The sequence below is a fragment of the Cygnus atratus genome, chromosome 3, assembly GCF_013377495.2.
Source record: "Cygnus atratus isolate AKBS03 ecotype Queensland, Australia chromosome 3, CAtr_DNAZoo_HiC_assembly, whole genome shotgun sequence".
NCBI classification, from domain to species: Eukaryota; Metazoa; Chordata; class Aves; order Anseriformes; family Anatidae; genus Cygnus; species Cygnus atratus.
The window spans coordinates 22,548,979-22,693,157 of NC_066364.1; the positions used below are offsets into that span (position 1 = coordinate 22,548,979).

Sequence of the window (144,179 nt, forward strand, 5' to 3'; positions counted from 1 at the left end):
AGCCTGAGCAAGCTATTCTAACAAGCTAGATGTATTCTCATGCTTTGCGCATGGCTGCCTTCAACACTTTTCCAGTGTTGAAGGAAGTGTTAACCTAGTTTATTAAGAAAACAAAAGCACACTCTGAGAAATCCTATCAAATGGTTTTTACTGTGGAGTGCATATTCATAGAATCATAGAATGGCTCCGGTTGGAAGGGACCTTAAAGATCACCTAGTTCCAACCCCCCTGCTATAGGCAGTGATGCCACCCACCAGATCAGGTTGCTCAGGGCCTCATCCAACCTGGCCTTGAGCACCTCCAGGGATAGGGCATCCACATCATCTCTGGGCAACCTGTTCCAGTGCCTCACCACCCACTGAGTGAAGAATTTCCTTCTAACCTCTAATCTAAATCTCCACGCTTTTAGTTTAAAACCATTCCTTCTTGTTTTGTTATCACTTGATTGAGCAAAGAGTCACTCTCCATCTTTTTATAAGTCCCCTTTAAGTGCTGAAAGGCAGTGATGAGGTCACCTCAGAAGCTGCTGGCTAACACAGCCTTCAGAACGTTAACTGAAAAAGAAAGGTACTCTTTAATTGATGAATAATGTGTAGGGGTGTCAAGCAGGGGATTATTAAACTGCTTACACCAGTTCACAGCTTGCTTGCTACTCATTGTTGTAGATTTAAGACAGGTATTAATAGTTAGCATCACTAAAATAGCATGGATGAGACACTTACTGTGTGTAAATAAGGGCCAATATTTAGACCTTGGTCTCCACCACATAATATGCAACTGTGCTTACTTTACTCTAAAGCTCTTCCTAATTTATTTGAATTCTTTTTCTCTCTATTTTCTGTTTTTGCCATGGAAAGTAGAGATATCAAGGGTATTAGAACTATGTGATATTTCCATTGTTTAATCTCAGACTGCTGGGTTTTATTCAGTGAAGTATCAGAATATATAAATACAATGCAGAAAGTCACTGATCTGAGATGACCACAATAATGTACAAGTTAGACATCTGAATATTATCTCTGCTTGATTATGTAGCTTTTGGCTGATGTCTCCAGCCTAAAAGACAAAATCAATGCTTCATATTCTAGCTGTCATGTCATATTATGTTGCTTAATACATATTGCATAATAGTGTCCTACAATAAAGCACAACAAAATATGCTTTATAGGCTATTACAGTTATTTCTTATTAATTCCTAATATTTGTCACAGGAAATGTTAATGAAGCATTACTGCTCTTGCGTTTGTCTGAATTTTGTACAGCTGGTATATTGTTCTTTTATCTGTGTCCTTTAGCAGCAATGATAATAGCCAACAGATTTTTGTAGGTTATGGAGCACATGAATTACATACACTGATGTGGAAGGAATATTGTACCAGTAGCTAACCTAATACAAAGTAATAAATTTAGTATTTTCTTTATTATTTCTCTACATCCATGTTATTTAAATGCAGAAAATTTAGTTTGTATCATCTCAGTGCTGCTATAAGTACACTACAGAAAGTCTATGAAAACTTCAGTTTAGAAATAGTGTCTTAACTACAGAAACATTATACCACATCTGCTGAAAATGGCAGTGAAAAGTACGTTCAAATGAAGTCTCCAGTTAATGGTTATCTTGCTGTGTGCTCATCTGAATCAAGCAAAACTGCAACACCTGCCATGCAAATCTGCCTGGACAAAAGTTTGCATCTGTCAAAACAGTGGATGAGTGTCCCCCTATTACAATATACAGTGTTAAAGTAATCCCAAAGGCAAATATAGTAAGAACTTACAAATTTTTAGTTAAATTACTTGTTGTACCATCTGGATTTCAGCTGCCACAGCTCTCCGTATTTTGCAGAAATCTGAAAGGCATTCTGTCTGTTGGCATGTGGACACCTAAAGTGGAATAAAGATTCTGTGTTTAAATACTTAAAAATATTCATCCCAAAGTATTTTTGATTGATGAAGGTGAAACTCGGTAACTTTCAGAGATGAGTAGGTATTACAGGATAGCATGAAGATAATCTTTAGAGGGTATATTTATAAATCAGTTTCCCATCTTCAACTGTCAGGCAGTTAAAAGTCATTTATTTAAAATAATTACTTAAGAAGATCATTCTAAAGATCATGGATCTGTTGAAAGACTTAAGGGTTCACTTCCTGACTTGCAGAAAAAGTCAAATAATCTTTTGTGCCTAGACTTTTAAGTTGAATCATAAAACAACACTACACACCTTACCTTTATTGCTGCAGTTCACTTGTGGTTCTTAGCCTACAAGGTCCTGAACTTTTCTTATGCCTCTTCAGTCCTGGTTGCTCTACTCAGATCAGCAAAAATCAAGGTGCATGTTTGTGTGGATAAATATTGGCATATCCACCTGTACATGTGCACTTTCTGTCAGTCTGTGTCATATGCAAACTACAAAATATTAGCATTGTGTGGGTATCTGAGTGTGCCACCCATTTTGTAGATATGCTTTATGATACAGTCAAGTTTCATTAATACATAAAGGGATTTGTGAATAATAAACAATTTACAATATAATACGAATAATACAAATCTGCAGAGAGGGCACATTTTTAAATAAACAAACCTCTATATATTTATGCTATTTTTCTGGATTTACTCAATCCATATTTTCCAGTAGTTGTAGTCCAGTAGTACTAAGTAAAAACTCATTTAACATTCCTAAGTTGAAGCACACTTCTGAATATTGACCAGGAATGGCAAGAACTTGAAGTTCTTACAAACTAACAGAAAACCTGAAATACACAGAGTTATAAAGTCATGGTGAACAGCATAGGAAGTTTTATGTGATACTCATCTTACCTGGAGACAGATATCTAAGAAAGGCAGATTCAATATCTTTCAGGATGATCCTCCCTCTTTTTAGCAATGACAGGTACTTTAAGAGTTTAATTTAAATCTGCATGACTCATTTTTAGAAAGCTGATATGATGTGAGATTAATACTTGCTTTAGTGGTAATTTGTACATCAAGCAAGAAGTCAAACATATCTTTATTTTGGCCCATTAAAGTGGTAGAAAACATTTAGGCTCTTAAATATTTCTGATGTAAATCAGATTAAAAGGATTTAAAAAAAATCTGTTAAATATGACTAATGAAGTTGTCATTTATCTGATTTGTAATGATTTTCATTATTTTTATATTACATATTGATTTTACAGCAATATTTGGTTATGTTTTAGTAGAAAGATGTCTGTTATTGACTTTCCTGTTTTTTGATGAAGTTGACATTTCAGCGTGTGATACTTTTTATTTGTTTCATTGATTTATGACATCATTCATGACTGGTTTTTGGAAGTCAGTATCCCCACTAACGACACTTTAGTTTATGAAATTCCTCCCTGTTAGCACTGCAAGTTCTTCCGGACAGATATATTGTTCTTAAAGGTATATCAACAATAGGAAAAGATACTTTTGTAGCATGTAATGTAACTTAGGTATGTAAATACCACTCACTGAAAATCCTTCCTTCTGAATTATTTGCTTGTTTTCTCTCTCCTTCCAGAAAAGTCAGACTTGAGTTTGACTTAAGATCTTTCTTCCAAATATTATTTTTAAAAGAATATATTATTGGCTTTTAATCAAAAGCACTTTATGCACTATGAAGGATCTAATAAGTAAATAAATAAACAAATACATATCTACTAATTGTTTTAAAATTTATTGTACCTTTTTCTTTCTTTTTTCTTTCTTTACATTGGCAGAGTTAGACTTTGACAGAATTTAGATCAACCATATTGAATCAAATTATTTTCATCTGTGATGCCAGGATATGCACTCACATTCTCATTCACTGTCTTCAGCTGTGGTGAGCAGTAACCTATATGGACAGCAACAAACAAAAAAGTAAATCTAAATTCTTAAACCACCGTATTTGCAAAATGGCTGTGTGTTCAAGTCCAGTTGTTTTCATGAACAATTTCAGCAATTGAAATTACTCAGTGACAACTTGAATAATTACTGAAATACAAATCTCTTTCAGCCTGTAGAGTACTTGGGAACAATTTTCAGTAATCATTTTGCATATTTTGCATTCCAAATTTGCTGCTAATGTTGAGACACAAGACTTTTTATTGTACGGCTGATGTTTTTCAAGCTAATAGAACATTTAAAAAGAAAAAAAAAATCTATTTTAAACATTTGCACTGATACAAACTGCACTGCCATGAATATTCATATTACCTTCTCTTTCTATGACATTTTTAGAACAAATATTGCCTGATAAAAATGTTTTGTAAAGAGAATCAAGGAGGTTAAAATGCCATCAAACAAAGTTTGCAGAATTTTCTATCTATATAAGTTAACAATACTTTTCAACAACATTTGATTATAATTATAGGATTTCAGGATTTTGACTGAAGTATTTGATGTTATTTTTCTAAGTTTGTCCTCAACAGCTATTTCATTTGTGGCTTGGCTTTGGTCTATCTACCTACATTTCTATTTGTATTTTTGCATATTTTTATGTCTTCTACTACAGATTCAAATTAAGAAAATAGATATTACTTTACAAATTAGTTTGGAGTGTTTTAGACTATCTTGATTACTTTATCCTTTTTACTCACTTAACTTTCTATATTTATTTATCAAACAATGTTCTTTTAATACATGACATTCATAATATGGTTCATTCTTTTTTTTTTATATATAGTCAATACTTTAATTTATAATTTGAATAATCACATGTATACATGAAGGGCTCGAAAAAGGAGGATGTGTTTCATGAAAAAGCAGAAATGTAGCTAGCTATGCATACTTAATTACTAATTTGGTTGAAAATACTTGCAGAAATCTCCAGTTCTACAAAACCCAATTATTCATGATTTTTACAAACTTTCACATATATAGTCTAAAAGATTTTATTTTTAAATGAGCATGGTAGCTATCCAAGCAAAAGAAAAAAGGTCTTAAGAGATTCTTGGCAATAATCAAATGAATAATAATAATATATATATATCTTTTTTTTCACCATGACTTCAGGCTGCTTACTAGGTTTTCAATCTATTTCTAACCAGCAATGAATTATCCCTAGGGGGTCTTAATTTTGAGCTGAGTGACAAAACTTCCACCAATATAACTGCAGAATCATGTCAGAGGTCCTTCTTGCTTCTAGGCAGGAAGATATGTATACTTGTATGTTTATGTGAGTTTATGTTTATGTGAGTTTATGTTTATGTTTATGTCGGTGCAACCGACAGAACTTTGGGTTTTTCGATCATGGGATGGTCTATGTGACGCCAGGCCTGCTGTCACCAGATGGGATGCGCCTCTCTCAGAGAGGGGTAAGGATTTTGGCTCAGGAGTTGGCAGGGCTGATAGATAGGGCTTTAAACTAGAGCTGAAGCGGGACAGGGACAAAACCAGGCACGCCGGTGATGAGCTAAGGGATGGTGCACTAGAATCAGAGGGACTGTGTGCCGGTGAGGTCCTTCAGTCGGCTCCACAAGGTGCTGTGTGTAGGGAAGCGCATTAGAAGTGCTTCTACACAAACAGTATGAGGAATAAAATGGACGAGCTAGAAGTCTTGTCCCAGTCCCACAGCTACGACATCATCGGCATAAGCGAAACCTGGTGGGATGAGTCCTGTGGCTGGTGTGCTGCAATAGATGGTTACAGGCTCTTCAAGAGGGACAGGCAGGGTAGGCGAGGTGGCGGGGTGGCAATGTATGTGAAGCATGGGCTGGACTGTGTGGAACTTCAAGTTGGGGATGGCAAAGTTGAGAGCCTCTGGGTAAGGATTAAGGGACGAACAAATAAAGGGAATGTCATTGTGGGACAGACCACCCAGCCAGAACGACAACGCTGATGAATTATTCTTTGCAGAACTAAGAGATGCCTCAAGATCAATTGCCCTTGTCCTTATGGGAGATTTCAACTTGCCAGACGTCAACTGGGATCACCACACAGCTGACACGAGCAAGTCCAGGAGGTTCATAAAGCACCTAGATGATAACTTCTTGGTGCAGGTGCTAAGGGAGCCAACTAGGAAAGGTGCCCTCCTTGATCTGTTGCTTGAAAACAGAGAGGGTCTTGTGGGGGACGTGGCAATTGGCGGCCGTCTCGGTCGTAGTGACCATGAAGTGGTTGAGTTTAGAATTTATGGTGACAGAAGGAAAACTGCCACCAAAACTTCAGCCCTGGATATGGGGAAAGCAGACTTCAGGCTGCTCAGGGAACTAGTCAGCAAGGTCCCCTGGGAAGCTGCTTTTGAAGGCATAGGCATCCATCAGTGCTGGTCAGTCTTTAAGCACTGCCTCCTAAAAGCACAAGATCAGGCGATTCCAAAATATCGGAAGGCAGGCAGGCAGGGCAGAAGGCTGGCCTGGCTGACCAGGGATCTTCTACTGGAGCTTAGGCAGAAAAAGAAAGTGTACGGCTACTGGGAGGAGGGTCAGGCGACGAGGAAGGAATACAGGGATGCTGTTCGTGTTTGTAGGGAGAAAATTCGTGTGGCCAAAGCCCAACTAGAGTTGAAGGTGGCCATGTCTGTGAGAGACAATAAAAAAGTTTTTTTAGATATGTTAACAGAAAAAGGAGAACCAAAGAAAACATAGGTCCGCTACTTGATGGGGAAGGTCTCCTCGCAGACAATGACATAGGCAAAGCAGAGATGTTTAATGCCTTCTTCACCTCTGTCTTCAATGCTAATGATGGGCTTCGGGACCCTCGTGCCCTGAGCTGGAGGACCATGACAGTGGGAATGACAAACTCCCAACCAACCCTAAACGTGTGTGGGATTTGCTGCTCCACCTGGATCCATACAAGTCCATGGGTCTGCATGGGATCCATCCCAGGGTGCTTAAAGAGCTGGCTGACGTCATCACGGGACCTCTCTCAATTATTTTTCAACAATCTTGGGAATCTGGTGAGGTCCCAGTAGACTGGAAGCTGGCAAATGTTGTGTCAATTTTCAAGAAGGGTAAGAAAGAAGACCCTAGCAATTACAGGCCTGTCAGTCTCACGTCAGTGCCTGGTAAAATTATGGAGATGATTCTTGAAGTTATTGAGGCTCACCTGGGGGACAATGCAGTCATTGGTCCCAGCCAACATGGGTTCGTGATGGGTAGGTCCTGCCTAACAAATTTAATTTCCTTTTATGATAAGATCACCCATCTAGTTGACCAAGGGAAACCAGCTGATGGGATCTTTTTGGACTTCAGCAAGGCTTTTGACACGGTTTCCCATAGGATCCTACTGGACAAAATGTCCAGCATACAACTTAACCAAACCATCATATGATGGGTGAGCAATTGGCTGACGGGCAGGGCTCAAAGGGTTGTGGTTAATGGGGCCACATCTGGCTGGCAGATGGTCACTAGTGGGTTCCCTCAAGGCTCCATTTTAGGGCCAGTCCTCTTCAATGTCTTTATAAATGATTTGGATGTAGGACTAGAAGGTGTTCTGAGCAAATTTGCCGACGACACCAAACTCGGAGGAGTTGTGGACTCGGATGAGGGTGGAAAGGCCTTGCAGAGAGATCTGGACAGATTGGAGAGCTGGGTGATCACCAACCACATGAAGTTTAACAAAGGCAAGTGCCGGGTCCTGCACCTGGGATGGGGCAACCCTGGCTATACATACAGACTGGGCGATGAGACGCTGGGGAGCAGCCCTGCAGAGAGGGATCTGGGGGTTGTGGTTGACAGCAAGTTGAATATGAGCCAGCAGTGTGCCCTGGCAGCCAGGAGGGCCAACTGTATCCTGGAATGCATCAAGCACGGCATCGCTAGTCGGTCGAGGGAGGTGATTGTCCTGCTCTACTCTGCGCTGGTCCGGCCTCACCTTGAGTACTGTGTGCAGTTCTGGGCACCACAGTACAAAAAGGGTGTAAAACTGTTGGAGAGTGTCCAGAGGAGGGTGACGAAGATGGTGAAGGGCCTAGAGGGTAAGACGTATGAGAGGCAGCTGAGGTCACTTGGCCTGTTCAGCCTGGAGAAGAGGAGGCTGAGGGGGGACCTCATCGCGGTCTACAACTTCCTCGCGAAGGGGAGTGGAGAGGCAGGTGACCTATTCTCCGTAAACACCAGTGATAGGACCCACGGGAACGGTGTTAAGCTGAGGCAGGGGAAGTTTAGGCTAGACATTAGGAAGAGGTTCTTCACCGAGAGGGTGGCCGCACACTGGAACAGGCTCCCCAGGGACATAGTCACTGCACCAAGCTTGTCTGAGTTTAAAAAGCGATTGGACTGTGCACTTAGTCACATGGTCTAAACTTTGGGCAGACCTGTGTGGTGCCAAGAGTTGGACTAGATGATCCTTCTGGGTCCCTTCCAACTCAGGATATTCTATGATTCTATGATTCTAATCTTGAGCTGAGTGACAAAACTTCCACCAATATAACTGCAGAATCATGTCAGAGGTCCTTCTTGCTTCTAGGCAGGAAGATATATATACTTGTATGTTTATGTGAGCCTATGCTTATAAGAGCTCTAGTGATTAAGATAATTCAGTCTTTACAGACAGCTTTAGCCAACTTTTGCCAACTTCAGCGTCAATTTTTGTCATTAGAAAATCTTTCCAAAATAATTTTTCTCAGTATTCCTTTCCTTTCCTTGTTAGGGTCACTGAGAAAGGATAGCTCCCTTCTTTACAGAATCCTGTTCTGCACCTGACAACTATTATGTTGTCACACATATCTCTAGAAATATACTGCCCAAAGCAGCGGACCACTTCAGCTGAGGTGTTATAAGTTTATAGCAGAGAATCAGGCTTTCATGTCCTTTTTTTTTTTTTTTTTATTTATAGTCCCATTTGTTCACGCAAATACAATGCTTTTTGCTTTCACAATAGCATGACTTTGTCATTCTGTGTCCAGCTTGTGGCCTTGAGTAATACTTATTCTTTTGGAGTCATAACTGTGACTTGTATTTTTGTAGCAATGTATTCTTGCCTAACTAATATTAGTATCCTTTATTTGTCCCCATTGGACAGCAAACTTAAGAAACATATGAAAATACTGAATAATACTAGACCTAGGGCAGAACCCTGGAAATCCCTACTTGATACAACCTTCATTTTGACAGAGAAACATTAATATTGTCTCTACTTCATATTATTTTCATCTAGATTATGTCTCACAAGGCTGCTTTTAAGAAGGTCTGTCAAAGTCTTACTAAGGTTAGGTTATATATAATCTGTTTTTTCTTCTCTTTTGACAAAGTTTTCTACTCTCTTCTAGAGAGAAATTATGTTTTGATTAACACAGTCTATTTGTGATAAAGACCTATTGATAACAAATAAGGATCTATTTATATTTGCTATTAATAGTTGTTAAAGTTCTTAATTGCAGTAGAACTGTGTTTTGAAAATTGTGCAGAACAGTGGTAAATATATCAATTAGTCTTCTTGTCATTTCCTAAGGTAGCTTTAACACTCTGCTAAATAGCAGACTGGCCCTTTCCTTTCTTTTTTTTTTTTCCTCCCCTCTCACAAATGCACTTGAAATTCTCCTTGTCCTTTGCTAATTACGACTCTCATTTTCTGCCTCTGTGGTTCTCATTCTGTCCCTATATGCTCATGCAATACTTTCATGTTCATCCTTATTAGCCTGGCCTAGTTTCCACTTCCTTTTTGCTCATTTCTTTTTAAAATCCATGAAGTGTTGTTCATTTAGACAAGTAGGTCCTGTACGGTATTTTGTGTCTTTCCTCTGCAGGGAAATAGTTTGTGCTTGAGCCTTTTAAGTGTTTCTTTAAAGAACTGCCAGATTTTTAAAATATCATTTCTACTCAGACTAACCTTTCAGGATCTGCAGTCCACCAATTCTTTGGTGTTATTCAAGTCTTCTTTCCTGAAATCCACTGTTTTTATTTTGCACTTCTATCCCACTTCTATCCTACAAAATCTGCCTCATGATATTCCTTCCATTTCAACATTCTTTAGTATGAAAGGGAAAGGAAGCCTGGAAGATCTTCCCCTTTGATTATTATCTCCACCAACAAACAACTTGTTGGGCATCATCTTGCCTTTTTATTATTATTATTATTTACCAACAGGATGTCAGGCTATATGGGGTTATGGGATACTAGGTCAACTCTGCCTATTTATTACAAAAAGCCTCACTCTGATTTTCTGGGTTTAATATAAATTTAACCTATAGCAGACTTCCTTGCTAGATAGAAGCTAAACTATTGTATTTGTAACCACCACCAAAGAATATTTCAGAGTTGTTCCTGTTTTTGTATTCTGATCCTCAGAGTAATCTATAATATACAAGGAAACATTACTTTATATTTTTAATATATTGTAAAATATGTATTTTATATATTTTACAATATTCCATTTTTTTTGTCCATTTTTAGCATGTTGTATGTTTTTCTAGTAATGTCCCAGTAATGTTTCAGCACTTTCCATAACCAGATTTTTAAGTAGTAGATCCTTACTCTGAGTACAGAGAAAGATGTCAGGGTCCTCTGTTTACTTTTAAACAACTTCTCTTAGTATGAAGTCATTTAAGATGCTTGGCAAGCCAAGCCTGTATGGTTCTTCTTGTCCCTTCTTTGGCCCTGTTTTGAATACTTATAATGCTTCTCAATGGGTTTAGTCTCCCATTTTTGTAGAGCTGGATATTTAGAACCAGATATATATTTTATTGTTATGTTTGCATATTGCTGACAGAAACAAACAAACAAAAACCTGAAGCATTCTATTTCTAATGATCCAAATAAGATATATTACTTAGATTTCTGAAACTTTTCCAGGTTTATGACCTGTACCCTTATGTTTCTATCATTAATACTAACAACACTGGAAATGATCCAAAGCCCATGAAAATAGCAGTTGGGAAGAAAGAAATGAGAGGGACAATGCCCCTATGTTGGCATTAAGTAGAAAAACCTCTAAGTGGGCAAGAAATCATGTACTTTCTTCAGACTGTGGAACCTCTCTCTCATGGGACAATCCTGATATCACTAAAGTGTTCTCTGATAATAGTTTAAAAAAAAAAAAAAAAGAAAGAAATTAAACCACCAACAAATTGTATTTCAGATAAAATTAGCATTAACCTATATTTCAGTGGAAAACTTCTGCTTTTCTTGTCCTTTTTACCAAAGATTTCAAGAAATGGTACACATACCTTTGTTACTTCTGTTAAGCAACCACAGGGAAGAAGCTCTGTAAACACAGGGATTTGCTGATAAATACATTAAGAGAAGTCACTGTCTTTATTTGATAATAAATATTTCATAGGACATGATGTCTAAATAACAAATACAACAGTCTTAAGACAATTCAAATAATTTGTGTAACAAAGCCACCGAGGTCAAGAATATTTCATGACCAATTTTGAAATTTACTTTGGTTGGAAACATAAGACTTACGCACTATCCACTGTGATTTATTTAATAATAAATAAACAAATTAGTAATAATAATAATAAAGGCTTTTATTTCCAAGGGATGATAGCTACCTTCTTCATGTGTTCAAAAACTGCAAGAAATTGTGAATTGGTGTACAGGCTACAACTTTGGGTTTGTCTTTTGAATTGACCAAAATGTGGCTGATTTTTTTTTTTTTGAGAAAATAACTCCTCTAACATTCCTGAATACTTATAAGTCTTTAATTAAGCACACAAATCACAACAAGCCATTTTAATTTAATATTTTATATGACTCTGCTTTGGAGCTAAGTTCTTATTGACGTGAAAATTAAAAGCTATGTCAGTGACTTGTTACTTCATAGTATTAGTGAATGCTGTACGTCTATACTCTGGAGCAAAATGACCAGTCACTGAGATCGATTTCACTGCCTGTACTATCTAAATGTGAGACACATGGTCTTAGGCGGTGGTTAAGCCATTTCCATGGAGAGGTGGTGGAGAAAGACATCTAATAGATAATTCAGCACATCTCCCAGTAGATACTAAAAACAGATAAAACAAATTGTCCTCCACGGATTCTTCTTTCTCCTTTAGCTCCAAACACAGCCTAGACTGCTATCAGATGGCTTACTGTCCAGGCTTTCATTTTCCTTTGGTGCTGAGAAAGACAGTCTCCATAGTTTGAGATTGTCAAGGCCAAACGGGCTAAAGCCTTGAGTATCCTGGTCTGACCCCATGGATGACACTTCTTTAAGCAGGACATTGGACTAAAGTTTTGTGATCCTGTGAGGCTAAAAATGCCTTGAATAGCCTGTGTATGTAAGAAGTTCATAACGCAAATGGACTACACAATACAAGTGGACCATAATACAAGTGGTTGGTATTTTTGAAAGACTTAATATTAAAATGTAGTCAACAGAAATATGTAAAAACTTGTATTTTCTTAATCATGAGAGATTAATTCCCATCATTGTTAGGGAATAAGTTTCATAAAGATACAGGGTAAATGCTAAAGGCCCCGCAAATCATTTTTAGTTCTGACAGGCAAAATTACAACAAGTAATGTGTCAGATTAAGCTTGGTGGCAAAATGCGTTGAAGCTGGTGGGACTTGTAAAATGAAATAGACTAAAAAAGGGTATCCTATCAAGTATGCTTTAAATTAGAAAGACAAGAAGAGAATAATATATATAAAAAAATAGATTGGAACCAGGATAACAAATTAAAACAGATCATTTCTTAGATATCCTCAAATTTAGGTTTAGTCTTTGCATTTCCCTCCTCAGTTCTTCCTCATCCTGTATTTCAAGCATTCATCTTAAACTCTTCATGAGATGTATTCTTTAGCAAAACATCTCATTGTTAGACACAGAAATGTCAACCGAGACAGATTATGTTTCAGGAGTCTTCAATGCATGTTCATTTCCATCTCCTAAGGATTTTCTGTACTTTTTTTTGCCTGCTAGTATAGTGCATTCAACTTTACCTCTGCACCTTTCCATATAAACATGGAATTATTCTGTTACCATTTCTGGAAGATTTCCACCTAGAATGGACAATTCAGCATCCCCGTTTTCAAAGTAGGGCTTTTGCAGAGGTCATTCTAGTGCTTTGAATTTTATCAAGAACTGGCATAAAAGTAACAACAATAAGGAACACAAAGATCTGAGCATTCCAGAGAGGGGAAACAATGTCCACAATGTTTTCTAAACCAGGATGTAAACCTATTAAGTTACCTTATATGGAACTCTTCTTAAGTGATGCACAGCCATTTCTAGGGAGCCACTGAATTTCAAAATCAGGAGTGTTCTGCACAGCAATGACCCCAGATTTGTGTGGCTTTACCTTACTTTTAAAAGATAGGGCCTCCAGATGCTTCTCATTCTCTTTGATCACCTTGAACTTCTGCTTCTCATTAAGCAGGTTGTTGTCCTCATTGCACTCATATAATAATCAGCACATGTTTAAGCCAGTCCTGCATGTGAAGGGGGAAGTTGGTTAGCTCTGTGTCTAGGCAGGCAGGGATGAATTTGCAAGGCCCAATGTAGTCCAGGTGCAGCTTGTGTGCCTTTTTGGTTTCCTCCAATGTATACTTAGTGGCAAAGAAAGTGCAGGAGGAATCATAGGTCTTGTTGTTGGTACCACAGACCTTCTCGAAGATGCCAGCAGTAGCCAAGCAGCTGGAGGGGTCCTTATACATGTACGTGGTTGAGTTGTTGTCATCTAGCTTTCACACCTTGCTGTGCTTGCAGTGGTGGCTTTGGCAGGGGTTTTCTGTGATGATCTCCTCTATATCCTCTGTGGGTTCCTCAAACTCTCCTACGTCCACCTGGATAGGGTTTGCCCTCTGTGGCAGGATCTTCCGTGACCTCTGTCTTACTGAGCAGAGCTTCCAGGGACTGACATTTCCTCAGTCCTACTGCTGAGCATTGGTCAGCAGTTGGTAAGTGATTACATTATGCATCCCTTCTTTTGCATATTTCTTTATCATAATATTCTTTATTATTATTTTCCCTTCCTTTTCTGTCCTATAAAATGTTCTTTATCTTAACGTATGAGTTTTACCTTTTTTTTCTCCCTGATTCTCTCCCCCATCCCACTGGGGGTGGGAGTGGAGGGTGGGGGTGGGAGAGGGGTGAGAGAATGGCTGTGTGGTGCTTAGCTGCCTGCCACTTTAAACCACGGTAGTATATAGAATTCTTATAGTATTACTGGGGACCACTCTCTGTCCCCAGACACGACCGGATCTCTACTGGGGCCATGCTTTCCATTTGATAGCAGCAGCAAACATCAGGAACTGAAAGTCATTCACTTGGTGATTTCAGTCACTAAGAAGCAGTCTGACTATCAATATCCAGCACTGAACTTTAAAGGCAATTTCTATTTATTCACTGTTTTGTGTTTATGGATCACATATTCCATCATCTATCTCTTTTTATGAGGCAAAAAAAACCAAACACAACAACAACATGTGTTTCTATGCAGTGGTTGTGCTCTTTATGTATACCCAATGTTATGCATTTCTGTTATTGTGTTGTAATAGAAAACAAGGACAATATTATAAATTCAGCAAAACAATGCTGGAATATGGGAATATAGGACCCTGGAGAATATGTGTGTTAACTTCTGGCAGAAACTAAAATGAGAAATACATATTGATCTTTTTGCTATGACCAAAGAATGCAAAGTGTACAAACAATAGAGGGAGAGTTGCATGTGTAGATCTTTCTTCTGTGGCATCACTTGATTTATGTAGTCAACACTCAAGCAGGAGACATTGGGTGATACGTTTTATGAAGGGTGTATCTCCACTGTTAAGGATAAAGTTTAGCTTCTCATTATGAACTTGATTGTTGAATCTTTCCATAAATTCCTCTAAAAGGGGCCATCACTGTGTTAAAAATTATTCTCAAAAACCCTGAGCAAACAAAAAGCTCTCCAAAACATCCCCCTCCCTACCACCCCCCCCCCCCCCAAAAAAAAAAAAACACCACACACACAAAAAAACAACCAAACAAAAACCAACATTGACTGCGCTTGGGTCAGAATTTGACTAGTGTCTTTTCAAATAAATCCCTGAAATTTTAATTTATAGGTTTTCTTTACCTCACACTTCTCCCTGAAAAATATCAGTCATTGTCTTAGTTAAACTCTTTGCCAGACTTTACTTCCTTGCAGTTGTTTGGTGTAACATAATGGTGAAGATCTGCTGTGACCTTAACTCTCAAGAAAAATATTTCTGCTCAAGTCATTCTTTGAAAAAAGTCAAAGCTTCTTGATTCACTGTATTAATTAAAACCTGTAGTTCCTTTAGCATCTCTTCTTACTACAAATTCCTAAACTGGACAATCACCAATTGTAAGTTTAAAGTGTGTCTCTGTGTTGTGAGACATAGAAATAGAATGAAACTTCCCATATTTAGTAGACCTCTGATGACCCACAGACAAATCAATCAAGGTACTCAACTCTTCCTGATATTCTCCTATATACCATAAAATCATAATATACTTAAAGTCTAATGATTTTTTTTCAAGAAAATTCTTTTTGAGTCTGACTATTCTTTGGATGTAAAAAGTGGCAAGTTGATTCAGCCTGAAGGATTAAAATGATTATGGCTTTAACTGAGCAAAGTTCCTATTTGAAAATGATAGTAGTTTTGTATTTTTACAGACTGCAACATCTAAGGCAAGAGTGGTACATTATGAAATTATTAATCTCATATATTTGTTTAATTTCTAAATACAAAAGCTTTCAGAACCATTTTTGTTAATAATAATATTTTTTACAGTATTTAACAGCACTGTGATTCTGCCTAAAGATCCAGGATATTACCATAATGGAAACATTTCATAATACTGAGAAGATATCTATTATGTAATTAAGCTGCATCTTATTCTCACCAAAAAATTTTCATTTGACCCAAGTTTAAGTGAACTGAAGGTATGTATGAGGATTTTTTTTCCTTCACTTTAATTACAGAAACATATTTTGATACATTATTTAAATGAGTTTCTTTAAGTGGGGTTTTATTGGCTCTCCAAAGAAAAGTTAATCAAGATAGTAGATTAATAAAAACCACTGATTTCACAGTTGATGATTTAAATAGTCAAACTAAGCTTTGTAGTAAAAAAAAAAAAAAAAAACATATTTTGTTTTTGTAAAGTGCTTCACCAAAAAAAAAGTAATGCGAATGACAATCCATTCATTCTAGCCAATACATTGGATATGGAAAACTTAGAAGACATTAAATAAAGCTATAAACTTATTATAGATATGGTATGTTAATGTTGGGTTTACAATAAAATCAGGGAAATTATTGGAGCAATAAAAATGATTGAATAAAGCAATTAGTCATTATGAAGCCAGAAATAAAGAACCAGATTGCTCTATAAATGTTAAATTAGTACTTTACTATTTTTCACAGTCTATGGAAAATATCTGTATGCTGATTTCCGTATCTATTTTTTTGTTTATCTGATTTTTTCAGTCCTGCAATGAAAAGAATGCATGTAGCATTCTGGGTACAATCGTGTAAAAAGCAAATTAATACAGTTCAGCCTCATTCACATCAAAGATCCTAAAAGCAAATTAAAAATAATAAAAATTATTCTTCCCACATTGTAGAGTATCCTTGTCAAACCTTAATAAAATGATGTGTTTTTGTGAGCACAGAAAGATATGATTCATTTTATAGCATGCTCTGAAAAACAATCAAACAACAAAACAACAAAAATCCACCAGATTCCAGATCTTATGAACCAAGACAGGAAACAGTGGCAGAGATAGTGAAATGGTAATAAAAAGAGGCCAGTCACTTTCTCTTGTATATACTAAAGTTCAGGTCAGCTTTGTTTCATCTTAGAATTATAGAGGTGCAGCAGAGGGTGAAGGAAGGGTAAGTCTCTTACATGTGTGGATCTCCAGCCATTGTATATCTAAACCCAAATTGTAACATCAGCTTGGCAGCTCTGACAACAGCTAATACAAATTATAGTCTACAAATGTGATATGCTCATAAAGGGAAAACAAACAAACAAAAACACTATTTAGCAAATTATGCACTACAGTGCATCATATCTAGTACCAAAAGATGTAGCACTCTTTCACTGCAGTAATGTCACTTTAGTCTTGAAATGCCAATTGTACGGATGAAACTGCAGGGCTGCCATCTCAAAGAAACTAGCCCAGAATTCAAGAAGTCCATAATTTTTTTTCATCCTATCTGTACCATTTATATGATCACCTAGAAACAGCTGAAGTCATCTGGACTATCTGTATATTTCAAACTCCTTAAAATAAACTATGGACAATCCGTTCTGTTTCTGTTCCAGGTATCCCTTGCCTTTGAAAGTGTTTTTCCTAGGCAGCCCATTGTACATCAGGGTAGGTAAAGTCTCAGCTTGCTGGTCTTCATCCAAGTCTTAACCTTTCCCAAACCATGTAATATACAACATATGCATTGTAAGAAGGTACCTTTAGGTGATACCTAGAACAATGGAATACCTGTAGGAATAGAATAGAAATCCAATAATAGATACATAGAAAAATAGAAAGGTAAAACATCCTGAAAGTCTAGTTGTACATCAGGCGTAAGAATTTATTTTAAAATAATCTTTAAATTGAAGTCCAACATGTTATTTTTGAACATCCAGTTTTAGTAAGAGCAGATGTACGATTCAGATCATGAACTGTGTATTCAAATTAATGAAGTAAGAGAAAAGAAAAATGAAATCATCATAAATGATGAAGTTAGCCATTCATTTAGTAAATGCAAAATGAATTATTTTTATCTGGAATCCCAGTGTGGAAGGAACAGGAAGGTTGCATTTTGCAATTTAAAGCTATTGTACATAGGTGTTCCAGTCTACAATAGCTAATTATTTCATGTAGTATTAGGTGGTTTGTTGGATATAATCAATATGGGGCATCTATAATTGTTTTTAAACATTAAGGCTTTTGACACTGTCTGCCATAAGATCCTCATAATGAAGCTGATGAAGGACCGGATAAACAGACATCGCTGATGACAGATTGAAAAATGGATAAACAGGTCCAAAGGGTGGTGATAAGTGGGATGAAACCTAGTTGAAGACCAGCAGTGTGTGCTAGGAATCAATATTGGGTGCAATCCTGTTCAATACTTTTATAATGATATGTGTGATGGGATAGGGTGCACCCTGAGCAAGATTACTGATGATACAAAACTGGGAAAAGTGGCTGATACACCAGAGGTTTGTGTTGCCATACAGAGGGACCTGAACAGGCTGGAGAAATGGGCCAGTAGGAAACTTACGAAGTTGAGCAAGAAGAAATGCAAAGTCCTGCACCTGGGCATGAATAACCCCAGGCATGAGAACAGGCTGGGGACCACCTGGTTAGGAAACGTCGTTGCAGGAAAAAACCCAGGGGTTCTGGTGGACACCAAATTGAACATGAGCCAGCAATGGGCCCTTGTGGCAAAGAAGGCTGACGGATATCCTGCACCACATTAGGCAAAGTATTGCCAGAAGGCTGAGAAAGGTGTCTCTTCCCTCTAATCAGCACTGGTGAAGACACACCTAGGGTACTGTGTCCAGTTCTGGGCTCCCCAGAATAAAAGATGCAATGATGTCTCATTATATAATGACAGAGTCCATAAAAGGGCCAACAAGATGATTAAGGGGGTGGAGTATCCCATGTATGAAGAAAGGCTGAGAGGTCTGGGACTGTTCATACTAAAGAAGTGAACACTCAGGGGGAATGTTATCAATTCATATAAGTACTTATATGTTTCTGGAGAGCGTGGGAGATAGATAGCTTCCTGACGCAGCTGGTCAGTGAACCCACCAGGGGTGGTGCCCCGCTAGACCTTCTCTTCACAAACAGAGAAGGACTGGTGGGAGATGTGGTGGTCGGAAACTGTCTTGGACAGAGTGACCACGAAATGGTAAAGTTCTCTATTCTTGGCGAGGCCAGGAAGGGGACCAGTAAAACTGCTGTATTGGACTTCCGGAGGGCTGACTTTGAGCTGCTCAGGACGCTGGTTGGCCGAGTCCCTTGGGAGGCGGTTCTGAAGGGCAGAGGAGTCCAGGAAGGCTGGGCGCTCCTCAAGAAGGAAATCTTAACGGCACAGGAGCGGTCCGTCCCCACGTGCCCAAAGACGAGCCGGCGTGGAAGAAGACCGGCCTGGCTCAACAGAGAGTTGCGGCTTGTGCTTAGCAGAAAAAAGAGGGTTTATAATCTTTGGAAAAAAGGGCGGGCCGCTGAGGAGGACTACAAGGATGTAGCGAGGCTGTGCAGGGAGAAAATTAGAAAGGCCAAAGCTCATCTGGAGCTCAACCTGGCTACTGCTGTTAAAGACAACAAAAAATCCTTTTACAAATATATCAATGCGAAACGGAGGACTAAGGAGAATCTCCATCCTTTACTGGATGCGAGGGGAAACCTAGTTACTAAGGATGAAGAAAAGGCTGAGGTGCTTAATGCCGCCTTTGCCTCAGTCTTTAGCGGCAATACCGGTTGTTCTCTGGATACCCAGTGCCCTGAGCTGGCGGAAGGGGATGGGGAGCAGGATGTGGCCTTTGCTATTCATGAGGAAATGGTTGGCGACCTGCTAAGGAGCTTGGATGTGCGCAAGTCGATGGGGCCGGATGGGATGCACCCGAGGGTACTGAAAGAACTGGCGGAGGAGCTGGCCGAGCTGCTTTCCATCATTTATTGGCAGTCCTGGCTATCGGGGGAGGTCCCAGTTGACTGGCGGCTAGCCAATGTGACGCCCATCTATAAGAAGGGCCGGAGGGCAGACCCGGGGAACTATAGGCCTGTCAGTTTGACCTCAGTGCCAGGAAAGCTCATGGAGCAGATTATCTTGAGGGTCATCACGCGGCACTTGCAGGGCAAGCAGGCGATCAGGCCCAGTCAGCATGGGTTTATGAAAGGCAGGTCCTGCTTGACGAACCTGATCTCCTTCTATGACAAAGTGACGCGCTTGGTGGATGAGGGAAGGGCTGTGGATGTGGTTTACCTTGACCTCAGTAAGGCTTTTGACACCGTTCCCCACAACATTCTCCTCAAGAAACTGGCTGCTCGGGGCTTGGACTGGCGTACGCTTCGCTGGGTTAGAAACTGGCTGGATAGCCGGGCCCAGAGAGTTGTGGTGAATGGAGTCAAATCTGGTTGGAGGCTGGTCACAAGTGGTGTCCCCCAGGGCTCGGTACTGGGGCCGGTCCTCTTTAATATCTTTATCGATGGTCTGGATGAGGGCGTCCAGTGCACCCTCAGTAAGTTTGCAGATGACACCAAGCTAAGTGCGTGTGTCGATCTGCTTGAGGGCAGGAAGGCTCTGCAGGAGGATCTGGATAGGCTGGAGCGATGGGCTGAGGTCAACTGTATGAAGTTCAACAAGGCCAAGTGCCGGGTCCTGCACCTGGAGCGCAACAACCCCAAGCAGAGCTACAGGCTGGGAGATGAGTGGTTGGAAAGCTGCCTGGCCGAGAAGGACCTGGGAGTATTGGTTGATAGTTGGCTGAATATGAGCCAGCAGTGTGCTCAGGTGGCCAAGAAGGCCAACAGCATCCTGGCCTGTATAAGAAGCAGTGTGGCCAGCAGGTCTAGGGAGGTGATTGTCCCGCTGTACTCGGCTCTGGTGAGGCCACACCTCGAGTACTGTGTTCAGTTTTGGGCCCCTCGCTACAGGAAGGACATGGACGTGCTCGAGCGAGTCCAGAGAAGGGCGACCAAGCTGGTGAGGGGTCTGGAGAACAAGTCTTACGAGGAGCGGCTGAGGGAGCTGGGCTTGTTCAGCCTGGAGAAGAGGAGGCTCAGGGGCGACCTTATCGCTCTCTACAGTTACCTTAAAGGAAGCTGTAGTGAGGTGGGGGTTGGTATGTTCTCCCACGTGCCTGGTGACAGGACGAGGGGGAATGGGCTAAAGTTGCGCCAGGGGAGTTTTAGGTTGGATGTTAGGAAGTACTTCTTTACCGAAAGGGTTATTAAGCATTGGAACGGGCTGCCCAGGGAGGTGGTGGGGTCACCATCCCTGGAGGGGATGACGTTTAGATGTAGAGCTTAGCGATATGGTTTAGTGGAGTACTTAGTGTTAGGTCGGAGGTTGGACTCGATGATCTTGAGGTCTCTTCCAACCTAGAAATCTGTGTCTGTGTCTGTGTCTACTTAATGGGAAGATGAAAAGAATATGGAGTCAGGCGATTTTCAGTGGTGTCGGTGAAAGAACAAGAAGCAATGGGCACACACAAACTGAATAGTAGGTTCCATCTGAACATCAGGAAACATTTTTTTACTGTAAGGGCTGCTGAGAAATGGAACAGATTAATGAGAGGTTGTGGGGTCTCCGTTCTTGGAGATCTTTGAAAAACATCAGGATGTTGTCCTGGGCAGCCTGCTCTAGCTTTTTCTGCTTGAGCAGTGGGATTGGACCAGGAGACCTCCAGAGGTTCCTTTCAACCTCAACAAATCCATAATTCTGTGATTGATATAAGGACTTTATTTATTTATTTGCTTTATTTTCTAAGATATGAAGCATATTCTGTCAGTGCTTTCCCTAAATTGTACATTCAGCTGTCTCCCTTGCATTTACTAGATCCTTTTCTAAGGTACCATGTACATTTTCAAGGGTTAGTCCCACAAAATATGGACCTGATATAAAGTTCGTTGAAGACAGTAGGGCCCTAAGTGACCATGTAATCTCTTTTCCACACTTTTGTTCTACTCACTGAATATAATAGCACGAGAATAGTAAAAGAACAGAATGAAGACAAGGACAAAAAGATTATGTGGGCACTTGGGAGGTTAACACATGTGGTTCTGCTTTTTTTCAGAAGCTAATACATAATTATTTTCTTCAATTAGATGAAATCAGTGAAAAAGCTTAAATAATCAATTACTGAAGAAAACCTGAACTGGAAAAAAAAAGACAAATGAATGCTAGTCATGTACCATGTGCTGTTAGAAAAAACTTTCTACTTTCAAAATCTTTCTGACTACACTTTTTCTACCATCATCACTTATTCCTTAATGAACCTTTAGAAGAAGAATTATTATTTTTTTTTCTGGTACTTGCGTTCTTCGTGTTATATATACAAAATCATCCTTCGGAAATTAAAGAAAAATAATTTGTATGTTTGAACAAGGTTGTCACTTCTGTACGCTGTTAATAGTATCATCTTCTTCATTCAGTAATGGGCTTATGCCATTTCCAAGGTTCATTTAGTCATTAATTTATTTAAATAAATGACTTATTAAATAACTAGTTTTCTTTCATGTTCTGCTTTTTCTGCTGACTACAGTTTTTCTTATGCCGACTTTATTGTTCTTAGTAGTTTTCTGTAGTCCATACAGTATCTGTGCAGATCTGTATTCTGATCTGTAAAGATCTGTATACAGTATTCTGTACTCTGTACAGATCTGTAAATATGATCTGACTTACACTGATATTTTCCCACTTCTCTTTTCCCCCATTTGCTATAGATTTTTCTTGGTCATCAACAAAGGGCTTAAATAATGGCTAAGATAACAATGTCAAAAACTTTGTTACGTAAAAATCTCTGTACAGATGCAAACTGTTGATATATAGCTCTTTGCTTTACCACATCTCTTTCATAATATTTGTTGATCATCAGGCTTCAGTGCTTTAATACTGGATTTCAAATTTTCTTGCTTGACTAGCTTGTGTCAAACTTAAGTTTAATCATACATACACATTTTTATTTTATTTATTTTTAGTAATAAAAGTAATAAGAAATCCAGTTTCTATTTGTCTTTAAAATTTATACACTTTTACATGAGAAAAAATATTTTTTAAAAGTAAATATGATGAATTCTTGCATATGATTGCAGAACAGATTAATTAAAATGTTACTGGGAGCTGGCAAGGAACCCTTGAGAAAACAAATAAAAAAATGTCACATTACATAAATACATCTTTTATCACAGTTTATTTTTTCATTAAAATCAATTACCATTTTGGATGTGTCTTTAAATCCTTGCATGGCTTTTTCTGTCTTTGATAGCTCTTATGCATTTATGTGTTTCTATAATCTACAGTGCTATACTTTTTGTATACCTTCTTTCATATCTCTGCTGCACATATTTCAGAAAATAAAGGAATAAGGATACAATTATAAATTAATATATTGCTGCTTTCTGAAACAGTATGTTTCTAGCTAGATTAATTTTATACTATTTAATACTGCTGCTGGGGAAGCTGCTGGGGGTACCTATATAATCTACCTGGAGGGATTTCAGTGACGTGAGATACAGTATTCTCCACCTCAGAAGTTTGGCTAAAGTAGCTGAGATCAAGGGATTCATTGTATTCTCCTACGGGAAATTATCTATGAGCCCCAGTGAGATTAAAACCGTCCGCTTCTGTCAAAGTGTTTGACATGCCTGGTAATATGATTTAAATATCCTTAAATCAAAAGTGTCCAAAACCAATTTACATAAAAGGAAATTAAATTAAAATGTTTCTCTTCTGACTTAGATGCATATTGGCATGTATGAGTTAATGGAGGTATGGTAGCTGTGAACTGGAAGAGTTGCCACCAGTTTTTAACAGCAATATAAATCCCTGCAGATGGAAGCTTTGACAGAACTTTGGCTACCAGAGATGTCTGTCATAAATCACGTGTGATGTTTAAAGAGTAATAGGAAGAATAAATTTAGTGGTCATCTGGTCATTTTTTCAGGATCGATTCTGCTTAAGAGTGATGTCTAAGTGTGTGAGCTGGAGGAAATGCTCAAGGTAGCTCAACAAGTAGAAAGCTGAAAACAGTTTAGTTACCAGTAAAGGGTCTCTGACTTCATTTTAACTCTAATGTGATTCTATTATTTTGCTAGTGTTAGTCCATATTTACAATAGTGGGAACAAGAAAACAATCTGTCCAATGTTTAGATCTTTTGAAATAAAAGTAGGATAAAAAAAAAAAAAGCATTATATGGAAAAAAAAAAAACAACAAACATACAGACAAATAAAATAAAACTTTCCCAAAGCCTTGTACCCTTCTGAGAATTGACTTCTGGAGAAAAGCTTCTGAAACAGGATTAGCAGGTTGCTGGCATCTCTCTGAACTAGGATTATAACAATAATCAGTGACCTAAGTTGATGCTAAAGAATTCAAGTACCCAATATAAAGACAATAAATTTCTTTTTGAACAATTTACATAGTCTTTTATATATATGTATATGTAATTCTGAGGAAAGATGTATGCCTGCATTGCGTATACACCTGGCATTTCAAGGACACAGTTTATTTCATCCTAATGTTGACACTCAAAATAAGTCAAGTAAGCCACACTCTAAAAAAGCCACACTTGTTTCTTTCTATTTACAAAATAAGACTAACAATTAGCTTAGATGTAGGTGTTTATAATGCTTATAATGTTTATAATGGGTGGTGTCCCTGTCTATGGAAGGGGGGATTGGAACTAGATTATCTTTGAGGTCCCTTCCAACCCAATTCATTCTATGATTCTATGAATGCAGGCACTTAATATAATGCAGGTGTATAGGAGATGAATCTAACTGTGTAAAGCAGGCAAAAAAAAAAAAGAAAAAAAAAAGTTGTGAGGCAGGCATTTCTGATGAAAGCTGCCTGGCTTATAATTTTTCAGGTCAGGATATATGATCATGTATTTTTTTGGATTTAAATCTTAGGAATCTTTGATGGATATTATTTCACAAAGAAGAAAGAATTTGTCCTCATTTACTCACGAAGTACTACAAATTATGAATCAGAGAAAGAAGACATAAGTAACTAAACAAAATGCTTCTGTCTTCCTACTCTATAATACTTTGCATTTTATAAATACATAGATTTTGCAAAGTTTATCAAATTAGTTCTTGGGAAGAGACTCAGTGCTATGTTTTCCAGTTCTTTTGGATAAAGGACCACTTCTAATTTTAAACTTCCTCTCTGATGGCAGCGAGTTGACAGATTTGTAGAATTTACTGCTTATTGCATAGAGCATCTTCAGAGTGTTCCACAGGCAATGATAAGAGGACTTACAGGCTGAGATTTATTATCTCCTCCTCCCTCCAGTTAACACTACCCAATGCAGTAGGTGTTCCCATACCATGTAGCATAGTTATGATTGTTCTATGCTGGAAAACTTTGTCAAATTATGTATTTGCTCATCTCATCATGAGTAATCTCTGGGAACCTGCTATGGTGGAAAGACAGCTGGAGAAGTTTGCATGGAAGTTGCTGGTCCTAGCATGTAACCAGTGTGTAGTACATTGCTATTTTAAGTGTATATGTAGAAGGGGTGATTATAAAACTATTGAAAAATACCTGACTGACAACATGGCAGAAGCTCAGAATTTTCATGACCTGAATTATATCTGTGTGCAACTAGACCTTGAGTTAAGTCCCGAGGTCAATTCTGTCCTTAGTTTTGTCTGAAGTCAATGACTTTGAAGTCAATGGGGCTTGCATCAGTTAACCGAGAGAAGAATTTATTCTCTAGTCATATCCGGGACTGATGTTCTTTTAAAGTTCTGATGACTACTAAAGAGAATAACAAGAACAACAATAACAAAGACCTTCATCTTTTTCCTTGCCTTGTCAGACACAGACACAGACTTCTAGGTTGGAAGAAACCTCAAGATCATCGAGTCCAACCTCCGACCTAACACTAAGTACTCCACTAAACCATATTGCTAAGCTCTACATCTAAACGTCATCCCCTCCAGGGATGGTGACCCCACCACCTCCCTGGGCAGCCCGTTCCAATGCTTAATAACCCTTTCGGTAAAGAAGTACTTCCTAACATCCAACCTAAACCTCCCCTGTTGAAACTTTCGCCCATTCCCCCTCGTCCTGTCACCAGGCACGTGGGAGAACATACCAACCCCCACCTCACTACAGCTTCCTTTAAGGTAACTGTAGAGAGCGATAAGGTCGCCCCTGAGCCTCCTCTTCTCCAGGCTGAACAAGCCCAGCTCCCTCAGCCGCTCCTCGTAAGACTTGTTCTCCAGACCCCTCACCAGCTTGGTCGCCCTTCTCTGGACTCTCTCGAGCACCTCCATGTCCTTCCTGTAGCGAGGGGCCCAAAACTGAACACAGTACTCAAGGTGCGGCCTCACCAGAGCCGAGTACAGGGGGACAGTCACTTCCCTAGCCCTGCTGGCCACACTGCTTCTTATACAGGCCAAGATGCTGTTGGCCTTCTTGGCCACCTGAGCACACTGCTGGCTCATATTCAGCCGACTATCAACCAATACTCCCAGGTCCTTCTCGGCCAGGCAGCTTTCCAGCCACTCATCTCCCAGCCTGTAGCTCTGCTTGGGGTTGTTGCGCTCCAGGTGCAGGACCCGGCACTTGGCCTTGTTGAACTTCATACAGTTGACCTCAGCCCATCGCTCCAGCCTATCCAGATCCTCCTGCAGAGCCTTCCTGCCCTCGAGCAGATCGACACACGCACTTAGCTTGGTGTCATCTGCAAACTTACTGAGGGTGCACTGGACGCCCTCATCCAGATCATCGATAAAGATATTAAAGAGGACCGGCCCCAGTACCGAGCCCTGGGGGACACCACTTGTGACCAGCCTCCAACCAGATTTGACTCCATTCACCACAACTCTCTGGGCCCGGCCATCCAGCCAATTTCTAACCCAGCGAAGCGTACGCCAGTCCAAGCCCCGAGCAGCCAGTTTCTTGAGGAGAATGTTGTGGGGAACGGTGTCAAAAGCCTTAAAAAAAAAAGCCTTGTCTTTCCTTCTTTTCCCTTCCCTTGTTAAAATATTTTCTCATGCACCATCCAAAAACCACAACAATACTCTTAGCCCCAAATATTTTCTGTAAAACTTCAGGATCCAAGAACAGTATTTCAAACATACTTTCAAAATAAGAAGTCTAGGGCTTTTCATTTTCCACTTTAACTTTAGAACTCAAGAGAAAGTAGAATTGATACACATTTCTGTGCAGCAATGAGAAACTCCTTAGTTTTAAAACATCTGAAAGACTTTTTAAAGAAATTTATCATTCAGAAGCTTTGTAACCTACTCATGGTTTTATGCTGAAGCAGTACTTTCAGTTTGGCTATTTGCAGTAGTTAAATTGTAATGCTGTGAATGTACATACAGATTTGCTTGGGGAGAAAAATGTAAACCAACATCTTACTGCAATAGTTTTTGGTCCAGGACATGCTTGTCTTAACATTGCTTAACACTGCAAAGACTTGTTCATAAGGATTGTACGTGAGGTATATGTCTGACAAATTCAGAATTTTAAATTTATTATTTATATGAATAGAAATCCGTCTTACATAAAGCTAATATTTAATATATGGATAATTTTGTTATGCTTTTTACCCAATGGAATCTATTTAGAAAGCAACAGTAAAGCAGTATTTGCACCTTTCCCTCTTTTAAAAGAAGAAATTATAAAATACCTACTTCTTCCCCACAACCTTGACTGACAAGACAGATAAAATGAAGAAAGAGACTAAGCACAGAAATAGTGGATGTGAAGGGTTCAGAGGAATATAAAACAGTCAAACATTCAATTAAAAGTACCTTGGGAAAAAAAAACACAACAACAACACATCAGTCATCCTTTTCAGTCATCACAAAGGATCATTAGAAAGTGTAGGTCCACAAAAAGTAGACAGAAAGGTGGTACTACTTAAAAAAAAAAAACAACGTTTACCCTGAACTCAAACAAAATCTCCAGCAATCAAAATGAAATGTTGCATGGCAATTCGTGGGGTAAAAGAAGTATAGCTTTTAAAATGCACATCATTTTTGTATTTAATTAAATACAGATGGTATTATAGGGATATGTATGTCAACTTTCACATGCTTTTTATTACACCTTATGTTTTTATGGAAGTGTATAGTGAAGCAATAACAAATATTTTTTCTAAGATGTGGTGCCATTTTGTGCTTTTTTTATTTTTCAAAGTTAGTTTCCTTCTAGACATGTTTCCTGACGTTATAATATTAAGAATATGTACTGACCAGCTAAAATCCAAAACTCTGAGATTTTTAAAAATCTCATCAACTTTAAGCCAATCATTGGAAAGCCAGATTCATGACTTATGAAAGTTTTGGGCTGGTAATATGGAGATAATTAACTGAATGAGGAAAATGTTGCAATTTTGTTATTCTAATTTATCCATAATAATTTTGTATTAGATCTCTATATTAGAGTGATATATATATCGGTTATGTCTCCACTTCTTTGAGTTCACTCTTGAGAACTCATGCAAAAGACTACTTTATGCCCTTAAGGTGTCTTCAGGAAAACCCAAGACTCCAGAAAGAGATGTGAATTTGCTGCCATGAGAGAGCAGTGTCATAACAGTCTCCACAGAACCAGCTGTCCCTGTGACAAATGCCATACTGACTTATCTCTGACAGCTTTCTGGAGTTTGCTAAAATCAACTCCTCTGAGTTTTGAGATCACATTTTTCTCCAGATAGACATTGATACCACTGATTTATGGGTACAAGGATAGGAACAGTTACTGGTTCAGCAGTATAGTGTGGTGCAGCAGAACTGCTCTGGGGATCCAGCCAGATCTTTGACTTATTAGACTTTACTCCCCGGCATTTTTCTCCCCATATAAGTGCACTATATGTATATTACTGTAGTGTAGCCGTTTGGCATTGTGCAGACATGCAGTTTGTCATGCTGGCAATGATCTTTGGTTGATCTCTCTTGAGAATGATCAATGTCATGTGGTTGGTTCTGGACCTCAATAAGAGTCTTGTAATAATGTTGGAGCTTCAAAAGAACAGAGAAGGGCAGAGTTGTGGAGTTATTGTATCACCAGTGTTTCCATAGGTGTTTTTAGGACTGAAGGACTGAATGCTTGCTCCTTTATTTAATTTTATGGTTATGAAGGTTTTCTTCCACTCAAGGACATCTGGAAATTGGCAGCCTGTAAATTAATTTATTCCATTATTTAAGTTTTATAGATAAGTCACAGAGCCATACAACAGAGCCATCATCCTTTCTTCTTTTCAGAAGAGATTTGGACTTTGAGATTTCTCTGGAGCATGGCTTTGCCTACTACACAGAAATCAAGTTATTACTTTACAAAAGAGATATGAAATTGACAAATAAAAATAAAAAGATTAAGAAGCAGCAGCAAACCCTACTAAATGCTGAAACAAGCAAGCTACTAAACAGTATGACAAAGATTCTACTTCAGATGTATGAAAACACAATTGTGTTACTAGTGTTGATGCTTAAAAAATGTAATGTCATATGTTGATTTATGTATGTCAGAACCCACCTCAAAACAGCCATTGGTCAACTTAAGGAAGACTTTCTCCATGGTATCTTTTTGAGGTGACATTTTGCATCATTTAGAAATTGCAGTAACTTTATTGTTGATTGAACTAACAATAGTGACAAAATATAGCTAGTTCATCATCTCAGCTTCTATCATTTTCCTGAAAAAAATATGCAACATGAATTTCAAATTCAGAGTTGACTATGCAGTGAGTTTGATTAAAAATAAGATACCTGCCCAGCCTGCATTCAGTACACTAACTCCAGCTGCAGAAAGTTATCTCTATAGGTTTTTTTAATTGGAAAAAAAGTTTGAGGGGGAGGACTGCTCCACACAGTCAGACTGACAGTTTTGTCTCCCTTCCACCTGCTGCCTGGCTGCCTGAATTCCTATTTGTGGCCAAGGTAGGCAAGTTTAAAACTGCATAGTAAGCTTCTAGGTACTGTGATAATTAGTGCTATATAGAGAACTTCAGGAGATAAATTATTTTAGATAACCATGAGAATTAGTTGCAGTTGTGGCTGCTCTGTTTGTGGTTGTCAGTTTAGCACCTGCTATGAGTCTGTCTAGTAAACTCATTTTTATAAAATGCCAGAAGAAATTTCGCCATGAAAGCAATATGCAAGTTATGCTTTCTTTCATAATCTCAGGCACTGGGCATCCCTAAATGTTTTGTGTTTGCTTTAATAATGGGAAATCAACATTGTGGGGTGAGTAATGGGAATACACCTGATCAAGGGCTACAAGCTATGAAGGTAAGCAGATGTTGGAAAAAATCTCTTACAACTCCTTTTCATTACAAACACCTTAGTGCCTTTTACTATCCAAACACCTACCATTCATGTTACTGACTCTCCACCAAGAACCAATATGTATTTTTCTGCTTGTTTTCCAAAACAAATTTCAACTAAGTTTGTTTTCTAACCATAACATTTTGTATAAAAAGAAACATGTTTTCCTGATGCTAGCATCAAAATCCTTGAACAGTGACTGTGATTTCCTTTATTCATGTACAGTTAACATATCATCAATGGCAATCAAAAAAAAGTACATTTCAAAGTTAATTTTGATTCAGGACCTATTCCTGGTTCATTCTGTTTTTCTTTTTTGACAAAACGTTTCTTTCTTAGATCATTATTTTTTAAAATTCCTGTTTCTCTGATTTCTGTTTGACAAAACATTTCATGCTTATCTTTAAGGACAGGAGAAGACTAAGGTTTTGTTTGAAGAATACATATAAGCATTGTACTAAAAAAGTCATTGTGTCCTATTTGACTAGTAGATATACTACAAAAATGGAACAATGGCAGAACCCCAAATTTTGACACATTTTAGAGAGTCACAAAAAATATAGTAATCACACATTTATATTGCACATTAAAAACAGATTAGACCCTACGTTTATGTCCTGTATTGATTTTATCACACTGGTAAAACCTTAAAATAAGTGCTTCTCAACTTCCAACCTATGTTTTCAAGCTGAAACCAGAGCTCAACTTGGAAAACCTTTCTTCCTTTCTCTTAGGAGACAGACATTATTTTAAGCATAGAATGAGCTTACTTGTCTCCTCATGCATTTATGAGTTTTAGTTCTCACTTCTCTTGAAGGACAGAGCTACACTCACATTGTGGAGGTGGTGGGTTTGAGCCTTAAAGGAAAAAATGTAGTTTTTGCCATCCATTTTAAATCATTCTGGCAGTCTTTCCTTGATCCACCCTACCAGTACTGGCATACAATAGTTTTTCTTAAGTCAAAGGTAGGGCAGAATGGGGTGGAGGAAGAAAGCACATGGAGAAACTTCAGCCTGGTGTAGTGGATAACAAACTAGAAAACACCATTTCTCAAGCAGAAATGATTCTTAGTTATGTGAATTTCGCTTCTCTGCTCCACTGAACCAGGAGATTAAATGAGACATAGTGATGACAGGAAGTGCTTGTTGAGGCTTGGTGTTGTTGGTTTGCCTGTGGACACAACTATGGTTATGTCTATTGCATCTCTGGGTCAAATTCTGAGGTCAAGCCAGACAGCTATCTATACAGCCAGATTTATTCCTTCTTTGAAAAATAATATGTAGCAAGCTGAAGAATTCAGTGAGTGACTGCTGAAAGTAGGATATGTTATGCATTTATTATTTAAAACTTTGGAGTGTCGGTGTTACAATGACACAGTGGATGCTAGGTATAAAACAAACAAACAGTCAAGAAATCTGCAGCAGTTAGGTAAAGTAAAATTGAAAAGTTCTACAAAACGAAAATGCAATGGCTGCTGTGTGTTTCTTTGTGAACTATGTTGCAGAATTTCCTACAATTTCTATAGATTATTAGAAGAACATTCTATAACATATGTACATATATATACATAGTTTTCTTCTCATTTCATTAGATACTGAATTGTGATCTGCACTGAGGGACCCAGAGGTACATGCATTTGGAAGAAGTACAGATAAAGGAAGTGGTTTCCCTAGCAACAGAAACTTTGTGCAAAACCTCTCCAAACAGATTCTTGTCTTCCTCTTTCCTGTTTATGCCTTGCTTAGTGTTTTGGTTAGTGCACACAATCCTTTAGAGCAGTATTTGTCAAGCATTTGCAGTGCCAATATGCAAAATACCCCCCTTCCTCCAAAAAAGCCCTGTACCCCTTACAAGTCCTTCCAATAATCTTAAATTCACTAACAGATGTACATTGTACATTTCAACAGCTTTCCCAGAGACAGTATTCTGTGAATTATTTAAGATCTAGGTTATAAAAATAGCCTTATTCACAAAGCTCATTCTGAAGTTCAATTTCATTTATTTAAAATTTCTACTTATGTCAGACTTAATGGATATCTCTAGACTGAAAGTTTTCATTTCTCTTTCATATAGTCTTTATCTATGAGCATAAGCTAATGGTCTTCTAGATTGGTCCGTGGTCAGCTGTACCATGGATCTATGTTACTCTGTGATATGATTCAGAAAATATTGTAGTACTTTCTCATTGACTCAATCCTCGTAAAAACCCAGAGGACAACTCAATCAGGCCTTTATTACTAATGTTTTGCTGGCTGCAGTCTACATGCTCTTGCTAGCATTAAAATACATATTCACAGATAATTATTGACAATGTTTTTTCCTAGAACAAAAGCATAATAAATTACCCTTTTTACTTTTTATCCTGTTTTATTACTACTTGCACTACTGGTGAAACAAAAGCAAACAATAGATCAAACTGATTCATATGTTCCTAGTTACCTTTTTTCCCTCAGGGTATTTTCATCTCTCTCTCTTTTGATGATTTGTAAATATGTCAAATTCTCAGACATAAAAAAAGGTCTTTTGTGCTGAAATCTAGGAATTGACTCCAACTCTGTCTCCCTCTCCAGGAGTTGTGGAACTGCATACAGTCTTTAGTTAGACTGTCTTTACAAAAAGAGACCATTGAATATAAAAGGGAATTCCTGAAATTTTTGTAGAGAATATGCAGTAATATGCAGTCAGCTTAGAACAGTCCTCACACGAACTTTACAGTGAAGCAGGAAAGCTCTGTCAGGTCACTGGGAAATGAAAACAGTGCAGTAGGAGCAGAATGAACTCAGTCTCAGGTTAGAGCTAAGAGGACTGATCCTGTTGTGCCACTGTTGTGGCAGAGTGTGTGTGTGTGGGGCAGGCAGCGAAGTTTAAGGAGCATACCTGTTCTCTCCAAAAACCATATGCCTACCCAGGGCATGACATTCATGGAAGGAATATCCACAACAGAATGGTCATGAGTAAGAAGAGTGCTGTGCAGCATGGGCATCCTGTATAATTTTTTCAGAACTTTAAATGCATGCTGTTTCAGAGTTTAACTGCTGTCAGTTAGGGCTAAATCTCAGTTCCAGAACTAAGCCCTAAGTTAACAGGAACCAATTTTAGCCTCACTTCTTCCCCCCCCGCCCCCCAACACCTCCCAGTAGACTATTAATACTTAACTCACATTCATGTCAAGTCTGAAAAGAGTAAACAATCCAAGAAAAAAGAGAATCATATCTGTAGTGTGGCTAGATATTTTTTTTCTGTAGAATGAGCTATGCTGAAATATATAGCTTCTCCTAAATTAATACTAATTTTTGCCTAAAAAAGCTGCTGAAGTCATTTCTATTCCACATAATATATAATGTTAAAAAGAGAAAGATTTGATTAATGCATATAAAATATAAGCAAATATGGATAACTTGAAAAGAATGAGATATTGATTTGTTAGTTGAGTCTTCAGTTTCTGATGAGAGAAATGTATATCAGCAACAGGCTTATTAAAACCAATGAACCAATATCAACACTGAGATATATTTAGCCAAACAAAGGCTCAGTAGTGAAAATAGTTGCTACAAATATAGTAAGTATATCATATTTTGATAATTGCAGTCAGGATCCTTGTCACACCCATGTAATTTCAATTACAGAAATACAGCTGAATAGAAAGCTCAAGGCAGTGCAAGTGAGTTCTCAACTAGTTCTCAGATCTATGAAACTCTAAATGACGGGAGAAATGAATAGGGAAGAATGAACACAAGATGCAGTGGAAACAAAATTATCAAGGCAAAAGGAAATACTTTATGTATATAAAACTTTGTGTGTATATATACATATATACAAGTTAAGTGGGGGCCAGAAATTAGAAATAATTGAATTCTTCAGAACTGGTTCAATGAATTGGAACAAGACTGTCACTAGGTATTAACAGATGCAAACTACAGATACCTTTCCTGGTATTTATATTGTTTCCCTAGACATGCCTTTCTGACTGATTATCAAGGATAAAAGGAACACCAGTTTGTATGATTTTAACCACCAAATTGCCATACCATTATGAGTTTACCTTTGTGATATTGGTGCCGAGCGTTACTTCTCACAACTGAATCATAGATTCTCCTTGCTAATCCTTTATAGAATGGCCTCTGTAAAGGGGAAGTCCTGACTCACAAACCTTCCAAGATGGTCTGTAATCATTTTGATAAGGAAAACTCATTTGATACAATCTTCAGCAGCAAGTACAAGCACAAGATGATATCAAATCTCCTATGAAGAGAGGAAAAAATGAAGAGCAGAGAGGAAAATTAGTCCAGTAGTGCTTTTTCTGGTTAAGGATGCTATGCCTGTAAATTCCTTGTATTGGGTCTGGCTGGGATGGAGTTAACTTTCCTTTCAGCAGCCCATACAGTGCTGTGCTCTGCTCATGTAACTAGAATAACATTGGTATCACACTTTTTTTTTATTGCTGTGCAGTGCTGGCACAGAACCAAGACTTTCTCCAGCCCTCCACCCCCCACCCACCCAACCACTAGGCTGGGGGTGGGCAAGAGGTGGGGAGGCAACATCACCAGGGCAGCTGATGTAAGCTGATCAAAGGGATATTCCACACCATATGATGTCACACTCAGAAATATTAGCTGGGGAAGAGAAATGAGAAGTATCTGTGTAGTGGTGGGGTTTGTTATGAAGGCCTCTGTCCTCCTGAGCTACTGCCATGCTTATTGAGGCCCTGCTTCCCAGGATGTGGCTGAATATCACTCATTGATGGGAAGTAGATAATTCTTTTTCTTTGCTTCCATTTGGCCTTTGCTTTTTCTATTTTATTTTTTCTTCCCTCTTTCTTTTCCCTTTAATTAAATAATCCTTATCTCAACCCATAAGCCTTTTCCTTTCCATCATACTTTCTTCCCCCTCTCTCACTCTCAGAGAGTGAGAGGGTTGTTGTGGTGGAGTTTAACTATCCATCGGGGTAAAACCACCACACGCCTTTGATCTACAAAAGACCGCGATACGCTTGGTAGAGAAGGAAATATTGCCATTCTCCATGTTTTCTTTCTGCAACTTCGCAATCATACATAAAAAGTTACATTACATATAAGTTATCATTTTAAAGAGTAGTGTGTATGTGTGTGTTTCTGCTCAAACCTTCCTAAACAGCAGAAGTGACAGATTCTGCAAGACTGGGTCACTGTTAACTTGGATGTTATTAATCTATTTGGGTTTCCAAAAAAGCTGTTGGCAAATTCTCTCAGCAAAAGAATTTAAGCTGCTAGGGCACAAGAGGGAGGTTCTCATAAATCCAATAACTGGTTAAACAGGAAACACAACAGAAGTAAATTATTTCAGCAAAGCAGAGTCAGCAGTGGAACTCATCAGGGATATGTGCTGCAATCTGTGTTGTTCAAAATATTCATAAATGTAAAGCAGAGAGTAGAGAAGCATGGAAGTTTGCTGAAGATACCAGATTATTTAGAGTAATAAGGGTCAACTGAAGATGTGAAGAGTTATGAGACTGAGTAACTGGAAAGTTAAATGGTAGATAAAATTCAGTGTAGATAAATGAGAAAATATGCGGCTGGAAAATTTACACACAAAATTGCAGACTACAATCACCAATATCATTGAGGAATAGATCTTTTTTCCCTACAGATGACTCCATAAACTGTCAACCTATTTCTCAGAAGCAATCAGAAATATTCAAAATGATGAGAAAAGGAAGAATGAGAAAACTATTATACGAGTGTTAATCTGTACCTCAAATACTGTCTACAGTTGTGGTTCCCTCAAACTCTACAAGTGTAACATGGACCTGGAAACTGTTTGTAGGAGCACAGGGGTTGATAAAGTATGAACTAGCTCCAGTTCAAAGAACAGCTGAATTTAGAAAACTGGGAAAGAGAGGGTGGATATGACAGAGTCGTATGTCATAGACATGAGTGGATGGGGCTTGAGGTTTCAGTATTTGTTGCTAGAAAGAAACTAGAGAACAATAAATGAAGCCAGTTCAAAACAAAGAAAAGATTGTTCTTCCAAAAGATGGAATTCTTTGTTAAGGGATACAGTGGAAGTAAGAAGTTGCATAGATGGATTTATGTTGCTAAATATATGGAAACCCTGTCAAGATTACCAAGTCACTGAACTGAAAATAGAACATTAAGCTGAAGTATGTTTGCAGTTTTTTTACTCTTGTCTAAGTACTCACTTACAACCAGCATTGTAAAGAAGGCACCGGAGAGACAAAACCTTTCCTCTATTCTTATTCATCTGCAGAGACTATTAAAACCTTTTATCAAATACTTATGCTATGCACTGATATAATCCTGAGTATTGTGTTCTTATGTCCTTATGTTAATCACTCATTTATTATTCATGTCTCCTTTCATAAATTTTTTACAGTTTCCAGTTGCTCTTATCTAAGTCCTTCACATTTATTCAGGAATCATACCCTTTAATTGAGGTTGAACTTTTTTTTGTTCCTCCCCCCCTTATTTTCCAACACAGTTTTCCGATGTGATTCTTCCAAGTCCTATTAAGGCCAGTGAAGAGTTAAAAGAAAAGTGAGCAAACAGTAAATTTTATTATTTCATTTTCCATCTGTTCTATACTTTTTGGACTATGCTAAAACCTCCTTTTCTTTCATTTGCCTTAATTTATTTATAACTAATTTTGATATTATCACTAATTTTATTAGTCTTTGAAATTCCTCTAGAAAATATAATTTTGTACATTTTACTTTCCCTGATAAGCAATAAAACAAAAATGCTGTATGGTCTTATAATATCACACCATTTGTTAAGTTGCCCTTGTGAGCCCTCAAATACCTGTTGTCACTGACTTCTGCTGCTTTGTAAAAAGCTCTTTTACCAATGTTGTTTCCTTTCCTGATTTCCTGTATAATGCACTATTAGATCCAGTATGTCAGTATAGTAAATCTATGCTTGAAGAAAGTAGCTGTGGATTAACTTTACCCACACTTTATAAGGATATAATGAGTGACCATATTATTGTTGGTAAAGATGAGCAGAGAGCAAGGTATCTTGTACTGATTGTTTATATAAATGTAAAATGTAATGAGACCAAATTTTCATTTAATGTTTGGGAATTGCACCTAAATTACTTCCAACTTATCCCATTTATGGTGTTCTTTTTACCTGTGTCAGTAAAGGATCTTTTAAATTTCAATTTCTTTGTTGATCAGTTCATTGTTCCATTTTTTTGAAGCTATCATTTTATTTCCATTATGTTTTCTGATTATTATTCACACAAACTTGCAAAAAGTTTTGCTGTAGAGTTCATCTGTCCTGCAAAATATGTTGAAGTTAGACTTTGCACCTTTGACCTAAATAATTCTTAATTGTCTTACAAATTCAATATTTAGTTTGCATCTTTCAATTCCACTCCACATAACAATTAAATGTCACTGTTTTTAAAAGTAGAACTTGAAAATCAGTAATCTCTGTTACAGGTCTGTAAACTTATGTGTAACATAATTCAAACACAATAAGCTTGATATCTGTCTATCCAGTGTTAATTTCTATCACTTTACCACCAAAAACAGCATTAAAAAATAATCTCATGTAGATGAGGTGATTCTTTGACAATACATCTGACAAAAGAAAACTGACATATCTGTCACTGTTCCAAGAATATATGCTCCGCTGTTAGCAGTATGTATTTACTGTGTCTTATAATAAATCAGAGCTACACATCCACAGAACTACAATTTATGTATTGGTACATGATATTTTTCTGAAAGTTCTGTAGAGGCATCTGTGACTATTTAAATCTAATCGTGAGTCTTCAACACATTCTTAGCAACAAACCACGACTAACTTTATTAAAATTTTCTGCAACAGTATTTTAACTACGAATGTTATTACTCCTTATCTCATTAGTTTTTCCCATTATTAAATTTACTTTGTTGTGCAGCTTCTTTTCCTTTATGAAAATTTTCTATGAGTCTTTCGTGAATACCTGAATATCTGTTTCACTCTTGGCTGCTGTTTTATCATGCACTAGAATTCTCAGTTTCGGTAGTTCAATTTTTTCTGTTAAGTGGTAATTTATTTTATTAGAAGACAATCCTTAGATTTTTTTTTCCCCTCCCTAAATGCACTCATTTATGTACACAGATTAAGCATAATCTTTTCAGCAACTCTATTGCCTACATAACACTTTTCCTCTTATCTGTCCATGCTGAGGGATATAATTTCAGTCATTGGCCTTATCCTTTCCTTAGTCCTGTTGACCCCACTATTTCTATTTATATGACCCCAGGATGCTGTAGGCCTTCTTGGCCACCTGAGCACACTGCTGGCTCATATTCAGCTGACTATCAACCAACACTCCCAGGTCCTCCTCTGCCAGGCAGCTTTCTAACCACTCATCTCCCAGCCTGTAGCAGTGCTTGGGGTAAAATAATTTTATTTTCTTTCTACAGGAAACAAAAAGAGAAGGTCATATCCATGAGGGACACACAAACGGTACAGCTCCTTGCAGAGGGTTCAAGCACAGAGACCAGAGCCAGAAAAAAAAACCCTCAGATACCAACAGGACATGAGTGCACAGCAGCCCCAGCAGGGGTAATCACAGACTTATCCTTCACAGATGAAAAAGGTGACCCTGCTCAGTCTCTTGGTAATGCTGCACCTATATGGTCAAGCCCCTTGCAATGCATACTGAAGCTCTTCATGACTCCTCTGGAGAGTTACACAAATGGCTTGATATAGCTGGAGATTAAAATGTAACCCACCACACCCCAAAAACAAGTTCACAAGTAACCTCTGCTAAATATCCCTCTCTTAAGTGAATTCCAAGCACTTAAAATCTAGAAGGCTACAAGGTCTAAAAACTCTACAGCCAGCAAAACAGCAGAAAAAAACTCCAGAAATACAAGAAACTGTCCCTAGCCCTGAGAAAGACTACACCTTACATGCCTATTTCTGCTGTTTTCAGATACTTACTGGCACCAGGAGCTTGGATGATACATTTCCCCTAAACCCTGCTTCATCACTTTTAACACCAAGGTTGTAACTTTGACAGTATTTGACATACAGGTGAAGGCATAAGGTCACATTCACAGTAAGCCCCATAATTCTGCAAAAATCATAAGAGACCTAGAACCCCAAAGCAAACACGCTAAGTAACATCATCTTCCTATCCATAAGCATGCTCTAAAAATTACCTCAAAAAGACATGCTTACCTCTCACAACTTAGAAATGCATCAGCCTTACACTGTGACCCACCTAAAAAAACCTGCAAGTAGCTGAAGGAAAAACAAAGCACTCACCCCCCAAAAAGCAGCTCTAACAGAAGGAGCTCCCTAGTAGGGCACCTGCAGCTTATATACCATTAGGCCCACCTGGCACCCAACTGGTTACCTGGGAAAGGGGTTCAGATCATTCTACTGTGATTCTCTTGAAGCAAGCAAAGACAATATATGGACCAGTCTTTGTCTCATAAAGATTTTTGGAAATGTCCAAAACCATACCTGGGTTGGTTGAATGTGATTTGAAAAAAGTTATAGGAGAGGATATATAGCCTTTTTGTTATACTTAAATAACTCAGAAAATAGGACGTAAAGTATTAAGCAGCTCTGACTAAAAAACCTCACCATTTATATTTATAAAATATTTTGTATTGCATTTGAAGCAATTAGTACACATTAAGAAATATGTTATTGAAAAATAACAAAAATATTAAAAAACATATATTCCTGATAGGCAGTGTTTATACCATATGCTATGCATTTATACAGCTTCATAGAACTAACTACTAATTATTATTATCATTTTTATTACTAGCTTACCTCCAGTTTCAGAAGTTTTAAAGGTCAGGTCTACTTAAAGTAGAAATAACTCATACACACTAAAGGAAGAACAATACTCAGGCTATTTCAATTCCCAGAACAAAATATGCATGATTGTCAACAAGGATTCTCAGAATGTATACTTGTTAATTTCAGGGGATTAAAATATAGTTTGGAGCTCTGCAGTACAAATAAATTATTGGTAAACTGGAGTGAGTTCAGTAATTGAGATGATTAGGAGAGTGAAGAGCATGATATACTAAGAGATGCTGAGATTAATTCAGTCTGTAGAAAAAAAAAGTACTGTAGGAGTGTGTTACTGATGTCTTTAACAGTCAAGTAGGTAGTTACAGAAAAGGCAGAGCTAGCCTCCATTTGAAGGTGCACAGTGAAAGGTCAATATGCAGTAGAACCAGTTATGTCAACAAAAATTCCATTTAGGTGTTGGAGAAAATAATCACAATGGTGGTGGTCAAACACTAGAACAGTTTGCTTTGTGAAACCTCTGGTTATCATAAACAGACCTTCAGAGAAGGCTCTGAGCAAGCAAGTGGGTCCTGCTTTTAGAGATTGGACTAGGTGACCTCGTAAGATCCTTTTCAAAAAAAAAAAAAAAAAGATATTTATAGTAGCTAACTTCCTTTTCAGGGAATATTCAGATCAGTTTTAAGTACTCTGATTTGCTATCAACTTTCTTCTGAAACGGTTGTTAATGTACAAAGAACATCTAATGTACAGATATTTATTACTATACTGCTTTATTTCTTTTATTCTTTGAGTAATAAACCAGTACACCATTGCGTTGCCCGTTGTAATTACTCACAACACAGTAGATTTATACTTATATAAATATGTATTTTAACTTCAGGAAAAAAAAATAATATTGATTAGTTATAAAGTAAAAAGAATTAGAACTTCAGCACAATTTCTTCCATTAAAAAAAAAAAAAAAGTGTTTTAGAGGAAGATTTTAGCACTTGAATAAGGATTTCTTACGTCCCTGGGATCCACGCTAAATTCTGTTAGCTACATCGGTTTCATAAAACTGTAATATGTGTTTGATTCTCCTCCCACAAAATTGGAGTCAAAGTGTTTTACAACATTTCAAGAATTTTGATTAAATTCAGTTTTATTTTATTTTTTATAATTCATTGTATGATAAGGTTAAAAACATATATAAAAGTATATGTATTCCTCATTTCACAGTCATACACCATTAGTAAAAGAAAGTCAATCTCTTTCAGTTATTGGAAGAAATATAGGATATACATATATATCCCCTATATAGGTTTAACCGGATCAGGATTATATGTCCAGAAAAAAAAAAATCCCCCCCCCCCCCCCACGGTTTCTCTAAATATTTTTGTCTTGATTCCTCAGCAATAATTGCCTCTTATTCTCTGAACTACAGACATCTACTCCAACATTTTTTCTATTGCCTTCAAAGTGTGTGTTAGGATTTTATGAAAGAATCATAGAATATCCTCAGTTGGAAGGGACCCACAAGAATCACCAAATAGATCAAAGAATATTTCATCAGTGTCATCATCTTGCCTGGATGGTATGTAGAAGACTCCCACAATGACACAGAAAGACATCTGTTTTATTTGCTTTTCCCTTAATCCTTACCCTGAAGCTCTCAACCATGTCATCACCAACAGAAACTTCCACACAGTCCAGCCCCTGCATTACATACAGCACCACACCCCTGCCTCACCTGCCCTGCCTGTCCTTTCTGAAGAGTCTATAATTGTCCATTGTAATGCACCAGTCACAGGACTCTTTCCCACCAGCTTTTGTTTATGTTAGTGTTGCCATAGCTCTGGGACTGAGACAAGGCTTCTAGCTCTTCTTGCTGTGTATATTGGTTTAGAATCATTTAAAATGTGCTTCTTCGTACCCAGCAACTTGTGGAGCAGACTGAAGGATCTTACTGGCACTCAGTCCCTCTAATTTTGGCATGCCTCCCCATTGCTTATCACTAGTGAGCCTGGTTTTATCCCTTCCCCATTCAAATCTAGTTTAAAGATCTGTCACTCATCCCTGCTAACTCCTGTGCAAAAATCCTTTTCCCCCTCTGAGAGAGGTGCAACTGATTAGGCATCAGCAGGCCTGGTGATGACCATCCCATGATCAAGAAACCCAGAATTCTGCTGGTGACTTGGAGTCATGCACTGATCAGCTGGGTCTGCCTGTTCCTTTCAATATTGTTCCTTGCTTCTGGAAGGGTACAGGAATACACTGCTGTGGTTTAATTTGGTAGGCAGCTAAGCACCACACAGCTGTTTGTTCGCCACCCCTTCACCCCCCCAAAAATCAGAAGGAAAATGGTAAAGGCTTGTGGGTTGAGATAAAGACGTTTAATAGGACAGAAAGAAAAGAGAAATAATAATAATTATAATAATGTTAATAGTAATAATAATATGCACAAAGCAAGTGATGCACAATGCATTTGCTTACCACATGATGTCCGACACCCATCCCATCCCTAAGCAGCGGTCCCTCTTCACCCCAGCCAGCCACCCCCTATAACTGTTCAGCATGACATCACATGGTATGGAGTATCCCTTTGGCCAGCTTGGGTCAGCTGTCCTCTTTCTGTCCCCTCCCAGTTTCTTGTGCACCCCCAGCCTCCTTGCTGACAGGGTGAAAGGAGAAGCTGAAAAGTCCTTGATTCAGTGTTAGCACTACTCTGCAACAATTAAAACATCAGCCTGTTATCAACATTATTCTCATCCTAAATCCAAAACACAACACCATACCAGCTACTAGGAATAAAATTAACTTTATCCTAGCTGAAACCAGGACAACTAACTGTTTGCCTGATCCTTTAACCAATTGCCCTAAAGCCCTGAAGTCTCTTTTGATTACCCTTGGACTTCTCTTTGCTACTTCATTGCTGCCAACATGAAAAACTAATACTGGGTAATAATCAAAGGCTCATACCTCATACCAGGCTAGTGAGTTTTCTAATAATGTCTCTCACCCAAGCACCAGGGAATGAGCAGACTTCCCTATGGGTTGGGTCTGGTTCATTTACTGGGCCTTCTGTTCCCCCCAGAAGGGATTCCCCCCAGAAGGGATTCCCCCCAGAAGGGAGTCACCTGTGACAACAACACTATTTATTTTTTTTTGTTGTTGACAGTGTCAGTTGTGATACATGTTGTAGGCTTATTTGTCCTAGACAATCAGTCCAACCTGGCTGGGCTTTCATCCACATCATCGTTTGCCTGTCCATCAAGTTTCAGCACCTCATACCTGTTCCATAAGGGCACCAGGGAAGAAGCAAGTTCAAAGTCTCCTCAGAGTACTCTAACGCTTATACTTGAATAGTCCCTTGACTTGTCACTGAGCATTGTGTTAATTCACAATTTAGATAAACAATATAGAAACATAAACCAATGCATTTTTATGGTGGTATTTCATTCTTTCCTCACCTTAACAATGTAATAATATTCATACCATTTCTAGCTTGTGTTAATATCTCACTTAACTGTTCATACTGGCATGATTCTGATGTCAGAGTTTTTCTGTGTGGCCATATGGACAACTTTATTTATTTTTTTGTATTATATAAAAATGTATTTTTTGTATCAGTTACTTTCATTTCAAAGATGAGGCAGTTCCAGCAACATCATATGATGCAAGCTCATAGGAGCCATGATAATATAGATTTATATATGGGTTTTCCTACCTTCTTATGGTACTTTCTTCCATATTAACTAGTCTTGAACTCATGTTAGGCCCCTGATTATCATTCTGCCTTCCCACTAGCCTGCATGCTTCATTTAAGGCACCTGACTGAATAAATTTCTGGTGGAGAAATTCAGACACAAGCCTTGGAATAACTAGAATTAAGGCTCATGCTTGTAGATAGTTTGAGTACTACTACTATGTGGTTGGAAGGTTGTGATAATGCAGACAATCCAAAGCTATCTTACCAAGTGTTGCTGCTGTTCACATTCTTCCTAATAATCACTTCACAAGCCCCTCCATGTAGCCTTATCTTCAACCTACGTAAATAAATGGTTATGGACTTTACAAATACTTTTGGGAAGCTCATCTGAAGCATTTCTAGGGCAATATATTCCTGGTATAACTGTCAGACAATAGGGTTACTGCAGCTCTGTAGGAGAGCTGGCAGTTTATAAACATTTGTAATGAACTTGTGAGGGTACACAACTTCTCCCTATAAATGATTACAGTTTTGGTATCACAGTGGTTATAACTGGCATTAATAAAACAGATGATCAGAGAGGAGAAAGAAAACCTGATCAAGTTCACTCTGAATATCTGAAACTTTTTTTGGGAAACAAGTTAGCTTTGTCCTCTTTGTAAGGATTTTCAAATGGATCTTACACCATTGACTAACAAAAAGGCCTAAGTGTCGTGTAATGACCACATGGACACCAGGGTTCTTTCAGGATCAGTAACTGCTACTACTTTATTGATGACATAACTTCAACTCCCTTATTGAGGACAGGCTCCCTTCATATACCCTTCACCCCACAGCAGTACTTTTCCACTAACTATTCATTGGTCAACAATTTTGCCTGGCAACAGCAAACACCCAGCAACTTCCATGTCTTAACGGCTCATTTTCAGCCAGCTATCGACCAATACCCCCAGGTCCCTTTCCGCCAGGCAGCTTTACAGCCACTCTTCCCCCAGCCTGTAGTGTGGCATGGAGTTGTTGTGCCGCCCCAAGAGCAGGACCCAGCACTCACTTCTTAATTAAAAGAAGAAAAAAAAAAAAAAGAATTTTTATGATTTCTCCATTAGCTTGCCCTGCAAAGAGCTTCTGCAATCACATCTGTTGAATGTTCTCTTGGTTTGTACTTTTGAAACATAATTTTCATTTAATCAGGAATTACAACTCTTTGTAACACTGTTGATGCTCTGGCACTGAAGCGTATACCTCCCGAGCAGGGGATAGTTTATTTCCATGCATATAGAAGGTTTGTGTGCAAAACAAGAAGAACAACAAAACAGAATTCCTTTCTCAAAGAGAATTTCATTCACTTGAGTTGTTATATCTCTGTTTAGTTCATTGTATTTCACCATACCTGAAGTACAGACTAGTTTATTAATTTCAGAGAAGAAATGGAATAAGAAAAATATATTTAATGTATAAATAACATATAAATAAATATTGGCTACCCCTGCCTATCACTTACTGTGATAGATGTCTGATTTTCAATTTACAGATTTTCTGTAAGAGAGAAATTTCTTCCGTGATAAGTCATTGCAATGTTTAACTAACCATAGAGTTAAAAATTTACACTTTATTTATATTTTCAATTTCCATAAGACCTTGTATATATTTACTTGCTATAAATTTTCATGTCTTTTCTTGGACACAGTCATCTATTTGTAGTATCCTTACTTATGGCTGATATTTCTACATGCATAAAACAATAACAAATCTTGGAATAAATAAATTCATCTCAATATTAGATTAGCAAAACCATCAAATAAACATAAAAATAACCAGTACTGAGAACTTCTAACAATGTGTGTTAATAGGTAGCAGATGTACATTTGATGATGCATGCCAATAAAGAACTGATCAAAATCACACAAATCTATAATTCTGAATTTGATTAAATATGTTGTTATTAAAATCAGTATTGCATTGAACGCAAGTGGCAAAGTGTTAGGAGGTCTGCAGAGGTGGCCTCTGTTCGAAGAGATGAGGAGCTGCAACCATGCTGGACAGAGCCATTTCCAACCAGCTCCAAAATGGAGCTCTGGACACAGCTGAGCCCATCAGCCAACGTGGTGGCACATCTGTGAAAAAAATTTTAAGAAAGAATAAAATTGCCTGATGAGTGGAGAGGAATAAAGAAAAAAAAAAAGGTGTGAAAATCAACATTGCAGACACCAATGTCAGGGATGAGGTGATCCAAGTAGGGATGAGGTGATCCAAGTTCCAGAGCAGAGATTTCCCTGCAGCTGGTAGAGAGCACCATGACTGAATATATAGCTGCACTACATTGATGGAGACCTCATACATGAGAAGACAGGTATTCAGTCTGTGGGAAGGACCCGAACTGGAGCAGGGGAAAAAAGATGAGAAGGAAGGAGAGGGAGAGGGGAGCTGTTACTTACTCACTCTCAATCCCCCTGCTCTGCTCAGGATGGGAGGAGGTAGAGTTGAGAATGTAGGAGTGAAGTTAAGACTGAGAAAGTGTAGGGGAGGCAGGGAGGTGGTAGTAAGGTGTAATAATTTTCACTTTTGTTTCTCATTACTCAAATATATTTTAATTGGCAATAAATTATTTTTTCCCAGGTCAAATCTGTTTTGCCTGTGATGGTACCTGTTAAGTGATTTCCTTGTCCTTACCTTGACCCATGAGTTATTTCAACTTGAACCTGCATCTTTCAAATCACTCGCAAGTATTCCAGTGGACTACTGACCATCTTGTCTTACTCCATGACAAGAAATTCTTGAAATATGAAGCATCTTCCAATTAAGATTTTGATCAAGTCATTTCCTTCAGTTGTGCTCATTCATCTCAAGATAATCAGTCTTACACATTTACTAGTACCAGTCTTCTCAAGTTATTTTCTGACCTGAAAAGCAAGATATATTGCTTTAATCATTTACCTTTTAACAACTGTAATTGTCAAACTTTGGCCTTTTTTATTGTTATTTTTTTTTATCTTTCAGTGCTTGTCTTAAACATTCTTAGTAGAGCAAATTTTAGAAACTTAGCACTTCAGAAGGGTAGAGAGTGCTCTGCATGTGTCAGAAAACATGCCTATGATATTCTTCCCCCCCCCCCCCCCCCCAAATTACTAAAAAAGTGGATTTGACAAAACTTTCAAATAAACAAATGTGGCTTTATTTCAGTGGAATAATTGAGGAGAATTTGTGCCACGAGTTCATGAAAATACTGGCAAAAAAAATAATATTGAAATAACTGATTACTGGTTTTCCTTATAGTCACTAGCCAAATAAATATAACCAGTGGAAAAATTCAAACTTCTTATGTTTTCAAGCTTTTATGTTTTCCTTTACAATCAATTTCTCTATCTCCTTAAATGTTTAAGTAATTTCCTGTTTTGGAATTCATTAGTAGGTCAAACATCTAAAATGCACATCTTGACAAGAGTTATTTAAACTCATTAAGGTGAAACCATTTAAAGTATATCATCAAAGTGAACTCTTAAGACTCGAGGCAACTACTTTTTGATACGTAATTTCTTTTAGTTAATACTAAAATTTATACAACTGGAAAAAGATGTTAGCCGGAGAGACTGAAATACATACTTGCCCTCCCACCCTGCTTGCAATAGAGTTGTTCTGCTACATGATCCAGGACAATGGGAAACTTGATATCAAATTCTCTGACTGCAGAATGTCAAAAGATGGGATATACTGATTGTTGTGATTCAGGAAAAGCATATATTTTCATTTATATGTGATTTTTAAATTTTATTTATTTTTTAGAAAAGGAGAACTGTTGTCTACAGATGAAAGGGATAGGTGCTTTTGTATTCTCTTTTCCTGAAAAAAAGTGCAGCCACTTTTAAAAAATATTTAACATTTTTGTACTATATTAATTTAAGCACGTTTGGTAGGCATGCATCATGTAGGCATGCATCAAGACTATTTTAAAAATAAGATTTGATGTGAAAGTGTTACTATTACTTCCTTAGGCTCTAGGCTTGAAATGCACATCAGTGCAGTTTCCTAAATCTGCATTGTTTCTTAAATATGACTGCTTCATGGTCCATTTTTTCTTATCATTGTCGGACCTTTGCCTTTGGAATTTCTTCATCTTCTGTAGCTGTCCATGTCTGATACTTCACCACAGCACCTTCGCATTTCAACGTCTTATCCTTACTCTCTCCTTTATGAGATAGGCAAATACAATTATCACTGTTTTACACATGGGAAACTTAATCACAGAGAGATTAAGGGCTAGGTCACAAAATGACTTTAATGTTATGATTTGAATCCTGCAATCTCTCACTTTCAGGAGTCTTTTTGATAGTAGAGAGCATGGTGCTCATTCTACTACTTATACCATCTGTACAACATGTCGAGAAATCAAACAAGTACCGGAGCAATGCAAATAAATACCTGGTTAATAATGTAGACAATTAGAAGTGCAGAGGAGAGGGATGTGATTTCAGGGACAAAGAAAATTTGATATTGTCCAAATGCATTGTTTTCTGTTACTGTCCCCATGGCATTAACTCAGGATTATGGCTGCTATCTGATAATGCATGGACTTGTTTTTATATCTTTGTTTTATGTAAACCAGTGCGGAAATTTGAATACAGATTACTTCCTCTTGTATTTCCTATCTATTAATTTTGGCTATTTTGAAAGTAAGTGTGTCATGTTGATTTTTTTTACCTTCTATGACTTTAATATATTCATTAGATCAAATCAAAACTCTGAGACCTATCTAGTATTTAGGCTCCTCTTACAGCTTATGAAGTGTCTTCATGTGGAAAGCAAAAGCTTAGGCTCAGTCGTTCAGAATATACACCAAGCCTTGATATTCCTATCTCCATTTTGGACATCAAAGTCAACAAAGTACTTATGGACAGGCTCTTGCACATCCAGCAAAACTGGTATTTGAACTTAGAAGTTTGAATTCCATTTTGAGCTGGAGCTTAGAAGTTTGAGCAGTTCAGAAATGGTCAAGAAGACATTTAAATACATTAGTGGATTCTTATCCATTACAAGGTTAATGACTTTCCATTTTCAGTTTCCAGTATTTGCCAAGGAAATAGATAAAGGATTCTTAGCTCACCTGAACTTCTGGAAACATAACTGTGTCATAGCTAGTTCATACCAGACACAATCCTAAGCATTAGGCTAGACATTAGACAAGGATGCTGAATATCATAGTCATGACATTAAATAAGATTTAATATTGGGAAACCTAATATTGTGGTTCAATAGAATAAACAGATGATTAGGAAGCCAGTGGACCCTAGATTCTTGGGACAGCTTTTGCAATTCTTATTTAAATTTGTTACTTAAATGAATAGATTGATAATAAAGAATAAATAGAGACAATGTACAATGCCTGGAGTCTGGATCAGAACCCAAGACTCCAATCTGCTATGGATGTATCTTCCATTCATAGACTCCTCTAATTTATTCTTTTCTTATTATTCATTTCAATAGGCAGTGTTGAATATGACTACCAGCAGAGCCTTCAAAACATTTTTATAGTTGAGGTACACATAGAAACAGGGATAATATATTCACAACAAAATTATTTACAGAGCTAGACTTAGGAGACTGAACAAAGGAAACAGAAAAATGTCACAGCTAATTAAACAAAAAACCCAACAAGCAACAACAGCAACAATAACAAAAAATAAAAAACAGAATCAGGACTTTGTTTCCTAAGAATGAAATTTCATCATTCAGTAGATATTGATCATTGATAATTGAAATTAATATTTTTAAATTTATTTATCTTGGTTTCATTTAAATATTTATGTATTTAATATGTTTTGTTTTGTTTTTATAATTTCTAGAATATATTTTGATATTCTTGCTACTTTTTTTCAGGTCTGGGTTTGACCATTACATGAATAATGTATTAGGTAAATTTGGTAATGAAGTCAGATTATTCAGTTATGTAAATATATTTAGGTGCAAATATTGCTTCTAAGAGTTATTATAGTGCTATTAGCTATCTGCTCTTTCATGATGCTTTTTAATTGTTTTTGTGTATTACTGATCCATTGATAGCTTCTAGCACTTAAAAGTAATCGTAAGCATTTTAAAGCACGCTGAATATGCTAACTTAAAGCAAATACATTTTTGTAATAAATCTTTAATTTAACATGCAATAGAACAGCACTAATTTATCACTGTTTGTGAATTTCACACATTTATACTTTGTAGATGAAAATGTTTGAGAAGGATAAGCCTGTTGTGTAAATTATAACTCTGCAAAGAATAATTATTTTCACTTTACAATAAAAGATATTGAAACTGAACATTCACATACTTGACATTAAATTATAAGTGGTTAAACGTTAATTGATATTTTTAAATATTACCTAGACTTTCTTTTGCAGCTAAGAAACAAGCAGAAACGAAGACAAATATTAATACCTTATTGATCCACATGATACAATAATTTTATCTGTCATTTTATCCTCTGAATATCTCATATTGGACTAACTGGCTGAAGGAGCTTGAGCTTAAAATTGTCAGAAAAGGTCTAAGAATCAGGATAGATGGATTTGTGGAAAAATATATAATATTTGGAAAAATAAGTCAATAAGTTCAAACTTGTCTAACTAAACTTTGATGCAAAGAAGCATCATATTTAAGTACCAGAAGACATATACTCTCAGAATAAAGACTGAAGGAATGAATAACTGTTCTGAAGTTTTCATACAGAGGGAATATTGCAAGCATATATGTCTTTTGGGTTTGCTTAAACATATAAACCAAGAACATTCTTTAATGTGTGATGTAGATACATCTTCTGTTCATTTCTGTGAATGTTACCAGTAATGAAATCGGAGATTAATCTGATCTGAACCGGTAAAGGTTTGTGCTCTGCAGAAGAAAAAGCTCAAGGAGCAAATAAAAAGTACCTTCCAGAGAAGTGTATTTTCAATGTCTAGCACTGAGAAAAATATATAAAAGCACACAGAAATGCTAAGCAAACCTTCCCCTGGAAGGAGGAAGTGATGACAGAATAACCTTTTTGCAATTCTATAACTTAGCAACAAGTAAATTGACTTATTTTCAAGCTTCAAAGCTCCTAAGCACCTTAGCCTCCAAGTATCATGCTGTTATCATGTTATCAAATTGGGATTTACTCTTTGACATGTACCAAGTGATTCTCAAAGGGACCACAACCAACAATCAGGTTTTATCTTTGCTATTTTCCAGATAATTATTGTGGCATTTCCACAGATCCATTATCTGACCCTGATTAAAATTCAGGAAATCTTAGCCTGTTGCATGTGTTCAGGACACACAGTAACTCCTCTTTCTTGACATGTTTAATAAATAAGAGATTTTATTTATCATTGCAAAATGGAGTGAGATTGCTGGTTTATTTCTCCTTCATGCACATCTCAAATGTAATGGGGAGAGCTGATGTTGCTGACATTGTTAAGCTATTTCAGCTCTCTGTCATTCTGCAATGAATCACAGGATAGCAATTTCAAGCTCTGTGCTGGCTACAAAATAATAGAAGTGTCTCAGTGTCTAAACATGTTGATAGCATTACTCAGTTCTCATTTTACAAGTTTTAACTGAGCCATTATCAAATAATGATTCCAGAACTGAAATAATTATTAATAAAGTTCTGGAGATCATATCTGCCCCTCCACTGTAAATTCTGACTGTCCCAGCTAAAGGATAAGAGCCCATATCTAGAGTTTTTCTATCAGAATTTGGAGTGCCTATTAGAGTGAATAAAGAGATAAGAGATATACACTGCCTCTGAAATCAGTTCTCTTGAAAACAGCTGGATCTTTTTTTCTGGAAATTGAAACCTTCTGCTCTATGATATGGATTACATTGGTATTAGCATCTGAAGTCTTACCAGCATGCATCAAGTCCTGCCAAAACATTTGCCATGGGACTACAAACTATATATCTAATAGTCAGTGTTAGGAGATGGGCCCAAATGTTGTGCTGCAACAATTTGAACTGCAAAGTTGTTATCATGACCACTAGCACTTTATTAGACTACACCAACTAGATTGGCTTTGCACTGAGCAGGGGGTTGGGCCAGACAATCTCAGGGGTCCTCTCCAAAGTAAGTTATTCTATGATTCTGTGAATTGATGCCTGTCGCATGCAATTCCTGGGCGTTAGTGAGCCACTGTTCTCAATGGGCTGTAACGGAAGGAGACTTCCTGTTCTAGGACAGAAAAATGAAGGCAGAGAGCTTATTTATATAGTTACAAGTTATATGCATTTGTACTGCTTACCCTTAGGACCAGAGAAAAGACCATAGCTTTTTTATTAATTTCCTGGTGTGAGCATAGTGACAGGGGTGTATTCAAACTATACAAAATGTCTGCTATATAAAGATATCTAAGTACAGCATTTACTACTGTACTTATAGCTTTCGATGGACTGAAGCTACTGATTAGCTATCAGATATATCTTCTGTGTCTACTCCCTGGGAAAGGTACAGAATTTTAAGTAAAAATCCTTGTTATCATGTTATTTGTACCATTATTATACAGTCAATGCTATTCTTACAATATTACTACTTAATATGATTTATCTGAGTTGAATCTTTACATATAACAATAAATATATATATGTCAAGCTATATTTTATTATTACAGTTCTGCAGGAAAGGGACATGTTAGTCCATAAAAAATCTTTGATAACATACTTTTAAAAAACATTTTGTAATCACTCAATTAAAAGTATGTGTTCCAAAATAGATTTTCTATATTTCTAGTGGACTGGATGAGGTTTTTTTTTTTTTTTTTTTTTTCAAATGCTTGATATCAGGTAAAGGTTCTTCATCAAGAGGGTGGTTGGGCACTGGAAAAGACTCCCCTGTAGAAGTGGTAATGGCAACGAGCCTGCTGGAGTTCAAGAAGCATTTGGACAAAGCTCTCAGATGTATGTATGTATTTATTTATTTATTTTTGGGTGGTCTTTTTGGGACTTAGGCATTGGACTTGATCCTTGTGTGTGTGTTCCTTCCAACTCGGATATTCTGTGATTCTATGATTCTATGCTATGTATGAGGAAGACAAAGTTAACATCATACTTAGGTTAATGTGGTAAAAGTGATTATTTGATTTGAGTTGCTGGGCACTATGAAACCAGGTTTATTTAGCTACTTAGCTAGTTGCTTTCATGCTCTTTACTTGCACGCTGAAGATTTCTTTTTCTTAAACATTTTCACATTGCCTTAACAATGGTGAGATGAAATAGACTTGAAGTTTGGTACAGTAGTTATGAAGGCTTAAGTATAGTAACAAAACAAAAAGTCTTGGTGTTCAGTATAATGGGTGCTTCCTTTTGCCATGTAAATATTCATGAGCATTCATCTCTACTGACATATAAAATTATCAGACTTTAATATATGCTTGATTGTGTGACTGTCATAAGTGGTAAAAGAATGATAGCAAATTAACTAAATTTATTACAGAAAAATAAAGTAAAAGAAATTAAAAAAGTGTGCAGAAATTCAGCTAATTAGATTGGTGCTTAGGTAGGAATTAGCCCGGTTGAAACCCATGATAATTTGATCTTCAGAATCTATATTAAAAATACTATTTTAAATATGGTAATTATTGAAGTATTTTATTCCTGTCAGTCCTCAATTAAATAAAAATGAAAATTGCTTACCATATCCTAATTTATCACTATAGACTTAAGCATAAATGAAGGATAAAATGAACATACCATCCTGTATTTCTGAATTATGATATAGAATAAAGCACAGACTTATCTACATTGTCCGAAAATAATTTAATTTTGCTGAAAAATATGTTCTATTTCTATAGGTATCAAAGGAATAGTGAAGACAGTAAATAAGTAAGCATCATCTAAGTTGAGAGCATCACTCATTTATTAATAATAATCTTCTTATAAATTTATAGCAAAGGGAGATTCCCCACTGAAACTTGAGTTAAAATTCAGAATCAGACCTTGGAATTGTTTTAGAGGGAAGTTAGAATATTTCAAAGATCAATAACAGGCCACAAAGGGACATTTTTTCTTGTGTTCCCTTTCTTTTAATGAAATTTAGGTGTTGTTTATTACAGATTTATACGTGTGTTCCTCAAGACTTCTCAGTAAGAGTTTTTTGTTTTGTTTTGTTTTTTTCCTGATGCTGCTGCATTGGCCACATTACACTTAAAGAGGACAGACTGACACAAACTATAAAAACTCTGCAGAATGATATTGTAGATTGAGCCTGCTGTAAAAGCACAACCATTTTGCAGTTCCTGTGTGACGAAAATTATTCCCATCAAGGAATTCCAAGTGTATAGTATATTTCGTCAATGAATATAAGAAGCTTTACATCATCATCTCCATTGGCTGAAAAATAACAGGAGCTAAGGGTGCTTTTCAGGTGTGTACTAGAGTAAGAAGATTAATTAACACAACTAATTATTTGCTTAATTGTATTAAATGACAGTACATTTAATAACATACAGAAATATTGCTGTGAATACCATATAAAATGACTTTTCACAATAAGATAATATTTCTACATATATAATTTTTCAAAATGTTTCAGTTCAAACAAGGCATTCTGCCTTGGGGGGGAGGGGGAAGTGATTTATTACTTTATTAAAAATATATATAAAAATATATTTAAAACGCTTTTTACAGTTTTCCAAAACCTAGAATGGCTTATGGATTACCATATAATAGATGATATTAATCTCTGTAATTTAGACAGCTAGGTTATTTTTTAAAAAAAGGCATAAACTAAGAAAAACATAAATAACTTCAGCAATATACAAATGCCTCAAGAGGGCATCTTACATGTCTTAGACATTTCAGAATGACATGACTATACATTTTTTGTGCAAACAGCATAGACTTACAAGCTTTGACTTAAATATCTAAACCTTTTAGATAACTAAACTAGGTCATCAAGGTTTTCAGACAGTGCTTTATGGAAGATAGAAAGAGCGTTAATTTATTGAAGCTAAACTCTACACTTAAGGGAGATTCTAATAAATTCATTGTAGGCAGAGCTGACAAATATAAACTAATGCACACTAACAGATAAAAGACTAATACACTTCACAAGAGCTGAGTTATTTTATGCTCATTTAAACAAACCAGTCAGATTCTGATAAATTGCATTATTAGGCTAGTCAGTAAACTTATGTGAGTTATACTGCCTTACACAATGAAACCAAACCTATTATGCTGTAAGATAAAATTACTGGAACAGCAAGAGCACATTAAAAATTGAACATGGTGCCCTGTTGGTTTCAACAACAACTCACAGACTGAGGGAGGGGGTCACTGCCTATGGCAGTCTGTCCCATCTCCTGATGATTAAACTCTGTTTGTAACTGCTGTTGGCCCAGGCACCAATGACTGGGGAGACTTTTGATCCAAGAGCAGCTACTGGGGAGACTGAGTGCCTGAACCGAGCTGCTGTAGGTGTGTATGTATTTTCCACAAATGTTTTTTCATCCTGATTAGCCTGGGAGGGGAAAAGGATGAGGCTGTTGGTGTGAGTGAGATGTTTTTACATCTGTGATTGTCTGTTGGACCATCTTTAAATACGAAGAGAGCTGGGACTATTCAGCTGAGTGAAGAAAAGACTTGGGGAGACCTTATCAATGTATAGAGGACAGAGCCAGTCTCTTTTCAGTGGTGGCCAGTGACAGGACAAGAGGCAAAGGGGACAAACTGGAACACAGAAGTTGTTGTCTGAACATCAGGAAACACTTTTTCACTTGTGAGGGTGACTGAGAACTGGTACAGGTTGCTCAGAGAGGTTGTGGAGTCTCTTCCTGGAGATATTACAAGCTGCCTGGACATGGTCCTGGGCAACCTTTTTTAGGTGTCCCTGGTTGAGCAAGGGGTTTGGACTAGATGGCCTCCTGAGATACCTTCCAAACTCTATGGTTCTGTGATGTGGCGTAGAATTCTGAAGGAAAGAACGCATTTTTGGAGGGATTGCTACTGAGCTATAATGTAGGTCTTAATACCTGTTGAACATAATTTATTTTTTGATCTTAAAAGTTGTGCTAAATAAATAAATAAATAAATAAGTTTATTTGCATTAATATTTGAAGAAAAGCTGAAGTAATGAAATTTAAAATACAGAGATCTGCAGAGGGCTGTTCCTGGAACTGAAACTGCTTGAGGTAGTACTTAGTTACAGAATATATCTCACTTTGATGCCATGAGATGTCACAGTAATAACTCTTCATTACTTCCCTTAAAATAGTTCTCCTAAAGAAAACCAGATAATCCTGTACAAAATTCTGCTAGATGCATAAGCTTACATGATATCTAAATACATCATAACAAAATTGAAACCCTGGCCAAGTTCAACATGGAAATGTAATTTTCAGACTAAAAAATAAAAGAGCTATTCCTTCTGTGGGTGATGTCATTAAGGTGCTTAAATAATCCAGAAAACTTGATAAGTTTAAGTTTGCAAGCATTTCAGCAAACAGACGCCTTATTTTGAAGCTGAATATCTCAAATGTATCTTCAAAGGACTAGCTGAGAAGCTCAAATGTAGCCATGTAGTTATATAGCAAATGACATTTTCAAATCACTCAGAAAATTTCCTATGATAAATGTTTATTTAAGTCTCAGAATAGTTATAATCAGAATGTTATACTTTAAATGTATTAATGCCCACAAAGCTTAAAAACGTCAGTGGAGAGTAAGCAAAGCTAGATTATAGTGTAGAAATACCAACATGCTATCCAGATTCCTGGCATAGTTCAGTGCTACGGTTCCTGTTGATATAAAATAATTGGGCAACTTAAAAAAAATATGAGAAAGTTTAACAGTAACTTTACACTTTACAGATAAATATATTAAAGTACTTTTTTTGACAAACTCAATTATCAATGAATACTTTTTAATGCAGATTTAAAGTGCTCTATCCAACCAGAAATAATATTGTTAGACAGTAGAAGAGCTAACCTTCTACTTCATATATAACACATCAGTTGGCTAAACATGGCATATCAAAAGGAAAAATGACCAAAAATTTTCCACAGTTTGAATTATATTTTAATATAATAATTTGCAAAACTTAATTACATTATATTGAGTCTATGGTATTTCAGAATCTGAAGTCTCAATGAAGGTGCTATCAGAAATTTTAAAAATCTTGCTTAAATTTGAAGACTTGCTTAGACCCAGAATTGAGATTGATTTAATTATGGATCAGCACACTTAAAAATAATATCTGAACTTGTGTTTTTTTTTTTTGTTCCTCTTGCCTTTTTATGTTGCCTGTATGAATTCTGAATATCACTGTTTTGAGCACAATCTGTCGTAAAATATGATGATTATGGGCCTAAGTTCATCATTGACCAATAACATCACAGACAACAGTCAAATCAAAGAGAAACTAAATTTTGATGAATGGTTAGAGCTGAACTATATGTAGTCATCAGGAAGAGTGAAAAAAAAAATCTATCTATCTATCTATAGATATATACATCAGGAGAGAAACAACCCTGCAGACGCCAAGATCAGTGAAGTAGAGGGAGGAGGTGCTCCAGTTGCTGGAGCAGAGATTCCACTACAGTCTGTGGAGAAGAGCAACGTAAAGCAGGTTGTCCCCCTGCTGCCTGTGGAGGATCATGTCAGAGGAGATATGCACATTGCAGCACACAGACAGCCCACACTGTGGCAGATGGATATGCTCTGAGGAAAGCTGCAGCTTATGGACAGCCCACATTGGAGCAGGCTCCAGGCAAGGACTGTAGCCTGTCTCCACAGCAGCTTGTCTGATAGCAACTACAGCTTGTGGGGAACCCACAATGCAGCAATCTTTTCCTGAAGGGCTGAGGAGCAGTTCTTGAAGGACTGCAGCCTATGGGAAATCTACGTTGGATCAATTTGTGAAGGACTATATCCTGTGGAAGGAAATCCATGCTGGAGCAGGGGAAGAGAGTGAGGATGAAGAAGCAGCAGAGACAAATCATTATGAATTGACTTCAATCCCCATTCCTCATCCCCCTGCACTGTCATGTTCAGAAGAAGAAGTGAGAGAGTAAGTAGTATAGTGGGCATTTGGTACCTGGCCAAGGTTAACCCACCACACATTCTCTCTAAAACTATTCTTTATAGAGTATCCAAACTGTCCAAGAAGCTATGAAAAATCCCTTATGCTTCATCTCCCCCACTTTGAGTAGTGTCTCCTTATTGCGCTTCAATTAATTTTTTCAGCCTTTCTCTTCTCACTGACTTTTCCCATTAAATGGTCCCCCTCATCATTGCTTGCTTCTGAGCTACATATGTTTTAGATTTCTCTAGTCCAAGATGAAGAAAGGTGAAAATAAGCTTCCAAGAAATTACAATTTTTCATATCCCATAGAAGCAGCATGAATATTTTATATGAGGACAGAAATATGATTTTTCTCCTCTCTTTGGAACATAATACTCTGTGTTGCAGAGAGAGAAGATCTTGTAATCAGAGAACTGGTATTTCTCTTAGGTTTTGCTGTTACTCATTACATGCAAGAAGCTAAAGTTTCTCTTAGAGTACACTGTATCATCCCAGATTTCATGCTAGATTTTCAGAACTAAATTTCACAGTCATGAATATTTGGAGGATTTTTGTCCTGAGATTCTCCAGATATTTACTGTTTTATATGTTACACATGCTAAAAAAAACTCTTGTCATAAATATATATAAAAGTTGTTATATTGTTAATATAAGTATATTCAATGTAAAAAGGAAAGTAAATTCACCACTAGAAAAGGTCTAAATTCATGATTCTATCACACAGTCTATCACAAAATATCTTGCTTTTATTTATTTAATGCTGAATAAAAGTAGTCTCCTGAGGGGAGTAGGTAGTGAACCAAGAATGACCAAGTCAATATTAGGTAATGGTTGTGTGACTCAGAAGACAAAAGTAGATACATTGCCTTTTGTAAAAAACACAGACCAAGACCTGAGTTAGTGTGAACACGTGAATTCACCCATAAACATAAAATCCATGTATCCATAAACATAAAATGGGAATACAATGTTGCATCTCAAAATTCTTTGAAGTTAAAAGAAATGATAAACGTACATGACTGCAACAACAGGAAGAAAAAAGAGCCAGGAAGATTATTTTTTTTTTCTTAGATTGGACTAAAGTAAAATTGTAGGTATAGGGTGACAAAGTAAGCTTGTTCTTTGTGAGGCAAATTGAAAAGACTGCAAACCAAGACAGACAGGATTCTGCAGGAGAACCCATAAACCTGTGTTAGATCAACCTCAAAAGCAATGGAATAAAAAGGTATAAAAAGAGAGTGAAGGACATAATGTCTGAAGTTATACCAATTGCAACATGTTCAGAAGAGCTGTTTAAAATGACACAGTCTGAAACTCCTTTGCCGTACAAGCATTGGGCTTAGATCAAAAGTTTGATGTGCTAACTGCAGTCATAAGACTGCCTTCCATCTCTGCACTGTAAAAACTTTCTTCCACTCTTGTTTTAAAATTTCAGGGGAACCTTTCATTTAAAAGAATCATATTTTTGCATGTTTTCAATGTCTTTAAACATTTTTTTCTGTTTTAAAAGAGAAGGGATAATTCATGATAATTTAGTATTGCCTGCCATTTCTTTTTTGTTTGTTTGTTTTTTGTTTGTTTGTCTATATATATATATATATACATACATACACACACACATACATTTTATAATTGTTTTGATTCTGGCACTCTACATTCAAGTTGCTATTGGTGAAGCATTTCATGCATCATGCTATTACTACATGTTATGATTATATTATACAGTATTACTGTGGCATGGCCGTTAGACAAAATACAAGATGAAAAGAAATGACTGGAAGCTACCGGGAAGAAACATAGTGGATCAATAGTAAGTTAAATTAAGTGCTAAAAAATATATGGAGAAAACATTACCATTAGGTAAAATAAGTTCCTATCTGACATCCATGCTTAAGTATCATGTCAATCTGCAGAAACAGAATGATTTTGTGCTTAATTTGCCAAATAATTGCCCTATTCAAATACCAAATTCCTTCTAGTTCACATTAAAGCTCTGCAGAATATTTTCATATTTTCATGTCAGCCTACTCATATTGCAATTTTTTGACACTTTGTCTTATGCATTCCTTAGGGATTATTAGCTATAGAAGTTCTTATTCTTGTCTGCGGCCACTTAGCAGCAACACATTTCTATATACACTTCACTGTTCATTCATTTCTCAAAGCAATTCACTTTCAGCTGCTCCTATCAATTAGACTGGCAGAAAAATACAAATAATTCCATTCTACAATATTCTGTAAAGAAAGACTACTACTAACACAGTGACTTTCAAACTTTCCTGTGTGAAATGGCTCCCTGTTAACTCTTTTGCATATATTTGTTATAAAATTGGTGGTATGGGGAAGGAACGAATGGCTTTTAAATTCCACCCTTGAAAAGAATGTCTCTGGAAAAAACAAAAACAGCCTACTACTGGGAAACAAAGTGTTCTGAAGGAAGAGGCCATGCTGATTTTGCTATGGGGAATTCTTTTCACTGATGTAAGTGAAGTTTCTCAAGATTTTGTGGTGAATCTTAAAGAATATATTTTAATAATAATTATTCTATTTTTTTTTTCAAAAAGGCAAGGGGTGGAAATATAGTGGGCTAATGAGGCAAGGCATTGGTAGTGGGGGGCCTCTGTGAGCAGAACCCAGCAGCTGCCCCATGTCAGATCAGAGCCAGCTCCAGCTGGCTCCAAAAGGGACCTGCTGCTGGCCAGAGCTGAGCCAGAGAGTGATGGTGGGTGGGCCTCTGGGCTCAAACACAGCATTTCTATTGTGAGAAGGCATTTAACAACTGTTTGGCGGACAAGGAAGTCTGATGATGAATGCCCATATCTTTATTTAAAGTATATGAGAGCTGCATGATAGCAACCACTAAAAAAAAAATAATAAAATTTCATTGCCTCTCATGTTAGTTTTTTTTTTTTGGCTGTTGTTTTTGTTTCTCTCCCCCACCCCCACCCCCCCCCCCCCCCCCGGTGAAACTATTTATTTATTTATTTATTTATTTACGTTTCATTTAGGAGAAAGGCTAGAACAAAAAAAGAAGAATCTACTGTGGCAAGAAAAATAAGGAAATAACAAAAAATGAGGCTATTCTTCATACTTCTTCATACTTTATAGCATAATCCATGACTTTTGAATTATATTGAACCTTTGAGGTTTTTTCCATCTCTAGTGGCACAAAGTAGGAGAACACCTTAATCATCTAATTTGCTTCTAATTTTAAAATCATTTCTTAAAAAGTTTGGTGTTTCTTCTATAAAGTGGGATTTTTAGACCTACATGATTCAGAAATTTTTCCCTTCATTGGGTAACCAAACAGCCTACAGTCATTACTAGTTATGTTTCATCTGAAATTTCCCTTCTATCAATCTGAATTTCCAAAATACATTTTTGCTGTCTGACACACAGGAAAAACAGGTTGCTTGCTGCAGCTACACAGAAAAGGGAAGGTGAAGGGGAATGAAAAACACAACAGGATCATATTGTTCTCTGTAGAACTATTTCAATTAATTCATGTTGAGCATTAGGTTGAAGAAAATCATGAAAGTCATAACGCAAAGTTCCATTATACTGCATTATGGAAAAATATCTAATGCCACATCCATAAATGGACTTAGATGAATTTTGTTTGGGGCTATTTTTGGTCTCAGACTGCATCATTGCATTGGCTTATGTTTCAGTTCACTCTTCTAAGAGTCTCTGGAAGTAGAAGAGTTTGAAACACTGTCCTGGTTTCAGGTAGGACAGAGTTAATTTTCCTCCTAGTAGCTGGCAGGGTGCTATGTTTTGGATTAGAATGAGAAGAGCGCTGATAACATGCTGATGTTTTAATTGTTGTAGAGCAGTGCTTACACCAAGCCAAGGACTTTTCAGCTTCTCGCTCTGTCCTGCTAGGAAGCAGGCTAGGGATGCAGCAGGAGCTGGGAGGGGACAGACCCAGGACAGCTGACCCAAACTGGCCAAAGGGGTATTCCATACCATCTGACGTCATGCTGAACAATATATATAGGGGTGGCTAGCCGGGGCGGGGGGCCGGCTGCTCGGGGATAGGCTGGGCATCGGTCAACGGGTGGTGAGCAATTGCATTGTGCATCACTTATTTCGTACACATTATTACTATTAATACTATTATTATTATTATTATTATTATTGTTATTATTTTCCCTGTCTTCATAAACTGTCTTTATCTCAACTCACAGGCTTCACTTTCCCGTTTCTCTCCCCCGTCCCGGAGAGGGAGGGGGGAGGGTGAGCGAACGGCTGTGTGGTGTTTGGCTGCCAGCCGGGCTAAACCACAACAAACACCAAAAAAAATAAAGGGTGGGGGGGGATGAAAAGTAGGAAAAAAAAGTGTCATAACCCTTAAAAAATGTGCCTGCCAAGCCTTGAAGGATTGTCATGAAATGCTGAGAGCAATACTTTTGCTTCAGTGGAAATATTAAATAGCTAAAGACAAGAGCAACTGAAATTCAGTCCTTTCACTTTAATACAAACAATATGAAAGTTTTAAGTGAAAAAACTAAGATAAAAGAAAAAATGATGAAAAGATCATTACTTATGAATTGACTTCACATCAAATCACATCATTCACATCAAATCACATCATTGACTTCACATCAAATCATGGCTGTGAAATTAAGCCAGTTTGTGATCTCTGATAAATTATTTTTTCTATTAGATCTCCATTTTTGCCATACTTAAAATGAGAAAAATGCAAAAAAAAAAAAAAAAAAAAAAAGAGAGAGAGAAATGAAGAACTCAAACAGCACATATCCCTCTATCCAGAAAGGCAATTACCATTAGCTGAACATAAGTGCAGGGCCTAATGACTGTAGTTTAATTCACGTTAAGAATCATGTTCAAGAAAAAGAGGATTGTCTTCTAGGAAAGTTCTTGCATAACAGCGCAACCACAGCATGGAAGTGTTCTGGAGAACTGCAGGCATTCTCAGCTGAAACCAAATTTCAAGCTATTTTTGAAAGATAATAAGCTTTATTTTCTCCCAGGTCCTCTACACAATTGTTTTTGTTGAAAGCCACCTTAGGCCTACTGTTGAAAATTCTCATTGCTGGGCTCCTTACCTAAAAGACAACTTATAAGATCTCATGGTGATCACCTAATATTTGTAAAACACCGTGCATGCCAATAGAAAATTATTAACAGGCAGCATTAGTGAAAGAAAAATAACTCAAAAATTCTTGGTTTTCAATCATACTCAAATTTTTCTCCTTTATTCAGTTAGCAATCATAAGTTCACAATATTTATTTTGACAGACAGTTATACAAAACAAACAAACAAACAAAAAGCTTTTTTGAGCTGTCACTTGGTTTGCTGTGAAAAATACTTCATCTCTCATCTTTTGTGCCTCTCAAATTTTCAGCTTTAAACTGTTTTCTTTGACCTTATATAGCTAAAAGAGATGGAAATATGCCTGTGGAGCTTAGAATAATGAAGTAATAATTGACACAGTGGTAAATGAGGTAAATAATGAAAAATTCTGAGGTAAACAAGTTTATTAAAATATTAGAATGCACTAGCAGATAACACTATGGAAGATGCTTTTACAGCCTAGACCAGTCAGATAATTCTCTTCCTTGTTGTTCAAGCTGTGTAGTTTAAATCTTAGGCAGATAAAATAACACTGATCAATCACTGATACCAATTTTACGGCTTTTTGTCATAAAACAGACATACTGTAATTCATAAGGAACAATACTTTCCTGTGCTGCAATCTGTATTGTTAAAGCACCTAATAGTCAAGTATGTAACAGATATGCCATGGATGAATCTCTTCTATTAAACATCAACAAGGCATTTATGGATGATGCATATGTGTTGACAAAGAAACACAAGCCAAGTTTTCACAGGTGTCAGCTCTGTTTTGGAACTTGAACAAACAATTAACTGGGGCATTGAGGCTGCTGTAGGCTTCATAGGCGATTCACAGCTTGATGGCACACTACATCATCAGGCACAGGCAGCACATTATGGAGCTGTGTTCTGCCAGGAAGCTTAGTTCATGCTTGTTTGGGAGACATATACAATAGCAAGACCTTTCACAGAGATAGTGGACAAATCTGAAACTTCTGAAAGATTTACACAATGTAGGAGACAAACCCTAGGAAATCAGAAAAAGTTTTGAAAGAATGTGGATGAATAAAAGTGGAGAGAAGGGAAAATGGAGGTATTGCAAGTGAATGAAAAAAATAAGAGAAAAAATGTTTAAAATCACAGAATCACAGAATAGTTGAGGCTGTAAGTGACCTGCGGATATCATTTGATTCAACACACTTTTTAAAGCAGGTCAGCTAGAGCAGATTGCTGAGGGCTGTGTCTAGTCAGGTTTTAAATCCAAGGATGGATAATCTCAGCCAGAGGGCAACCTCTTCCAGTGTCTGGCTATTCACGTAGTAAAAAATAATTATTTTTTTTCGTATGTTTACATAGAAACTCGTGTATTTCCTCCTGTTCTGTTATTGAATGCCACTAAGGTGAGTCTAGCTGCATATTTTTTGGTTCTTTACTTCACTTTGCCATAGTATGCCATGAGAACTCCCCTCTCCCCCACCCCCAACCCCCAGATGGCACAAGTCTAGCTCTCAGCCTCTCCTCATATGTCAGAAGATACTCCAGCCCCTTCTTCTTCATGGTCCATTTCTGGATTTGCTTGAGCATGTCCATGTGTCTTGCACTGGGCAGCCTGAAACTGGACACACCACTTTAAATGTGTTTCACCTGTGTTAAGTGGAGGGCAAGGACCTCCTTTGCCCTGCTGCCAATGCAGGCAGTCTCCTAACACAGACCCAGAGACTCATGACGTTTTCTATAATGACATGTTCCTGGCTCATGTTCAGCTTGGTGTTCACCAGAACCCCTGGGCCTTTTCAGTAAAGTTTTTTTTCATCTGGTCAGCCTACAGTGAATACTGGTGCTTGAGGGTTTTTTCATCCGAGGTGTAGGAATTTGTGGTCACTCTGTTAATGTCACTCTGAATGGCAGCACAACTCTTTAGTTTATCAGCCACTTTTCCCAGTTTTGTGTTGTCTGCAGACTTGTTGAGGGTAGACTCTGTCCCAGAGTCATTAACAAACACGTTAAACAGTATTGACCCCTCTGGTATTACTCCACTAATGAATGACTGGCCTCCAGCTGGAGTTAGTGTCACTGCTTACAATTTTCTGGGCCTAATGGTTCAGCTAGTTTTCAATTTACTTCATTGCCCACTTACCTACCCCACATTTCAGCAGTTTGTCTATGAGGATGTTATGGGGAACAGTGTTGAAAGCCTTACTAAAATCAATACAACCACTGTTCTCATCCATGAAGCCACTTATCTAATTTTAGAAGGCTATCAGGTTGGTCAAGCACCATTTTCCCTTCATAAATACATGCTGACTACTCCCAATCACCTTGTTGTCCTTCCCCTGCCTGGAAATGGCTTCCAGGAGTAGTTGTTGCATCTTCCCTGGGACTGAGTTGAGACCTGTAGTTCCCCAGATCCTCCTTGCCCTTCTTGAAGATAGGGCTGATTTTTTTTTTCTTTTTTTTTTTCTCCAGTCTTCAGGAGTTTCCCAGTCACTGTGATATTTTGAAGATAATTGAGAGTGGTTCCACATCATCCAGCTGCCCGAGCATTCATGGGTACATCCCATCAGACCTCATGGACATATGTTCAGTTTGTTTAAAAGTTCCCTAACCAGAACCTCCTCTGCTGAGGGTAACACTTTCTTTCTCCAGACTTTTCCACTGGCCTCAGGGTCCTGGGATTCATAGAAGCAAATATTATCAGAAAAGACTAACGTGAAGAAGGCATTAAGTACCTGGATATTTTCTGTGTACTTTCTCATGAGATCCCCTCCTCCATTTCAACAGTATCTACAGATCTTTTCCAACCCCAGTTGAACAAGAACTATGATTCTTGGTTTCTGTAAACTTCATTTTTCATTATTTAACATGCCCTTCCAGAGGTCTGAAGATGACTGGGTAAAAGGAAGTTTACTCCTTCATAATGATTTCCCTCCCCATAGGCTTAAAAAGCTATTTTTGTTTTAAAAAAGAGCACCCCTTAAAGACTTGCGCTAATGAAATTTTTTAATAGCATTGTAGTAATGGAAATTGCTTGGTTAATGCCAAACAGCCAACCTGAGTGCCTCCTGGAAGAGCAGGGTATGGCCTCATTTCTTGTTTCTAATGCAAACTCATGATGTCTTTACTTAAAATTACTGTTAGATGAACCAAAGGACCATGTCATAACTTTTTACTAACCTAAAAACTCATTTGAACATTCAATAATTCATGTTCCTTGAGAAATTCAGTGTTTTCTAGCATTGTTTAAGCAACTTCGATAACCATAAGAAAATAAGAAACACTGACCAAAGTACCTTAAATATACCCTTTCAAAGGTAATGTTTTCAAAACTGGAAGATTTTTGTGTAGTAAATTGTAGCAGAATTTCCACTGATATTAATTACTGAAGATAAAACACATCAGAACATGATACAAGAATGGGAGGGGAAAAAAACATTCCCTTTAAAGATACTCCAAAAATCTATTCACATAAAGGTAAAAATAGTGTAGTCATAAAGCTGGAAAAGAATGAATAATCTCCTACATATGCATTAGGAAATGGCACTTTCACGAAACAAAGATTCCCCCAAGCCCTTTCATATAACTATGGAAACAATGAAAATACTTCGGGAGTAATATTTGGATCCAGGGAACATCTGCAAAATGTACATCTTCAGCTCACTGCCATACAAAGGTGCTGTCTACTCCTAGAACAGCCAGTTCATTACACCTCACCCAAGCAAGGGAAAAACAGTAATAAGGTAGCCAAGAAGACAAGGAGGAAAAGTGTAAAACACCTTGAAAAAAAACCCTGCAGTTCACAGTCTGGTATCGAATCTGCTATGTGATGACTTAACTGAAATTTTCACATCCGGCATGAGATGGAGTACTGCTAAGGGACTACATTTAATATTTTCTTGAAATGATTTAAGTGTATTAGAGATGGAATTAGAGATTGACTACTGGAAAGTGGTAGCTATTTTTCCTTTTAAACTTAGTGTTCTTCTAGACAGAAGAATTTTGTTAACTTTTCTAAATGAAAACAAACTAGGATTTAATCTGAAATTATTGTCCACTGATGCTATTAATTTGTCTCAAGATTTTTCCTTAAGGAGGGAGAGCTTGTGCATCTATAAACAAAAAATGAACAAACAAACAAAAAGTAATCCTTGAAAAACTGCTTCTAGTAGTTGATTTCATCATTTTCTTCTGTTTCACAGATCTTGTTTAAAAATGTCTACTTCTACCCGGTTCAGAGCAGTGGAGTTCAGCTAATCTAACTTTAACTAAATCTGGGTTGATGAAGAAAAACAAATTGAATTCTAGGACATAAATAATTTGACTTATATCGAGTATCTTGTTAGGATGAGATGGTATTAAATTTAGGTAGGCAAGAGCACCTGGTTTGGTTTTCTATAGTTAGTGTATAGTTAGTTAAAAATGTGTTTGCTGACAGTGCAGCATTTTGCTCGTTCCTAAATAGTTTTCCCTGAGGCACAACCAGCTTGGCTGATGGGTTCTGCTGTGTCCTGTGGTGGGTCTATTGTGGAACCAGCTGGAATCATCTCTGACAAGAATAGGGCAGCTCCTGATGTTTCTTTTCAGAGGCCACCCCTGCAGCCTCCCTGCTACCAACACCTTGCCAGCTACATTCAGTACACTAACAGGGAGGCCCAATACCAGGAAGGTAGTAGGTGTTGAAAACCTTTTTAAACTGTGTGTCAGGGGGAACTAGATGATCTTTGAGGTCGCTTCCAACCTAAGCCATTCTATGATTCATATGATTCATGATTACTGTTAACCTCCAAGTAAAAACTGTTTGATACTCTTTTCCACAACTTTCTCCTGGAGAAACTGGCTGCTCTTGGCTTGGATGCGTGTACTGTCTGCTGGGTAAAAAACTAGCTAGATGGCTGGGCCCAAAGAGTTGCTGTGGATGGAGTTAAATCTGGTTGGTGGCTGGTCACAAGCGGTGTTCTCCAGGGATCAGTACTGGGGCCATTTTTTTAAAAATATCTTTATCAGTGTTACTGATGAGCAGATTGAGTGCACCTTCGGTAAATGTGCAGATGACACCAAGCTGGAAGTGTTGATCTTCTTGAGGGTAGGAAGGCTCTGCAGAGAGATTTGGATAGGCTATATCAATGAGCCATGTCAAATTGTATGGCATTCAATAGGGCTAAATGACGGGTGCTGTATTTGGATTGTATCAACCTCATGTAGCTATATGGGCATGGGGAAAATTTGCAGTGTGCCCAAAGGGCCAAAAAGGCCAATGGCATCCTGAACTGCATCGTGTGGCCAGCAGAACTAGGGAAGTGACTGTTCCTCTGTATTCGGCTCTGGTGAGACCCTACCATTGTGTTCAGCTTTTGGCCCCTCACTACAAGAAGAATATCGATTGCTCAAGCATGTGCAGAGAAGAGCAACAGACTGCTGAAGGGACTAGAAAACAAGACTTATGAGGAGCAGCTGAGGGAACTGGGGTTGTTTTGTCTGGAGAAGAGGAGGCTGAGGAGAGAACTCATGGCTCTCTACAGCTACTTGAAAGGAGGTTGCAGCAATCAAAGTGTTGGTCTCAGGTGACAAGCGATAGGAAGAAAGGAAATGGCCTCAAGTTGTATCAGGGGAGATTTAGATTGGATATTAGGAATAATTTATTCACAGAAAGGGTGGTTAGGCTGCCTGGAGCAGTGGTGGATTCACAATTTCTGGGGGTATTTAATAGGCATGTGATGTGATTTAGTGGTGGACTAGGTAGTGTTAGGTGGATAGTTGATGTGAAGATCTTAAAGGTCTTTTCCAACCTAAATGATTCTATGAGTCTGTCACTGACACTGCAGCAGTGTTACTGAGTTGCTGAGCTTGGAGCAGATGACCCAAACTGAAGTAGATGGCAGAGGCAGAATGAGGGAAGGGAATATATGTCACTGCTCCTATAAGGCAGTGAGTCAGCAGGTGAGGGTGTATGAGGCACAGTATTTGTTAGCTGGTTGAGGCGAGTGATTGTCCTGCTCTACTCTGTGCTGGTACGACCTTGCCTTGAGTACTGTGTGTAGTTTTGGGTGCCACAATATAAGAAGGACATAAAACTATTAGAGAGTGTCTGAAGGAGGAAAAGAAAGATGGTGAAGGGTCTAGAGGGGAAGACTTTCTGATCCAAAGCTGTCAAAGTGTCATATGTGGAAGTGTATGGAAAGAAAAACAATACCAAGGGAAAAATAATATTCTCTAAGTCTTCAGTTTCACACATTGTGAAGTAATTCAGTTGCACACTGTAAAGGTTTGAGTACTGCAAATCAACATAAAAAGGACAGGTCCTTGGGAAAAGACTATGTGTAAAAGAAGACAAAAGCAAAGCATATATATTCTAACACTATGAAAAGTAATAATTGCCACTACTTTTCTTTTTTTTTCTTCACTAAATATATATATATATTTTCATACAGGCCTAGAATATCTACAACATCCATCTGTCTCTCAGAATGACTTGTGTTACTAAAGAAATTCATTTCTCACCATTTCACTATTTTGTCACATAAAAATTGACTACAGACAAATAACTTCTATCTCTATGTACCTTGACATTTATTGAGATTGATTTTTCAAGGCATGTCAAAAGTTTTGAAACAAAATTAATTCTTTTGTAACTAAATGATAAGTGGATAAAGCTTACCTATATATGTTTCTTGAAGAGGTTTAGCACAGTTGTGTACTACCACACAACAGGTATTTAAAAGGAAACACTGAGCTATACTCAGAGGCACTTAGTTGCAATGTTTTGATTCTTTTGTTGGAATTCAACTCAATATAATTTACATTTGTACACGACTGCTTAACCCACTTTTTTGTCTGCTGATGGAATTTCTAAATGCAAAGGAAAAAAAAAAACAACAAACAAACCTCTTTTTACTTCGTATGACTGACAGTATATTCTAATTTAGAACGCAAATGAAGTAATATCACAATGTTACCACAGAGAGGCAAAATAAAGGTACATATATCCCATTATTTTGTCTTTGACCATTAACAGGATTGACTTCTGCAAAATTATAACAGCCTGCTGAAATGTTTCTGAAATGTTCTTTTGGCACTTATGGCAAAGCAAAAACAAAGGAGTATCTGTGTGACTAGATCTAGTATCTTGGTGCCATCTGCCTCATTTATTGTGCAGAATGCTACTGGAGTTTTCCTTTCTCTGCCTCTCTGGCTTAATCTGTTCCACATTTTTCAGGGAAATACAGTCTAGATCCATCTCCTACATTAAATAACTTCTCAGCTACTGAAAGATTCTCTCTGATCCATCTGTCATTTGCTTCTCCAGCAAAACAAAGAAACACTTCCACTAGTTTTTAAAAGGAAGTATTTGCAACATCTTTTTCTCCATCAGAGTGAACAAATATGTATAAAAAAATTACATATATCCTCAGGCAATGAATACAATTTCCTCTCCACCCTGTTTTTGGTCTGAATTATTCTGTAACACTATGCATTACATTATACATAATCAATGTAGTATGTACGACCAAAGTTTTTTTTAGTTACTCCTATCTGTACTACAACTAAAAAAATATTTATAAATATTTCAACTACCATTTTTGAGCCATCTTAAGTTTTTGACCTCATGTACATCTTGCAACAACAAGTTCTACAGTTTAGCTACTAAGTTCATTAAATACATTTTTTTTTGTTTTGTGTTATTAGAAGGTATAAATATATATTTTAAATAAATAAATATTATTATAGTCATTATTTTTATTATTTTTAAATGATTTGTTTTTTCTCCTAGATGTCTTTCATTTCAATCTTTCTTGATATCCTTTGACCACTATAGGTAGCCTAGCACCACACAGCCGCTCTCTCACTCCCCTCCTCAAAAGGACAGAGGGAGAAAATGGAATGAAAGGACACTTGTGGGTTGAGATAATGACAGAGAGATCACTTACCAGTTACTGTTATGGGCAAAACGGACTCAGCATAGGGATATTAATACAACTAATTGCCTATCCATAGAAGACAAGAACAGTGAGGAAAAAAAGCAAACTATAACCACCATTCCCCCAATTCACCCTTCTCTACCTCCTCCCTCCAGGCAGTGCAAGGGAATGGGGAAAGGGGGTTGCTGTCAGTCCTTAATGTTTCACCTCTACTGCTTCTTCATGGTCACTCTTCTTCTGCTCCAGCATGGGGTCCCTCACACACAATGCAGTCTTTCCCAAACTGATCCTATGTGGCTTCCCACAGTTCTTCCCACAGACTGCAGTTCTTGAAGACCTGCTCCAGTATGAGTCCATACCATGGGGTCCATCCTTCAGGAATGGACTGCTCCAACATGGGGTCTCCCATAGGCTGCAGTTACTGTCAGACCACCTGCTCCTGTGGAGGCTTGTCTCCATGGGTTTTGGTACTGTCCAGGGGTCTGTTCTTGTGTGGCATCTCCATGGGCTGCAGTCTCCTTCAGGCCATATCCAACTGCTCCACCATGGGCTCCTCCATGGGCTGCAGTGTGGACATCTGCTCTGCCAGGGTACACCATGGGTTGCAGGGATAAAGCTTGCTCCACCATGGTCCTGTCCACAGGCTGAAGGGGAACGTCTAGAATCATAAAATCATAGATTATCCCAAGTTGAAAGATACCCACAAGGATCATTGAATTCAACTCCTGGCTCCACACAGGACCATGCAGAAGTCAAACAATATACCTGGGAGCATTGTGCAAACACTTCTTGAGCTCCAGCAGGCTTGATGTTGTAACCACTCCTCTGAGGAGCTTCTTCCTGAGTCTGACCACCTCCTTAGTGAAGAAGCTTTTGCTAATACCCAACCTGGCCCTCCCCCATTGCAGTTTCATGCTGTTCCCTTGTGTCCTGTCGCTGTCCCCAGAAGGCAGAGCTCAGCGCCTGCCCCTATGCTCCTGTGTGAGGAAGCTGCAGGCTGCCATGAGGCTTCCCCTCAGTCTTCTCTTCTCTGGGTTGAAAAATCCAAGTTACTTCAGCTGCTCCTCATACATCATCCCCTCTAGACCCTTCACCATCTTTGTTGACCTCCTTTGAAGAATCTCTATTTTTACGTCCTTCTTATATTGTGACACCCAAAATTGAACACAGTACTTGAGGTGAGGCTGCACCAACACCTTCAAATCTACCAAATAGCTATATCTATACACAGATGTTCTACTTGTCGAACACACACAGGATAAACAGCGATAAGTATGATATATATGTTTTCCTACTTTACTGCTCTCCAGGCTTTATATATTCTCAGCTGCAAGTTCACTTGAACATATTTACAATCCTCCTCCCCAGTCTTCTGCTTTTAACCCATTCCTCCCAACATCCCCTGCTATCAAAACCTTGTGACATAAATCCAGTGCATTTCCACAATTCTGATCTTTTGCATCTACTACCTTGGTTTGCTTTTTCTTACTATATGATATAGGAATGACAAGATGAGCATTCCAAGTAATGGAAAATCACTGTTACAACAGTTTCATTGTATTTTTACCGATTTTACTAAGTAACAGAAGTTCTCACCTTGTCCATAAAAGGGGCAGTTCTGTTTATATAATCATCACAAATACACAAAATAATAAAAAAAATATATTAAAAAGATGTACAGATTTTGGAAATGGAGATACCAGCTTATCTAACTTTATATGCAGTATCCCCACCAAATTTCATTACTGACATTTCTTCTAATATAATACTTCAAGTACATAGTTTAAGTATACTCCATTCATCTGTTGGACTAAAATAACATGTACTTCTGGAGGAAGTGCACTTCTAAAAGTAGAAGAAAGATCACATTCTTCTGTTGCGGTCTTTTATGATATTTATTGTGTTGAGGTTTCTGTTAAACTTTTCTTTCACTTTCTTTTTGGTCAAAATACTACCATCACACAAAAGGTCATATTTGTATCTGACAGCAGAATTTAACTGCAAGAAAAGTAGTTCATGACAAAGAAGCTTAGTTTCCTACTGTTGGTGTCCGAAATGACAACTATATTTCTTTTTGTCATTCCATTACTCAGGCAATTGCTATCAAAACTTTATAACTCTCTGGAGAGAGTTCACTGTAGGCAGACAGACAGAATTTACTTCCTCTAACAGTAGCATAGACTTAGGCTCCACTTGCATTTTTTCATGATTTGAAACATACTCAGCATTATTATCCTTTCAAAGGCCACCGTCTTATTATATTTTTATATCTTTGAATATGTCCTTCCCTTCCCTTCCCTTCCCTTCCCTTCCCTTCCCTTCCCCCCCCCCCCCTTTTTTTTTTCCTTTAGCAATTGAAAGCTTCTGATGGGCTATATGACCTTTATTGTCAGAGTTGTATTACAGCTACTATATCGTAATATATCGAATCATATCTCTGAAATAGATGTCTCTTCATTATTCTTTTTACGTTATAATATTTTTCTCATCTTTCTGTCACAGTTATGCTACTTGTCACTTCTGGGGTCTCAGTTGCTAACTTTTTATATCTCCTGCTGTGCACTTAGGAATCTAGATATCTTTGAAAATCTAACCTCAGTCATTTTTGATGACAGGATTTAGAAGGACTCAATACTTAGATATTTTATTCAAATGTTTCTTTAAGTCTACAGTTCTACTGAATAACTGAAATTTTGTAGAAGAAATGTATATATATATACATATATATATATACTTGCTCTTTTGTCTCATTTTCTTTATACTTTTCCTAGCTTCTTTCATTAATCACAGTAAAAGCCATTACAGTAAAAGCAGAGAAATCACAGGAAACAATGTTATGAGTGAAAGGAAAATCAGAACTAAACTGGGAATTTGGAATGTCTGAATGACAATGAAAAAAGATCAGCACAACCTGATAAAAAGGTAATCCACATATAGTTTTCATTTATACACTTACTGTTTCTCATTAGGCTTTATATGCCTATAATAAATATTACGGGTTTGCCACCCTTGGGCAAAGAACTAGGGTATGCATAGATTGTAAAATGGCACACAGCTCATTACTCCTGCTTAAACTGACTCAGCATTAGTCTGACTATATCAGACCTTTGTGCAATGTGATTCATTCATAGAGTTCAAGACCGTAAAAAATGATTAAGGATCATCTGCTCTGACCTTCTGCATGTCAAAAGCCATTACCATCCCCTAAACTAGCCCATATTCAGTTTAGCAATTCAAGACTGGTGAAAGCTGTACTTTGAATAAAGTGTGTCTTCCATGATAACATCTATAATATCTTAAGTTCTTGTATAGAATTAAATATTCCGATATTCTGATGATAAATATTTAAAGAAGAAACCCTTTCCCATGTACCAATTTCCTTGAGGTAAGAGATTTCATTGCAGTAAACCTATCATTTTCTTATTCTCAAGAGGAAATTCACACTTGTTTATAGAAGAATAGAACTCAAAAAAAATCTAATTCTCTGTTTAAGTACACTAAAATTTGAAATTGAAATTTAAGGGGAGAGAAAGATCAAAAGGCAGTTTTGTTCAGTTTGGCTAGTAGTTATTGACCATAATTTGATTGGATTCTAGGAGGGGAAGCATCATGTTAAAAAGTAACCATGGAAAACAAAGAATAATATTTTATTTGTATTTCTCTTGAATCTTTTTGAACAATTCATATCCCAATAAATTCATTGAATTGTTCTGAAATAAGGATCAGTTTGTTTGATTGCCTTCCTGTAAGATTTTATATATGAGCACAGATAGGATCATAACCTAATATTTCAATCCATTTTAGCAGCTCTCAAGTCAACATTTACAGGCAAACTAATTCATCCAGGCTTTCACAGATTCTCCAAAATACAAATGAACTATGAAACTTGTTATAAATAAATTGATTCCCATATCAAATAATAAATGGTAAAGGGTCTATATTGTGTATATGAACATGAAGAATGTCATTTTATATTTTAAAAATAACTCTATAATTAGTGCGACAATACCGAGAAAAGAATCTTAGGATGTCAAGAAAATGCTGTAAGATAGAAGTTGTAATTGATTTCAGTAGAGCTGTATATTTCAGTAACAGGTTATTGACTCGTGCTCTAGTTTGTAATGAAGAATATTGTGGAAACTTTCAGCTTGCTGAAGTATGTTACCCTAACGAGAGCAAGTGTACTATTCCTTATGAATAGAAAAGTCCTGCTATAATGAATTATTCCTTTTTAAAAATGAATTAGTATTCTTTCTTACTGACATATTCTGTTTATAGTATAGGGTATACTTACAAGGTATTTTTACTGGTAAAAAATATTTATTCTGGAATGCAAATTAGATTACCTGAAATGTGAATTCACTAATATGTCCCTGAGATTTCCTGAAATATCACTATATATTATAAGTCCATTCTTTTCTTCCAAAATGAGCAGAATAAATTTGGAAATGAAAACTCCTATTCCCAGGAACGTAATAAACCAAGCAACTCCTTATAGTACTATTTTATTTTTTTTTCTGTCTACTCAATTTTGTCTACTAATTTTGTTCCCTGCTAACACAATCCTGCTCTGACGAATGTTGTGTATTTTCAGAAATAGCTATGTTGTTTGAAAGAGCATTTGTGATCTTTTAGGAGACCTAACAATGGGATGAGTAGCAAGTGAGGTCAGGAGTTATTAAGCCTATCATGATAAAAAGATACATGCTCAGATCTAGCAAATGCTTGCTTCAAAGGGACTACTTTGATGTATAAAGTTAAATCCACATCTCAGATAAGATTGGGTCACTTTGGCAGCTGATTTTTTATTAACAACCCTCCCCTCCCCCGCCCCCCCCCCCCCCAAATGCCTTCACTTACTTCCTGAGGATAATTCTTGGTGAAATTAACATGATCTTACTATCTGATTATGACTAGAAAGAGAACAGCTGAAATATCCTAATCTTTGCAGATGTTCATATAAATGTCAGAGGAAAACCTAGGTCTTTATAAAGCTACATACTAAAATGCAGATTTGGAAAGAAATCCATTTTTCTGTTTCAAAAAAATGTTGATAAATGTAAAAATAACAAAAGATATGTTACCTTGGAATCAAGAAAATGTAAAGATTCAAAGAAGAAAAGTGGATGCTATCTTGTTAGCAAGACAATAAAACTTTTTCCACATGTATATCCTATTTGTTAACCTGGTTAACACTCCTACTTTTACAAGAGGATGGATTAATTATCAGTGGTGCTTAAGAAGCAGGATCAAAATAACCCCAGTTTACAGAGCAAGTGCAGAAGATCAGATTGTTCTAAGGATCCAAGTGGGAAATACTGAACTAGATAAGTCTGTCTCAACCTCCCAACAAAAAGGGAATAGTAATCTGAGACCCTGATGTTCTGATGATTCACAGTTTGCTGGCTACATTACGATAACTCATTATTAATTTTTGAAGGCACTCTTAAAATTCCCATTAAGTAAACAGAGACTTTAAGATGCTTGAGGGAAGCCTGTTGCCAGTGTTCTATTTTATCATACAGGTTGTCTATATATGCGTGATAAACAGGGGTCTACTATCCAGAAATCTGGGTTAGCATTTCAAATAACTGCAAAATGCACTCCTGTAATATAAGGAGACCTTCTCACATCTCAGTCTGTGACCTCGACACTTGTAGAAGAGTAATTCCACTTACCATGAATTAATGACATTTTTCTGCAGTTTACTTGTAGCTGTAGTGTCAGGCTGAACACATCGCAGAAGTCCAATTAAAGACTGCAGAAGTATTTTCCAGATCCAAGAAAAATGTTTCCAACATCTTCTCTACTTATGGCTGAAAAACATCACCCTGGTCATATCAGCCATTCAACAGACAAACGGAAAGCATCTGAGGTCCACAAACTGGCAGGATCTTCTACCATAAACATGACTAACAAAGGGATGTCCTACGAAGTTTTGATATGAAAGAAATATCCTTCAGCATATTTTCTGACTACATGGATCATTCCTGAAATGTTCAATATTAAATAATACCTTAAGACATAACGGAGAAGTAGGTCAGCACCTTATACAAATAAAACCACATATGTCTGGTACTGTACAGCAACTTCATCATTGGTCTAACTGTCGTCCATGGAATTACTGCAGGAATGAGCAAGCCAGCTAAGCAGTATTTTAGTAGTAGTGTGGGCCAGGTGAATCTTTAAAAATTGCTAATAAATTAATCATAAGAATTTTAGTTTTCAAAACTGAAACAAGAATTATTTTCTAGTTGCTCACATCCCTCTGTTCCTCATATCCCTCCCTCAGCAGTGCCCCAATTCTATTTGAAAATATCATTACATTGTACACTGCAAAAATGCAGCATTTACTAAGTATGTGATGTCTAAGACTGAATTTGTTATTTTGTGCTAAAAATAAGAATATTTCCTATTAAAAATTGGAAAACCAATAGATTCACCTTCTTACACTCAATACCCTATTATATGAAGATAGAGTATTGTTTGATGGTGATAGCAGCACTGCACTACATTTATGGTATTAAAAATCCCAGAGTTTTTGTTTGCATGTTTGTTTGTTTTTCCTTCTTTAATTTTTCCTTCCTTGCTGGAATTATTTGAATATTTGAAAAGTAATTTACCTGTTTAAGTATATATGCACATGAACGAGAAATAGAAAACAAAGTTTAAAAATGAATACATTTCTGATATGGAATTTTGCGTTGTCTTCTCTGGAATAATTATTGATTTTAAGAGCTTTACGCCACCACTGCTGTGTGGATCTAGCTCTCCAAAGTACTCTAAGGGTATATATGGAATGGTGATATGCTCTGAAAGCAGACATCTTTGTCTCTATAATCAGTTACTACATCATTTTATAGCAAAACATACATATTTGGAAACTTTATTTACTGATTAGAGTTTAAATATTTCTTAATTTACTCTGTTGCTTAATCCTGATGGGTGTCCATTACAGTACAGAAAGATTAAATGCAAGAAAAGCTACCTCATTCAGAAGCTTGCATGAGTGGAAGGAGAATCCATGTTCAAAAACACTGTTCTGATATTTTTCCTTTTTCTTTTTCTTTGTTTGGTAAAGCTACTGATAAATGGTTAAATATGAGCCTATGAGAGGACAGAGTTGTCCTGTTGCCCCCAGAAAGCCTTAAATATTATAATTCCGTGTGGATAAAGTGTACCAAAAAGATGTCTGACACGTTTTTAATAATGAGATATGAAAATTGCAAATTTACCTTACTGGAAAAGAATGCCTTCTACAGAGCTCTTACAATTGCAGAAGACAGACGTCAAAGATCTATTGTGAGAAGTTGCATCTTTTCCTCTTTCCGATACTTGTTCACAGACTTCTTTCTTTTTCTCCAAAATTAATTAGCTCAATAATGATTCAGTAGTCATTACAAGAGAATCTGACTTCTTTAGAAGCTATGTTCTCCTCAGTATCAACATATATAGGATCTGAGATGTCTATAACCTTTACTCTTCTTCCCCTACCACCCTCATAATTAGTCATAACAAATAACAGAAAGGGTATTACAAATTACTACAGGAAACTGTTGAAAAAGGCCACATCACATTCATTAGATCTTAGACGTGTTTCTGTATGAGCTGCTGTAATTACCAACTCTGAAGCATATTATTATAATGAAAGAGGAAATGAGAAGCTGTTGAGCAGTGTACCTGACAGAGCAAATTTATGTACTTTGGGACACAATCCAAAACATATTGAAATAAATTGAAGTCTTCTCTGTATTGTATTTGGAAAATATTTGAGTAAAACTTACTGACAGACAAATAGTGTCCAAGGAGAAATAAATCAGTAATAACTGGCATCCTTTTTTGTGACATGTTACGAGTAGATCAGTGAGTTGTGTCTTGGTGTTTTTGACCTTGAAATATTCAGAACTTTTTGCTTCTATTCAACCACTCAGACCTATCTGTTACAAATGGCACAGATTTTTAAGTTTTCAAATACTGATCTACTGAAGTTTGGCTTAATTTGCATTCTTCATTTGGTTTAGGATATTTGGATAAATATGTCTTTTCCTATAAAACATGTGAGACTAGATGATTTACAGAATCTTTTGCTTGTAATGTCTGTGACACTAGTGGACTTGTAAGAAACACGCAAAAGAGATAGGATGGAGTAAACATTATGACCTTTCTGTGCACTGTTTTTGTCCAAGATATTTTTCTTCTGAAAAAGTACTGATAGATGTATTGACATTTGCTTCATTTCTTTTAATTTAGATGTGATTTAAATCATAATAGAAATCTTCTTCATATACACATACAGAGATATTATACTATGATATAATAGCAAATCATATAACAGGAATCCTTTAGAATGTATTTGATTTTCCCCAAACAAAATCAATTTAGCTTAATCCAGCACAGAAAATATGGTCTCACTCTTCATTTTTATTTTCATCTAATTCATAGGACCATTTCCAGGGACAGTTATTTTGTATTGCTCATCCCTTATCCTTGTGCAACTTTAGGGTTAACACTTTGCAATTTTTTTACTGACAATGCATATTGCCCTTAAAAGAAATCTAACAAGTGTTTTGGATTCTGGTTTATCCTGGCTTTTATCTCATTTCTGAGAACTTGCAATATACATTGGTTTGTATTTGTAACATTTCAGGGCATGAAAATATGAGGAAAATACTTTTGCAGTGTAGGTTTCACAAGCACAATACTTTGTTGTTCTAATAACTCATTTTTCATATACACCTAGAAATTTTCCCCCAGCCATATCATATGTGTTACTATTCAAAACAGAAACTAATGGTTTACCACTCTCAGGTAGAAAATAGGTAACCTCTGTATGAAACAGTAGAAAATTACATTAAACGGATTTATTCTTTTAATTTGTTCAGAGGTCAGTTAGGGACAGAGCAACATCATGGGGCCCAGGAAACAGTCTTCTGATCTAAAGAAAACATCATCCCTAGAGTTAGATTTTGGACTGTTTTCTAGGTTTCCCTTTTTACTACATTATATACTATTTATAACATTTCTTCAGAAAACAATACTATCTCTTCCTTTCTCCTTGTAATGACATTGGGTGTCTGTGAGCAAAACATGTCAGGCTGTAATAAATACACATTTTAAATATTACTTCCTAACATTTAAGTTAATTTCTCCTTTGTCCATATTTCTGGCTGACTGCTTGAAAATATCTATTGGTAGATGGTATTAATATGCTAATGCGAACCTGTTTCTTTAAAGAAAATGGCCATAAAAATCATTAACTCATTTTGAGATAAGAAACAAAACCTCAACAGACATTTTAATTAATATTCAGATATGAATTACTTTAATAAGAGGTGCTTTATCAGTTATAACACAACAGACATGGTGAGTGTAAGATTATAAGACTTCAGACACTTAATATGAAGTCATGGATAACAAAGTTACTATAACTATTTGGAAAGCGTAACTTCAGAGATTCATAAAGTTTAAAGACAGAAGGGACAATTCGATCATCTAACCTGTCCTTATATATCTATCACAGTTCACAAAATTCCTTCCCTTCCCTTCCCTTCCCTTCCCTTCCCTTCCCTTCCCTTCCCTTCCCTTGCCTTCCCTTCCCTTCCCTTCCCTTCCCTTCCCTTCCCTTCCCTTCCCTTCCCTTCCCTTCCCTTCCCTTCCCTTCCCTTCCCTTCCCTTCCCTTCCCTTCCCTTCCCTTCCCTTCCCTTCCCTTCCCTTCCCTTCCCTTCCCTTCCCTTCCCTTCCCTTCCCCTCCCTTCCCTCAAAAATATTTGAAAGAGGTCTCACAGTCCAGCTCTTTGGGTACCCTGAGATGAATCCCATTGGGCCACATAGCGTTCCAAAGTGAGTTAAGTTCTGAAATATGAACCACACACAAACAAAAGCTTTAGGATTTTATTTATTTATTTATTGTCTCTTAGCTGATTGCTAGTCAGCTCATTATCAGGGGACTACGATATATCTATTGCTATCTATTAAGTAAACATATCTTAGACCAGATTTAACTTTCAGATGACTGAAGAAAAGAAAGTAAATGTAACATCTTTCTGTAATTGAAGTTCCAAATATGCAGTTCAGGATGATCTTGTTCATAAGACTTTATGAAGTTGCACAGAAAAACTTTGTTAGGTGTTGTAACTTGAGTTGTACACATTATATAAAAAGGAGAGTTCTCATGCTCTAGTTAATTAATTGGATTATGCCTTCAAAAGGATTGACACTTAGCATGCCCTCATTTTAAGCATTATTAAACAAAGTTTGCAGATTAGACTTCAGAAGAACAATTTAGAAGCTCTACCTAAAGATGACCTTTCAACTTGTTGTATAATAAAGTTTTGTTTCAAAGAAACAGATTTAGAGTACAGTGGCAAATACTAGGGAGAAGATGATTTACGAACTTAGGTACCTAAACAAAAAATAAATCCTCAGTGACACTTTAAAATGTCTCTGTCATGATTCCTAACTTCCTTGTTCTGTGAATAGCTCCTTTTTCTTATCAGATAGAATATTGATTGGGTAAAGGCCTGGTCAAGTACACCCTGGACATCAGTAAATATAAACTGTTAGATGTAGAATCCTACAAAAATTTTAACTAACTACCTGTAGATCAATATTCTGTAATATATTAGTCTCCAGTTCTACAAAGACTTAGAAATAGCTTGAATATTAATTTAGCTCCTAGAAAGGCATCAAGTCTAGCTGGACTAACATGAAGAATTTTGGAAATCTGAAAATATCATGTAGATTGGGTCTTGGACTGTAATTTTCTCCAGAGAAGCTCTGTGTCTCATACTTATAGGCATAAACACCTTGTCTTGAATAATTCTGAAAACAAAACAAAAAAGCTTAACTTCCTTCCAATTATTTTTTTTTTCTATTACTTCTACAGAACACATACAAAGGACTAAGGAAGAAATTGGTAATTTCGTAATATTCAGAAAATTTAATAATATTCAGATATTCAAATCTGTTAAAAAATAAATAAATACTGAAACATAGCCAGTTAAAGCCTACCAGAAATTCTGAAAACTGTAACAATTTAAATGTTATATTTAGATATTTGCAATGACCCTAGGTTTGAAATAAATTTAGTCTAAACTTCTAACCTCATGATGGAAATCACTCCTGATTTGCTATAGACGACCTCTGAAGGATCAAAAGCTTACAATATTGCATAGTGGATTTTAAAATAATTTCATCTGAATGCTTGACTATACTGATTGTTTAGCCAGTTTCATATCTATACATGTAGAGTCTGTGAAGAGTGTACAGGTATGGTTTACCATACTGCACTCTGATAGCTGACCTTCAAGCTATTCTTTCTTCAGACTCAACATTTCCCTTTTTTTTATGACAGTTTCTGGATGCTCTGAAGTCCCAATGATCAGAAGAAATTTGGCACATTAAGCATTTCATAAAACCTGATAAAATTTTATTTCTTGGATCAATCTCCCTACCATTATTCTGAGCAGTATTTCCCAGCAATGTGTTTCTTGGGGAAGGTGACAGCTCAGAGTGTTGGTTTACAGCTATACATATCTAAGGCATTGCCACACGTTGTCATAGATGTAAAAAAAATATATATAAAAAAAAATCACATAGCAGTGAAATAAATAGCCAAAAAGAGATTTAAACCAGCCTGAGGGCAGGAGAATAACATTTTTATTTAACTTTTGGTAATTAATTCTGCTGCCAGGGGGGAAATAAATGTGTTTGTGGTTTTGTTTGTTTGTTTTGTTTTTGTTTTTGATGGTGGAAACAGCTGAAGTACTCAAAAACTAGATTTTTACTTAAACTTTGTTGACTATACATTGCTTGGGGGCCTGAAAGAATAGTACTTTGTAACTCAGAATTGCTGCAGGACAACCATAGTTTTATCATGGAAGTAGTATTTAATGCTACATATTTTATATTAGCACAGCATTTTCCATTTCAAGGGATTCTGAAAGTCTGCATGCACACACACTGCTCCATAACCTGACATTCAGCACAGCCAAAAGGAAGAAAAATAAACTTTTCTGTCTTGATATCAGAGGCCTGACTATCCAATATAAATTTATCTGCAGTTACTGATGAAAAATGGGACAACTGATACGTCTGGTTTATATGTCCTTTTTTTAGAGCATAGAAAGATCAAAATAAATACTGAGTCATTAAGCTGAAGAATTACTCTGAGGCCTGGAAAAAATTAATAAAGTGATTAATATTTAAAACTTGTTTGGAAAGAATCATTTTCAATATTTATATGGCATCTTAGAGCTGCAACAGAAATGCTAAATAGCTGCAGAAATGCTTAAAATCCAAAATGCAATTTTGGTTCACTAAGGCCCTTTTACTTAGACAGCCACTTTGCATATTCTTGCAGAAGTTGCACTTTTTCTTAAGAAAACCTTGCATAGCAGAATTCCTCTTTAATTGCTTAAATAGCTGTTAAAGCACTGATGATATTTACGAATTACTATTATGTAAATTCTTCAATGACTATCCTACAGCTGGTTTGCTTTATAGAATGACAAAGAATAAAAATCTTCTCATTTCACTTTCCATTTTGCCTAATATAAACCCTAATACAAGAGAATCAATGTAAAGATTTTACAATGCTTTAAAGAAATGTTAACTGGGAATTTAGAACATCTTAATTGTCTTATTAAGATAGCTGAGGGATAACAAATATAAAAATCAAGAAAACTATGCATTGATCTTCATTTCTTCCCCGACTTGCTGAATTTTGTTACTGTTATATAAGAACTGATAACAACAATTTTATGTCGTGACCTCTTTGCACTCCATTGATACCTCTATGAACTCACCACAAGTCAGAATCAGTGAGAAACTCTGAGGGCAAGATATTGTCATAATATCTTCAATACAATAGCTTTCTGGAAACTCTAGCAAATAATGGAAATAACCAGACCACTGAGTCATCACTTCGAGGTGTTTGCAGGATCCACACATAAATGATGGCAAGTGATGAAAACACAAACTTCTTAAATCTCTCCATATGGCTTCTAATTTTATATTTAAGGATGGTACTAGGAAATCTCTCTCTTCAGCTAGTGAGCAAGCAATTTCTAGAACAGTGGGATTTCTTGGATGTTTCAGTAAGTTGTTTACTCATCTCTCTGCTCAGTTTCATGAGAAAGTACAAAATTACTTTGTCATCTGTTGCTAAAATCATATGAGGGGCATTATTGTTATTACTCCATATCCATAAGCATGTATTCATGCAGTATGTGGGTTTACTCTCACTCAAGTAATAGTCCAATTGTGTGGGAAGAGTGGAACAGAAAAAGCACATATACATCACAGTGCTCTGTAAAATTTGAGTTTGCTTAATCCAAAGAAGTAAAGAGAAATGCTTTTCTATGATTGATGAGTTATAATAGCAAAATGCAGTGAATGGCAAATCAAGAAGCAGTGCTCCCTTCTCTACCAAAAAAGAAGGGAATACTGAAGACAAACAGTATTGATCAAGCTCAGCATATCTTTAACCAGAGGAGACATTGCTGGAGTGTTTTCTCTCTCTGCTCTTCTGTTTTTTTCTGTTCTTATAGGGGCAGTAGCTGCCATTTAAACCTCTGTATTTTCATCAAATATGATGAAATATGATGCTTACATATGTCAGACGTGTTCTCTGTTCACCTTAAATTGCTGCTACTTAGCTCCCAATATTTCCTTTATTGACCAGTACTGTTCCACCCAGTGTTGGCAAAAACTTGTGCAACTTCACTGTGAAATGATTCTGGATGCTCGGTTTCATGATGAACTTCTTGCATAGTTTGTTGCACCTAATTCAGAAGAAGTTATTCAAATAGTTTGTTTTACCACTGCTCAAGACCCAGTCCCCACTTAATGTGCAAGTATTCAAACCATTCTATGAAAATAGGTATTTTATTTTCTTGTAAGCCTGTGGCTCTTGGTGATTACTGCAGTATATTCATACAAAACCTGGTTAAGTAAAATATAAGTGTTTACACCTGGGGAATTTAGACAAAAAATATAAAATGTAAGATGAACTCTAATTTTGGGTGTCTGATATTAAGTATCTAAGATAATTTTCCAAAGTATTTATTTGATATATTTAATCATATTTTCTATTTTTATCCATTCAATCATCTTGTAGGTAAGCAGCCATAAGATTATCACTTCAAGCCTCCAGAAAATGAAGCACTCAGTTTCTTGAGTATTCTGAAAAAAAAAATGAAATAAAAACTTTCAGGCCAGTTCATACTAAGAATAATGAGATAATTATAAAAAAGTTCCCTATTTTAGTTCCAGTTTCTGAACTAATCTTCAATGCAGTCAAATCACATCGTTCCTAATGTCAGTCTGTCTAAATTGGTTGTAAACCTTACCCATGTACTAGAGCATTCATGTCAGTCCTGAATACCAGACAACATTAAAATTTTGGTTATAAATAAAGCATTTTTGCAATGCAGGTGGTTTCTTTGAGGAAGAGTCTACCAGATGGATAAGGAATTGAAAAGCTCTCTCTCTAATGCTCACATAACAAGTATTACCTTAAATCTTCCAGTGTCCACAACCTAGTGCTCACTTAGGTCATGCTCTGGGAGACATTACTTATCTTACATTCAGAAACTCAGTTCATGATTTTGTTATACCTCTTTCTTTATCCAGGAACCAGCAGTTTAGGCACTAAAAATGCTTTTATTGAAAGGATACCTCTCGTAAATAAGTGGTCTGCTGATGAGAGAGAGACAGCTTGGTATACAGGAGAAGAGAGCGTGAAAAAGATTGCCAAAACCACTTTTTCTCATTGTCTATGCATAGCAGCAAAATTAAAAGAACCAACTATTCTTAACAATATTACTTGTCATTTTTCCCTAATTCTAATTACAGAAAAAATCATTGACACAACAATAATTCCTAAAATTACTAATGTACTTCTGATACCTGATGTCACGGTACAACAATACCAACTTTACATGCTTAATTCTTACCCTTATCAATGCTTTCCATTTGAATTTAATGATCATGCTTTAAAAAAGCCATTTCAGATATGCAAATATATGAAAACTTTATTGTTAGAATTTCAATGAGGTTTGAATACAAACCATAATCTGTCAAAACCAAAAGTGTTTAGAATTACAAGCAGATGTGAAAAGAATAAAATAGAAACTCATTTTCTTACCAGGACATTTTATATTGTTAAAAGTTTAGAATAAGCTATGTCTTGTCAAAATCAGGATGAAAAAAACCTTTAAATATAAGCAAAACAAAAATCCAAGTTAAAATAAAAAATGGTATTTTGTGCTTTGAAATACTAGATAATCAGTACTTAAACATAAAAGTAAAATCTGCTAATCTAGGACTTCAGTCAAACAAACAAGATTTTATCATATGAAATTCTGATTTTCATGAAGTCTAAAAAGGGGAAAAAAGAGGAAAAAATATTCCTTTACTAAAATTTTAACTTACATGTATCTTTTCTATGCAGAATGTGCTAGATGGCAAATACATAATTATTACATTGAGATCATACCTAACAAACCTATGAAGCTACTTTAGTGTCAATTCCTAATAAAGATGTCAAATATGTTGCTCAACTATACATTGTTGAATGTTATAAACATCTTGCAAATGTTTATGTTTGTCCTAAAATGGTTCTGCAAACATGAAATGTCAACAAATATTTTATGTATTAAAAAAAAGAGCATTCATAGAGCAATCATATTAAACGCTAATAAGCAATCATATTAAAAGCTAATATTAAAGAGAATAAATGTACTTGAATCTTAAGTTCAAACAACACAAGTGAGAAAATAAACATGAATGATGCAATCTGTTTGAATCCTATTTTGGTTTATATATAAACACAAACAGCTACACTATACTGAGTACAAGTACACAGGTCAGCTGTTCCTCTGTCCATAATGTCTGTGAATTTCATTCACCAAGAGATTATTATTTGTCAAGAATATGTCTTAAACTCACAGTAATGGAAATAACAAACTAAAATACCTAACTTTGGTATAAAATCATATATAGATAACATTGTTAAGTGTTTAATTAATTTTAAAAGCATATAAATAGATGTGCCATCACTGCTATATTTTTACTTCTTTATTTTTAAAACCTAACTTTATTTTTGTTGACATTTAATTTTGTTAACTGTTTATAATAATCAAAATTATTATGGCATGTAATATCAAATTGAACAACACAAAACAACTCAGCTACCAAATATTCACTAGCTTTTCTAGCTAATTGCGTTTACTTCTGTTTCTACATCTGCAACTATCTATTCTTTATTTTCCATCTTGATTTTTTGTGTGTGTTATTTGTTCTTACTGATTAATTACAGTTTAATTTCTCAAAAAGAAATTTAAATTGTTGGGAACAGCAAAGTCTACTTGGTAATTCCCATATATAAAAACATCTTCACCCCAGATTTTTTCTTACATTCAAAATTACAAAGGAAGTCATGGATTTCTGTATAGATGCCTGATCTTCACAAACAAGGTCTAATCTGTATAGTGGGAGTTGGCATTCAGCTGTCATCCAGGGCAGCTATCTGTCTAATCTAAAATATAGCTAAGGGGAAAGACTAGATAGGTTTTCTCTGTCCTATGAATTTTCTTACCAGAAAGAAAATTCTTTCTTACCAGAAAGTTTGTTCCAGGATTTTGGACCATTGACTTTCCAGTGCTGCACACATGCTGGTTTGCTCCCTTACCTTCCTCTAAAACTAAATCAATGTCTGACTGAATGAATATTTTGCTTTGCAATTCATTTCAGACATATTTTAATGGATATGTATTTGCTAGGTGTGGCACTTAGGGACAGTTCTGCAGCAATGTCCCAGTAAGACTTCTGTTTCCACATGCTTTCATTCTACACCTCAGAAAAAGAAAAACATGCCCTCTGCAACCACTCACAAAGTATTTTTGTAATTTTTGATGTGAGATTATTAATTCTGATACTTTGAAATGGAAATTATACATACAGAGTTATGTCTCGAGGTTAATAGAATAAAGCATTATTCTGCAGAAATATCCGTGCCAAGTGTTATTCAATGTAGATACAGGTAGTCTACTCCAAATAGTGCTTACTTTAAGTTGAAAGAATGTGTTAGGTTATGTTAATTGGTTTGGAGGTCAACATTCTCCCTTTTTGATACACAAAAACAGCATAGACAAAGCCAAACCTGTATAAACAGCAAAAAAGAAGATGATATTACACAGCTCAGTGGTTTAATTTACTAACTTTTGTTGAAGAACTAGTCATTGATGTACAGGGCGTTAAGACAGCTTCATATTGGAACACCTGGAAGACTAAAAGTCAGCAAAGTTCAGTTCACTTTCTTCACTGTGATGACCAGATTAAAGTAAGTATCTTCACGCTTTTTGTAATTTTTTTTGCAATGATCCTAGACAAAGTGACTTTAGATTTAAAGGTCATGACAGGTTATACTTTCAAACTGTTGGTGGTTAGTTTGACTTCTATAAGTCAATACAGAATACCAAATCCAATGACAGATGGACAACGAACAAGTGTGACAGTATGCTGTACCACATTAAATACTGATTGGCAGAAATGAACTTTCCTTTTTTTTTTTTTTTTTTTTTTTTCCCTGACAGAACGTATAAAGAACAATCGAAGGTATAAAAGTTGTTGTACTATAACAGACTTGGACAAACAGAAGAGGTGAATCTACTAACTGAGGACATTCTCAGGACATACCTTTTCACCTTTCTCCAATTTAAATTAACCAATGACAAAAAGTGGTAATATGAAGATATGAATTTTCAGATAGGTATACATTTAGTTTACAGGCATGAACAATTCATTTAAAACAACTCCTAGCAAAGCACAGTATGGAATAAACTATAGTTGCTTATGAAATTGTGTGAAGAACACCTTAACAGCTCACTTGCCTACTTGTTACTTAGCAGCTCTCACTTTGGAACACTTAATCTGCGAAAAGGCAGTAATGGTTTCTTATGATGAGGGGAGGTATACGTCTTTCTGATCAGAAGCCCTCCCTATTGCCTTAGAGTCAGCAGTATAAGTAGCAGACCACTTCAATTATCACTGCTGTGGAAGGTGATTTTTTTATTTTTATTTTTTATTTTTTTTTCTATTAGCTAGGCCTGATCCAAGATTTTCTCATCAGTCTGCAATCATCACCTTCTACTCTCAGGGATTAACCACAACGAAAACTCACTAAATTCTGTAAATTAGACAAATGCTGAACAGTGTTACAGTACATAGAAATAGTACAGTCAAAATCCCTGGAAAAGGGCAAGAAATAGGAAATGTTATTATCCTTCACTTACAGATGGGGACGAAACATAGAAAAATTAAATGATTTGATGTGAGTCATCAAGGGCAGTGGGTTTTAACGGAGAAGGAGAATCGAACTTGGATTCCTAAACTAACAACTTAAACTCAGCCCCTTCTTCTCAAATGGACTGAAAACCCTGCTTCCATTCAAAAAAAAAAAAAAAAAAAAAAGTTCATTTTTGACTTAGTAAGTGAACTTATCTTTATTTCACAAAGCCATGTACAACCATGTCTCATCCGGTCCAACCGTCGCTCTGCCACCACTATCACCCACTAAACCATGTCGCTAAGTACCAGGTCCAACCTTTCCTTAAATACCCCCAGGGACGGCGACTCCACCACCTCCCCGGGCAACCCATTCCAATGCCTAACTACTTTCTTCTGAGAAGAAATTTCTCCTAATTTTCAACCTGAAAGAAGGAACAGAAGCTTGTAAAATCAAAATCCCAAATCTTTTCACAAGTAAAGTAAACCTGATTAATTACCAGACAATGCTGCAACTTTTGGGTCTTGATCTAGTAGATAATAGGAAATTATGACTGAAATATTAATATTATAATTCCTTTACTTTGAGTCAGACTAAGTATGCATGTGTTCCATGATCCAGAGTCTGCTTTGTAGCTAAGAACAACCTAATTTCACTTCACATTTCTTTCTGTTTTCTTTGTCTGGTTCCTAATCCAGACTTCTTACCCAGTTTTGTTGTCCTACCTATTTCCGACATTTTACATAGGCATGATCTTCTATGAAATATACAATCTATGATTAGATAAATTTGTCTATTTTTGCTAAGAAATTGCCTTCTGATTTCAGTAAGATTAATAAAAAATTGCAAATAATAACATTCTAAAATTAAAATTAAGTCCAAAGTTTCTTTCTTAAAGTTTGGTCTGATTTTTCTAAGCTACTAAGGAATTTCTAAGGAATATTTAATCCTTCTCACTCAGAAATTACTTTCTGTTCCTTTAATGCACAGTATCCTCCTTCATCCTCTGAAATATTAGACTTGTTCTATTAATTGATGCAATTGTACAAAATTATCTTGAAAGATAATGGTTTATATTCTCACATACTGATTTGTTCGAACATATTTGTCTGTCTGTCAGGCTTCTTACATACTAAGTTTCTAATTTAAACAAACAGTAAAAGTACACAAAATGTCTAATCCAAAGTCAAAGAAGTCAATGGAAAGAACCCAATTGACTTCAGAGGTTTTTGGATAAAGCCATAGCTCATTATAGACATCTAATGTTTCATTGTCAATGCAAATCTTAATCAGACAAATTAAGATATTTATGCTTTAGCTTCAGTTGCAAGGCATAACAGACAACTTAATGACATAGTGTTTAGGTTTGCAATGAGAAAAGTGTATCTAGCAACTTGAATTTTAATAACTGTCAGCTTAAATTAAACTGGCAATAAGCTTCAAAGAGGAAATCTATCTGCAGGATTGTTAAGGTGTGTTATAACTCAATTTTAATTTCATACAGATAGTACTGTGACATTTCTCAAAGCTTTATGCAGATACATAAGCTCCATTAGCCTTTCTTCCACTGAAGCATTGGCTTGTAAAACAAACACAGAAATAACATTTCCCAGATATTAGAAAGGTGTTTTTGTGAAAGTTTCCTTCTCCTGAACTTTTAGCTGTATACAGGAAAGATTTAACAGACTTCAGTGGCACCAGAAATTCACATACCACTATTAGATCATTCTCAGACACTTCCTTTTAAAACTTATTCTAATTAATAGCAGATACAGGGAATAAACAGAGAATTCAAACATAACTTCCAATATACAGCATTGTTCACTCTTTTGTGTGTGAAGGCACATCTGAAGCAACTGAAACATGTCTGTCTGCTGAGTCTGCATGAAGAAAAATTGAAAGTACATAAATTTCTGCTAATATTGAGGCCATTGTTTTCTCCAAGTTTATTTACTATCTTAATTATCTAGAAAGCAGGATCGACACATTAGTTGAATGCCAATATTGACGCCATACTAATGAAATTTGCACAGGGTACTAAAACTGAGGAGAAAAAACAGGATAAACGGGTTTCCCAGGGAGGTTGTGGATACCCCATCCCTGGAGGCGTTCAAGGCCAGGCTGGATGCGACTCTGGGCAGCCTGCTCTAGCGGTTAGCAAACCTGCCCAGAGCAGAGAGGTTGAAACTAGATGATCTTTAAGGTCCTTTTCAACCCAGGCTATTCTATGATTCAATGATTCTATGTAGTTCACAGTTAGATCCTAAAAGATGTAGGTATGCAGCCAATTAGACACAGGATATATCATAGAAAGAAATCTAGAGATAGGTAGAGCTATACCTATCACAGAAACACTTTATACATCATAGAATCATAGAACTGAAGCTTAAAGGAACCTTCAATAGTCCAGATTCCCGTTCAAGCAGTATCCATAATGAAATCAGTCCATGCTGCTCAGGCAAGCAAGTCCAAGCAAATTGTAACAACCTCTAAGGACAGTGATTAAACGACCTCACCGGACAAGCTGTTCCAATGTTTGACTGTGAGATGATAAAGATTTTCCTTATGTCCAGTCCAAATCTCCTGTTTCAATTTATGCCTCTTGTCTCCTTACCATGCACTGCTATGAGGAGCCTTTTCTGCATGGAGCAAATATTCCCTTGCAGCCTGTGCAAAAGACCATGGTGAAGCAGTATTTCCCCCTGCAGCCCATGAGGGACCATATTGGAGCAGATATTCACACTACAGCAGGTGGATATGTCCTGAAGGAAGCTGCAACAGAGCCAAAGCATTGAACTGACCACTATCCACCATACCCCATCCCTTCTGTGTTGCTCAGGGCAGGAGGAGGTAGAAGAGTCAGGAATGAAGGAGTGAAGGTGAACCTAAGAAGAAGGGAAGGGTGGGAAGTTCTTTTAGGCTTGCCTTTTTTTTCTCACTATCTTATTCAATTTTTAATTAGCAGTAAACTTAAATGATCTTCCTCGAGTCGAGTCTTATTTGCATGTGATGGTAACTGGTGAGCAATCTCCCTGTCCTTATCTGAGCCCATGAGCATTTTCCTCTTTTTTTCTCCCCCTTGCCCTGCTGGGAGTGAGAAAGTGGCTGGGTGCAGTCTGGCAGCTAGCCAAGGTCAATAACACCATATTATCACAGAAGGCAACGACTTTACTATTTACTATTTACGAATTTACTATTGGTAAATCCATAGTGATTGTTCTTCATCATCTTCCTCTCCTCCCTGTGCCCAGAAATATGTTCTAGTAGGACCCACTCCATGAGTTTCCCACAGATCTTAGGATCCTAGGATGTACTAACAGAGGGAAGAAAAGAGGAAAGAAAAATCACTAAGATTAGAGAAAGAGCAGCTCATGATTAGGAAGCTAATGATTTGCAGATAATACATTTGACACAGATACAGTAGTGAAAGAGAAAAGTTATTTACTGTACCTGTAGTTAAGACTAACATTACTTGTTCACCCTACAAATACCATTAATTAACCATCAATGCATCTCTAATTTTACAAATGTATTTCTAGAACATATATGAAGTGAAATCACCTGCTGAAATGAAATGTCACCCAGTACAAGCAGTTATAAATTCTAGCAACTGTTATTTTAAGCTTTCTGAGATCTCATCAGGTAGTGTCACACCACAACACAGAGTAAAGCATAAATTTTCTTGTTTTCACACCAGCAAAACAACTGATTGTAATGTGCTATGAGTTGGTAGAATTCAACATGTTCTAAAAATCCATCAAATTAAAAAGTCCTTGTTCATTTGGACACTCCATCTATATTAGATACCATGACGCTTTGTAAAACTTCTGCTTTACCTATGATATCAGAAAGGTAAGGTTTGAACATGTATACCATATCCCTGCTTGTAAACCTGTTCTTAGGCACCAGAAGAAATGACTTAAGTATGCATACAGCTATGTCACAGGTGACCAACAAATACAGAAGTATTATTTTTTTTTTAATTTCATGTAGTTACTTGAATAAATTCAAAAAATTCAAAAGGATAAATTAAAGGTTTTTCTCATGTTTATTCTTAACAGTAACAGTCTTTGAAAAGAAAGAGTTCAGGACCTGTTCCTTAAGAAAAATCGCAAACAGGCATTCAGTTGTTACTGAAAGATGAAAAAGCCCCCAAAATGTAATCTTCCCTGCATGCTAAAAGGGCAACATGACTTTGTCTGAGCCTAATACTTTCCTTATCTGTCTATTTTCTGACCACGTAAAGAGAAGGAAAATGCAGTAAATTTCAAGTGTTCTGTTATTTTTCCACGTAAGTTTTTTGGTACTGGTATGGCTTACAGCTTCTATAGCTCAGCTGTCCACAAACCCAGAGCCTAATAAGATCAAAGCATTTGTACGAATAAGGACTGGTTTTGTGGTTTTACTTGGGTGGGCAGCAGAGCTCCACCACAACCGCTCTCTCACTCCCCCTCCTCAAAGGGAAAGGGGGAGAAAATCTGAGGAAAAGGGTTCAATGGTTGAGATAAAGACAGGGAGATCACTCAACAATTATAATCACAGGCAAAACAGACTCAGCATAGGGAGATTATCAGAATTTGTTACCTATTACTAACAAGCTAGAGCATTGAGAAACAAACAAATAAAAAAGGAAAATAAAAACACCTGACTCCCAAGCCACCCTCTTCCACCTCCTCCCCCCAAGCAACACAAGGGAACAGGGAATGGGGGCACGCTTCATCAGGAGCAAACTGCTCCAGCACGGGTCCCCCACGGGCAGCAGCTCCCCCCAGACCATCTGCTCCTGCGTGGGCTCCTCTCCACGGGCTGCAGCTCTGGCCCGGGGCCTGCTCCTGCGGCGGCTCTCCATGGGCCGCAGCCTCCTCCAGGCCACATCCACCTGCTCCAGCGGGGGCTCCTCCACAGGCTGCAGCGTGGAGATCTGCTCCATGTGGGACCCATGGGCTGCAGGGGGACAGCCTGCTCCACCAGGGGCCTCTCCACAGGTCACAGGGGAACTTCTGCTGTTGGAGCACCTCCTGCCCTCCTTCTGCACTGACCTGGGGGTCTGCAAGGCTGTTTCTCACTCCTCACTCTCCCAGTTACTGTTTCACAGCAGCTTTTTCCTTTCCTTCAATCAGCTCTCCCAGAGGCCCACCCAGCATTGCTCCCTGGCTTGGCTCTGGCCAGTGGTGGGTCCCATTTGGAGCTGTGTGGAGCTGGCTCTGGTCTGACATGGGGCAGGGGCTGGCTCTGAGGCCACCCCTGCAGCCCGCCCACTCAGAAAACCTTGACACATAAACCCAATATTGGCGGGAACTCCTTATCTCAGTATTCCTCTATTTATGGAGACTAGCCAATTAAATTGTACGATGTTAGGAAGGTAGAGACTTGGGGGCTGCTAGAGTGTCAGTTCTTTCAAATTAGTCCCTACCATTAGTAATACTGAGCAATCCTGCTGGTATGATTTTCAGTATGGCCTTTTTGCACATTGCAGTATCATCTTGGGATCTAAACTCCTTTGCTGCTCTGTCAGAAACCTATCTCCCTTGCTGACTCTCTTCGCACTCCAACACTCACATGAAAGTTGCTTCTGCAGAAGCTTTCTTCTTGAAATATCTTGATTTTGAGTGTGAGCAATTTGATCATAGGTCTCTCTTGTGTTCCCCTGTGCTGTTTTGTTCTTTGCAGTGGATAACACAGGCCAAGAACAAAAATATTATGTTCTTTCATGTATTTTTTAGAACATTTCAAAAAGTGCACATTTCACAGAAATGGGAGCATATTTCAATTATTTAAAATAAATAATTAAACAAATAAGATAACCTTTGTTCTCAAGAAAGAGTTTATATTTTTAGACTTCCCTCCAAAAAAGGAAAGAAACTCATAACTTAAAGGCATGATGGAGAACATTTGTGAGGTTTTCTTAAGGTTTATATTCAAAAGGAAATAAAAAACAAAAACAAAGCATACAAGCCAGAAGTATATATACAAAGAAAAAAAAATGGATAAGAAGGAGATGAACAAATGTTAACCTTGCTAAAGCCCAAGACAGAACAAATTAGGAACAGTTTCTCAGAGGCTGCTGAACATCCTTTAAGAACCCGCAGAACTGAAGCACCTGTAAGGGTTATAAGACACTTTGCCTTTCTTTATAAGAGCCTATTAGACTGACCCTTCCTTCTAACTGGGCTCTGAGAACTTGTCCTTTTCAGCAATATTTTTTCAAGAGAACACTAGCTGTTTCAGAGGAACAGTTTTGAAGGCAAGATGGCTTAGGCAAACAGGATAAAGAGGAAATAAATTGGGAAACCTCTAAATATATTTCATTAACTGCAGAAATGATGAACTTAGTAAAGATGAAACATTAGGAAATATTCAAATTAAAAGGCTAAGAAAGCTATGAAAATCTATTCAGATTTTCTGTTAAATAAATAGTTTATAACATTCAGTTTCTATAGACCCTACTGATACATTTAATAGAATAAGTTGAAAAAATCTTTTCAAATAATTCTACCAGAAAAAATGTATTTTTTAAACACAGATATGTTGAAAATAGAAAATGAACTGGTCTTGAGACAATATTAAATGATATTTGATTATGACTTTACCTTGCAAATTTAAACAAAATCAAAGAGCAATTAATTTGAGAAGAATTAGTAGACTATTACCTCTAGATTAGTTTAAAAATATAAAATATTTTTTCTCCCCTTGGTCTAACTTTGGGAACCCTAAAACAAGTATGCATTTGTGGCATATATTCAGTAAATCTAATCTAAAGTTCTGTCTTAATGAGTCAAAGGCATTATCTATTAATTTTCAAAGGGTATATTAACCTAGCTAATGATCCCACCTTTGATAAATGTTATTAGACATCAAGTTCTCTGTTTGCTAAGATAGACTCAGTAACTTCCCTTCCCTTCCCTTCCCTTCCCTTCCCTTCCCTTCCCTTCCCTTCCCTTCCCTTCCCTTCCCTTCCCTTCCCTTCCCTTCCCTTCCCTTCCCTTCCCTTCCCTTCCCTTCCCTTCCCTTCCCACCACTCCATTCCTACCTTATTCAGAGGTAATTTGACAAAGGACTCTAGTCCCAATTCTGTAGAAAAAGTAGACTATTATTTTATTTTATTTTATTTTATTTTATTTTATTTTATTTTATTTTTCTAATTCTTTCATATGTGGAAGTATATCAGAATAATTTAAAAATCCAAAACCCAGTGCTACAATTGTCATGTGAGAATCAAATATAATAATAATAAAAAATGTGGAGATGAGGAGGAGAACGGATATATGAACATGTTGATAAAGGAAATGGAAAGATGCAACAATGGAGAAAGATAAGGATGAGAGTAAGAAATAGGAGAATGGAAGATAAAATTGTTAGATAGAAATTTTCTTTTTGAGGTAATTACAGCTAATGAATTAGAGATGTCTGTTATTTCACTGTGGTTTAGAGCTGAAAGTATATTAATACCTTCTTTCATTTATGTGTGCGAAGACATTACAATTCTTTGCTGCCCCATTACCTGTATTGGAATATAAGTCTGTGAGTGGAATTAGGTTATTCCAGCCTGTCCAAAATTTATTGTCCTCAGGGCATATATTTTTCTTTGTTCCAGATGCAGAAATGCAGTAGTGGCTCTGAAAGTGATAAGGATCCCCCTGTTCCATAGGTGGTTGCTGGGCAGTCATTGTGTGCCTCTTGTCCTAATATGTCATGGCACTTTGGTGCCAGCGCATGCAGTGTCCATGTTTAGTATGGTTGGGAAGCAGAAATCCCATGGGCAGAGGGCTACAAACAACTGATGGGAACACAACTCACCAACTCCATTATAACTGCCACCCCTGCTTGTATGACAATGTATGACGTATGACATGTATGACACCCCTGAATGTATGACAAAAAGTAGGTTCTCAGACTCTGTTAGGTGGGATAAAATACACTAGGCCTATTTCAAATTTTATTTGTGAAGAATTTAAAATTTGGTCTGAAAGAAAATAAAATCCTATAGAGTGATTAAATTCTTTTTCTTTTTAGAGATAACCTATATATATATATATATATATTTTTTTTTTTGATCTGAAGTCATTATGGAGAATTTCACTCTGATTGAAGATTATATTCCATGTATATTATCATTATCAGTGACTATAAATGATTGATGACACCTTCTAGAAATCTTCTAGCTGTGCGGATTACACCTAAAGAATTTTATGTGTGTAGAAAAGACAAATCTGATTAATATATGATGAAAGTGCACTATCTGTCTTTTTCACAGTTTTGTGTGGTGTAAGTACTTTGTATTTTTTCATTTTAGACTAAAATACATCGGCTATAAATGTATTTTCCTCTGATTTTTTTCACATGAAACCTCAGTTTTGTATACATCAAACTCTTAAAACAATATCTTTTCCCAGTTTCATATATGTTATAATCAACACTTTCTGCAAAGAAACATTTCACATCACTTTGTCCCTAAATACATACCAGGGACAATTATAGCTGGAGTAAATGAGCTGCTGTTACAAGATGAATATCCATATTAATGATTTCAGTGCTAACATTGGGATCATTTGCACTCAGAGTATATGAGATCATAATTATTAATATTCTCCCCATTCTCTGACCTCAAATAATCCTCTTCTCTGAAAGGATTCAGAGGAGTAATTAAACATACCTCATAAATTCATGAGGTACCAAAGGTGCTTGTCCATTTGAAACTTGTGTGTGTGCGTGTGTTTCCCTGTAATTTATCCCCATAATCTGGATGCTGATTTTGGATGTTTTGGAGCAAATGTTCCCTCACTCTGCACATATAGAAGTTGTATCGCCAGTGGCTGTTTTCCTACAACAGACAAAGGAAACATTATTTTCAGTCACTTGCCTCCTCTAATTCATATGAACTATTTACCAGTTTGAAGCATTAGTATACAGAGTGCATTCATTCATATTTGTTCTATGAATCTGAGAATAGTGCACACTGCAATACAAGTTGCAAACGCCTGCATTTTTCATATATTTCTTTCATGTTCAGGAGGCTGAGCTTATACAATAACAATACCAAGATTTTCTTAAAAAATTAATATTATAAAGTTTTCGGAATTTCTTTTAAATAAATAGAGCTAAGCACTTTTTTTTTTTTTTAATGGACCAACTGATTAGAATAATCCACTTACTTTTTAGAATTATACTTTCCTGTGTCTGAAATACTTCTTTTGGAAATCTTTTTTTTTTTTTTCTTTTCATTTGTTATAGCTGATTTCCTTTTGTGTCTTTAAAGAACCTCTTAGAGGTTGAATAATGCAAATCAAATATTCTTGTACAATAAGGATCTTATAGATAGGGACTCAGCAGGGATCATAGATATCAGTCTCACAAAGATGAAGCTATCAGAATTATGGAGCGAAAGAGAAGCTGACTTGTACACTAAATTGTTTGTCACTGTTCTTTTCGCATGAGTACCATTAATTATTTATATTTGCTTTTGACTGGAAAATCATATCTAGGACAACTGATTGTTGATACTTTGAAAAATTAAAAGTTCCATCCATCTATTTTAATTTTAGCACATTGTACAAAGTAAGCGGTAGTAAACTTCCAATTTATATCCACTGTTAAATTCCAAATTATCAAGTGCAGATATATAAGTGCAAATTATAAGTGCAGATTTTGATTTCTTATTGTTTTTGCAATTTCATAACAAAATACTTTTTCATGGAAATGTCATATTTTGTGTTGTATAAATCAGATAAGAATCATACTCATACAAAATTAAGTCTAGCGTAATGAAATATATATACATAATTTTTTGGTAGGTTGCACTGTAGAGCTGGCATGATGATATGTAATGGAAAATACTTTCACACAGAAAAGAATTCAGGCACTCCAGAGTATCTGAATTGTCTTTGCAATCCTTTCAAACAGGTGATCTAACTATTGCTCGCTACCATGACTTGATCTAACTATTGCCCGCTACCATGACTTGTCTTCAGATGTTTTCGCATCAAATTACATTGATACAGCTTTGAATTTTGTCTCCAAGTGTCACATGTTACATGTTCCTGCAAAGTGGCATAAGGTTTAATGTCACTCTGAGAGTAGTGCATGTCAATGTCTTCTCCACACTTATTAAAGTCATGATGTGAAATTCCACTCACATCAACATAAATCCACTATAGTTTGACTGCATTTTGCAAAATGTCTCATTTTGCAAAACTGTCTCAATGTTTATATTACATGTCCACTGTACACAGAAAATTCTGGAGCTGCTGATTTATGGTAACATTATTACCACTCTAATGATAACAGTCAGAAATTCTCTTCAATATATTAGATGTGCTAACTGATGTGCTAATGTTTAAGTTTTTTTTTTTTTTTTTCCCAAAGTTCTGCAAATATACTCTATACAATATTAAAATACTTTGCTGGAAGTGAAATAGATTTTTTTTTTTTTAAATCACAGCTGAGGAAAATACAACAGTTTAAAAAATATAAGATCGTAATCCTTTTTTGGCAGTATTTCTTCCTGCTATGGAGTAATGTATATGCTTATGTAGCCTTTTCCTTTCTCTCACAGCTGTTTCACCAGGTACTGAATCACTTAGATAGTATCTCAGCTGGAATGGAAGTGGACATTACTTTATTGTTAATCCATTAATAAATAGGTAGCATAATTTCCTTTCTTTTTTTTTTTTTTTTCCTTGAAATATCTTTGTGCTAGGAGTCCATCAACATGGTACAGAATATAAAACAGAATTCTAGTGCTAAAAGAGAACTTCAGAATGCATTTATTCCTTTTCCTACTACAATTAGCTATAATTACTCTTGTAGAGTAATTCTGAGAATACACCAATGATATTGCTATAACCATCAGGCACTGCTGAAAAGCTACTACCAAAGCATTGTGTCTGCTCATATAATTTGATATATCATTGTTTTTATAGAATTAACTATTTTTGAAATATCTAACAGTGTTGTATTAACACGTGTTACTTGTAATATCAGGAAGCCACTGGACGAGGGTTGTTGAGAAATAAAACATTTATTAGAGATCTCCAAAAGTACGAGCACAAAATACGTGGCAAAGGCCTTGTAAGTACAAGGCACAGGATGAAGTCGGAGGCCCAGGCCCTTTCACCAACAGTCAGTTAATGCAACCTTTGTAGTTGGGTACAATCTGCTTTAAGGATAACAAAGAGAACAAGGAAAACATATCCAAACTACACTATGCATAGTCTATTTGGATCTAAAATGGAGTGGTGGACCCACAAAGGAGTTGAAGGTGTCATGCATATTACAAAACATAAAAAATTACACCAAGAATAAACTAGAGTGATGAGTAAGAAACCATCAACATCAAAAACATCAAAAACCATTTACATTAAATTCTGCTGTCAATAACCTTGGGATGCTAATGACTTGCTCTAACCTCCCTCATCTTCCTCAACTTTTGGACCCAGAAAAATATAGGAAAGGTATATAACACCAGAGAAAAGAGAATAGTGTACATCAGTTTAAACTGTATCATTATTGGAAATGAGCTGCAATAATTGGATAATTTGGACTATAACATTGTAATGTGACTAATAATTCTTATTTGATTGGATTTTTAAGACTTTAATCTCACTAGCCATAAATCCTTGGCTTTGCACATAAGGTGTGATTTTTTTAGTCTACATAAATTGCACGGGATGTTTTTTGATATACCCTAGCTTAGTTGACTAGCTGTTAACCCTGCATGTGATGCAATCTTATTCCTATATTTCTGTCTCTCTGTTCTTAAACACTTCTGGGGGAAAGAAGCTAGATTTAAAGAATTATCCACTGGTTCATTTCTCTAATACTTTCTACTTGACTTATTCTTTTTATTTTCCAATCTATTGTCTTTTTCAGTGTTGTTATATAGAAAAGATTGCCCCCTTCCTATTTGGAGTAACAAAATTACCGCTTCCTCTTAATCTTGGACATTTTTGTGGTATGCTCTAACAATGCACTTAACTTGCTTTGCTTCATTGGCATCCCATTATTTCTTCTCAAACCCACAGTGAAAAGGAAAACAATTCCGTTTATTCTCTCACAAAACTATGTTTTATGTATTTGAAAATGAAGTGTCCCACTGGTTTGTACTTTGTTAGAATATTTAAAGTGACAATGGTCAGTATTTCCTCAAAAATCAAATTTTCTAGAATTGTGATCATGCACATTGCTCTCTCCTGGATTCTTTTGAATTGGTTTATGGCTTAGAACTGCACAAATTGTCTTACATTTCCCCATACATGACACGATATCTCAGCGGAAATTCTATTAAAGCTGAATATTATCTTCAGGCTGCATTCTTATACAACCCACAGTGGAATGTGCATTCTCTGCAGCAGAATAGAGCAGTTGATGCAAGTGTTCTGACACACAACACCCACCAAAAGACCTTTCTGCAAACGAGCATGTTCATGTATCACAACTGCAATAATAACATTATTATTATATGTCATAATATCCAAGCTTTAGAATAATCTTAAAGTTCACAAACTGACAAAATCCAGGAGCTTTCCAGAGAGAACATGAAGAGGCACATTAGCAAATCTAATCAAGTCATCAGTATGCACTGACTTCATGAGAAGTGTTTTAAAATCATTAATCAGTGATCTATAATTCATATCTTAGTTGACATCTACACCCACATTGCATTGAAGGAATGCATAAGTATAAATTTCTGCATATAGAATGATGGCAAATATTTTCTCACACCAGCTGTTTAAATGTAATACAGCAATTTAGTAAAGAGTATTCAAAATATGTTAGAGGTATCTTCTTATGTCTACAGCAGTACAGACCAAGAAAACAAAATCTTTAAGTATTTCCTTGAGTCAGCTGGTTTAACTGAATCTTATTACTTTATCCTCCACAGGTGCTAGACGTAGTAATGACTGTGATGTGAGATAATTTCATGTTCTGGACACCACATTGATAAGACTACTTGAATGTCTTCTCAAATTATGGATCATCTGATGTACCTCAAAAAGGAGATTAATCCTTTTTGTAATTGAAGAAATTTTCTTCTCCAGTATGCTTTATTATGTATTTTGTCTTACCTCTGGATTTAATATGTGCTTGGGTTAGCAGGGACCTTAAAGATTAACCAGTCCAACCCCTCTGTTATGGTCAGGGACATCTAGAGACTAGATCAGGTTGCCCTAGGCCCTGTCCAATATGACCTTGAACACCTCCAGGGAGGGGACATCCACAGCTTCTCTGGACAACATGTTCTGGTGCCTCACCACTATCTGAGTAAAGAATTTCTTCCTTATATCTAATTTAAATCTACCCACTTTCAGTTTAAAGCTATTATCCCTTCTCCTATCACTGCATGCCCCTGTAGAAAGTCTCTCACCATCTTTCTTAAAAGTATTGAAAGGCTGCCATGCAGTCTCACAAGAGCCTTCTCTTCTAATCTAGGGCTAAACAACCCCATCTCTCTCAGCCTTTTTTTTTATAGGTGAGGTGCTCCAGCCTTCTATCAGTTTTATAGCTTTCCTCTGCACCTGCTTTAACAGGTCCTCCTAACCACCTCTAAATTTAAGTCATATTTGTTTAACTGTGTTTTAACTTAAACATAAATTCACAGAAGCATGTATCTTAACAAACGCAACAGGACTCTATAAATGAAAAGATTCACAGAAGACTCTTTTCTTCATGGAAAAGATCAATAGACTTAGTTGAAGAGAATTAAAAAGTACTTGTTTAGACAAAGGTAAGACTGCTATTTGTCACTTTGTTCTCTGAATGACTGGCTGGTATTGGAGAAGTTAGTTGTGACAGTGCGATAGAAATAAAACAAAATATGACCAATAATTCTGTACTGAGTTGTGCACATTCTTCATAGATAACAGGTGACAAATTTTGATTTGATTTGATTTAACTGATTAATGCATTCAATTTATTTTGACAAAGTGATGCCAGAATTTTTGCATTGCTTAACTTAATAGACTCCTTAAATTTCTTACTCTGAATTTTTAAGTTCCAAAAATAATTTTGGGGTAATGCTATATATGTAGTTTATGACAACACTGCATAATATGGTAAATTACTCAAGTAAATGAACATTTTACAGTTTGGTTTCATCTTCAATTCTCTTCTTACAGTTTCTTAAACTATTGCATGACTAACAAAGCAACACCAGTATTTTTAAATAGGATGCATATCAAACCAATGACTTCTCCAACAGGCAGTCAGAATCCAATAGTTCTATTAAGACTTCTACTTATTTGCTTGTTGTGTATAAAATGACTGAGTTTCTTACTGATATATTTTTTTCCTTTTGCAACAACAGTCAGTTTTTTATTCAGCATATAATAGCTTTTAGAAGATCTTACTTTGCATTTAAGATTGTCATGCAATAGATTGTCCTAACATTACCCACTTTAAGCATTAATAGACATGGCATAAGAAAGATGTCTCTGTGGAGTACCAAAGCTTTACTTATTCCAGTACTTGTTCCATGGCTCTCTTGTATAACACAGGTATTTGATGTGATCCATTCTGAGAACTCCATGTTGTGTCATACTCATCTCACAATGCTATTATTCAAATGCTTGTTAATAATTCATGTTATTGTTTGTGTCACAAACCTGTTAATAGCAAAATTTGTCTGGTTTATACTTGCCTAGAGCCCTTTTTTCCCCCATTTTTCTACACATAGATATTGTCTATCTTTCTCCAGTCTTAGGTAATTCATCAGCTTCTGAAGTCAGATAGTTTAGACAAAGATATCTTAGATATCTTTTCAAAAAATGGAAATTTCTCTATGATGAAATCACTAGACTTGATCGCTAGACTTGTCTTCTTACCAATGGCTCTTGCTTGTTTTTTTTTTTTTTCCTTCTTTTTTTTTTGCTAGCATGTGTAACCTGTAGGTATTGTTTTCAAGAATGTAGCCACTAACTCTTTAAAGTTGTTGCTATAGTACAACTGTGATAATATTGCCTTTATCTTTTTTAGTTATACATATGAGATAGCAGCATTTACCCATTTCTGGTATATTTCAGTTGATGTCTTATCCCTGACTTTTCTTCTAGAAACCTTTGTTGCATCTTCACCACTCTTTTATTCTTTTCGTAACAAGAACATTTAATTTCTGTTCATATTTTATTCTGTGAGCTTAATAACATAATTATTGATGAGCTTTTCCCAGTTTAATATTTGTGACCATTAAGGCAAAATGAAAATGAGCATCAATACTTCTTTTAAAAATGTTCCTTTTCCTGTAAAGCACACTGGTTCTCTCAGTACAGTTAATTGCCTGCACGTCTGAACCTAATTGTATTTATTTTCTTATTTTCAGAGATTTGAGGGAAGAAGTACTGTTTTACTTTCCCAGTAGTCAACACACAATCACACAATCTTTATATTCAACAACTTTTTAAAAAAAGTAATTTTAATTAAAAAAAAATAAATGAGAAAACGTTATTGTAATGCAGTCTTTTTTTTTTTTTTTTTTCCCCCTCAGAAGTATGCCTACCTATCCTGACCAACATGGATGAATGTGAAAATAGAAAGTGACCTCATCATCAGGGTCCCTGAATGCTGTTTAATGCTAAAACAACAACTTTACTACCCAACAGTAAAACCCAAAGGAAGATATATGGAGAAGCAAGTGCCAAGGATACCTGAAACTCCCAGGTGACAGTGCACAATTCATTATCTCTAGAGTCCTCTGTTCTTTCTGTTCGAGCTGTCCCCAGCTGATCCTGGGACTGGAAATACATAAAATAACTAATATGGCAAGAGAAAGGAAAAAAGAAAATTCCTGCAAATAAAAGTCTTAGGTACGTAAATGTTAACAATGCTGAATTTCAATATAGTGTCCATAAAGATTTATGGCTTGTCAAAAAAAATCAATGTCAAATGACACCCAAAGTAAAAGAAAATCTATGTGAGCTTATACAAGAAAATTGTAGTAGATAGAAAACTGATGAAGTGATATTTAGACATAGGTTAAAAGAAAAGTTGTCCAGATCAAAAAAATCCCATTATCCTTTGAGGATGATATACAAAATCTACTTGTTATGCATGGTGTTGACATTCTATCTTTTGATGCACAGCTTAGGGTATGTCTGCATAGGGTATGTCTAGTTACTTGCAATGTCATGGCATTTAGAATCTTTGTACATGTTTTATTTCATTTAAATGTAACAATGTAAAATTCATTCAAGTTAAAATATTCTAAAATGACTCTCTCTATAAAAATCTGTATTGAAAAAAAAAATAAATCCTGTCAGTATTACCACAGTATCCCCCAAAAGAAAATAAACTTGATAACTAAAAATAGCGATAATAAAGACACCTCTGGATTCATAAGTCTTTGCAAAAGAATCATAGAATAATAGAATATCCTGAGTTGGAAGGGACACACACAAGGATCCTCGAGTCCAACTCCTAGATCTGCACAGGACCATGCAAAAATCAAACCATATGAGGGTATTGTTCAAATACTTCTTGAACTCCAGCAGGCTTGATTCCGTGACTGTTTCAATGGGGAGCATGTTCCAGTGCCCAGCTACCCTCTCAGTGAAGAACCTTTTCCTGGTATCCAACCTGAAAGTCCCATATCACAGCTTCACGTCATAGAATCACAGAATCCTCTCCTATGAGGAAAGTCTGAGAGAGCTGGGGCTGTTCAGCCTACAGAAGAGAAGGCTCTGGGGTGATCTTATTGCAGGTTTTCACCGCTTAAAAGGGGCTTAAAAAAAAAGATGGAAAGAAACTTTTTTTCTCAGCCAGATAGTGACAGGACAAGGGGGAATGCATTTAAACTAAAAGAGTGGAGATTTAGGTTAGAGGTTAGGAGGAAATTTTTCACTCAGAGGCACAGAAACAGGCTACCCAGAGAAGCTGTGGATGTCCCATCCCTGGAGGTGTTCAAGGCCAGGCTGGACGGGGCCCAGAGCAACCTGGTCTAGTGGGTGGCGCCCCTGCTCATGGCAGGGGAGTTGGAACTAGGTGATCTCTAATGTGCTTTTGTAAACCAAGCCATTCAATGATTCAGTGATCATAAAAGATACTACCACCACAAATATACATACTGTATGTCCACTCTGTAAACAATCCTTAATGTAATGGATTTAATTTGTCCCTCTGATGATAATTAGGATATGTTAATTGAACTGTATCGATAAACTATAAATTCAATACTTCAAATGAATCTCAGGAAATGTGACTAAACTATTGTGTGATTATGCTTTGTTCTGCACACTGGTTTATGATAAACCACCTCTAATCCTAAAAATAAACATAACAAGGGCACAAGTCTTAATCAGAAACATAAAAGTCCAAAAATGTGCATCCATTTAACTTAGACAGAATCTTCTTCGATGTCTTTTCATTGCATGGATAGGTTAAAAGTTTGGTCTTGATACAAAGACTTTTTTTTGAGTCATCTGTTTAATGATACTGACAAAACAACAGAGAAAAAAAATATCAAATATGATGAATAAAAATCTAATTATATTCAAATATATGACATTTCAAGGAATATATTCTATATATCTTGCCTAATTTTTTACTGAAGATATGTATATGATTAATAAGGAGACGTAAAAAATACATTTTTAGAAATGCTGTTGTTGCAAGTGGTAGAGAACAAGTGAAAGAAATTCAGAATGTTTTATGCCACAGACATGAAAAAAAAAAAAAAGAAAGTATGACAAACTTGGGCTTAGATTGGAAAATAAGTATTGCTTCTCTTCTAGCTTGCCTGGAACCAGAGGTGAGGGTAAAAGCCAACAGTCAAGAGAGGCCATGGGTTGGAGCTAAGGTCCTAAGGTCACACACAACAAACTAAAGTAGGGAGAAGAGGCAGAGTCAGATGTAGGATAAAAGAAGGGTATAAACTATCCCTAAGGACAAGATGAGGGGATGAGAAGACGCTAGGCCATAACCAGCAAATGCATATTAAGACATAAAAAGAAATACAGGGACAGAGCATTGTCTGCAAAAGAGACAAAGACCAAGAATTTGGTCCTTCAGCTATGGCTAAAAGAGCTGAAAAGGGAACTACACACTGAATTGCAACTGCAATCAAAGGGAAAGCAAAGAGGAAGAATTCTCCCTTATACTAAACAGTGGGAATAGGCTTGCTAGAGCATATGGTTAATAAAGAAACTTGAAATGAGAAGCTGGAGAAGTAAAAACCAAGAGAAGGTGAACAATTGTAGAGCAAGGCTGCTTGAAACAGAGCATAGTCAAATGCATCAAAGGCTTTTGAAAAATCAAGGAAGACAGGGAATGATTACTGACAATGAGATTTGGCAAGGAAGAGATGATTTTAAGCTAAAGTGGAATATGATTAAGATAGCTGGAGCAATTGTTATTTTCTACTGTGGAACAAATTATGTTCTTTTCCCCACAACAAAACATCAAGCAGTAGATTCACCACTTCTACCTGTACATAAAAGATATACGTTATAACAAAACAGGACAATATGAACAGAAGACAGAGCCCTAAACGTGACTTGGAAAAACAATCTCCTTTACAAGAAGTTAGTTATACTGAAATTGCTTTTGAAATAAAGAGTGAAAGAAGAGCGAAGTTGAGCCAGGGAAGAAGGGAGTGGTGGGGGAAAGTGTCCTTGTTTTTGTCTTTTTTTTTCTCACTTTACTACTGTCTTTTTAATTGTCATTAAATTAAATTCCAAAGTCAACTCTGTTTTACCTACCATGATAATTGGTAAGAGATCTTCCCATCTCGAGAGCAGCTGGGTGGACACCTGGCAGTCTGCCAAGGTTGCCCACCATAGCCTCCCTGCTCCCTTTGGTAACCAACTCCCAGACCTTTTTAATCTCTCCAGTACCTAGCCCAAGTTTGCAGCCTTCACAGTACTTGGATCATAAAACTCTTATGCTACTCACTGGTAAGCCCAACACGTTCACAGTGACTGCTGACACTGACCTACATACCCACACAGTAGTCATGCACTCATCTCTCCAGTTACTGCAACCCCATGCACACATTCCCCTGTGACCCATAGCCTGACTCCATGTGCTAGCCCTCCCATACACAGATACACATGCAAAATAGAGTACTTCACACTGGAAAATATTTAGCAATGAGCCTCTGGGCAGGGTCATGTCTCAGTCTTTGAGATGCCCTGGAGAGCTACCCTTGCTGACTTCTGTTGTGGGGTGTCCCCGGAGTACCTGGGGCTGAGGTTCACCTGGGACAGAAAGATGTGTGTGGGGTCACATTTCTGATCAGGGTCTCACCTGCCCTGGGACTTCTGAGTTCCTCTGTGTTAATGTGCCTTTAATCACATAGCCTATGTGATTAGATGTCAGGAAAAGTTCATTCTTTCCTGTGTAGTTTAGTATAACAAATATATCTGAGCTAGAGCAGGAAGGATAACACAATTAATTCGATTTATTTTTTTGTTTGTTTCAAAAATTCTAAGTAGGTACCAAGGAATGCAAAAGAGAAGAATTGGATTTTCTTCAGCTTGAACTGAAACAAGATTTGTTTCTTTTCAGGGAAACAAGAAAACTGAAACATCAATTTCTAACCATCTTGAAGTATTAATATGAAAAAAAAATAATGTAAAACAAATTATTTTGTTTCATTGTTATATCATAGAAACATTCTCACCTTTATTTTTAATTCGTGTGACCTTTAAATGCAAATGTAAATGCTTTCCAATGGTGCATTAAATAGCAAAAAGCACATTAGCTTCACAAATATTTTCTCATCTTCCACTTAAAGAAAAAGAGCATGAAGTGGTGTTATTTAATACATTATATGCACACAAACACATATACTTTCATAAGTCTATTTAGGAAAAAGCAAGGCTAAAGATTTTCACCTTGCTTAGAGAGTGGCAGGAAGCAATATTCCTTATTTAATGCAAGCTTCAGTTTACAGTCTTATCTCAGCAGTTATACTCATTCAGGGCTCCTTGCCCAAGAGAAGCAGGGCTGTTACCTGCTGAGTTTCCTTCAGTCGACCTTTTAAGACATCATAAGCTCAGGCTACTGGGAATCTTGAAAATATACATTAGAACTTGCCCTTGAACTTTGGTCTCTACAGTTCTTTAATGTTAATCCAACATCTCAGTGTGCTTTTATGCTGCACATTTCATTTGGTGTGATTGTTTACTTCTTCAGCTCCTTGTTTCATCATTCGTTGACAATTGGCTATATATTGACCATATATGCACTGAAACATACCTACACTTTCATAGGAAACAACTGATAGGTTCCCCTGCAGCCAGTGATGTACTGAGACATTCTTAATTCACTGGAATTGAAGCTGTGAAGCCTCCTGTTTATAGTGTAAGCGTAATATCATAATGTAACTACCAGAGCCTGCTGGTTTTCTTAGGTGTAGGAGAATACAAAGGATTTACCAAAATACCCTAATCAGAGAGTAATATCTACCTTGCACTGAAAAGTGCTTCATAACTGCAAGTTCATCAAAATATATATATTTTTTGTCTTCCAATGAAATTTCTATATCAATCTATTTATTCACCATATAGAAGATGATTTTATATAGGTTTATATAGTTTTTCATGATCATGGTACTTCATATATGTATTCTCCTAATGCTGAACACAATGGAACACAGGCAGTTCCACTTTACTATCTCATTAAGCAACTGCCTCAGACTATGAAACAAGGCTAAGATGAGTGACATTCACGGAAGCATCTAGAATCAAAATTTATTAAACATGTACTTCTAGGAGAAACTCCAACTATTTTTCAGCATTAGCCCATGTCTTTCCATTCCCCTCATCAGTGCTATCTCACTTTATATTTCAAGGCCAAATTGAAGAGCAACTGGATGAAAAGAGATGTCTATAATATTTGTATTGAGAATACAGGAAAAGAATTGCTGCTCTCAGACTTCTAACATCTGATGCATTTACTGCTACCTATTTACAAAGAATGCAGAAAGCTGTGTTCCAAAGAACAGTGCTCCTGGACTACCAGTTTTGAACATATTCTGTACAGATGTAGTCTAAAGGGTTTATACATGGATAAATAAAACAGATTTTACAAATCTCTACTGAGCTTATAGATAGACACTTAAAACTACTCCATTTTCAGTAGACTTTTTCAAGGACTTCTGTTATCTAAAGGAATTCACATATCAAAATTAAGTCCTGTCATTCCTCATATTAGAAAAAATGCCAAATATTTACCTAACCTTCCTTTTGCAAACACTTTCACACTGTTTTAAAAAAGAAGACAACATACAATGGAAACACTAAATAAAATTATTTAAATAAATAAACAAAAGCAGAATTTCATCAAAGTCAGTATAAATTAAATAAGTATTCCTATTGGTTGCATCTATAATCTCAAATACAAACTTTCTCTTCTGAAGAAAATTCTGATACTTTAAAATCAACATATTTTGCTAATCATCTATATTCTCCCAAAATAATCTGGAAACATGGAACTATTGCATCAGAATAATATGAAACAATTTACAAATAGAAAAGCTGACATTTTTTTTCTTTCTCAAAAACAGAATTAAATTTAGTAATGATTCCTTTACCCATATTACTATAGTTTTGATGTTTTAAAAATTAACACTTACTCATTACGTGTTAAACTGATTTGATGGCAAAATTGCTCCATTTAAAAATTCCTAAATCAATTTTATATATATATATATATAATTTTTTTTTCCCAGCTGATACAAATAACATTCTTGGATAAATAACATGCATTTATTTAATTTTTAATCAATATTTGTCCTTTTTATTTTTATCAACTAGTGTACAATGAGATAGTTTAGGCAGAATTATAATTTCTCTCTAAGAAATAAACTTGGCAGTAAGTTTCTGAAATTAAATATGCCTTATGAGTACTGTAGCATCTGTCCAGTTGCAGAAAGACTTTGCAACAAAAATATTTTGGTATAAAGATGTATGAAGGACAAGCTGCCTTTTAGAACATTTTCCTTTAATATTCAGATGAAGGAGAAAAAATTAAACAGTATTTTGGCCAACTAACATATCCTTGTTGTCTTCCACAGAAATCTCTCTCAAAGAACAAAGACAAACCTGTGGATCTACCAAATTAATTGTTTTTTAACAGGTTGTGCATGATCTGCACCGCAGTCTCAAGCTACTATTTAGCTTCCTTCAGTCTTTTACCCGTGACCAGTTTACTCAAATGGCACATATGGTATAAAAATTGCTCCAAAATGGAATTAAACTACTACTGTGGAAACTTATTTTTTCTTCAACAAACAGAAAATGTTGCAGCTTTTCATGCAAGTTATTGCTCACATAACAGACATTGTCTCCTTCCACCTTCAACTAGATAGAAGAAGAAACTGTCAAGGTCATGGTTCAGTATTTGTGTAGGCAACAGCAATGCTTATACATCACTGTATAATTATTAAGTAACTAATCCTATAACATCCCTGTGAGGTTGATAAGTATTCTCTTATAGATGAGACAGTAAACACTAGAGACTAAATGCTATTGACGTCAGCAGAGGGTTATTAAGGACTTTGTAGAAAATCACAAAGTTAGAGTCCTAATTCTGTGGCCAATCCAAAGGCCTAAGCTGACTAATAATAAACATGCTTTAGTGTTTCTCTTACAGAATGACAGATCATCCTCAAATATACTACATACAAAACGGTATTATTCATCTACTGCATCTGATGTTCTCCAGGAAGCTATGAAGACATGCAATGAAGAATAGTTTCTTCATTTACAGTTATATTTTCCAGATCCTTCCTTTTTGCCATTGAGAGAAAAAGCAACACAACCACAAGTCCATTTATTATTTAGCTAAAGTAAGAAGCTATTTTAATCTCTTTCTGATTAATCCTTTTTAGGGTTTATCACTCAATTACTTTTATACTATGCAGCATCTGCCTATGGTAAGATATAATGCATGCAGTTTGGCAAAGAGTAAATGCAGGAAAATAATAGAATTTTTGGTATTTTAGAATGTTATTCAAAAATCAGCACTGCAAGCTGAATGCCAGCTGCTAAACATACCATAAAAGCAGACAAAACAATGATATGTAGGAACAGACTGTTGTAAATCTGTAGAAATCTGATTCAACATATTGAATTTTAATGGGTCATCATTCTAATAGAACACTGAAGAAAAATAAAAAAATAAGTGGAACTATCATTTTCTTTACTAGGCCCCCCTTCCAGAATACTTCTATTCACTTGCTACCTCTAACAAATGCTATACTAGCAGAGTATTGAGGCCAGCTAATATGGTGAGTTAATATCATGTAAATTCTTAGCCTCCTAAATAAAAAGGTCACACAGAACCTGTTTGCTGGGAATTGTACCTGGCCTAGAATTGTTCAGGAGACTCCTAATTGGCAGAGATCAAAAGAATGCCAAAGACCATTGGAAATATTTTTAGAATAATCAACTGAAGTCCAGAACCCAGCAACATTCCCAGAAACTTTAACCTACTTGCATAAACATAGCAAAAGAAACCAGTGATAGATGTCACCATACTGTGAGACAAGATCTTGTCCTTATTTTGCCTACTTACCCAATCTTAACCAGATGAGTAAATGTAAGGTGCAATATGAAGATCTCTACATAAAAGATGTTATAGCAGGTGGAGGGTGGATCTGCATCTCTGCATGTGTATTTAGCAACAAGTTAGGCAAAAGATCTTATGAATATAACTACTGACTTATGACTTATGACTACTTATGACTACTTATGACTACTCAGCTTTTGGGTGCTCTTTTCTTACAATTATTGACCATTATATTTGAGAACTTAAGTTTTTAGCCTGAAGATGGGTATTTCCATCCAACCTCACTCTAGATGTCTAAACATCAATACTGGTCATCTAGACTTCTTGCAGAAAAGTGGGGGGAGAGGGGAGAGAGAGAAAGACCTTGAGGTTCTCAAGGTACATGTGGTACTCTATACATAAATCATTTTTGATAGCTCCTGACCAAATTGTGACACTAAATATTAAGAGGGAAAGCAGTATTTAGAGTATTTCAGGAAAGAAGCTAGTATTATGAAGTTAAATTCAAGGATACAAAAAGCAGTTGTAACTTTGAAGAGGTGCTATGTGAAGAAACACTGATGTCAATTAGATAGGAAGACATACCTTCAGATCTCTTTTTTACATTTTACAGAGATTATACAACAATCATTTGAATTACATTAGGTGGAGATTCACTCAACACATACAAAGCTGAAAGGCTGAAATCTGATTCTGTTTAATGCCAATCTAGTTACAGTCAATATAGCCCAGAGGGAGACTAAGGTTAGCTCTAGATGGTGAATGGAATTGTGCTGCAGGCATCCTTCTACTTCTTGATTAGATTTTCACAAACTACAGTGGGAAGAAAGCCACTTAGTGCCCCTCTAGACATTCAAAAGAATATATCAGTCTCATGACAAATTCCATCCTATTGCACCAAGAAGCAACATTTGCATCAAGGTCCCATGTAGACCAGGGCACTTCATAGCTCTTGAAAGGACGTGGAGCTCTTCTTAGCTCCATTCTTCCCGAGATGCCTGCCTCGTGTCCAGAGGATGTCGAGATACGTTAAGCAATGACATAGAGTCAACAGACAGCACTGCAGGTCTTCCCACAGAAGACACCTGTCCCAAAGTTTAAGAATGCCACAACTGCAAGCGTGAAAAGATTCTGCTTCATCTAGACAAAAGACAGTGGTGACGAAATAAGGAGGTTCACATACGGGACCAGGTTGCTGCTGAATTCCTATGGATATACTTAATCTCTGGAACAAAAAGAATACAGTCTTGTTCCCAGTCTACACAAGGTTGTTGGCTACTGGCACAGGCAGTACTGAGACACACACAGGCTTTAGCATATTACTCCTGATGTAACACTCAGCACAGGGTTACAGTACTACAGTGCCAGAAAAATAAATAAATAAATAAATAAAGCTGAAACCTCGATATGCAGAAATACATTTTTGAATGGTTTCATTAAATTTTGGATAGAAGTGTTTCATATTCAGCTGCATTTACCTTGTTCTGACCTGTCATACAGTTTGGGAAATTCTTCTTGAGGACTATGAGAATTATCTGAAAATACTAAGTAACTATTTTCAACAATGAAAGGCGTCTTTCCAAATAAGTTGTCCTGGTTTCAGTTAGGACAGAGTTAATTTCCCTCCTAGTAGCTGGCAGGGTGCTATGTTTTGGATTAGGATGAGAAGAGTGCTGATAACATGCTGATGTTTTAATTGTTGTAGAGCAGTGCTTACACCAAGCCAAGGACTTTTCAGCTTCTCGCTCTGTCCTGCTAGGAAGCAGGCTAGGGATGCAGCAGGAGCTGGGAGGGGACAGACCCAGGACAGCTGACCCAAACTGGCCAAAGGGGTATTCCATACCATCTGACGTCATGCTGAACAATATATAGGGGTGGCTAGCCGGGGGGGGGTGGGGGGCCGGCTGCTCGGGGATAGGCTGGGCATCGGTCAACAGGTGGTGAGCAATTGCATTGTGCATTACTTCTTTCGTACACATTATTACTATTGGTGCTATTATTATTATTATTATTGTTATTATTTTCCCTGTCTTCATAAACTGTCTTTATCTCAACTCACAGGCTTCACTTTCCCGTTTCTCTCCCCCATCCCAGAGAGGGAGGGGGGAGGGTGAGCGAACGGCTGTGTGGTGTTTGGATGCCAGCCGGGCTAAACCACAACAGTCCTTTTGGCGCCCAAGGTGGGGCTCGAAGGGTTGAGATATCGACAGATTTGACCAGAGTGTGTTAAACTAAAATTGGTATAAGTATTCAACGTGCTTAATAGTTGCTAGTCACAATGTTGATTGCCTTAATCTCAAGTCTGCTGTGCCTGTTTCCCAAATTGAGTTTTATAGCAAGTTACTTTCTGTATGTGCTCCCTGTCGTGCTGTTTATCCTTTCCGGGCCCTGGTTTAAGATTGTTATAGTACTGTGTGGTGTAACGGTGGCTTATGAAATGATGAGATTTCTGGTCATGACTCTAACCTGGTATTTGTACTCAGCACTGTCGTCGACTCTATACTTCGGAAACCATATCTCAGAAACTATTAGCAATTACACCTATTGCCTTTTTTCATCAGGGAGCCAATCTGTGGAGACACAGACACAGATTTCTAGGTTGGAAGAGACCTCAAGATCATCGAGTCCAACCTCCAACCTAACACTAAGTACTCCACTAAACCATATCGCTAAGCTCTACATCTAAACGTCTTTTAAAGACCTCCAGGGATGGTGACCCCACCACCTCCCTGGGCAGCCCGTTCCAATGCTTAATAACCCTTTCGGTAAAGAAGTACTTCCTAACATCCAACCTAAACCTCCCCTGTCGCAACTTGAGCCCATTCCCCCTCGTCCTGTCACCAGGCACGTGGGAGAACAGACCAACCCCCACCCCTCTACAGCCTCCTTTAAGGTAACTGTAGAGAGCGATAAGGTCGCCCCTGAGCCTCCTCTTCTCCAGGCTGAACAAGCCCAGCTCCCTCAGCCGCTCCTCGTAAGACTTGTTCTCCAGACCCCTCACCAGCTTGGTCGCCCTTCTCTGGACTCGCTCGAGCACGTCCATGTCCTTCCTGTAGGAAGGGGCCCAAAACTGAACACAGTACTCAAGGTGCGGCCTTACCAGAGCCGAGTATAGGGGCACAATCACTTCCCTAGACCTGCTGGCCACACTGCTTCTTATACAGGCCAGGATGCTGTTGGCCTTCTTGGCCACCTGAGCACACTGCTGGCTCATATTCAGCCAACTATCAACCAATACTCCCAGGTCCTTCTCGGCCAGGCAGCTTTCCAACCACTCATCTCCCAGCCTGTAGCTCTGCTTGGGGTTGTTGCGCCCCAGGTGCAGGACCCGGCACTTGGCCTTGTTGAACTTCATACAGTTGACCTCAGCCCATCGGTCCAGCCTATCCAGATCCTCCTGCAGAGCCTTCCTGCCCTCAAGCAGATCGACACACGCACTTAGCTTGGTGTCATCTGCAAACTTACTGAGGGTGCACTGGACGCCCTCATCCAGATCATCGATAAAGATATTAAAGAGGACCGGCCCCAGTACCGAGCCCTGGGGGACACCACTTGTGACCAGCCTCCAACCAGATTTGACTCCATTCACCACAACTCTCTGGGCCCGGCTATCCAGCCAGTTTCTAACCCAGCGAAGCGTACGCCAGTCCGAGCCCCGAGCAGCCAGTTTCTTGAGGAGAATGTTGTGGGGAACGGTGTCAAAAGCCTTACTGAGGTCAAGGTAAACCACATCCACAGCCCTTCCCTCATCCACCAAGCGCGTCACTTTGTCACAGAAGGAGATCAGGTTCGTCAAGCAGGACCTGCCTTTCATAAACCCATGCTGACTGGGCCTGATCGCCTGCTTGCCCTGCAAGTGCCGCGTGATGGCCCTCAAGATAATCTGCTCCATGAGCTTTCCTGGCACTGAGGTCAAACTGACAGGCCTATAGTTCCCCAGGTCTGCCCTCCGGCCCTTCTTATAGATGTGCGTCACATTGGCTAGCCGCCAGTCAACTGGGACCTCCCCCGATAGCCAGGACTGCCAATAAATGATGGAAAGCGGCTCGGCCAGCTCCTCCGCCAGTTCTTTCAGTACCCTCGGGTGCATCCCATCCGGCCCCATCGACTTGCGCACATCCAAGCTCCTTAGCAGGTCGCCAACCATTTCCTCATGAATAGCGAAGGCCACATCCTGCTCCCCATCCCCTTCCGCCAGCTCAGGGCACTGGGTATCCAGAGAACAACCGGTATTGCCGCTAAAGACTGAGGCAAAGGCAGCATTAAGCACCTCAGCCTTTTCCTCATCCTTAGTAACTAGGTTTCCCCCCGCATCCAGTAAAGGATCGAGATTCTCCTTAGTCCTCCGTTTCGCATTGATATATTTGTAAAAGGATTTTTTGTTGTCTTTAACGGCAGTAGCCAGGTTGAGCTCCAGATGAGCTTTGGCCTTTCTAATTTTCTCCCTGCACAGCCTCACTACATCCTTGTAGTCCTCCTCAGCGGCCCGCCCTTTTTTCCAAAGATTATAAACCCTCTTTTTTCTGCTAAGCACAAGCCGCAACTCTCTGTTGAGCCAGGCCGGTCTTCTTCCACGCCGGCTCGTCTTTGGGCACGTGGGGACGGACCGCTCCTGTGCCGTTAAGATTTCCTTCTTGAGGAGCGCCCAGCCTTCCTGGACTCCTCTGCCCTTCAGAACCGCCTCCCAAGGGACTCGGCCAACCAGCGTCCTGAGCAGCTCAAAGTCAGCCCTCCGGAAGTCCAATACAGCAGTTTTACTGGTCCCCTTCCTGGCCTCGCCAAGAATAGAGAACTCTACCATTTCGTGGTCACCCTGTCCAAGACAGTTTCCGACCACCACATCTCCCACCAGTCCTTCTCTGTTTGTGAACATAAGGTCTAGCGGGGCACCACCCCTGGTAGCTTCCTGACGCAGCTGGTCAGTGAACCTATCTCCCACACTCTCCAGAAACCTCCTAGACTGCTTTCTCCGTGCCGTGTTGTGTTTCCAGGATATATCCGGGAAGTTGAAGTCCCCCACGAGGACAAGCGCCGACGATTTTGCAACTTCTGCCAGCTGCCTGTAGAACTCCTCATCCGTCTCCTCATCCTGGTTCGGCGGTCTATAACAGACCCCGACCAGGATGCTAGCCTTGCCAGCCTTCCCGCGGATCCTAACCCACAGGGATTCAACCTTATCATTCCCAGCCTGGAGTTCCACAACATCAAAAGATTCTCTAATGTAGAGAGCCACGCCACCACCCCCTCTGTGCTGTCTGTCCCTCCTGAAGAGCCGATAGCCAGGCATTGCAGCACTCCAGTCGTGGGAGCGGTCCCACCACGTCTCCGTGATGGCAACCAAGTCGTAGCCTTCCTGCTGCACAATGGCTTCCAGCTCCTCCTGTTTGTTACCCATGCTGCGTGCATTAGTGTAGATGCACTTCAGCTGGGCCATCGCCTTCTTCCCCAGCCTAGCCATTGTTTCCCCCGGCACGGCTCCAACAAGCCTTGTTTGAGCCCCGTCCCCCTTCTTACCTAGTTTAAAGCTCTCTCTATGAGCCCTGCCAGCTCCTGGCCTAGGATCCGTTTTCCCCTTGGAGATAGGGACCTGTCTGGGGCCATCAGGCCGGGTGCCGAGTAAAGCTCCCCATGGTGAAAAAAAACAAAATTTCTGTGCTGGCACCAGCCTCTGAGCCACCTATTAACCACGTGAGCTTTCCATGTCCTCTCCGTGCCTCTCCCTTCCCCCGTAGGGATAGACGAAAACACCACCTGCACTCCCGCTCCCCCCACCAATCGTCCCAGCCCCCTATAGTCCTGTTTGATAGCCTTCAGGCTTCTCTTTTCAAGATCATCACTGCCAGCCTGGACTATCAAAAGCGGGTAATAGTCAGAGGGGCGAACCAGGTTTGGAAGCTTCCTGGTAACGTCTCTGACCCTGGCCCCAGGGAGGCAGCAGACTTCCCTATGTGTGGGGTCAGGCCGACAAATAGGGCCCTCCATTCCCCTGAGGAGGGAGTCGCCCACAACAATCACCCTTCTTTCTTTCTTGGTGGAGGCAGTCCTGAGGCGTGGAGTCAACTTCCTCACCTCAGGCATCCTCCTGGGTAGGCTTCCTACCTCGTCCTCACCCACCGGTCTCTCAAGCTCCAGGGCCTCAAACCTATTGTTCAAGGGCACCTGGGAAGGCAGCGCCAGAAGGGGAGGGCATCTCCTGCGAGGTCGAGAAGGGACCTGTCTCCATTCCTCCTCAACTCACAGGTCCCCTCCCTCTGCCCGATGGCAACAGGGCAGGGGGTCCACCCCCCTTTGGGGTGTCTCACCCTGGTCCCTCTCCCTCCGGTCCTGCAGGGAGTCACTCCACCAGTCTATCTCCCGCTCGCACTCCCTGATATCCCTCAACCTCTGCACCTCCTCCTTGAGTTCTGCCACCATGCGGACCAGGTCGTCCACCTGCTCGCACCTCACGCAAGCAGTCCCTCTGCCTCCCGCCGATGGCAGCAAGAGGCTCAGGCACTCCCCGCATCCGGAGACCTGAACTGCCGCATGTTTGGACGGGCAGTCGGTCTGGGTGTGTACTGACTTCCTAGAGAAAGCACCGTGCCTGGTGGAGACCATTGCAGCCCAGCTGACGGGAGAGTGCCGTTAGAGGAGGTGTCCCTATGGGCGGGTGTGAGCGCTCCGCCCTTCCTGCCCGCCCTGCCCGTGCTAACTGCCTCGCTAACTGCCGCGTCACTCCCCCCGCGTCACTCCCTGGTTGCCGGCCCTGTTAGCCGCACTCCCTAAGGGCTGCCTTTGAACGGCCGGAGGGAGGAGCTGTCGCTGACGCTGCTGGCTCCGCCTACGCCTCGTCAGCCTCCCTCACGAGGGCTGCCGGTGCCTGGCGTCTCCCTCACGTAGGCTCGATGCCCGAAAAATAGCCCTGCCTGTCCCGATCCCGCGCTCCGCTGCAGCACGCGTCTGCCCCGGAGCCGGTCGCCTCGGCAAGTGGTGTCTGAAATGACGGTGGTGCCCGATTTAAAAGGCCCGCCGCTGCCGCTGTCGCTGACGCTGCTGGCTCCGCCTATGCCTCGTCAGCCTCCCTCACGAGGGCTGCCGGTGCCTGGCGGCTCCCTCATGTAGGCTCGATGCCCGAAAAATAGCCCTGCCTGTCCCGATCCCGCGCTCCGCTGCAGCACGCGTCTGCCCCGGAGCCGGTCGCCTCAGCAAGTGGAGGGGACAGGGGAAGATATTTTTTCCTACCTGTTCACTCTCCCTTCCTCCTTCACCACCCTCTTATCCCCCGAGCTAGTTACGGTAGCTCTCCAAGATGTTGAATGTCCTTGGGATACTCAGACCAGCATGTTCTTGTTGTTATGTCTCCTGAATGCGCTTCAGGTTTTGTTTAAGGTTAAACAACTACTTAGGAATCTCATCCGGAGATCTGTCTTGAGGCGGGATATTTGCGAGTGGCAGGGAGTGTGGGAGGATATGGGCAAGTTTCTAGAGCAGTGGGCACCTCCAGTGTTTTGGACATTCACCCCTGAACAACTGCAAAATCCTAAAAAACTGGTAGAATGCTTGAAAAAAAGGTGTCATGACTCTGGCAGTTCCAAAGTGACACAAATCACTGTGGCGTGCTGGGGTCTGGCTTGTGCCTATCGAGCTGCAATTGATGCTACTATCAACCTAGTGACAGACCGTGCGGCCGTTCCAGTCCCGGCTCCTGCAGCCGTTCCAGCTCCAGCTCCCGCAGCCATTCCAGCCCCTGCAGCTGCTCCAGCTCCTGCAGCCGCTCCCACTCCTGTGGCTCGGTCAGAGAAACAAACTGTAGCAGTGCAAGTTGTCCCTGCAGAGGGTATTCCAACCCCTGTGGCAGACCCTGTGGCTGGGTCAGAGAAACGAACTGTAGCAGTGCGAGTTGTCCCTGCAGAGAGTATTCCAACCCGTGTGGCAGACCCTGTAGCTGGGTCAGAGAAGCAAGCTGTAGCAGTGCAAGTTGCCCCTGTAGAAAAGGTGAAAAAATGGTATAGAGACTCAGGTCGTTTAGAACGCAGATAGTCTTCTGCTAAGTCTAGATATGGAGAAGACGAGGCTGGGCCATCAAATGTGCAGGAGGATGAAGATGAGGATGTCGAAAAATCAACAGTAACTACCCGAACCCTATACCAGCGCGAGCTACGAGATGTGCGAAAAGATTTTGGCCACTGTATAGGTGAGCAGCTTGTCACCTGGCTGCTCTGGTGCTGGGACACTGGAGCCAATTGTGTGGAATTAGAGGGCAGGGAAGCCAGGTGGCTGGGATCTCTTGCTAGAGATGCAAGCATTGACAAAGCAATTGGAGATGGAACACGATCTCACAGCTTCTGGAGGCGTCTCCTGTCAGCTGTGAAGGAAAGGTATCCCTTCAAGGAAGAACTTGTATGTCTACCAGTCAAGTGGACCACCATGGAGAAGGGAATTCATTACCTGAGGGAATTAGCCGTATGGGAAGTAATTTATAAGGACCTAGACGACGCATAAATATCCACAGATCCAGATGAAGGCCAGTGTACTCGACCCATGTGGCGGAAGTTTATACAGACTGCACCATCATCATGGGCCAGCTCATTGGCAATAATAACCTGGAAAGATGGTGAAGACCCCACAGTGGATGAAATGGCTAAACAACTCCGGCAGTACGAAGAAAATCTCTCCTCTTCCCTACAGGCCTGCGTCTTGGCTGTGAAGAAACTCTCTGAAGAGTTCCACCAACTTAAAGAGAATTTATCTTCCCCCCCACCTGAACAAACCAGTGGCCACCAACTAAAAGAGAATACTTTGGAGAAACTTTTTGAAGAGGTCCACCAACTTAAAGAGAGTTTATTTTCTTCCCCACCTGTACAAACCAGTGTTTTGGCTATTAGGGGTAAACGTTCATCCGTGCAAAGAAGACAATATGATGGGTACACACCCCGCGCCACCCTGTGGTTTTACCTACGTGACCATGGAGAGGACATGAGAAAATGGGATGGAAAATCTACTGAGACCCTAGAGGCACGGGTACGTGAGTTGCAAAAGAAAACAATCGGGAGAAAGGGGTTCTCTGAAAAGTTTGCTGCTCCAACTTCCAGCAGGCAGTCCTTTAAACACAGAAATGAAGATTCTGACCAGGACTAGAGGGGCCCTGCCTCCAGCCAGGGGGAGGAAAGGGACAATCGAGTTTATTGGACTGTGTGGATCTGATGGCCTGGCACATCTGACGCACAGAAGTATAAGGCTTTAGTAGACACCGGTGCACAATGTACTCTAATGCCATCAAGCTGTAAAGGGCCAGAGCCCATCTGTATTTATGGCGTGACAGGGGGATCCCAGCAGTTAACTGTATTGGAAGCTGAAGTGAGTCTAACCGGAAATGAGTGGCAAAAGCACCGTATTGTGACTGGCCCGGATGCTCCGTGCATCCTTGGCATAGACTATCTTAGAAGAGGATATTTCAAGGACCCAAAAGGGTTCCGCTGGGCTTTTGGCATAGCTGCCTTAGAGACAGAGGACATTAAACAGTTGTCTACCTTGCCCGGTCTCTCAGAGGACCCTTCTGTTGTGGGGTTGCTGAGGGTTGAAGAACAGCAAGTGCCAATCGCTACCACAACTGTGCACCGGCGGCAATATCGCACCAACCGAGACTCCCTGATTCCCATCCATAAGCTAATTCATCAACTGGAGAGCCAAGGAGTGATCAGCAAGACCCATTCACCTTTTAATAGTCCCATATGGCCAGTGCGAAAGTCTAATGGTGAGTGGAGACTAACAGTGGACTATTGTGGCCTGAACGAAGTCACGCCACCACTGAGTGCTGCAGTGCCGGACATGCTAGAACTCCAGTATGAACTGAAATCAAAGGCAGCCAAGTGGTATGCCACAATTGATATTGCTAATGCATTTTTCTCCATCCCTCTAGCAGCAGAGTGCAGACCACAGTTTGCTTTCACTTGGAGGGGAGTCCAATATACTTGGAATCGGCTGCCCCAGGGGTGGAAACATAGCCCTACCATTTGCCATGGACTGATCCAGTCTGCGCTGGAGCAGGGGGAAGCTCCTGAACACCTGCAGTACATTGATGACATCATTGTGTGGGGTGACACTGCAGAGGAAGTTTTCGAGAAAGGGAAGAAAATAGTCCAAATCCTTCTGAAGGCCGGTTTTGCCATAAAACAAAATAAAGTTAAAGGACCTGCACGAGAGATCCAGTTTTTAGGAATAAAATGGCAAGATGGACGTCGTCAAATCCCAATGGATATGGTCAACAAAATAACGGCTATGTCTCCACCAACTAGCAAAAAGGAAACACAAACTTTCCTAGGTGTCGTGGGGTTTTGGAGAATGCATATTCCAAATTACAGTCTGATTGTAAACCTGCTCTACCAAGTAACCCGTAAGAAGAGTGCTTTTGAATGGGGCCCTGAGCAACGACAAGCCTTTGAACAAATTAAGCAGGAAATAGTTCATGCAGTAGCCCTTGGGCCAGTCTGAACAGGACCAGATGTAAAGAATGTGCTCTACACCGCAGCTGGGGAGAATGGTCCCACCTGGAGCCTCTGGCAGAAAGAACCTGGGGAAACTCGAGGTCGACCCCTGGGGTTTTGGAGTCGGGGATACAGAGGATCTGAGGCCCACTATACTCCAACCGAAAAGGAGATATTGGCAGCATATGAAGGAGTTCGATCTGCTTCGGAAGTGGTCGGTACTGAAGCGCAGCTCCTCCTGGCACCCCGACTGCCGGTACTGGGTTGGATGTTCAAAGGAAGGGTCCCCTCTACACATCATGCAACTGATGCTACATGGAGCAAGTGGGTTGCACTGATTACTCAGCGGGCTCGAATAGGAAACCCCAGTTGCCCAGGAATCCTGGAAGTGATTATGGACTGGCCAGAAGGCAAGTACTTTGGGATATCATCAGAGGAGGAGGTGGTCCATGCTGAAGAAGCCCCACTGTACAACAAGCTACCAGAAAATGAGAAGAAATATGCCCTGTTCACTGATGGGTCCTGTCGTATTGTGGGAAAGCATCGGAGATGGAAAGCTGCTGTATGGAGTCCTACACGACGAGTTGCAGAAGCTGCTGAGGCTCCATTCAGCTGGCCTTAGATATTGCTGAACGAGAAAAGTGGCCAGTTCTCTATCTCTATACTGATTCATGGATGGTAGCAAATGCCCTGTGGGGGTGGTTACAGCAATGGAAGCAGAACAACTGAGAACGCCGGGGCAAACCCATCTGGGCTGCTGCATTGTGGCAAGATATTGCTACCCAGGTAGAGAACCTGGTTGTAAAGGTACGCCATGTAGATGCTCATGTGCCCAAGAATCGGGCTACTGAAGAACATCAAAACAACCAGCAGGTGGATCAGGCTGCTAAGATTGAAGTGGCTCAGGTGGACCTGGACTGGCAACATAAAGGTGAATTATTTATAGCCCGATGGGCCCATGACACCTCAGGCCATCAAGGCAGAGATGCAACATACAGATGGGCTCGTGACCGAGGGGTGGACCTGACCATGGACACTATAGCACAGGTTATTCATGATTGTGAAACGTGCTGCAGTCAAGCAAGCCAAACGGTCAAAGCCTCTTTGGTATGGAGGACGATGGCTGAAATACAAATATGGAGAGGCCTGGCAGATTGATTACATCACACTCCCCCAAACCCGCAACGGCAAGCGCCACGTACTTACAATGGTGGAAGCAACCACCGGATGGCTGGAAACATATCCTGTGCCCCATGCCACCGCCCGGAACACTATCCTGGGCCTTGAAAAGCAAGTCCTATGGCGACATGGCACCCCAGAAAGAATTGAGTCAGACAATGGGACTCATTGCTGAAAGAACCTTATAGACACTTGGGCCAAAGAACATGGTATTGAGTGGGTGTATCACATCCCCTATCATGCACCAGCCTCCGGGAAAGTTGAACGATACAATGGACTGTTAAAGACTACACTGAAAGCAATGGGTGCTGGGACATTCAAAAATTGGGATACACATTTGGCAAAGGCCACCTGGTTAGTCAATACTAGAGGATCTGCCAACCGAGCTGGACCTGCCCAATCAAACCTGTTACGCACTGTAGAAGGGGATAAAGTTCCTGTAGTGCACGTAAGAAACATGCTGGGTAAGACAGTCTGGGCTACTCCTGCCTCAGGAAAAGGCAAACCCATTCGTGGGATTGCTTTTGCTCAGGGACCTGGATGCACTTGGTGGATAATGCAAAAGAATGGGGAGGTCCGGTGTGTACCTCAAGGGGACCTAATACTGGGTGAGAATAGCCCATCAGTTGAATTGTAGTATGTTAATTATCATATAACACTGTATGTCATCACTACCATGATTGTTATATATCATAGATGAAAATGGTGATTAATTAGAAGGTTTTGGAAAGAGTGTAACCTGAGCATGACATAAATGGTATGGAATAAGGGGTGGATATCTGTCCTGGTTTCAGTTAGGACAGAGTTAATTTTCCTCCTAGTAGCTGGCAGGGTGCTATGTTTTGGATTAGAATGAGAAGAGCGCTGATAACATGCTGATGTTTTAATTGTTGTAGAGCAGTGCTTACACCAAGCCAAGGACTTTTCAGCTTCTCGCTCTGTCCTGCTAGGAAGCAGGCTAGGGATGCAGCAGGAGCTGGGAGGGGACAGACCCAGGACAGCTGACCCAAACTGGCCAAAGGGGTATTCCATACCATCTGACGTCATGCTGAACAATATATAGGGGTGGCTAGCCGGGGGGGGGTGGGGGGCCGGCTGCTCGGGGATAGGCTGGGCATCGGTCAACAGGTGGTGAGCAATTGCATTGTGCATCACTTATTTCGTACACATTATTACTATTGGTGCTATTATTATTATTATTATTATTGTTATTATTGTTATTATTTTCCCTGTCTTCATAAACTGTCTTTATCTCAACTCACAGACTTCACTTTCCCGTTTCTCTCCCCCATCCCGGAGAGGGAGGGGGGAGGGTGAGCGAACGGCTGTGTGGTGTTTAGCTGTCAGCCGGGCTAAACCACAACATAAGTAAATAAAAAAGTGTCAAGAATCTATTTTGAATGAAATTACATTTTAAAATTTAAATGAGGTTTTGTTTACATTAATAGCCCAACACTATACAACTAAGAGTAGGATGGGTTTTTTTGGTTGTTTGTTTGCTTTTTACTAATACTAATAATATATTCCTATTCTTCCAATAAAATGTCGGAATAATATATAATAAACTAATCCACACAGAATAAGGTTTGAAGGTTTGAAAGTCTAAAATATTTCAGAACATAGTCTTGACAAAGACCAGATCAGTGGTTACAAGCAATTCCATCATTCATTCTCAAATTAATGATTTCTCCAGTTTTAAAAGGAAAGAAGATCTATTGGATAAATACCAAATTCAATATTTAAATATAAAAATTAAAAAAAAAATGGGTTTTCATGCAGCTTAGTAATTTATTTTATCTGTTTGCTTTTGACTTTTTTTTCCATCAAAAAATATTTTTTATTTTTCCCAAATTATTTTTCTTCCCAAAATGATGGTCAGTAGAAGACACAGGTGAACCTTCCTTATATCATTGCCTATGCTATTTTAGTTTCTGTTTGCTTTAGGAGGTATTGTTTGGAACATTTGAAAGATGGGTAATACTACAGGAAATAAAGAAAATAAACAAACAAACAAGATACTTCAGAATGCTTGGAAGGTATTCAGTCATTACCTGCTTAGAAAACAGAAGTAGTGTAAATATTACCTCATGGAGCTTGTGGAACTGAAAAACATATTTCCCATCATCAGACAAGGACAAACCCCTCCTAGGTTCCAAATATTACTATTTATAAATTACGAAATGATGGAAACTTTATAACTTAACTTATAAAAAATGTCAATCAGATGGTTTAATGACAAGCAAAAAAAAGAAGGAAAAAAAAATAACCAAAACAGGCTTATTGCACCATCTGCTTGACTTTTACATTTTTAATATATTTTTAAAACTATTAAAAAGTAAGTTAAATTATATGGCACCTTGAAGGGATTCTGCATAATTATTAGTAATCCATTTTGGGGTTTAATCACTTTTTGATCAAATGCCTGGCCTAGAGACAGGCCAGATGGCATATAAGCAAAGTCATTTTAAGGAGGAAGATGGTCATTTGGACAAATGGCAGGTGAGCCGTAATAAAGACTTAAATTCAAATTATTCTGCCTTTCTGCATGACATAAAGAATCACATAGGTAGCGTGTCACATATTGGTAACATACTTGCATGTTACTTATAACATGGTAATGCCTATGGGGAACTTTACTGCTGTTGCTTTTACACAAGGTAAGAATCTACAAGACATGTACCTGGTTTTATTAACTAATTAGAAGTCAATTAAAATCTTGATCTAGGTATAGGAAAAAATATTAAATTTACTGCCGTAATACATGATGCTATCATTCATGTTCCACATTTTTGTTGCTTTTGTTTGTATGGATTTTTTTTTTAATTTTATTTTTTTGGTTTCCCATGGAAACAATACAAGCTAAAGTTCCAAAATAGCAAATAAGCAAGCTATCAACATTTTTTTTTCTATATGATTAATATCACAACAATCTGAATCCCCAAGAAATTAATATTTTGAGATATTTGATGTATGAAGAGTGAACATTTACAACCATAGAACATTAGTAAGAAAAATATCATAACCCAGCAATCTGTAGTTCAAATACTAATGTTATTTAGGCCTGATCCACTCATATGTACTTTTACTTAAAAATGAATATACTCATACTTAGCAACAAAGTACATCCATTCACGCCTTTTTGAAATATGGAAGAAAAGTTGCTAAGTTCTTCCTTGCAGGGTGAGGGTCTTAATAGTAGTAAAAAGACACAGATAAAAATTCAGAGAAAATAATATTTTGAATGCTATTTGAATAGCCTGAAAAGGATTTTGTAGCAAAGAAATATAACTTCTGACTTTGACTTCTCTAAACAAGTAAACATTAGTAATTTTAGATATTCAAAATTAGTTCTGTTTTCTTAATAAAAATGTACTTTTAAATTTACTTATTCATATTCATTAATTATTTTTACATATTATATATATATATTATATATATATACACACGCATATATATAAAGCAAATATAAGCCCCAGTCTCACTAAACATTAATGCATGCTGGTTTTCTATGGAATGCAGCCCTTCCTACACAGAAAAAGGCTGTAACTGAGAACATAAAATAATAAATAAACCATGTTTTTAGAAAAAGTAAAATCATTTGTACTTATGTGAATATGAAACATCCTGGTTTTAATTTTAAATATCATTAGATCTCAAACTAAAGGAGATATTTTGCACAGTCATCAGTTTTTCTTTAAAGATGTACCATAATGATCCATACTTTTTTTATTCCCCTCTATTTGCAATTAAAATTCATAATTCTGCTGTGATTAGCCTTTGATTATCACAGTGCTTTGTGAATAATAAAATAATGACTTCACTTAATTGGTGATAGCAAACCATAGATAAAAGCATCACTTCTTTAAACAGGCAAAAACTCCAGTGCTACCTATGCAAAATATATCACAAATACATTAAATGTAAAATCCTATCCTGTGTGGTACCAGGCATCAGAAGAAGGAAGTTCACAAAGAACTAAAATGATTACTCTTCCTACAGTATAAGTCTATACATTCCCACTTATAAAAGCTATTAAAAGCTAAAATGGAACTGTAATGCATGTAAAGTACTCATGCAACAATGCATAAACTCTCATTTCAGTAAGCATGTGAAATCCATAGATGCATTTTTTCCTGAATAAGTACTGAAATATGTAGAAAAATGAATTAAAAAAACAATTCATGCTTACCCTTATATGCCCTTTTACTTTCTTTCAGTAAGGTTTTCAGTTGCAGCTTTCAGTTGCATCAAATTTCCATCCTGGACAGTGGTCTATTTTTATTTATTTTATAGTTATTATACTAATAATTGTTATAAACTTTATTTGGATGTGTACTGGCATATGTTAATATGATAGATATTATGATATCAACTTAGTCATCAAAAATTAACATACTTTTCATCTAGTTACAGACATAGTGCTTAAAGGATTGCTAAAGGGAACCCTTGCTACTGTCTCTGCTAGTGCTGGTTGGCTGTAAAACTCTGTAGGTATGAGCAAACTTCACAGGCCATTGTCAGTGTCACAGTGGGCCATTGTCAAAAGCTGGGTGTTTTACATAGTAGAGATTTCAAGTGTTTGGTGCAAGTTATTTTTTTCCTTCTCCAGGAGAGGAAAATAATAATAATAATAATAATAATAATAGTAAAGGAGGGGTGTCTTTCAGTTATTTAAAGGTCATTTTTGTCATTTTCTTAATAACAAAAGTTGCCACGCTTCAAAGATACATATAAGCAGTCTTCTTCTTAGCCAAATTTTATGAACTGCCAGTTGATTTCTGCAGAGAAATATATCTATGCAAAACTTCATGTTGCCTGACAACTACTGAAGGTAAGATGACACACATGGGAACAGATACCTGCAATGATTTAGAAGTATCTGCCTTCCATGCAAAAACATTCTGTATTAAAACATTATCATGAAATGAACCAAACACTTAGAGGTTCCTTTTCCAAGAAGAGAAAGTGCAGTAGCGCTGTCCATGGTGTCAATGAGATCCTGCCAAGAATTCTGTGTACAGGCTGGGCAAAAATCATCAAGAGAGCTGAGTTTAACCTGTAACATTTACAAAGATGTTGCTTGGGGGATAGAGAGTTTTTCTTACAAGAGCCAACTAGAGAAGAGTTTGCGTTACGTCCTTCACAAATGAAAGGTAAGAAGTGATAGGGTTACTTTTTGTAATTATCTCTGTGGAAGAGAGTGAAAAACTACATAAGAAAATGAACAGTGTTGTCATAGGAGGAAATTATAGCCATTAATAAACATGGGTTGACTAACAAATTCTAGAATAACATTCCAATAGGAGTGCTTTCTGTGTATGTTGAAGGAGCACTCCAAATGCTTTTAGCAGAATCTAATATTATAGGACGAGGCGACTTTTTCAGCCCATGTTAAAACTCAGCTATCCTTTCTCCCTCAGTTGCTGTTTTGCACTTAGGCAAAACCCAAACACCTCCTCCTTCTTCAACTCTGTCCACTTTATATATTTTTACTTAATTAGAGCAGTGATTCTTTGCCTTTCCACATATGAAACTGCGTCTGATGTTATCAGTTGAAAGCTTTTTTTTTTATCATTCTATTTCTCCGACCAATTATATCTCAGTCACAGACCTATTATTGCCTATTTTATATTTTTCTTCATTTCCTCTCCTCTACTTTCTTTTCCTCATTTTCTCCTCACATACTAACACATTCATCATGGAACACAGTGAAGGTTTTGATCACAACTCGGTGTATATTAAGGCTTTCTGAGTTTTTTTCCAGACATATTCTAGTTCTGCATTTTATGAGACAGAGAAGGTAGTCACAGTCCTGGTAGTTTCTATTTCTTAACTGAACTCTACACTATTGTTCAATATTGTTTTTCTCACTTGCTAGAGAGATGAAACTAGTTTTCTCAAAAATATTAACTGAAAGAAACAGAGATTAACTGATACAAAGCAATACTATAAGCATGGCCTTAATGGGCACCATGATCAGTGAAAATACATGTATTTACTCCAAAAAACTCCTTGACTTATTATATAGTGCTGCAAGTTATCGAAATTTTATGTTTTATTTTTATTTTTATTTTTAAAGCCATATGTATTACATTAATAATTATATTAATGATTATGTAATCATCAAACAGCAATCAAAATATTTTAATACAATCTGACCTCAAATCCCCAAATTATATTTTTTATTTTTATTTTAAAGTAATGTTAGAAGTAATCTTACCAAAGTTGCCAGCACATAAATTAAAAGAATACAGGCAGTTGTTCAGCCAATGAATTTAATATGCTCTTATGTATGGTGGTTGCAATCAATTCTTTAGTTGAATATAATTTTGCCTCAGAGAATGCCTGTGATTACCTTGTGTGTGTTGATGTGGAAGAAACTTTGCTGAACTGCAGTTGATTTCACAAAGGAAATGACAGATTTTTATTTTTATTTTTATTTTATTTTTATTTTTATTTTTATTTATTTTTATTATTTTTATTTTTTTCCTGTTCAAAGAGAAATGAATACAATTTTTGAGTAGAGTCAGAACTGGGTTGCAATATTTCCAGCTGATAACAATTGAGAGCCATGCTAGTAAATACTTGTAAGCTCTAGTTTGGTAGGTGTGCTGTTTCAATTTCAGGTGCAACTTTCATTGCCTGTTTATTTTTCAGTTTCTTCCACTAGCATGTACAGAAAGACAAAATATTAATCTTTAGTATGTTCTGTTTATCAGCCTTACTCTGTTTATTAAGATAAAAGGTTCAAACAATCACATTTCCTGATGCAGTCAGTATAATTCTTCCAATTTTACCTTTAATTTTCTGTTTCCTGGCTATGGTCCTTTTGCTTCAGGACTACAAATTAAATCATCATTAAGGTGAAGAATGAAAGAAGAAAACAACACAAATCAGTGAGGACAGCATTCTTATAAAAACTTCATTCTTAACAATAAATAAATGACAAGCACCTTGAATTTACTCAGTATTTCAGAGGAATATGAAATAAGATGAGGCAGATACTCACAGGAAGAAAAAAAGAAAAAAAAAGAAAAAGAAAAAAATGTTGAACGTGAAGAACAGGTGGTTTGCAGCTACAGTTCAGTACTCTATATCAGAATGTTATCCTTCCTTTGTTTCATAGAGAAAGAGTTATTGTGACATGCTGAGATTACATGTTGGTAAATTCTAAACGAAGAAAAAGGACATTATTTTTTTATGCAACATGTGGTTAGACTGCAGAACTCAGTGTCACAGAAAATCTTTGAGGTTAAGAATACAGTAAGATTTACATAAATATTGATAATGATAAAAAAATCACAAGATTTTTTTGTTTGTTTGCTTCTTTTTCTTGTTTGTTTCATTAGTGTTTTTGTTTTTGTTTGGTTTTGAATCTGACTAAACCTCCTACTTCAGTTCATGACATTTTCTAATCACAGTAAATAAGGGAAACAACAAGGATGAGGAAAGAGCTGTCTCATATCTGCCTGCTGATTCTAAATGGATTCTTAATACTATAACTAAACTATCTTGTACTAGCCATTGGCAAATATATTATTGGACTAATTGCATTTCTGATCTAAGGCAACAACAATTCCTGTGCTTTGAGTTGTACTTGATCAACAGAGGCTTAACTTTCAAAGTATACATGAGTTTTGATTAGTATCAGTGGAGGGTTGTTATTTTTAGTGCCTCTACAAACTAGCTGTTAATTGATCAATGAAAATTCAAATGATCCACAACTGACTTTATTTAACTTGCATACACACAAATATACACATATAAAAATCAGTCATTTCAAGTATGGTCCTTATTCTCTCTATCTCAGTCCATTCACAGGGAAACTTGGAATAACATATGCCTCACAAAACTGCCTTGATGTTTGCAAAGTGAGCTGAAATTCTTTGGAAGCAGTTCATAGAAAATTGAAAGGTATGATTGGATATCTACAGAGATACATGTCTACAGAAACTGGAGCACCTCTCCTGTGAGGAGAGGCTGAGAGTGTTCTGACTGTTCAGTTTAGAGAAGAAGAGGCTCAGGAGAAATATTACCAATGTGCATAAACACCTGAAGGGACGGTGCAAAGAAGATGAAGCCATGCTCTTCACAGTAGTGCCCAGTGTCAGGACAATAGGCAATAGACATAAGCTGTAACACAGAAGGTTCCACCTAAACCTCAGGAAGCATTTCCTTACTGCATGGGTGACTGAACACTGGCATAGGTTGCCCAGAGAGGCTGTGGAATCTCCTTCCATGGAGATCTTCATAAACCACCAAGACATCCACCTGGGCAACCTGCTCTAGGTGTCCGTCCTTGAACAGCAGTGTTGGAACAGATGACCTCCAGAGGTCCCTCCCAACCTCAGTCATTTTGTGATTCTGTGATATGTTAAATATTAACTCACAAAGTGTTGTATTATCAAATTAATGCATATTAAGGATAATTTAAAATGATTATTTTTTCCCATAAAATGTGTAGTAAAGACATTTCTTGTAGACCATGCATGAGAGAATTTACTCAGTTCCAGGAATTTTAATTGTGCATTTCTACAGTAGAATAAATGCCCTGAAAGTGTCTTAATTATGTACCTGTGTCAGAATTTTCTTACCTCAGACAAAAGCCTTTCTTGAATACATTTTTTTTAAAAATAAAAGTAAAATTCATGCATCATAGACAATTCTTTAAGCTTCACAACATCCTTTTTGTTATTTGCAAAAGCTTCTGATACACTCAGAGTATGTTCATGTTCTGTAACAAGTTAAAGTGTCATCTTATAATTGCATGTTGAGTCTCCCATCCATGTTTGCTCATCAGTAATGCTTTGTGAAAGGTTTTACTTTTTGTTACTTTTCCAGCATTTAGACTCAATGTTTCAAGTACACACTTCATGATAATGTTAGTCACTAGTTAAGACTACAGAACTGGAACAGTTTAACTTCACAGTTTCAGTGTTTCTTTCATGGTTAGCAAATGACTTTGTGGTCTGCTCATCAGCAAGCTAAAGCAGCTTAACCAACCCCAGAACAATAGGTCTTAGTAACCTCCAGGTATGGGCTGAATGAGCAAACTCTTGTACTCCCTAAATTCATTCATTTCTTGTTGGAAGAGGTGCTAGGTGGCTTTCTTTTGGCACTCACTAAACAGTTTTCTTCCTGCATAGAATGATGCATCCTGTCATAAATTTTCTCAAAATCCTTTCCAGTGAGAAGGTTCTTTTTAACTTCCTGAGCAAAGACATTATTTTGATGTAATGTCAGAAATACTCACCTACATGAAAATTCGCATTACTTAAGATGATACTTTTCTTCAAGAAGACTGATGATCTTTGTTTGCCAATAAGCCTATTTTTATCAGCATTTTATTCAATAGTGGCAAAAAAATGATTTGTTTTCTACATTGATAAAGCCTTGCAATTCAATGTCTATCATCCCAAATCCATCTTTGAAAGACTGACCTACTGATGCTAATACTCTGTACACTTATACTACAGGGAAACCTGAGAGCCACCATCAAAATAAATCGACTTTCAGAAATATGTTTTTAATTTCCCTGGTTGATATATCAACCCTTACTTATGAAAGGGAAACAAGTCACTGGTATGTACAACAGGTAGCTATTGCTTGACATTAGAATCTTAACATTAGTAGAGTAAATCTGATGAAGCCTTAGGCTACCATATGAACTCTACATAACATGAATATAGTATTCGTGGTGACTGAGCAACACTGAGCATTGTGTTGAGGTCTGGATGTTGAGGCGCAGATGAGGGGAGGGCATGCTGATCAAGGGTGGCACCAGATGAGAGCAATATCCAGGAGATAACAGAAGACATCCTGCCCTGCAACAAAGAACAACCAATCTGAAGGAACATAACATATATGTGTCAAGAACTGAGTGGACTATAGCTGACAAAACAAAGTTTGTACAGATATAAGAACACATGGAAAGTCTCAAGCATGATCCCTCCTTGGATGCACCCACCTTGAGCTCATATGAGTACCATTAAATTCTCTCTGCTTTAAATGAGTTGACTGTGAATGAATTCTGGATGCCTGGGGAGATCCATACTGTTTGGGGAAACAATGGGATCCCCTAACACTTAATTGCCTGAAAAACTACATATAAACAATATGTTAATTCAGAAAATTCAAAACGGCACCTTCTTAAAAGAAATCCAAGAAACATCTATGTTCAAGAAAGGAATCTCTCTAACTAACATGCATTTTCATATAGCTTGACAAATATTTGTCTACTGTAGTAATGTATCATGTTTTACAATATACATTGCTGAATACATTACTGCATGATTTTGTTGAAATGGATTGAAGAATCAAATTCTCCTTTAGCTAAAGAATCCCATAAAGGGAATTCTAATTAAAAATAAATTAATAAATAAATAGTGAGAAAATTTACAAGTAGGTATCTCAGTCTAACGTAAGATTGTGCATATATTGTGGAACTTTAGCAAACCATTTTTGTTATCTTTTATTCAAATAGAAATATTGGAACTTAGAATCTTTGAAATGGATGTAAACTGTCAGGATTAGAGACACAATATTTTAATTGTCATCATTTCTCTTCTGACCCAGATGTGTCATGTTATGAACATCTAAACACAGAATTGAACTGTGAAGCTTCCAAGAAACAATATTCTTCAAAGCTTCACAATGAAAATGCTGGTAAGCATGTTTTAGAACTGTCTATCATGACAAAACTAGATACACTGTAAAGAATATATTTAAAAAAAAAAAAAAAAGTGAAGAAATAAAACCTATAAGAAAGAAAACTTTCAAATAACTTTTCTCTCCCTTTGCTGAAGAAAAGCTGCTACTTTAATAAGCAAGTAAAATTAGTTTCTGCCCTTGATAAAATAATTTGAAAAATTATGAAACAAAGCTTAATCACCGCTTTTTGAGCAGCATATTGTCCACGCTGCTTCTAGTGAATTAAAACTTCTGTGTAGAATTGCCTAATAATCACTTGTATCTAAAATAATTGCCCCCAAACTGTTTCTGAGCCAAGGAATATATATTAAGAATATTGGATTTCATGATTTTGTCATGATTATTTGCTTAGGAGAAAGGGCTTTTGCTTTTAAGTAGCCCTTATATATGTGTGTGTATATTTAATAAAGAAGGTCTAAAAATTTCTCTACTTTAGCAGAAGTACAAATTTGTTGGAGAGAATGTAATGAAAATAGATGCTCAGTTGATACACCAATCTCCATTAATTTTATGAGCCTTCCACCTGTCTGGAAATACCCAGTTCTGACCATGCTCAAAGGACTATGTCAATATCATCATCACCCACATATATATATATATACAAATTGACATTTCATCTTATTTACATAGCAGTTTCCACAACAGCAACTTGATCCTTACCCATACAATAAATATGTCCAAAAAATGCTCCCAGAGTTCACTTAAATCTCTTTGATTTCCAGTTAGCAAGACCAGCAGAGAAGGGTTGAAGACTGTGAGCTAACAGGTTAATTTTAAATACACACACACACACACCTAAGTTTTTACTCAGGAAGAAAAAAATAAATAAAAACTAAAGAAAAAAAAAACTTCATTCACTTTGAAGAAATTCTCAACCTCTGCTGTTTCAGTTAGCATCCTCGATCTTAACATGCTTTTCCTAGTACAAGATGAAAGCCAGCACAAGATTTGAAGCTGAAGCTACAAAAACAAATGTCTCAAATATGTTATTTTCAAAGTAAGAAAGCAGGAAAACAGTGAATTCAAGACATCAGTAAACTCAAAGTTGACATGTAATCACTGTATAAAAAAATACTTAAATTGGTTCCGGAACTGCCCCTAACTAAAACTCCATTTATTCATCTCTATATACTGTGTATAGTTTAATTTCCCTTACTTTTGAAAAACAAACAAACAAACAAACAAACAAAAAAAGAACTAAAACTAAATGAATAAAATGAATATTATATTGTGCTTACAAATTTACTGTTAATGTACAATCACCTCAGGCATTTGCAAGTCTTAGAAGTTTTCCTTTATTTTTCCGAGATTTTTTTTTGTATTATTTCTTTTTGCTTTATTTTTATAATATTGGGCAAATCATTTTAGCATATTGCTTGAGCTTCCATGTTAAAATCATGAGAATTTGACACACAGGCGTCTCTGCACAGCACTCTGACAGGCCTTATAACTAAGAACTGGGGCCTCCTATCTCTAGTAAGTCTCTGGGAACCTAGACTCTGTGGTGGTTTTACTCAGTTGGGTAGCTGAGCTCCACCACAACTGCTGTCTCACTCCCCCTCCTCAAAGGGAAAGGGGGAGAAAATACGATGCGAAGGGCTCAAGGGTTGAGATAAGGACTGGGAGATCGCCCAACAATTACCGTCAAGGCCAAAACAGACTCAGTAAAGAGAGATTGATGTCATTTATTACCTTTTTCTAACAAGCTAGAGCAGTGAGAAACTCAAAACAAACTAAAACCACCTTCCCCCCATCCAGCCTTTTCTATATCCTCTCCCCGAGCGGCGCAGGGAAATGAGGAATGGGAGCTGCGGTCAGTCCCTGACGCTTCGTCTCCACCACTCCTTCACAGTCACTCTGCCCCTGCTCCACATGGGGTCCCTCCCACAGGATGCCGTCCTTCCAGAACTGAGCCTGCGGGGGCTGCCCACAGGCAGCAGCTAGCTCTTCAAGAACTGCTCCCACATGGCTCCATACCACAGGGTCCATCCGTCAGGAGCAAACTGCTCCAACACGGGTCCCCCACGGGCGGCAGCTTCCCCCAGACCCCCTGCTCCTGCGTGGGCTCCTCTCCACGGGCTGCAGCTCCGGCCCGGGGCCTGCTCCTGCGGGGGGCTCTCCATGGGCCACAGCCTCCTTCAGGCCACATCCACCTGCTCCACTGGAGGCTCCTCCACGGGCTGCAGCGTGGAGATCTGCTCCATGTGGGACCCATGGGCTGCAGGGGGGACAGCCTGCTCCACCAGGGGCCTCTCCACAGGCCGCAGGGGAACTTGTGCTGTGTGCCTTGAGCACCTCCTGCCCTCCTTCTGCACTGACCTTGGTGTCTCTAAGGCTGGTTCTTACTCCTCACTCTCCCACTCTCTCTGCTGCTGTGCAGCAGGTTTTTTTCCTTTCTTAAATCTGCTCTCACAGAGGTGCAAACAGCATCGCTTATTGGCTTTGCTCTGGGCAGCTTTGGGTCCCTTTTGAGTCAGCTGAAACTAGCCCTTATGTAACATGGAGCAGCTTCTGGATTCTTCTCACAGAAGCCACCCCTACAGCTCCCCCGCTACCAAAATCTTGCCACGTAAACACACTACAGACTCTCTTTCTCATCATTGATCACTTAACCAGACCTCTAATGGCTGGAATTCAGTGGAACGTTTCTTTTCCAAATTACATTTGCAGATTGCATCTGTGTCAATTGACGTTTATGAAATGTCCTTCCTTTTATACAGAAGAAGTTAAGCTTGATTTGGTCAGCAGACCAAATTCATTGTGTTCATATGACCACTATCTTTATGTACAATCCAGGAAGTCCAGCTGGGGAAGGAAGGCATTAAACAAAGAAGAGATCAAACCATATTTAATTTTAATATAAATATTTCAGATTGAATTTATATTCCTTGCCATAACAATGAAGATAACTAATGGTTGCATGTTTCCTCTCTGATGGTTCATGCTGTTTGTTTTGAGGGATGGAAACAGATTTAGAATTCTATTAATAAATTTACTGTGCTGACTAATATTACCTTAACTCAGATTCTTCTGTGAGCCCATAGCAATTTGACTGTATTTATGTTTAACGATCAGTTTTCATTCTCTTTTAGGTTCAAAAAAATAAAAAAATAAATAAAAAAATGGAGCAGGTACCGGATGAGATACTGAAAAAGATGTCCCCATAAATTGTCTTCCTTATCAAACAAAGATACTTCGACTTACACTGCTAAAGTTAATGAAAGAAGTCATAGAACATCTCAGCAAAGTTGGACTCCAATCCAACTGGTTTTTTTGGTTCATTTTGTTTTGTTTTGTTTTTTCTCTGCTGACTATGTAAGTATTCCCCTCTAGTGGGTCTTTTTCCATGAGATCCTACAGCTGCATCATGTCTAACTTGAAATAATTACTGAAACAAGAAGACTGTGCTAGAAAACTAGGTCAGAAATGATATGACTGCAAATATGGTCACACTTGGATTTCTACATATCAGTTATGTAACTGAAAAGTTTTGGGGAAGATTTACAGAGAAACTGGAAGATATTACGTCAGGCAGGTGATGAAAAACCTTCTGCAGGAAAGATGAAAATGCCAAATAACTTCAATTTAATGTTGTTTGTACCAATCAGAAATTTACCCTATGTTAGTGTTGTGGTTTAGCCCGGCTGGCAGCCAAACACCACACAGCCGTTCGCTCACCCTCCCCCCTCCCTCTCCGGGATGGGGGAGAGAAACGGGAAAGTGAAGTCTGTGAGTTGAGATAAAGACAGTTTATTAAGACAGGAAAAATAATAACAATAATAATAATAATAATAATAATAATAATAATAATAATAATATTAATAATGTGTACAAAATAAGTGATGCACAATGCAATTGCTCACCACCCGCTGACCGATGCCCAGCCTATCCCCGAGCAGCCGGCCCCCCCACCCCGGCTAGCCACCCCTATATATTGTTCAGCATGACGTCAGATGGTATGGAATACCCCTTTGGCCAGTTTGGGTCAGCTGTCCTGGGTCTGTCCCCTCCCAGCTCCTGCTGCACCCCCAGCCTGCTCGCTAGCAGGACAGAGCGAGAAGCTGAAAAGTCCTTGGCTTGGTGTAAGCATTGCTCTACAACAATTAAAACATCAGCATGTTATCAGCGCTCTTCTCATCCTAATCCAAAACATAGCACCCTGCCAGCTACTAGGAGGAAAATTAACTCTGTCCTAAACCAGGACAGTTAGTGAGCGGTCCACCCCCAAAATATGGGCTTAATAAATGATGCATGCAAATATTCTTCTAAGCACATACACACACACACACACAGAGCCATGCAGAGATTTTCTGACAGTGAGGTTTGGGTCATTTACAGAAGAGTTGAAAAAACAAACAAACAAAAAAAAAACAGGGATTAATTTCACAGGGAAGGTTAGAACTGGATTTTTTTTTTTTCTTTTCAGAGGTTAAGGGGAGGAGGGGCAGAATTTTCCATCTCCTGTGCCTCTTTTCCCTTTTCATTGTACAAGAGCATGCATATATTGTATGAACCACATGTTCTGAAACAAGTGCTCAGGTGCAGGACAAGTAGGCTTCTACAGTAGGATAGTAGAAGATGAAGGAAGGCCAATATTTAATGACTCCGGGACTTAGTTGCTCAACTTACCTGGAATGTAAATGATATGCTGTGATGTTGGTCCTTTGATATTTCTCTATCTACTACAAATTCAGACTCAACAGAATTCTCAGGAACACAGCTGCTCACTGTCATCTACACTATTTTCCCACCACTTCCATTCATCAGAAAGTAAAATGTCTCTCCACAGTATACCAGCTGAGTTTTCACCGCTTATAATAAACACAGCATAAATATATCTGCATGGGGACACGAGCATACATATGCAGATATATATAAAAGAAACAAGTCAGTTATCTAACATTAGTCAGAAAGCTCCTCAGCTTCAGTGAGTTGGAAAAATTTTATACTGTATTGTGTATTCTGAAACATATACTATTTCACATGCAGAAGGCACAAAAAGCCATGTTCTTGTACATCTGAAGCAAATTGCACAAAGTTTATATCAAGAACATGGTTTACACACTAACAGATAACAAAGAACATCCTGCTATTAGTACATAACAACTGAAGGCTTCATAGTAAGGGTGAAAGCATATCAGTACTTAATGAGAAATTGTTCTTATAACCTGAGTTTTTACTGATGCTGCACAGAGTTAAACAACAAGACATCAAGTACATTAAGTGATGTGTGAAGGGCCACAGACTGAGAGCGCTGGCCTCATTTAAAGACTGGGTAATCAATTTCAAATCCCAATGGTTCATGCAGACATCATAAGTCATGAATTACTCTGCTCCAGTATTAATCTGTAACCTTATAGGATAAAATTAAAAGCAGCTTTGGAAACAGATCTTCCATGCTTTGCAATAGAGAGTATGCATTTCTGATTTGATAGAAATGCATATTTGAGCTAAACACACAGAGAATTTGACAAGAGTGTTCAGATTTACCTTAGCATTTTTCCTATGCATGATAAATGCCACATTAGTGTTATCAAAACCTCAGAATTTTAGTTACCCATAACTAGAAAAAAAATTGAACTTAAATTTGAAGTTAAATAATTTTTTTTTGTACTGAATTTTACAATAATTTTTTTAAAATATACATTTAGATTCACAGAAAAGAAAGCAGTTCCATCATTGCTCAACTTTTAGCATCACACTGATCGGCTATCTTATGCCTAGGAAACATTTTTTTTAGTCTCAGTATAGTTAGGCATACACCAGTAAATTGTATATCATAATGCATTAATTAATTACTTCAATTAAGGGACCCACAGTTGAAAATTTGCTATTTTTTATAAAGTACTTTTGTGATGGAAAGCTTTGGTAAAAATAGAAGTAAACGGAAAAACTAATATAGTATATATTTTGTATCGCACTCTATACTTCATGCTCTAAGAATGATGTGAGTTATTTTCAATTGCTATATCAATATAGCAGCAGAACACCTTGGAAATGGGTCAGCATCTGTCACTCACCTTTGCTTTATTTAGACACTAGTCTTAAGCCAGTCCTAAATATTTGTCTTCCATAAGACCCATAGGTTTAAACTACCTTTGCAGTGATTCATGAAATGCTTTGTTTCTGCTGTTCTTTTAAAGAATAAAATGCTTTTGACTTACTGCTTGTTTACTTTGTGTCTTTCCTCAATGTAGATCTTGTGTGAATTACAGATAGGCAAAGCCAGGACAACACAGTGCTGGATTTAGGCTGCTATACAGAATAAATGGACACATTATATTCAAGAAAGAAGAGTAGTTCTGATGTAAATTCTAGACTTGTCTTTGGAAATAAAACTATACAGGCATGAAGAGAACCACATATTAATCTTTCTTACTAAAGAGCAGGAAGTAGTATGTTACAGTAACAATAGCAGCAGCAGCTTAAATTTGTTAAATTATATGTGGAAAAATAAAAACATACAAAATGCTAATTGCTTCAAAAATCACAATTAAAACAGTAAGAACATTGACTTTTTCAATCTAACCACTTCTGCTGAGCTATAGCTGGTCTTAATAAGTCAATTGTGAAAGTTTTAGGAATAGAATTTGCATTAGAAAACATAAAAAAGGGGGTTATGATCAAGAATAATGAGTCTATCTGAAGATATACTTTAACGTTTTAATGCATGTTACATTAATATTCACAATATAATACCACTGGAAAAATATCCAGCTGCCAATACAGAAAAATAAAAAAATTCAAAATATCTTGATCTTGGAAACATTTTGTAGCATTCAGAAGATGGTATATTAAAGTCATTGGACACAAAATACCAATTCAGTAAGCTATGTCCTTTTGTTTCATGTCCAATTTGGACCTAAACTTTGAGAAAATGCAATATTTTGCTCATATTTTTCAGATCTGTATGCAGTGCTGTATCATCAGGAAAGTTTTAAAAAGCTATATCCACGCAAGTAATGTAACTAAATATACTTAAATTTGCTTTAATAAGTTTTTTGAAATGGCATCTTTGGAATGATAATGCTAGTAAATGTAAAAGTTTATTTTATAGCAATATTGCTAAAGTATCAAATCCCATATTTAACTAATCTTCCATTTACACTTTTCAGAAATAGCTAGAATCTGCTACTTAATTATGATTGTGCTATTTTCCATCTTAACTGTCCCATTTTAAAGCTTTAAAATGTTCATACAAAAATGAAGTTGACCCTTTCAATAAGATTCTTTTCAAAGATCATTTATGTCTGTAATATTTTCTCAACTTCTCTGATACTTCTATACAACTATACTTATGTATAAATATCAAATTATGCTTATTTTAAGTCTACTTTGACACTGAAAGAGCCCCACCTTTTATCATCTTAAAAATTTTGAAAAACTTTGCTTATTTTTAATTTTCATCGCAGAACTTGACACTGTGCTGTAGGTATGGCCTCACGAGTGCTGAGTAGACAGGAAGGATCATCTCCCTCGATCTACTGGCAATATTTTGTCTAATACAGCCCAGGATGCAGTCAGCCTTCTTTGTGGCAAGGGCACATTGCTAGCTCATGTTCAGCTTGGTGTCAACCAGGACCCCTGGGTCTTTTTCTGCAAAGCTGTTTTCCATCTGGGAGGTCACAAACAACACTGGTGCCTGGGGTTGTTCCTCCCCAGCTGCAAGACTTTGCACTTCTTGTTGAATTTTGTGAGATTCCTACTGGCCCATTTCTCCAGCCTGGCCAGGTTCCTCCGGATGGCAGCACAACCCTCTGTTGTCTCAGACACTTCTCCCAGTTTTGCGTCATCTGCAAACTTGCTGATCATCATTGTGGGAATAGAAATGTTGTTTTTGCAGTGTTACATTGTTTAGAAGGAAGGAATGTGATATTGAGATATGCTTACAGTGATAAGAAAGCTCAGCAGGTGACCTCGTAAATGCAGACAACCAGACTCCTCAGAGCAATCAGGTGAAAATCACTATGTTAAGTCAAGCCAGATAAGGGGAGAAAACATTACCACCTCAAAAACAGGCCGGCAACTGAAGGCCAGGCATTGTCTGTGAAGCATCAGAGAGATTGTGAACCTGGATTACCCACTCCAGTGGGGAAACAGGGGAGGGTCCTGTCATCAAAAAGTATATAAACTGTGTTTTGGAACTAGTAGGTGCGCTTTCCTGCTTGTGGGGCACCCGCCATTGCAATCGCGAATAAATTACTACTTCACTGAGATCCTCGCCTGAGCCTAAGTTATTGGCTACGGAGTGTTTCTCACATCATCCATATCATTAATGAAGATGTTGAACAGAACTGGACCCAGTATAGACCCCTGTGTTAATCACTCACTATCAACTTCATCTGCAATGCACCCATCCTGTGGATCCTTCGTGGATTCTTTGGAGACAGCTTTCTAAGAACCAGACTTTACCAGGGACAACAGCAGCACCATGAAGCCAAGTGGCTCCTGGGGACAGTAAAGAAACTGAAGAGGTATGCCATGTACTATGCTTTTCTGGTATGTGCTGATGTGTGGCTTAGACAGGGTGTTTGTAAAGAGCTGAAGTGTACAGCATTCTGGGTTAGCTTCCATGCTGTGATGTCTTGCTGCTGATTTGCAGGATGGGTATGACAAATTTGCCCCAAGTGATCCCAAAACTTTCTCAGAATAGAGCTTTCATTGTTCAGTCTCAGAAATGCAGGATACTTTCCAGTCACATTCTGAAACACGTAAAAATGTAGCCCTAAAAAACAAATATGCAAAATAGTCTCAAATTGTGTAGATTTTCTCTTACCCCTTCCCAATGATAGATCTCTAATCTGCTTGATGTACAAAGCTATGTATAGTAGTTGTAGTAGTTTCTGAATGTTGGGCAGGATATTTATTCCACAAGGCTTATTGGTTTCTGCAGACAAACCTCTTGAAACATCTCAGTATCTACAAATCATACTGTCTGTGGGACTTTGCCTTTAGGTTCTAGACCACTGCAATCTAGAAATCCCAGTCTTATTTAGGGGAGGTTCTGCAGCAAAACATGTTAATTCAATATAGAGTTAACAGAGGTAATTTTAAATCCATTAACTGAAGTGAAATCATTCCTGATTAATACTGGTACAAATGAAATAAAAATCAGATTTTAAGTAATGGATTTACAGAATCACAGAATGGTTGAGGTTGGAAGGGACCTCCAGAGGTCATCTGGTCCAACTCCCATGCTCAAGCAGGGATACGTAGAAAGAAGCTTCACAGGACAATGTACAGGTGACTTTTCAAGATCTCCAAGGAGGGAGACTACACAGCCTCTCTAGCCTAGTCTATGCCAGTGTTCAGTCACCTGCACAGTAAAGTGCTTCCAGGACACTATTATACAGCAGAGAATTAAGGCAGATATTAAAAAGAGAAAAGCCCAGCCATACCAAATGTGTTGCAAAATGGGTTAAATACCACTGGGTCTAACACACTAGAAACTGAAAGGCACAGATGCTATAGGTGGAAAGGTAAGCTTTCTAGTGTGCTTGTGAATAACATATTGTGTCCTCTCAATCTTGCTCTGATCTATCAATTTCACAAGTTTTATGTCCTCAGCAACTAGTTCTGAAGATATGTTATATACATTACCATAAAAATCAAGATCATTATCGAGAGTTTATTTAAAAAAAAAGAAATCCACAACTGATTAGCTCTTAGTCACAG

The 144,179-nt window shown here is 37.7% G+C and overlaps 1 long non-coding RNA gene and 1 pseudogene across 4 annotated transcripts; one reads left to right on the forward strand and one right to left on the reverse strand.

The window, feature by feature from the left end:
- Positions 1-13,066: 13,066 nt before the first annotated feature.
- Positions 13,067-70,989, reverse strand: LOC118246105 (SPARC-like; annotated as a pseudogene).
- A 28,226-nt stretch (positions 70,990-99,215) lies between these two features.
- Positions 99,216-106,036, forward strand: LOC118246205 (uncharacterized). 4 transcript variants are annotated; one of them, XR_007708120.1, is made up of 4 exons: positions 99,216-99,290; positions 101,531-101,700; positions 102,275-102,373; positions 104,129-106,036. It is a non-coding gene; the product is annotated as an uncharacterized LOC118246205 (long non-coding RNA). The 4 variants fall into 4 exon arrangements; XR_004778117.2 differs by having other exon boundaries at positions 101,531-101,686; positions 102,248-102,373; XR_004778118.2 differs by having other exon boundaries at positions 101,531-101,686.
- The last annotated feature ends 38,143 nt before the right edge of the window (positions 106,037-144,179 follow it).